The sequence below is a fragment of the Sceloporus occidentalis genome, unplaced genomic scaffold (assembly GCF_023333645.1).
Source record: "Sceloporus occidentalis isolate IW3139 unplaced genomic scaffold, rSceOcc1.0.p SCAF_39, whole genome shotgun sequence".
In the NCBI taxonomy this organism is placed as follows: domain Eukaryota; kingdom Metazoa; phylum Chordata; class Lepidosauria; order Squamata; family Phrynosomatidae; genus Sceloporus; species Sceloporus occidentalis.
Genome location: NW_028317019.1, coordinates 8,494,108 through 8,638,286, shown reverse-complemented (window position 1 = coordinate 8,638,286; position 144,179 = coordinate 8,494,108). Strand labels below are relative to the sequence as shown.

At 43.9% G+C, this 144,179-nt stretch overlaps 2 protein-coding genes across 2 annotated transcripts; one reads left to right on the top strand and one right to left on the bottom strand.

Moving 5' to 3' along the window:
• Window positions 1–284: 284 nt before the first annotated feature.
• Window positions 285–4,357, top strand: LOC149290529 (uncharacterized). Its single transcript, XM_089489381.1, has 2 exons — window positions 285–330; window positions 2,868–4,357. Exons 1-2 carry the CDS (start codon window positions 297–299, stop codon window positions 3,851–3,853), a joined length of 1,020 nt encoding a protein of 339 aa, XP_089345507.1. The 5' UTR covers window positions 285–296; the 3' UTR covers window positions 3,854–4,357.
• Window positions 4,358–36,993: 32,636 nt separating this feature from the next.
• Window positions 36,994–129,188, bottom strand: LOC149290528 (uncharacterized). Its single transcript, XM_089489372.1, has 6 exons — window positions 129,167–129,188; window positions 128,186–128,306; window positions 125,171–125,866; window positions 85,438–86,865; window positions 54,979–55,678; window positions 36,994–38,336 (listed from the first exon to the last, which is right to left on the bottom strand). Exons 2-6 carry the CDS (start codon window positions 128,232–128,234, stop codon window positions 37,490–37,492), a joined length of 3,720 nt encoding a protein of 1,239 aa, XP_089345498.1. The 5' UTR covers window positions 128,235–128,306; window positions 129,167–129,188; the 3' UTR covers window positions 36,994–37,489.
• Between the last annotated feature and the right edge of the window lie 14,991 nt (window positions 129,189–144,179).

Sequence of the window (144,179 nt, the reverse complement as noted above, 5' to 3'; positions counted from 1 at the left end):
ATTATATTGTTGATTATATTGTATATTACATTGAAAGAATTTGAGACAAACTGGGTTTCAAAGGCAGTAGCTTTTCTCTTGCTAACAGAATTTAAAGTTTATTTCCTGGACAAAATTCTGAGGTGATCAAATAATTTTTGGGATGCATCATGTGCTTCTCCCTCCCCTTTTATTAGTCATTCTCTGGATGAGGGCTATTTTTATTGCAGGTGACCTTTGCGGATGTGGCAGTATATTTCACTGAGGAGGAATGGAAATTGCTGACGAAGAAGCAGAGACTTATGTACAGTTCTGTGATGATGGAAAATTACGAGAATGTGGCCTCTGTGGGTAAGGAAGCTGAATTCATTGCCCTTACTATGAAGACTGAGGGCCCTTTCGTTCTACATTATCATGGCACTATGATTCCACTTTAGAATTATATAATTGTAGAGCTGGAATAGACCACAAGGACCATCTGGTTCAACCCCTTGCCATGCAGGAAACACATTGAAAGCATCCCCAACAGATGGCCACCCAGCCTTTGTTTAAAGGCCTATACAGACCTTCAAAGAAGGAGAACTTTAACAATTAATAATAATAACAATAATAATAATGAGATGCCACCAAGCTCTGAGGGGGTATATTCCACTGTTGAATATATCTTACTTTCAGGAGGTTCCTTCTAAAATTTAGGTAGAACCTCTTTTCCTGTGGCTTCTGACCATTGTTCTATGTCCTTTGCTCTAGAGTAGGGTTGCCATATTCTTCTTGGGCTAAACCAGGATGGGGTGGATGCCCCCCCTTCCAACCAGGCTTCTAGGGGCGGAACTTCTGGTTGCAATGACCGCTGGGGCTTGTAATCACAGTGGGTTCCTACTGGCAAAAAAAAGCCCCAGCGGCCATTGCGACCGGAGGTCCCTCCCCCGGACACCTCTCTGATTGGTTGTGAGGCTGGGAAGGGGCAGGGCATCCTGCAACTACAGGTCCCATTGGCTTTGTGGCTGGAGGTCCCGCCTCTTCACCCATCCAGAAGCCTCTCTAATTGGCTGTGAGGCCGGGAAGGGGAGGGACGTCCGGCCATGCTTCCAAGGGCCGGGAAGAAGACCAAAATGGAGGAGGTTAGTGGGCTGGAGGACAAGGGCGGCAGGCTGGAGGACAGGAGGTCAAAACCCGGGATTGTCCCGCCTAAATTCGTGACATAGCAACCCTACTCTAGAGCAGCAGAAAGCAAGCTTGCTCCATCCTCAGTAACTCTTCAAGTAGTTGAACAGGGCTCACATATCCACTCTTAACCTTCTCTTCTCCAGGCTAAACATTCCCAGCTCCCTAAGCCACTCCTCATAGGGCTTGATTGTTTCCAGATCCTTCACCATTTTCATTGCTCTCCTTTGGATACACTCCAGCTTCTCAACATCCTTTTTTGAATTATGGTGACCAGAAGAGGACACAGTGTTCCAAGTGGGGGCCTGACCAAAGCAGAATAGAGTTGCACTATTACTTCCCTTCATCTATAACATAGAATCATAGAGTTGAAAGAAATTAGCTTAGCTGAAAGGAGATATATAGTTTGGTTGGGACAAGAACAACCTCGGGATTCAGCCCAACTATACCAGGCCTGGAAGCACAGAGAACTCCAAAGGCATTTAAAATAGGATTTTATGTTTTATTTAGGTGAAAAGCAAAATACACACACACATAAGCATTCACACGCACGCACAAGAACTAGATAACAGGTGGAAGTGGTGAAGAGATGTAAGACTTTCATAATGGTAATACTTTACCAAGGTGGATCTTGATTCCAATTGCTGAGGGTTTGAAATGGGAAGAGAAGTCAGGAGCTCCTGCGACAAATGGGTTTGGCGAGTGCACTGAGGTGCTTAGCCATGTAAACAGACTGTCTGTCTGTCTGTAATTGGACTGACGTCAAAGAACAGCCAGTCAGGGCAGATACACACACACACACACACACACACACACACTGAAATTGTTGCTTGAGGGCAACAAGGTTTATATTGCTTTAGAATGTGTCCTGGGGGGAAGAATGGTCTGAAACCAAATTGAATGCAATCGGTGCTTGGTGCAAATATCTCAGACAAAAAGCATTAGCACAATGGCTCTCAGGTCCTTCTTGGCTGTGAATTCTGATCGCGTTCACAAGCCAATATACAGCACAATCTGAGGGTGATGCTCTCAGATGCAACTCAACAATAACATAGCAGAGTATGGAAGCAAATATCCAGATATAGATATTGGCAATGCACTGACCACTTTTCACACTTAAAAGTAAGTCACAAACACAGTTGATTTCATTGAAATCCTTGGAGGTTCTCTATCTTGAGTTACAAATTAATACAAATATTTGCAAGCTCTCCTCTCCAACTTCCATGAACTTCATCATCTCTTCTACACACAACTACAATCCGATCCACACCAATCCACATGTGAACTGTATACTGTATTGGCTGTGAGTCATATTTTGGTGCCAAAAAGTATGTAGTGACCTCTGCAGGTAGCTTGCATCATGCCATGTGCTCTAACTCAGCACTCTATGGCAGTCTCACAGGATATGATGCCACCTATCAATCAAAGTATTTTTGCACATGTTTCATGGAATATTGTTTCAACAGTCCTTTGACTATCTGCTTCCACTGATTTCCTCAAGGCAGTCCCCATCCAGTCTCTTCTTTGCTAGCTCCTATGAGTAAGGATACAATCACTCCATGGATTTAGGAGCATAAGCAGCAGGGTCATGCTTGGGTTACTCACAGCAACTTGATTAATTTAATTTCAATTAAGGAGGGGTTAATGAGGGCTAAATCATGGGGTAACACCCTCTTCTCTTAAGTCTGATTTTCAGTCTTAACTGTCATTGTCCTTTTTTACAGAAGAATATTTTAGTCATGAGAGAGTCCACACAGCAAAGAAGTCATATAAATGCCAGCATTGTGGAAAATGTTTTTCTTTGAAGGGACACTTAGTGACACATCAGAGAGTCCACACAGGAGAGAAGCCATACAAATGCCAGCACTGTGGGAAATGTTTTTCTTGGAGGTTAAGCCTAGTGAGACATCAGAGAATCCACACAGGAGAGAAGCCATACAAATGCCAGCATTGTGGCAAATGTTTTTCTCGGCAGTCAAGCCTAATGACACACCAGAGAATCCACACAGGAGAGAAGCCATACAAATGCCAGCATTGTGGGAACTGTTTTTCTTGGAGGTTAAGCCTAGTGACACATCAGAGAGTCCACACAGGAGAGAAGCCATACAAATGCCAGCATTGTGGGAAATGTTTTTCTTTGAAGGGACACTTAGTGAGACATCAGAGAGTCCACACAGGAGAGAAGCCATACAAATGCCAGCATTGTGGGAAATGTTTTTCTTTGAAGGGACACTTAGTGACACATCAGAGAGTCCACACAGGAGAGAAGCCATACAAATGCCAGCACTGTGGGAAATGTTTTTCTTGGAGGTTAAGCCTAGTGAGACATCAGAGAATCCACACAGGAGAGAAGCCATACAAATGCCAGCATTGTGGGAAATGTTTTTCTCAGCAGTCAAGCCTAATGACACACCAGAGAATCCACACAGGAGAGAAGCCATACAAATGCCAGCATTGTGGGAACTGTTTTTCTTGGAGGTTAAGCCTAGTGACACACCAGAGAATCCACACAGGAGAGAAGCCATACAAATGCCAGCATTGTGGGAACTGTTTTTATTTGCAGGGAGACTTAGTGAGACATCAGAGAATCCACGCAGCAGAGAAGCCATACAAATGCCAGCATTGTGGGAAATGTTTTTCTCAGAAGTCGCACCTAGTGAAACATCAAAGAGTCCACACAGGGGAGAAGCCATACAGATCTCAGGAGTAAACTAACATTATTTTTGTCAGTAAGGAATATAAAATATTTTAAGTCAGTGTTGCTAAGAAAAGCCCTTGTGATTTTGTTTGTAAGGATTGTCTGTCCAGATGTCTCTTTGTGTTTTAAAGTTGTATTTTGTTAAGTTTAAATTTTAATTGCTAAGAGTATAGATAGTTGCTTTGTGTTGTAAATTTGGCTGGGGATTATGGGTCATGGTATAGGTTAGCTAGATGGGAGGTTGGGATTTGTTGCAGCTGTCTAGAATAGTTATGGGAATGATAGCTTTTGCAATGTTTGGGATGTTGGCTGAAGAAAGTTGGAGAAAGTATTAACAGAAAGGGGTCTAGTTTCTGGGAATGGCAAAGGGGGCCTTGTTTCCTGTGGGGCAGACACTGTGGGAATTGGAGGTGGGGGCTAGGATTGGAAGAGGGTGGAGTCTTAGGTTTTGGGGTTTGAATGTATTGTTTGGTATGCAGTGGGCAGTTATGGCTTAAACAGTGAATTCCCGACTATGTGTTCTCAATAAACTTCATTGCTATTTCAACACACTGGACTCTTTGATGCACAAAATTGACCCTTTATTCTCTCCTCAGTCCTTTTTTTTTTTTTAAAGTTTATTGGTTAAAAGGCTCAAACACAAACATTTACCTTCCAATACAATTTATCACAATACATTCATACTGCTTTCTTCTTTCTTCTTTCTTCTTTCATTTTCCTTCTATCTTTCTTCCGCTTCTCACTCATCCTACATGACTTCCTACCTACCATCCTGTATCTATGTAGAATATTGACTATCCAATACAACTATTACTCTTTGTGCAATAACCTAACAAATCATAATATATAATACATATCCGATTATTATCCTGTTAGATCCTCTTGATAGAGGCCGACATTCATCTAACACCTATTCCATAAATTTACCACTGCTATTTTCCCCCATAACTCTTCAAAATATGTTATAACCCTTTTCCATTCTATTAATACACTTTCATCATAATCATTTCTAATCATCTTCGTTAAGATATCCATTGACATACCATCATATAGCCTCAGTAACCAATCTTCCCTTGTTGGAATTTGCTTTTCTTTCCATTTCTGCGCCAAACAAATTCTTGGTAGCGATATCATGTAAAATAAAACTTTCTCGTCCTCTTTCTTTATGTCTTTATTCATCAGACCCAAAAGGTAAAGATCGGGATTCAAGGTAAGATTCGTACATAAAATAGAATTAATTGTATTGTTAATCATTCTCCAAAATTCTTTTACTAATTTACAGCCCCACCAACAGTGGAAAAAAGTGCCTTTTTCTTTTTGGCATTTCCAACATAAATCTTTGTTTGTCTTATATATTTTGGCTATTTTATATGGGGAAAGATACCAAAAATAAAACATTTTATAAAAATTTTCTCTTATGTTTTGGGCAACCGTCAGTCTATTTACATCTTTCCATAACTTTTCCCATTGTGACATTTGTATGGGATGTCCCAGGCATTTGGCCCATTTAATCATTTGATCTTTGACTTCTTCGTCTTTCAATTCTATTTTTAAGAGTGCCACATAGAATTTCCTGACCAGTTTTTCGTTCTCTTTTAGTAAGATCCTAGGTATATCCGAATATTTGTCTTCTTGGTCCATTTCAAAACCATACATATTACCGTCCATTTTAAATCTCTCCACTAACTGTCTATACCTAAACCAGTTGATATCCCATCCTTCTTTATTTAGTTGTTCTCTAGATTTTAGCTTAATAACCTCCTCCTCCTTCATCCACACATCTTCATATTTAAACCATTTTGTATCCCCTCTCGTTTCTTTCCTATGGAATGCTTCTAAGGGAGAGATCCACCCACAAATCTTAGGGATGATGTATCTTTTATATTTATCCCAGACCCTGATCAGGGGCTTTCTCACGCAGTGATTTAGAAAAGATTTATTTTGTTTTGCTTTTCCATATGCCAAATACGCATGCCACCCCAAATTATTTCCTTCACTTTCTAATTCTAAGAGCTTTCTGTTTTCCAATGTTGCCCAGTCTTTTAACCACATCAGACAGCATGCCTCAAAGTACAGCTTAAGATTCGGCAAATTTAAGCCCCCTCTCTCTTTGGTATCCTGCAAACTTTTTAGTTTTATTCTCGGTCTTCTTCCTCTCCAAATAAAATTAGTTATATCTTTATTCCAGGTAGTAAATATTTTATCTGTGGTTATTATAGGAATTGTCTGGAAAAGAAATAGAATCCTTGGCAATATATTCATTTTTATTGTAGAAATCCTTCCTGTAATTGAGAGACCTAATTTGTTCCAACCTATCAGATCCTCCTTAATTTTGCTCCAAACTTTCTTATAGTTGTTTTCAAACAGATCTGTCGTCTTTTTTGTAATTTGAATACCCAAATATTTTACTTTTTTGACAATGCTAATCCCTGAGATATTATATAATAGTAGTTCTTCCTCTTTCTTCAGGTTTTTTGTCAGCCAGTTAGATTTACTTTTATTAATGTTACAGCCTGATATACTGCCAAACAGTTCTATTTCCTCCAGAATACTATTAATACTGTCCATTGGGTCATCTACAATTATTGCCACATCATCCGCAAATGCTCTTATTTTAAAGTTGGATTTTCTAATTTTGATTCCTTGAATTTTCTCATTCCTTTTTATTCTTTTAATAAATAGTTCTATAATAAGTAGAAACAAAATTGGGGACAAAGGGCATCCCTGACGTGTGCCTCTTTTTATTGAAATAAAATCTGAATTAACACCATTAATTTTGATTTGGGCTTTCTGGGAATTATAAATCTTCTCCATCCACGTTGAAAAATTTTTGCCAATATTAATTTCTTGCAACAATTTTTGCAGCATTTTCCAATTAACTGAATCAAAAGCTTTTTCGAAATCTATAAACAATAACCCTAATTTTTTTTCATTATGTATTTCGTAAAATTCTAATGTGTCCAAAATAATTCTAATATTGTCCCTTATATGTCTATTTGGCATAAAGCCTCTCTGATCTTCTCCAATTAGGTCTGGTAAACATTTTTTCAATCTTTTAGCCAAAATTGATGCAAAAATTTTATAATCATTATTTAATAATGATATCGGTCTATAGTTTACTACGTCCAAAGGGTCCCTTCCTTCTTTGTGAATAACAACTATTTCTGCTTGTTTCCAAGAGCTAGGAATATCTCCAGTTAATGCCTCATTTATTACTTGTTGGAGAGGAGATGTTAGTTCTTCCATAAATGTTTTATAGAACATTGCTGTCAGTCCGTCATTACCTGGGGCTTTGTCAGTTTTTAGTTGGGAGATAGCCTCCCATACTTCCATTTTTGTAACGGGTTGGTTCAGTTGTTGTCTCATGTCCTCCGACAGGCTGTCTAACTGCAATTCCTTAACATATTTATCCCATAGCTCCTCGTCTACTTCTTTTTCTGAATACAGTTTTTCAAAGAAAGATTGAAATTCTTTTCTGATATCTTCTTGTTTGGTAATTATTGTGTCCTTTCTTTTGATTTTGTTTATGGCTTTTTTAGCTTTATCTTTTCTTAATTTATTCGCCAGCCATTTACCAGTTTTATTCGCATGCTCAAAGTATTTTTGTTTTGCCTGTTTTAATCTTTTCTCCAATTCAGATGTTACTTCTATTTCTATCTGTTTTTGAATTAACTTTATCTCATTTTGGATAGCTTTACTTTTTGGATTATGTTTTAGTTGTTCTTCTTTATCTTTTAAGATATTGTTCAGGGTTATTCTTCCTTGCTTCTTGTTTTTTTGCCATATTATATTCTGCTGCGTGAGAAAACCTCTAATCACGGCCTTCCCTGCATCCCAAACCGTAGCTAAATTTACTTCGCCATTTTGATTTTCTTCAAAAAAAAGTCTAATCACATCCTTCCCTTTGCTAACTATCTTCTTATCTCTTAACAATTCCTCGTTCAAGTACCATCTCGATTTTTTTTCTGATTCTTTAAATGAGATTTTAATTGGGTTATGGTCAGATATAACCCTGTTTAGTGTTTCCATATCATCCACATCCCTTACCAGCGAGTTTGATACAAGACATAAATCAATTCTCGAAAGGGAATCGTGCCTGGGTGAGAAGAAAGTAAAACAGCTCTCATTGTTGTGAAGAAACCTCCATACATCTACCAGTGTTAAATTTTTTACCAAATCAAAAAATTTCTGTGGTAGTTTCCCTTGATTATTTTTTATCTTGTTGCTTGATCTCCTGTCCAATTTTGGCTCTATAACTCCATTAAAATCCCCAATCATGATGGTGTGTTCATAGTCATATTCTAAGATTTTTTCCTGCAATTTTTTATAGAAAAGACCTTTATTTTCTTGTGGACTGTAGATTCCTATTAATAAAATTTTCTTTTCTTTCCAGCATATTTCTACTCCTACATAGTAACCATCTTTATCATTAAATACCTCCTTTGAATCAATATGATTTTTAATGTACAGTACTACTCCTCTTTTGCTTTTATCTAAAGAGGATACATATTCTTTCCCCATTTTTTGGTTTTGGAGTAGTCTAGTATCTTTGGTTTTTATGTGGGTTTCCTGCAAACAAATCACATCTGTATAATTTCTTTCTAGGAACAAAAAAACTTTTTTTCTTTTCTGGGGGGAGTTCATTCCTTTGATATTCCACGATAAAATCTTCATGTTGTAATCTAGATAAAGAGGGCCTCACCAAAGACAATTTAAAAAAAAACCCAAAAAGAATATCAAAAACAAAACAGAAAAAAAAAATTACTTTATTAAAGATGGCTTTTAAATCAATTCCATTATTAGGTTATTAGGTCAATAATTGATTTGGCTTTATAAAATTTAACTTAAGTTCCGAACTAATGTACAATTGTTTCTACTTATTTATCCAGTTGTTTATTCTCCCCCTCCCTCTCCCTCTTTCTCCCTCCCATCTCTCACATCCAGTTCTTTCTTCAAGCCTTTTAAAAATAATTTTGCCTTTTCAATGGAGTTCAATCTCACTTTCTTCTGTTTCCAAGTGACCGTCAGGCCTTCAATTTCCTCCCATCTGAACAGAATGTTATGCTTTTTTAACTCCTCTGTAAGAAAGCTGTATTCTTTCCGTTTCTTCAGCACTTTTCCGGGGATATCTTTCAGAATTCCGATTTCGGTATCATCAATTATCAGTTTCGTGGTGTAACTACGATTTAAGATGATGTCCCTGGTCTGTTTCCTGACAAAATAAACCACTACGTCCCTTGGGAGGCCTTTCAATTTTGCTATTCGAGAGTTGATTCTATAAGCCCGGTCTATCTCCCATGGGAATTGTTCTTCAGGTTCGTCAATATATTTTGCCAGTATCGGACTTAAATAAACGTATAGATTTTCGTTTACATTTTCTGGAAGGCCTCTTAATTTTAGACAGTTCTCTCTTTGTTTTATCATCATTCTCAGCATTAACTCTTGTTCGTCTTCGTGTTCCCTTTCTAGTGCTTCTACTTTAGCTTCTAGTTTATCAGTTGCCAGTTCTAAATTTTTCACCCTTCCATTCATCTCATTTAAGTCTAATTCAATTTTATCCAATCTTGTTGTTATATCTATTCTTGATGCCATGATATCTTGATTTGTCTCTTTTTGAAGTTTCCGCATTTCCTCCATTAAGAGTGCATTCTGATCTATTGCTTTCGTAGACATTTCTATGGAAGGTCTTCTTACAGCACCCGTCCCCAATTGGCTGGTGTGCTTCCTCGTTAACATCTTTGGAAAAGTTGAAGAAAACACAGGAAGACAACACCAATTTATCAAGAATCTAATGATGCAAATTGGGTGTTCTAATCGTAACTCTAATCAATTGAATGCCTACACAATGATAAACCCAATTCTATGCAGCACTCTTATCCAAAATTGGATTATTTTTTGAAACTCTAAGCCACTAAGCTAAATTACCAGCTTCAGCTTTTGTTTAAGCAGATGGGCTTTAAAAAAAAAAATTGAGATCTTAAAGGGAGTTGGGGAAGTAGAGTGTCTAAACAGTCATCTTTCTTCCAATTATCCCAGAAAAAAATTAAAGCCAGAAACTTACTTAAAAGAAAAAACTTTTAAATCACAAGTTGCCACTCTCTGTTACAGTAGTATCTCTTCAACCAAGCAGTAGGCTCTAAAAAGTAAATAACAAGAAACTATATATTTTACTAATGTTACCTAATGGGTCTGATGCTTTAAAATATATATTAAGCTGTTTTACTAGTTTTCTAATGCTTCTTCCCCCCCCTCCTTTTCTTTTAGCAAGTATTCTATACTAAATGTATATAAATATATATATATAAACTTCCCTCCCCTTTCAAACTAATCACTAAATTATTGTTTTTAGCAGTTTCCAACAATAAAAAATTAATTTCTAGTCAGGTAGGTCACCATTACATATGAAAAGCAAGCCAATTAGGACAAACTAAATTTTTAGTCAATCAGAGCCCCCTGTATAAATTCACTTTCTTTCTTCCTCCCCTTCCCCACCAAATGAGGGGAAAGCCAACCTTATAAATAGTGTTTTTTACTTACAAAATGACATTACTTACACTAATCTCAACAGTTGCCCACTTGTCTCAAAGTTTCTTTCCAATCCAACAATGTAACTTTCCTCTAGCAATACTCCTAATCTCTTGCTGAACCAGCTGCGTCCAATTTAGAGTAGCAATGTTACTATTCCCTCCAAATGCACTCAGCTGTGCAAGAGTAACTGCAAATAGTTATGTTGACAACTATAGACTGTTAACCCTCAAGACACCCTCCCAGCACTTAGATCAACCTTCTCGAGTTTCCACTTGACGCTGCTTTCCCCTCTTCAGCCAAGTTTCCCTTAGCTCTTTACCAGGTTTTTTTTTTAACTCCCCTCTCCTCTTCGTTTCCCTCCTCCCTCTCTCCTCCTCCCCCCTTTCCACTTTCTCCGCGCTCTCCAAGTCCAAAGTTCCACAAGCAGAGCAAACTGAGGAGAACAATCCAAGGTCCAAATCTCCAAATTCAAACGTTCAAAGGTTGCAGTCAAATTCCAACCAAGTATCCCAGTCGCCCAAAATCAGTCTTAATATATTATTTAGCCGGCTAAAGTCACCTCCAAATAGTCCCAATGATGATAAGGACAAGCAGTCGATGTTTAGTTGTATCCGTGGGAAAGTGGAAAATGAAAGTTTTTCCCTTTTGTGTCTCCCAGTCTGGTATTGCTATGGTAATCCGGTCCTCACACAAACAAGTGAGGGGGAAAGAGGGGAAAGAGAGAAGCAAACAGAGCAAGCAAGAGGAGTCGGAGAGAGGGAGCAGAGAGAGATCAAAGGAGAAAACAAAGCAGGATCAGCAAAAGGAAACCCAAAGGGGAAAGGGGGGAGGGGGTAGAAGGGAAAACTCCCAGGAGAGAAAGGAAAAAGGTGAAAATATAAAGCTATAAAGATGTAACTCCACAAAGGAAGGTGTAGGGGAAAACTATAAAAGGTAAATAAGATACGCTGAGTTGGGGGGAAATGCTCCAGATCCAGAAAGAGCCGCTCCTCATTTAGACTTTTTGGTGATCTGGAACCGTTGCTCTCTCGCCGCCATGTCAGCCCCTTACTCCAGTTCCCGACCTGTCTCGCCTCTCTTCTGTGCTCCTTTGTATCTCTACTCCAGCCAAGGATCCATTGTGTGGAAGTTTCCTTTGGTAGGGTTTGAGAAAAATATACTGTCTTTTTCCTTCAGTTTAAAAAGTGGTGGCGTCGCGATCGCACCCAAGCCGCAGCTTGGGGCTGCGCGCTTGCGGCCGTGGTAACTCTAGGTGCCCTAGACTCCCGCTTGCCCCCGTCAATATTTGCTGTTTTTTCCTTTAGGTGCAGGAGTTAGGGCCCTTTTTTTGAGCCCCTCTGCCTCTCCCTTTGCCTGGGAGATACTTTTGAGTGAGTGGTACCTTACCCCACTCCTCCCGTCGCCGCAAATCGCGATCCCCTTCAGGAGCCCGTCCTGTAAGGATGATCAAGGCTCTGCCATACCACCGGAAGTCCCTATTCTCTCCTCAGTCCTCAGCTCCATTCCCAGCCGTAAGAACAGCAGTGGCAAACATACAGGATACACAGAGAGAGCTTTATTTCCAAAGCAGAGCCTCCCTTTCCTGCCTTTCCCTCCTGAGTCCAGCTCTGCTCCTTGAGCTCCATTGCGATCTCTTCAAAGGAAGAAAGGAGGGAAGGAAGGGAAGGCCGCTGAACCCCCAGCGCATACTTTCCTTTCCTGCAAAGGCCTTAGCGGAATAAGCAGCAGTAGCAGTACCTAGGCCCTGGCAATCCCTGCGCATGCTGAGGAGGGGCCTTGAGGGGGATGTTGCGGTCGGCCAGGACCAAAAGCCTAGGCGACTCCAGCAGCAGCTCAGAGACCAGTTGTGTCAGAAAGGCTAGGGAGTCTGTTAAGCAACGGGGACGACGGTAAACCAACAGAATCCCCAGACTTTCCCTAGTGTTTAAGCTTAGGTAAATACATTTGATGTGGTCGATCATACGGATAGGTATCCTGCTCAAGGCAAGATAGTCTTTATGGACCAAAGGCACTCCCCTTACCTGCTCACTGATGGAGAACCCGGCTGGTAAGGCCTGATCCCAGGTGGCTGAGCAATCATCACCCAGCCAGGTCTCCGTGAAACAAGCCAGGTCAGCCTCTTGGTCCAGTAGGAGATCATGATTATGTGTGTTTTATTTTTGATTGATCTGGCATTACACAAGAGCAGGGAAAGGTTCTGTGGTTGGTTTGGTATGCTCTCCAGCCCTTTTGGGATAGCAGGGGGAATGGAAGGGGAGAGAGATATCTGTCAGGGTCCTAATTGCAGCCCCTCTTGCAACACAAAAGGCAGTACTTTGATAAAGGAACAGCTTTTATTGAAGAAGAAGATACATGTAATGGAAATGACTTTTTTGTCAGGAATGAAAGAAAGTATAAACATATCCCTATTATAACCATATGAATCCACCCCACTCCATTTACCTATAAAGCTTATTAATTGGATAGCCCTTTCCCCCACAGCGCTCTCCCGCCCTTTTCTGCGCAGTGTCCTCCCATCCGGGATTCTGGCAGCTTTCCTAAAAGCAATGAAGCTCTCATGTGCCTTTTCTCAACCACTGCACCTCTGGCCTTGGACCACACAACTCAAACACACAGCAGTTTTCATTAACATGGTTTAACAATATATATAGCTATCTATAATATAAAACCCTATCAATCTCCACATAATATGATACATGGCCCAACTTTAACTCAGGCTCATGCTCCTTTCCTGAAGGATTGATACTGGCCCATTGCGACCTCAGGCTGATGCTCCTTGCCTGAAGGATTTAGACTGGCCCAATTTGAACTCAGGCTCATGCTCCTTGCCTGAAGGATTGATCCTGGCCCATTGTGACTTTAGGCTGATGTTCTTTGCCTGAAGGATTGAGACAGGAGATTTTTCACTTCAGACTGGTGCTCTATACCTGAAGGATTGAGACTGACCCATTGCAACCTCAGGATGATTCTCCTTGCCTGAAGGACTGAGACAGGACCATTGTGATCTGATACAGAGGCTCCTTTCTTGCAGGATTGAAATTGGCCCATTGTGATCTCAGCCTGAGATTCCTTGCCTGAAGAATTGAGACGGTATTATTGTGACTTCAGGGTGCTGCTCTTTACCTGAAGGATTGAGACGGGAGAATTGTCACTTCAGACTGGTGCTGTATACCTGAAAGATTGAGACTGGCCCATTGTGTGTTGAGACTGGCCCATTGTGTGTCAGAACTAGTGTATAAGAGTTCTGTCATAAAGGGTAATAATATTAGGGTTTGGTTATTAAAATATGAGTTATAGTTGTAGTTCATAGTAGGTAGTGTAGAGTGATGGGTTATAGAAAGCATGTAGTGGGAAATGTTAGAAAGACAGATAGAGTGGCTTTTAGATGAAGGAGGGTGTTTGGAGAGGGGCTGGGGTTGCAGCTGGAGATGGTTCTCAAGGAGGAGTGAAGCTGGCTTGGGAAGACCGCTCTTCAAGGTGAGGCATCTATGCAACCTCCGCTTGTGTTGCTTTAGCTGGGAATTGGGGGCTGGTTTAGGGAGGGGTTGAGTGTGTTAAGAAGGGAGCAAGTTCCTTTGGACTTCAGACTTTGCAAAAAGGTATTAATGGATGTTTCTGCCTGGATTCATCAATAAAGCTTCGTTTGTTTCAAATGAGTTTTCTTTTTTGAGCAGAGGACTGACTCCAGATCTCACAGATTGCAAAGTCTCACAGTTTTAACTCCAAGGGAGACCCAGGAACAAGAAGAGTTCATGGAGAACCCCGTGTGATAAACACAGTCTTTGACATTTCACAAGGCTCTGTGGTTTTGGGAACAAGAAACTAATTATCATAATTGTTGTTAATAATAATAATAATAATAATAATAATAATATCCCATTCTCCCTCATAATGGGACACAACTGAAATTACAAGTTTAAGAAAATAAACTCTCTTTTCCTGGAATTTGCACCCATTGCTCTGTCTCCCGGTCTCCTCCGCTGGGAGGAGGGAGAGCGTGGAATTCTGGGAAAGGCTGGCAGTTGGCTTGGAGCCTGAATAGGGTTCTAGAAGGCTGGTGGCTTTGACTGTTGGCTGCTTAGGAAGAAGATGGGCTCCTTCTGGGTTTCCTTGGCAGGGCAGGGAAGGGAAGGTGGGGGCCTCGAGATGGCGATGGGGGACCCCCAAATTTGGTTCGTCTGAGAGAAGGATGGCTGGGGGGAAGAGCCCCCAATTTGGAGCCAAGGATGGGGGTCTGGAGGTTCTTCTGTAGGGAGGCAGCTTTGGGGGCTGGAAGCAAGGAAGCCCTCCTCCTCCTCCCCTCTTCTCCGGCTGCCAGGCCTCCTCTCCTCTCTTGGGAGTCTCTGTGGGGCCATGAGATTTTGGAGAGGGATCCAAGAGAATCAAAGGGAGGCTGGGACCAAACAACCTCAGAATATGATCAAGACTGCAAGGTTCTTTCTGAGGAAGGAGAGGCAAACTAGGAGAGGCTGCAGCTGTTTGCTTTTGCCTGAGCCTCTGGGAAGGGCCCCTCTTCTCCTTTCTCCTTGGCTGTCTTCATGGAGGGCAGACTCCTTTTGCCCTTTGGACTCAGTTTGCAGCAATGGCAGTGAGCTCAAGAGAAGGGGAGAAATGGCAGCAGGAGGAGGAAACTGTGGCCTTTGAAGCACAGCTGAAAAGGTGGGAGGGCAGACGAAGAACCAGGGGAGGGTCCCTGCCAAACTGGGAGAGTTGGAGGGCATTCAGAAGGAAATGGGCCTGGAAATGGAGGAGGAGAAAGGGGCTTATAAAATGACCTCTATGGATGAGGAAGCTGGGCCAAGTCCATGACATACATTGGCCCAGTGAAACGATGTCCATGATATAGGAGCCAGTGTGGCCTTGTGGTTTAAACATAGTGAAACTAGACTCTGGAGATCAGGGTTTGAATCCCAGCTCCAACATGGAAACTCTCTGGGTGACTGAGCAAGTCACAATCTCTCAGCCTTAGGAGAAGGCAATGGGAAACATTAAATATAGACATTTAAATATTGCAATTGCTATGGTTGTTGTTATTGGGTTGTTATTATTGCTGTCTATCTATACATTATGATTTTATTTAGATTATTGGAAGAAAAAAAATCAAAAAACGCCGTGACGTCACCTGCGATGTGGTACAATGTGCAGCGTCACACCGCCATGCGGGAAGAGTCAGGGATTGCGCTGTGCAGACGCCATCTTCGCCCTCATGCCGGCTAACAATGCTGGTCTCTACGCCCCGAAAGGCCCAGTGAACTGTCTTAGACTTCCAGCATTCACAAGATTCTCTGAGGGTTTGGAGGCGAGACTAATAATAGTAATAATAATAATATAATCAATCATTTATATCCTGGTTTCAAATGGATTTATTTTTAATTTTACGGAAGGTTCAGGTTTGATTTGCCCTTAGTGCTGTTGAATTGTATTTTCAGTGGTCTGTGAAAGATTGCATAAATGTGTGCACATAAAAACACTTTGTATTTTCTGCAGGTGTGGAAAGAACCAAGATGCTTCCAAAGGAAGGGAGAGAAGAGAAACAACCCTCAATTCCTCCTTTGTGGAAGAAACTGGAGGAAAGAAGACCTCTGGACAGGTTAGTGTCCAGACCTCCTTTTTTGTGGTGGAGCCATTGGGAATTTGACTGACTAGGATGCAATGGGGCTGTTATTTACAATCCTCTGTCTTTCAGCAAAGGCTATTTTGTATTGCAGATTACCTTTTGAGATGTGGCAGTGTTCTTCTCAGAGGAGGAATGGCCACTCTTGAGTCCAAAGCAGAAATTTCTGTACAACGAGGTGATGATGGAAACCTATGAAAATGTGTCCTCTGTGGGTAAAGACCCATTGCCCTTCCTATAGAATGGGGGAAAGTGCTCTAGAAAGCTACATTTCATGCAACACTGGTTCCAGTTTCATTTTTATAGCAACAGCCTGGGAAATCATGGAAATTGTAGTTTGTATTTTCTAAAACTGCCCACATTACACCGGTTCTTAAATCCATCCACTGGCTGCCCATTAGTGTCTGGGTAAGATACAAGGTGTTGGTTGTAACCTTTAAGGCCCTACATGGCTTGGGTCCTGACTACTTGCAGGAGTGCCTTCTTCCACACAATCCTCCCTTCACTGGAAAAAGTCTCCTGAAGCCTAAGAAGACTAGATTGGCTCCAACAACCCAGAGGACCTTTTATTCTGCCTCTCCTAGGCTTTGGAATGAAGTGCTGGAAGAGATCCATCACATCACCACCTTAGAAGCCTTTTAAAAGGCTGTTAAGGCGCATCTCTTTCAGCAGGCCTTTCCAGATTAGGGCTTTTCACTGTCACTGACACAGTTATTGATACTGATACCTTGGCTACCTTTCATAGATAGAAGTTCTCCCCTCAGCCTCTCCACCCAATCTAGTCTTCACATGTGGTTTAAAGACTAAAGAAGGTAGGAAGGAGAAAGATGTAGATGGTAATAATAAAAACAAAAAAGAACAAGTGTGATGTATGTTTGAATTGTAATTTTATTGATTGTATGGTTGTTTATTATGAAAGTAAAAAGAATTTGAAGATTATTTACAGTTTGACCTCAGTATCTGCTGAGGTTTGGTTTCAGGACCCCACTTAGTAACCAAAATCCATGGATGTTCAAGTCCTATTACAAACAATGGGGTTGTAGTATGATGAGCCTTACATAAAATGGCAAAATCAAGGTTGGCTTTTTGGGGATATATTGAGATGCAGAATCTGTGGATCCTGAGAGCTGACTGTGAAATGTTAAAAAGCAGTTGAAATCATCCTATTAAGAGAAATGCAACCCATGTCATTGGACTCATGGAGAAGTGGTCAGATGGAACCAAGGAGAATGCGTTTCTTTGGTTGGTTTCCCTGGAAAGAACTGAGAATCTTGGCCAAGTTGGGAGTTGAGTCAGTTGAGGCTGAGAGAAGGAGGAGAGACCTCAGGACAAGAGCATTTCTCTGGGTTAGTTTGCCTGTTTCCTATTTTATGTTGGTGTTTTGAGTACTATCTTTCTTACAGTGGAACCTACTTCTGCTTTGTGAAGGCATCACAGGTTGGACTGGTTGATCTCACCTGAGAGCATCCTTCTTATTCATTCATTCCTATTGTACGTTCTTTGAACTGTATGGTTGTGTTATTTATTACATTTCATCCCACCTTTCTCCCATGGATGGGTCTCAAGGTGGCTTAGGATACAAAATAAAGGTTGAACAAAAGCGTTGATAAAAAAAAGAACACATGCTAGTAAAATAAGGATACTGCTATTCCTTCGGTTGGAAGTTCGTTCTCCAAGATCTGCAAGGGATAATCTACAAATGTTAACTGGGAGGGAAAGAGGACATTGGAGGACAATGGCTTGGAGTTATATCACATAGACAGTGGTGAATGGAGACTTCCATGTTAGTGGGTTGGTGAATCTGCTCTGTCTTTTAGTCTGAGCTCTCTCTGGTGCTGACTATATTTTGGAACTGGCTCCAGCCCCATGGATGAAAACATGGAGGAAATCCAATGCCCCAATAATATGGAAGACCCAGTCTGACAAAGTTTACATGAACTGTGTGAAATGTGGTATTTGTTTTGCTGTTGTCTGTCCTGAATTTTCCATCTCCACTAAATGACCCCAAGATCAAGCAAGAAGAGAGAAGGAGAAAACTGTGTCTCCTTCCACTTTCTCAACCCCATTCAGAAATGTATGGACCTCTTCCATGTCCATGCTTAGACACAGTTTTGCTCCTTAAGAAACACAAGGCTTGTAATCTTTCACAGAAGACATATTATTTGGGAGGCAGTTCAAGAAAAATCCTACCAGGAAGGTGCCCTCAATTTCTTTTCTAGGCATTTAGGCTGGTGGGCTTTTTCATCCACAGTTTTATGGTGGAGGTGGCCTATGACAAACCTCCTTTGAACACAGACCAATGAAGAACTGCCTTCAACTTGACCACTAGCGAACCTGTTAAAGGTTTACATGATGAAGAGAGTTCTGCCTGATATAGCCTATGATGCTTCTTCTGAGTTTCACTTAATTTGCTGAGGTAAAATTGTATTTATTTATTAGACTGTTATTATCTTTTTTTATAAAAATCTTCTCCAAAGGACTTGGAAAGAAGAAAAGTCCCTCCACAAAATTGTCTGGCCTTAAGATGAATGACAAAGGCATCATGCGAAATGAAGAAGAGACGGCGATTGTGAACCAGACAATTCTTTCTGACCCAGAGGAAGGGAGCCAAGTGAGTCTGGGACACTTTTATGCAATAGGTTCTTGGCCTTAGGAGACAAGCCGCAATATGGAAAAGGGGCACCAGCTCATCTTTCTACTCTTTGTTCAAATGGACAGGTTTTCTCTGACTGACGGAGTCAAAGCAGCCCATTTGGATGTTGAATGCGGATTGGAGGATGACTCACATTTGCCGCTGGGATCTTACTGGCATGGCTACAGGAACATGGATCTCATAGAATCAGATGACGACCTGGAGCTAACTGACAAGGTACAGAAGAAGCCTATGCACTTTCCACAGTGTTTTAGAGTTGGGCAGCAGGTTTGCATCTGGCTGTCTTGCAAAGAGAGTTAGTTATTCCTCCCCACTGAGAATTTATCCTTAAAGGAATGGAGGTCAGGGCAGGGGAACATCAAATCCACCCTAAACTTTTACTGAACTCTCTTCCCCCCAATAAATTCAATGCCTTGGACAGTCACAATTAAAACCAAAGTCATGTCATTAGGTATATTTTCATGTTTCAAATACCATTGAAAAAATATTTTGTAGTAGTTTTCCCTTAGGGCTTGGGAAGCTATGTATTTTATCCTCCTTTTCCAAGTTAACTCCCATTCTTCCATCTCAATATTGTGTCCTGTTTTCTTGGACATTGAACCATGTTTTCTTGAACCACTTCAGATTCCATCTCATGTTTTAACAGGATTTTATACACTCTCCCCACAAGTGAACCTTTCCAGATAGAAAGCACATTTCCTAGTATTTCTGTATGTTTTCATATCCAACAAAAATATCTCTCTTATTTGCCTGAAAATAAACCAATTGCATTGTTTACCTTCTTCTCTTATTTCTTCTAACTTTTTAATTTAATCATATTGCCTTGCTTATTTATCAAATCATTCCTGCTGCTGCTCTTTATTCCACTGTCGGCTTTTGAGGGAAGGAAAGGAGTTCGCCAGGGGTTCAGCAGCCCCCCTTCCTTCTTTCTTTCTTTCCTTCCTTCCTTCCTTCCTTCCTTCCTTCCTTATTTTGAGGAGATTTTGAAGAGGCCGCAATGGAGCCCAGGAAAGGCAGGAAAGAAAGGTTCTGCTTTGGAAATAGTCTGTAATTAAATAGTCTGGGGTCTGTAATTAAAAGGAAAAGGATTGAATCATTAATGAAAAAACAGAAAGCGGATATTTTTTTATTCAGGAAACGCACCAAGCGAAATCAGGATCGTCGGAATTGAAGATGAACTGGGTTGCCACATATGAAAAAGCAAGAGGAGTAGCAACCTTAATATCTAAGAAATGTGGGTTTGATATACTAAAATTTAAGTCAGATGAAAAAGGAAGATTTGTATTGGTGCAAGGAACGATGGGGGGAGAAAAATACTTGTTGGTAAATGTGTATGCTCCAAATGAAAATCAAATGGAATTTTATGAAAAAGTATTTAAGGAAATGGAGGATATGCAAGGAGATTACACAATTATGGCAGGAGATTTCAATATGGTCATGGATAAGGTTACAGATAAATCAGACCCAACAATAAGGGACAGACTTAATAAGATTACACCTTTGAACAAGATAATGAATAGGAAAGAATTAAAAGATGTATGGAGATTGATTAAAGGAGATGAAAAGAACTATACTTACTATTCAGCGGTTCATAAAAATTATTCTAGAATAGATTTCATTTTTGTATCCAAAAATATGATGTCAAGGGTATTAAATAGTGAAATAGAAGGAATAAAAGTTACAGATCATGGAATAGTAAACATGGATTTCATAATTAAAAAAGATTATAGAGAAGCAAAAAGATGGAGGTTAGACACTAGTATACTTAATAATAAAGAAATAGTGAATAAAATAGAGGAAGAATGGCAGGTTATATGGGATATTAATAACAAAGAGATTTCTCAAGCTTTATTATGGGATACTATGAAAGCAGTGGCAAGAGGGATTTGTATTAGGGAAACATGCAAGGTAAGGAGACAAAAGGAAGAGAGGAAAATCAAATTGGAAACGGAAATTGAAAAATTAAATAAGGATTATATAAAGAATAGAAGTAAAAATATATATATAAAACTGCAAGCGAAAAGAAAGGAATTAGAGAAGATAGAAATAGATCAGATCCAGAAAAATTTGATATATTTATGGAGGGAGTTTTTTGAATATAGTAACAAAAATTCAAAAATGTTAGCAAGATTAACACAAAAAAAGAAAGAGAAAAATCTGATAGGGGTTATAAAGGACAAAACAGGGAAAAAATGTATGCTGTTGAAAGAAAAGATAAAGATATTTGAAGAATACTACAAAGATTTATATACAGCAGGGGATAGTTCAGTTGACAAAATTGAGGAATATATAGAGAAAAATTGGAGAACAAAGATAGAAGAAGAGGATAAAGAAATAATGGAACAACCAGTTTCGAAAAAAGAAATTGAAGAAGTGATAGATAAATTAAAAGGAGGGAAATCACCAGGAATGGATGGATTAGGACCAGAATATTATAAAACTTTTAAAAAGGTTTTAATACCTAAATTAGAAGTGTTATACAATAAACTTTTAAATGGAGAAAGGATCCCACCATCATGGGATCATTCAATGATAATATTGATTCCAAAACCGGATAAAGACTTGTTAGACCCAGGGTCATATAGACCTATATCCCTTATCAATCAGGATGCTAAAATATTAACAGCCATAATGGCAAAAAGAATGAATAAGTTTATATATAAATATATTCAAAATGATCAATGTGGATTTGGGCAAGGAAGACAAATGTCAAATTTAATAGGAAGAGTACTGAATAAAATAAATACAATAGAGAAAAGAAAGCAGAAAGCAGGAATAATGGCATTAGATATTTATAAAGCTTTTGATTGTGTGGAATGGCCAGCATTAAAAATAACGTTAAAGAAATTAGGTATGGGAGAAAAGTTTAGAGGATTGATAGATCAGTTATATTTAAATAACACAGCAGTAGTAACAATAAATGATGGAATAACAGAACAAATTTCAATTTCTAGAGGAACAAGGCAAGGATGCCCTCTTTCCCCGGTTTTATTTGCAATAATTATTGAAATATTAGCAAATATTATTAGGGAGGATAAAAATCTGGAAGGAATTGGGATGAGAAAATTGAATAAGATAAGTTTATTTGCAGATGATACTCTATTAACAATTAGAGACCCCTTGGAAAAAATGAATAATGTGAAAAACCATTTAAAGGAGTTTGGACAAATGACAGGACTAAGAGTCAATTGGAATAAATCAGAGCTAATGTTGTTCAATTATCCAAAAACGGAAGAACAGGAATTTGTAAAGGATGGAAAGATAGATATAAAGGTAAAAGATACAATTAAATATCTAGGAATAAAAATTACAAAAAATCTACACAAATTAGAGGATCAGAACTATAAAAAATTAAGAATAGAAATTAAAAGGAAATTAGAAAAATATAAAAATATAAAATTATCATGGTTCGGTAGAATCGCATTAATAAAAATGAAAATTCTGCCTAAGATTAATTTCTTGTTTAGGATGTTGCCAATACAAATATCAGAGGTTGAAATTAAAAATTGGCAAGTATTAGTGAATAATTATTGTAATGGGAATAAAAAAGCAAGGATTAATAAAAGATATTGGTATAAACCCCAAAAAGAAGGAGGTTTGGGTCTCCCAAATTTAAACTTGTACTATAATGCAAACCAAAGAAGATATATTATAGATGGAATCATAGAGAAAGGGGAATTAGATTGGTTAGAGATGGAAACAACAGGAATAGAGGAAAAATTGGAAAATATATTTTTTAAAGAACTTACTATGAAAGAAATGAAGGAAATAGAAAACCCCTTTTTAAAGAATATATTAGAAATTTGGAAAAAAAAGAAAAGAAAAACTAATGCCAGTTATTTCACCTTTAACACCAGTTATAATGCTAAAAAAATTTCCAGTAAATTTAAAGGAAGAAGTAGGGAAATTAGTAAAAGGTCAAGAAATATATAGGATAAGAGAATGGATGAAGACTATGAGGGAGAAAGGGAAAATAAAGGAGAAATTGCAAGGATCAAAATTAACTTGGTATAATTGTATTCAATTGGAACAATGGATAAAGAAGTATGAGAAAAATATAGGAGAGATTAGAGAATACACAAAATTTGAACATTTGATCAGGCAAAGAGAAAGTATAGAGGCAAATGAAACTTTGAAAGGGGTCACAAGTGAAATATATAAATTATTATTAAAATATAATGAGAAAGAAGATTATTTAAAGACAACATGGGAGGATGATTTAGTACAAAAAATAAATGACCACGAATGGGGGAAAATTTGGAATCAACGCCATTTAAAATTTTATTCTATATGAATAAAAGAGAACTACTACAAAATAATTTGGAAATGGTATTTAACGCCTGTAAGGTTAAGTCATATAAATAAGAATTATTCAAGGTTATGTTGGAGAGGGAGTCAAGAGATAGGCACTTATATGCATATGTGGTGGGGTTGCAGAACCGTAAGGAAATTTTGGCAAATGGTATTTGAGGAGATAAAAGAAATAACAAAAATTGATTTAGAATTTAGTCCAAAGATAGCATTATTATCTTTATATGATAAAATTAACTGCACCCAAGTTATAAAGGATCTAATTACAAATTTATTAACAGCGGCGAGATTAATGATAGCAAAAAAGTGGAAAGACCGGGGAGATTTACAAATGCAAGATTGGTATAGAGAGATTTGGCAAATAGCAATTAATGATAAGTTAACTAGTGAAATTAAGTTTAGAAGAGGAATAATCAAGAGAAATGATTTCGAAGCAATATGGGAAACATTTGTACAAAAAGTTTTAGGAAAAGAAGGAGGTGTTTTACCACCAGAGGAAGAGTTACAATTCTGGAGATAGAGTAATAAGAAGATATTAGGCTCAGGGGATGGGGAGCACTTGGGGGAAGGGGGGAATTATGAAACATATATGATGAAAAGAAATATGAATTAAAGTTAGATAAAGTAGTAAAGAATGGAATATAAAGGGATATATTATATGTATGGGGAATATAACGTAAAAGTCTTTTTTATATATTATTGTAAGGTGAATTTAATCAATATTTTATCAATTTATTATAATAACATGTATTAATTTCATTCTACCAATAAAATAATTAATAAAAAAAAATAAAAAAAAAAAAAGATGCAGCCAGTCAGGAAGGCCATACAAGATCTGGACAACCCAGGCAAGGGGCACTTGGTGGAAGAACTGGAGAATCTTATGCTCAGCTGTCTGTTGAGATAGGCGACCACATCGGCGAGTGCTTGAAAGCTTATTCCAACAAGCAGGAAACTATACTTTGGCAAAGGTAAGCCTCAGCTACTTTCCTGCCAGGCCTTTTACCATGGAATCCAATGACCCTGACGGAAAACCCAGGACAGGGCTATAGAAAGGGAGCTTGTTTGGCTCTCAGTGGCTCCCCTTGAGGTCCAATGGACACGGCAGATTGCAGTCTGGAACATAGTTGAATGCAGGAGCAATCATGGGTCTTGGCTTCCATGTCGACCTGTTCTCAGTTTTAATACCCTCTAAGATGCTGAGTTTGAGGGATATGGTTCAGCACCGTCAATAGTTGCCTTAAAATCTGAGACTGCGCATGCGCACATACATCCAAAGGCCCCTTTTGATCATGTGCAGGGATCACCAGGGCCTTACTGCTGCTACTGTTTACTCCACTGGCAGCCTTTGAGGGAAGGGAAGGAACGCGCCGGGGGTTCAGCAGCCTCCCCTTCCTTCCTTCCTTCCTTCCTTCCTTATTCCTCCCTCCTTTCCTTCTTTTGAGGAGATTTTGAAGAGGCCACAGTGGTGCCCAGGAAAGGCAGGAAAGGAAGACTCTGCTTTGGAAATAGCTTCTCTGTGTATATTGTATGTATATAGATATAGATATATATAGATGTATGTGTGTTTGCCTCTGCTGTTCTTATGGCTGGGAATGTTGCTGAGGACTGAGGGGAGAAGAAAGGGTCAGTTTTGTGCAAATTCACAACTTCTGTGCATCAAAGAGTCCAATGTGTTGAAATAACAAAGACCTTTATTGAAAACACAGCCAGAAATTCAGTGTTTAAGCCAGAACTGCCCTCCCCAAGCCAAAGAATATACTGAAACTCCAAAACCTAAAACTCCACCTTCTTCCAAACCTAGCCCCCACCTACAATTCCCACCATCTATCCCCCACTATTAACCAGCCCCACTTTGCCATCCTTCTCACACGCACAATCTCTCCCCGCCCCAGACATTCGAAGAAGCTAGTTCTCTTTCTGTTACTACCGGTCCCCAACTTTCTTCAGCCAACATCCCACAAATTCTGAATGCTACCATTGCTATTCTAGCTAGCTGCAATAAATCCCCCATCTAACTAACCTAAACCACGGCCCATAATCCCCAGCCAAATTTATAACCCAAAGTGATTATCTATACTAGTAGCAATGAAAACCTAAACTTAACAAAATATAACATAAACAGACATATGGACATAAAAACCGTACAAATAAAATCATGAGGGCCTTTTCTTAGCACTGCTGGATTGAAAAAAGATTTTTGTATTCCTTCTTTACAAAAATAAAGTTCGTTCACTGCTTGGATTTTTGTGGCTTCTCTCCTGTATGGATTCTCTGGTGTGTCAGTAGGTGGGACTGCCAAGAAAAACAGTTGCCACAATGCTGGCATTTGTAAGGCTTCTCTCCTGAGTGGATTCTCTGGTGTGTCAGTAGGTTTGACTGCCGAGAAAAACAGTTCCCACAATGCTGGCATTTGTATGGCTTCTCTCCTGAGTGGATTCTCTGGTGTGTCAGTAGGGTTGACTGCTGAGAAAAACAGTTCCCACAATGCTGGCATTTGTATGGCTTCTCTCCTGAGTGGATTCTCTGGTGTGTCAGTAGGGTTGACTGCTGAGAAAAACAATTCCCACAATGCTGGCATTTGTATGGCTTCTCTCCTGTGTGGATTCTCTGGTGTGTCAGTAGGTGGGACTGCTGAGGAAAACAGTTCCCACAATGCTGGCATTTGTAAGGCTTCTCTCCTGTGTGGACTCTTTGATGCATGACAAGGATAGACTTGTACGTAAAATGTTTCCCACAATTCTGGCAGTTGTATGGCTTCTCTGATGTGTGGACTCTCTCATGACTGACAAGTTCTTCTGTAAAGAAGAATAATGACAGATAATACTGAAATTCAGAGTTAAGAGAGGAAAGTGTTAGCCCAACATTTAGCCCTACGTTCACGCCTCCCTATTTGAGATTAAATTAATAGAGTTGGAGTGGGTGACCTGAGCATGATTCTGGTGCAGGTGCCCCAAATCCATGAAATGATTATATCCTTACTCAGAGGAGCTGGCAAAGAGGAGATTGTGGGGAACTACCTTGAGGTAATCAGTAGAAGCAGATAGTCATACAGACTGTTGAATAAATATTCATTTAAACGTGTGTAAAAATATCTTGATTGAAAAGTGGCATCATATCCTGTGAGACGGCCAGAGAGTGCTGAGTCAGAGCACATGGCATGAAGCAAGCTAACTGCAGAGGACGCTTCATAGTGTGGCATCAGGAAATGAATCACAACCAATACAGTATACAGGTCACATGTGGATTGCTGTGGATAGGACTGAATTGTATTTGTTTATACAAGAGACAGTGAACATGATGGAAGTCAGAGAGGAGAGCTTGCAAATATTTTTTATTTTGCAACTCAAGATAAAAAACCTCCAAAGATTCAGATGAAATCAACTGTGTCTGTGACTTATTTTTAATTGTGAAAAGTGGTCAGTGCATTACCAACACCTGTATCTGGAAATTTCTTTCCATATTCTGCTATGTTATTGATGAGCTGCATCTGGGTGCATCGTGCTCACATTGTGTTGTACATTGGCTTGTGAACGGGACTGGAATTCAGAGCCAAGAAGGACCTGAGAACCGGGGTGCTAATCCCTTATGTCTTAGGTATTTGTACCAAGCACCCATTTTATTCCATTTGATTTTGGACCATATTTTCCCCAACCAGGAAACTTTCTGAAACGATTTAAACCTTATAGAAACTCAAGTTCTGCCCACTAGCAACAATTTCAGTATAAATATATCAACTGGCTGTTCTTTAGCGTCAGTCCAGTTGCAGACAGACACTCTGTTGGTTTACATTGCTAAACACCTCAGTACACTTGCCGGCTACACTTGCTATGGGAGTTACTGATTTCTCTCACCATTCTGGACTGTCAGCACTTGGAATCAAGTTCTGTCTAGGTTATGTATTATCATTAGCAAAGCCTAACATCTCCAGTCCCACCTTTGTTACCTAGTTCTTGTTTTTGTGCGTGAACACCTATATGTGTGTGCCTGAGTGTAGAGTGCACCTGCGTCATACGCGGGCATGCCTTACACGGATTTCAGCATACACTAAAAGTCACATTGGGAAAAGGGCCGGCATGCCTCATAAGGGTTAATGGCGCCTCATTCATTTAAATAGGGCTTGGGAATATACGGAATTCGTCTAATGCCGGGGGGGGGGGGGGGTCCGGAACTACTGAGGTCCCTGTTGCTCCAATCTCTCCTTTGAACTAAGTATGAAATTCCCCTAAAAGCATAGCACTTGGGGGTGTCCTCCCCAGACTCCAGCAATCAGGTAATAAAGGTCCTCTGGAATCAACCATGGAACTAAGCAAGCTCAGATTGGAAAAGAAACATTAGAGAAAAAGGGATTTTTGTGTCGCCCTTTCATCTCTTCATGGGCCAATAGTGTGATGCGGCAGCTACAAAGGCCCATGTGATTCTAGGCTGCATCAATGCAAGAATAGTTTCTAGATCAAGGGAAGTAATAGTGCCACTCTATTCTGCTTTGGTCAGGCCTCACTTGGAATAATCCTGTGTCCAGTTCTGGGCCCCATAATTCAAAAAGGATGTTGACAAATTGGAGCATGCCCAAAGAAGAACAACTAAAGTGGTGTAGAGTCTGTGAGGAACACTTTTAAGAGCTGGTTATGTTTAGCCTGGAGAAAAGAAGATAAAGAGTGGATATTATATCCAAGTTTAAATATTTGAAAGGTTGTCATGTTGCGCAAGAAGCAAGCTTGCTTTTTGTTGCTACAGAGAAAAGGCGACACCACAATAGATGCAAGACACAGGGAAAGAGGTTCCACCTAAACATTAGGAGCAACTTTGTGACAGTAAGAGCTCTTTGACAGTAGAATATACTCCTTTAGAGTCTGGTGGAGTTCTCTCATTCGGATGTCTTTAAAGAGAGGCTGGATGGCCATCTCTTGGGGGTGATTTGAATGTGTATTCCTGCATGGCAGAAGGGGGTTGAACAGGATGGCCCTTGTGGTCTATTCCAACTCTATGATTCTATTATTCTAGTGGAACCATAGAAACATAATAATATAGGATAAAAGGACCCTCAGTCTTTATAGAAAGAGCCATGGATTCAGGTTCCTTACCTACAGAAGCCACATTCTCATAATTGTCCATCATTACATAACTGTACAAATGTTTCTGTTTCTTCGTCAACAGATTCCATTCATCCTCGGAGAAATATACTGCCACATCAGCAAAGGTCACCTGAAATAGAAAATAGCCCTCATCCAGAGAGTGACTAAGCAAAAGGGGAGGAAAGCACATGGTGCATCCGAAATATTAGTATTTCATCACTTCAGAAATCAGTCCAGGAAATAAACTTTAAATTTTGGCTGGGATATTGAGGATGGATTAGGATACTCACTATCCCAGCACATATAGTACATTTAGCCACCAAAGAATTGTGGTGCATTTAGATCTTTCTTGCCAAATTTCAGAGGCAAACGTCATTTTTAATAAGGGCCACTGGGCCCACCCCCAATTTAGATCCAGAGACATTCTCTCATATCCCTCAACATTTCGCAGATTGGAAAAGCAAGACATATATGGACAAGTAATCCAGAAGGGGGTGAAGATGGCCAAAGTTGTTTATGAGGAAGATCACACAAGCTAGGAAGGGCACATCAGTTTGCTTTTGCTTCAGCCTCTTGGGAAGGGCATATCCTGCCTCCTTCTTTCCTCTCCTCTCCGCACTTTTGAGTTGATGGGCTGCAAACTGAATGGCACTCAGGAACTGAAGTGAGCTGAGAAGGGGGAAAGTGGGATGGGGTATTTTTAAAGGTCCCTGAAAAAGTGGGGTGAGAGAGGCTTAACCAGGACTGTCTCTGCTAAATTGGGAGAGTATGTTCTCCGCTTGCTTTCATGAACTGGCCCAGCAGTGACACAGATGAAACTAATAGTCAAGAACCTAGACTCACCAAAGAGTTCTTGTACCTCTGCATCCTCTTTCTCTTGGAGCCCAACTCCCTCCGCTTGGCCTCTGTGTCAGCCATCAGGTGGGCAGGGGTCCTGGTGGTCTTGCACTTGGGTCACTTCCAGAAAGAGAGGCCCAAAGCCGTGTACGAAGAGGCCGAGATGAAGTTCCTGACAAAAGGGACCAGGGTTAGGATAGGCTTGGTAAGAAACCTGGCAGTGCTCAAAGACACAGAGAACGGCATCCTGCTGATGACATACGCAGGTTATATATGCCTCCTTTGGGCCGATGCAGAGGTGGGTATCCCCTTTCTCCCTCTGCACCAAACAAAGCCCCCTGGACCTAGCATAGATTCACTGCAGTTCCCCTACACAACAGCTATTCCATGCCTTGTGAGAGTGGTGGGGAATCAGGGGATGGGGAATTGGAAAGAGCCTTGTCTATATCCCTGTAGCTAGATGTGAAATGAGTGCATCATCTCCAGAAGTACCCAGTGGTCCTCAGAGGAAGATGTCTTCATTTTGCTTCTGGCTACAGAAACACGGCTGGATGCTTCTCTAATACCTTGCACCCGACATTGTCACCAGGCATGGAATGGCCCTGTAGGATGACTTCCACAACTCTATGGTAGGACCTGGGTCAATGAATGGCCAGTTTTAGCCTCATTCCACCCAGAACAACACTGGAGCGTGGAGGGTTTTGCTGGGTCAGGCTGTGTGGCCTAGTGGCCCCTCATTCTCCCAAACCAGTTGCCCTCCATCCCCCAGAGAGGCCCCTGGTCAGGCAGGGCAGGAAAGGAGCTCTCTCTTCTCTTCTTGCTCCCCTTGCATTGTATCATGCCCTCCTCCCAGGGTTGGGGGGCACCAGAGGATTGGGCTGATGGGAAGAGAGCACCTGATTTACACATGCAGGACTAAATCCTAACCTGGAACCTATACTATGCTTTGTCCTGATCAGTGGAGAATCACTGAATCAGTTGGCATTACCTATAGTTTGACTCGCCAGTCACTTATGGATTCAGTGGGTCTAATCTCTAGGGTTAACCGACAGGATTCATGCCACCTCAGGTTTTTTAAATGAAGAAATGCTGTTTCAAAGTCACGGATGAGAATTAGACTACTCTTTCATGTAGAGGAGGAGGAGGAGGACCTGTTTTATGTCCCACGAAGAGAAGATCTAGCTCCTGGACTGGATAAGATATGCACTACTTTATGGATCTGATCCACAGCCTCCCCTCATCATGCTCCCATCCCCATTTTGACACTGGTGAAAATAATCATTTCATTATTACAAATGAGTGTGTTCATCTAAGTTTAACTGCTGTGTTTGTGTCTGTCAGTCATAGATAGGGCATGAGGTGTGCACCTCCTCTCTCTGCTTGCTGAGGCCATCCAGAAATCCTTATATGTATATTTGTGTGCAGTGTTTCTGAACAGACCCATTGTCAAAATCACATTCATTTTCACTTCTTTTAGTATATTTTTAAAAGGTATGCACACCACTTGATACAATAAAATTCTATAAATGTATAGGTTTAAGATTAAAGATTGCATCCTGGATTATGCTTATTTTTGGGAAGAGAAGACATATGTAAATTCATTTTATAAACCCAGTAAAACAAATACCTCACAAAGCTCTAGTAAACAACACATACACATATATTCCCCACACAAAGGACCATGTGTCTGGGGTCTGGAAATCTCACTTCCACCTTCTGGGAAGACAATGCTGCCAGAAACTGAATTTGGGTCTTTATGCCTGCAAAGCATAGGCTCAGTCTCTCAGCTGCAACCTTTCCACACAATCCTGGACTGAAGCATTTAAACAAAGGTCCTCTTTCAGCTCCAGGAATAAAGGCCTATCTTCAGTACAAAGACCCTGATTCCTCAGCCCCAGAAAGGCCTCTTCCGCAGTCCTTTATGGCCGGAGCTTCCCTGGGTCAGAGGCCGTCTCCTCAGCCGTAGAGAAGGGCTGCTCTGAGTGCGAAGGAGGAGGTCCACAGGGCTGAGGGAGGGAAGGCAATGGGAAAAGGTCAGTGCCAATGGCCATGGAGGGCAGAAGGTGACAATGCCTAGGAAACTCCTCTGAGTCCCAGCCATTCTAGGAATGAGTGGCAGGAGTGAGTCCAGGGGCTGAGGGGGTCTCCTTTCCCAAAGGGAGGGTCTCTTTCCCAACTCTCTCTCCCAGCCCCCAAAGCCCAGCCTCCCCACTGGCCCTGAGTCCCTGCCTCCCTTCCTCAGACACCACAGGGCCCTTCCTCTTTCCTTCCTTCCTTCCTTCTCCGCAAAATGGAGGGCCAGAGGCACAAAGGGACACACTTCCTTCCTTTTGGCCCAGGGAGCCTGGCCTCCTTCTGACTCTGGAGCCTCAGGAGAGGAAGAGATACCTCTGTTCAACTGAGGCCTCAGAGAAAGTTCTGGAACAAGCAGCACAAAATGGTTGCCAGAATACAAAATGGCCAGGGATGGAGGGAGGGACTGGGATTCCAGCCAATCAGGGTCAGGGATGGTGGGAGGGACTGAGATTCCAGCCAATCAGGGTCAGGGATGGTGGGAGGGACTGAGATTCCAGCCAATCAGGGTCAGGGATGGTGGGAGGGACTGGGATTCCAGCCAATCAGGGCCAGGGATGGTGGGAGGGACTGGGATTCCAGCCAATCAGAGCCAGGGATGATGGGAGGGAGGGGATTCCAGCCAATCAGGGCCAGGGATGGTGGGAGGGACTGAGATTCCAGCCAATCAGGGTCAGGGATGATGGGAGGGACTGAGATTCCAGCCAATCAGGGTCAGGGATGGTGGGAGGGACTGGGATTCCAGCCAATCAGGGCCAGGGATGGTGGGAGGGACTGGGATTCCAGCCAATCAGGGTCAGGGATGATGGGAGGGAGGGGATTCCAGCCAATCAGGGCCAGGGATGGTGGGAGGGACTGAGATTCCAGCCAATCAGGGTCAGGGATGATGGGAGGGACTGAGATTCCAGCCAATCAGGGCCGGGGATGATGGGAGGGAGGGGATTCCAGCCAATCAGGGCCAGGGATGGTGGGAGGGACTGAGATTCCAGCCAATCAGGGTCAGGGATGATGGGAGGGACTGAGATTCCAGCCAATCAGGGTCAGGGATGGTGGGAGGGACTGAGATTCCAGCCAATCAGGGTCAGGGATGGTGGGAGGGACTGGGATTCCAGCCAATCAGGGCCAGGGATGGTGGGAGGGACTGGGATTCCAGCCAATCAGGGCCAGGGATGATGGGAGGGAGGGGATTCCAGCCAATGGCAGCCCTCAGAGTGTCCTCAGGAGGCAATCATGTGTAAAATACACATCATAAAGCCATCATAAAGAGGGACGTAGCCAGGATTTTGGGAAGGGGGGGTCCAGACTAAGTGCCTCCATTTTGAGAGACACAGAAAGAGGGTCAGCGTTCACCTGAGGAAAGGGAAAGAGGAGGGGAGGGGGCTCCATTGCAGCCCCATTGCCAAGGGCCCTCAGGTTCATTCAGGGGAAGAAGAGCCAGGAGACCTGTCTTCTGGGGGAAGGGACATAAAGGAAGCTGGGGCTGCAGGGAAGTCTTTGAGTAAGTGGAGAAGTTTGCCCTTGGAGTGAAGGGAAGGAGGGAAAGAGAAGAGGGGGGGGGGGGGGGAAATCCCATTTCAAACCGGATTCGGGGGTGGGGGGGATACGGAGTTGAGACTGCCATGGTCGCCTTAGTCGATGATCTCCTTCTGAGCATCGACAGGGAAGTGTGGCCCTGCTGGTGCTCTTAGACCTCTCAGCAGCCTTTGATACCATTGACCATGGTATCCTGGAACGCCTGGGAGAGTTAGGTATCGGAGGCACTGTTCTACAGAGGTTCTGGTCCTACCTCTCAGGCAGATTCCAGATGGTGGCGCTGGGAGAGTTGATCTTCTAAAAGAGAGCTAAAATTTGGTGCCCCCAGGGTGCAATATTGTCTCCTATGCTGTTTAACATTTACATGAAGCCGCTGGGAGAAATCATCCAGAGACACGGGGCAGGATGTTATCAGTACGCTGATGACACCCAAATATATTTCTCTATGTCTCAAACTGATGCAGTGTCTATGGATGGCATCTCTCCTCTGAATGCCTGTCTTGGGGCGGTAATGGACTGGATGAGGGAAAACCGACTCAAGCTGAATCCAGGTAAGACGGAGGTACTTGTTATAGGAAACCCAAGCCCAGGTATGGAATTATGTCAGCCAGTTCTGGATGGGGTCACACTTCCCCTGAAAGACTCTGTCCGCAGCTTAGGGTGCTCCTTGACTCGTCGCTTCACCTGACAGCTCAGGTCAGGAGCACTTGTTATCACCTTCGGCTGATACGCCAGCTGTGCCCCTTCCTGGAGCAGGGAGGCCTTGAAACAGTTGTACATGCACTGGTCACCTCTCGATTGGACTTCTGTAATGCGCTCTACATGGGGCTACCCTTGTGCCAAGTTCAGAAACTTCAGCTTGTACAAAATAGGGCAGCCAGGTTAATTACAGGTACTCATCATACCAATCACATAACATTGATTTTGAAATCCCTTTACTAACTGCCAATTAGTTTCCGGGCAAGGTACAAGGTGTTTGTGTTTACCTTTAAATCCCTACATGGCTTGGGTCCAGAATACTTAAGGGAACGCCTTCTTCCGTATTGTCTGTCCCGCACTCTAAGGTCCTCGGGGAAGAATCTACTTCAGCCAATAAAATCTAGGCTAACTTCAGTCACCCAGAGGGCCTTTTCCATCGCAGCTCCGAAGCTACGGAATGACCTGCCGAAGGAGATCCGCGACATTTCTACTCTTACAGCCTTTAAGAAGGCTCTTAAGACGCATCTCTTCAGGCAGGCCTTCCCTGCCTAGTTCCCTACCTAGTTCCTCTCCCCATTTACTGTGACTTATGTCACTCTGTCCACCAATTCTTCTCTTATATTAATGAGAAGAATTAAATTAAAATTAATGAAATTATATTATTGCCTCAAGAAGAAGAGCCCTCCCTCCATTTCAGGTGTCATCATCAGACCTGGGAGGGAGTGAAAAAGACAGGCCCAATTTCCATCAGGCCTAACTGTGAATTACTGTAACTAACGTCGCTCTCTTTTATTTTATTGTATTGTATTTATTTTTTGTATTTTATTTTATTGTATTCTTTATATTTTTATTGTTGTAACCCACCCAGATTCCTTGTGATTGGGCGGGCTATAAATAATAATAATAATAATAATAATAATAATAATAATAATCATTATCATTATTATTATTATTATTATGTTGTTGTTGTTGTTGTTGTTGTTGTTTAGAAATGGAAGATGGGAGACCGGTCTGTAATTGTTCATGTCCTAGGGATCATAACACCATTTCTTTTAAGCAAGATGGAAGAGATGCATTTATGATACATCTCAGGTGAGTCCTAAGTGCATCTCCTCCTTGGATGACCAGACATGAAGGACACAGATCAAGAGGGCAAGTTGTCTTCTTCTCATTTCCAGGCAGCTTGACCACATCCTTAGTACTCACAGATTCAAATTGATCCAGTATGATCTCATTGACAGAGTCACTGGACACCTGACCTATGGCCTTTGCAATAATGCTGGCATCCAAGTCAGCTCTTATCATTTAAAGCAGGGGTCCTCAAGCTCCGGCCCTCCAGATTTTTTGGACTTCAGCTTCCAGAATCTCAGATCATTGGCCAAGATGTCAGGGAGGGCATTATGAGGTAGGAAGGAAATTTGTGGATGGTGATTGGCTGAGGGCCAAAGAGGAAAGGGGAGCCTTTGTGGGGCTCTGGAAGTCTATTCAGATTGGCTGTAGAGTACTGAGGTAGGAAGGGAATTTGCATGTGGATGTTGATTGGCTGAGTCTTCTGGGAGATGAAGTCCAAAACACCTGGAGGGCTGGAGTTTGAGGACCCCTGATTTAAAGCATCACAGTGAGCTGTGATAGCTCTTACAATGGGTCCTGGGAGGTGAGTACATCAGTCTGGTCCACGATACCCCCACCTCACTTCAATAGTCCCATTATGCTTTTCTTCCCTTGGCACCTTCCTTCCTTCCTTCCTTCCTTCCTTCCTTCCTTCCTTCCTTCTCTTCCTTTCACCTCCAGCCAGGCAGAGAGTTGAGCCAAGCCAGAAGCAACCCTTTCTCTCCTCCAATTCCTCCAGGGGCCAAGGAAGCCAGCAGAGGCAAGGCAGCAGTAAGAGGGGCATGGCCAGGACTGTAGATCTTCCCCGAGGCCAGAGGATGCCAGCCAGGAGACAGCCTTCTCCCTTAACATCCCTGGCTCCCAGTGGCAGGGACGCAGTGGTGAATGGTGGGACAGATGATGCCAACTGGCTGGTACCTTTTTCCTTGTGTACTTTTATTTCATATGTTCTTAGACAGACACTTGGAGGGAGATGGGCATGGGCAAGGAGAATATCATTCAGATGACAAATTGGGGGGGGGGAGATTGACTGTGGAGTGGCTATACAAGATGTGCATGGTGCGCTAACAGGGTGAAATGTCGTTACAGCGGGAGAGATTGATGTTTGATATCTATCTCCCCTTCCATTCACCCTGCTATCCCAAAAGAGATGGAGAGCATACCAAACCAGACACAGAGCCTTTCCCTGCTCTTGTGTAACGGCAGGTCAGTCAAAAATACAACGCAGATAGTCCAGAATCTCCTACTGGACAAAGAGGCTGACCTGGCTTGTTTCACGGAGACCTGGCTGGGTGATGATAGCTCAGCCACCTGAGCTCAGACTTTACCGGCTGGGTTCGCCATCAGTGAGCAGATAAGGGAACGTTGCTTTGGTCCATGAAAACAATCTTGCTTTGGCCAGGATACTTATCCATAAGATGGACCACATTGAATGTCTTTACCTCAGCTTAAGGTCTAGGGAAAGTCTGGGGATTCTGTTGGTTTAATGTCCACCCCCTTCCTTAACAGACTCCCTAGCGGAGCTGACACAACTGGTCTCAGAGCTGCTGCTGGAGTCGCCTAGGCTTTTAGTCCTGGGCGACCTCAACATCCCCCTCAAGGCCGGTTTAAGGAACGTATCTGGTGCAGCTCGGGAGTCAATGGTCAGCATGACAAACATGGGCCTTTCCCAGATAGGCTCTGAGCCCACTCACTGTGCAGGTCATACTCTCGATATGGTCTTCTGTGCGGAACAGGCACATCCATGGGCGGAGGTAGTCAATATCTCCGCATTGTCATGGACCATGGATCATTTCCTGGTCAAGGTTGGGCTGAAGGCCACTATTCCCCCCGTCGGGGTTGGAGGACCTATTAAAATGGCCCGCCCTCGAAGGTTGATGCAACCCACTAGGTTCCCAGAGGCCTTAGAGGGTTTGATGGATGGTAATGCCTGCGATTCTGTTGAAGCTCTGGTCAATACTTGGAACAATGTTCTTACCAGAGCTATAGACACTATTGCTCCCAAGCGCCCTTTTTCAACCCACTTCAAATTGCAGTTCATGGTATACTAAAGATCTCAAATTAATGAAGGGGGCTGGACAACGGCTAGAGCGCTTCTGGCAGAAATATGGACTGATACCTGATAAGGGTTTTTCTTAAATCCTATGTAGTAGCAATAGATGCAGCTAAGAAGTCCTTCTACTCTGCATGTACTGCATTTGCAAAGTCTCATCCTGCAGAGCTATTCAGGATGGTAAGGGACTTGGCTCAAATGTCCCCCACCCTCAAGTCTTTGTGAGAACCTACAAAAGTCTGCTCTGATGCTTTTAATAATAACTTCGCAGACAAAATCTCTCAGATAAGAATTAATTTGGACTCTGGCTTTACGACAGACGCGACAGGAGAGGTATCCAGACCCTCCGCTTATACAGTTCTTCTGGATGCGCCGGGGGTTCAGGAGCCTCCCCTTCTTTCCCTCATTTCTTCCTTTGAGGAGACCAAAATGGAGCCCAAGGTGCAGAGCTGGAAAGTCAGGAAAGGAAGGATCTAGTTTGGAAATATAGCTGTCCCTGTATATTTGTGTTTGTGTGTGTGTGTTTGCCTCTGCTGTTCTTATGGCTGGGAATGGAGCTGAGGACTGAGGACAAAAGAAAGGGTCAGTTTTGGGCAAATGCAGATCTTCTGTGCATCAAAGAGTCCAATTTGTTGAAATAGCAAAGAACTTTATTGAGAACACACAGAAATTCAGTGTTTAAGACAGAACTGCCCACTCCAATACAAACAATACATTAAAACACCAAAACCTAAAACATTACCCTCTTCTAAACCCCACCTCCAATTCCCACAGTCTATGCTCTGCAGGTAACAAGGACCCTTTGCCATTCCCACAAACTAACCCTTTCTGTTAATACTGGCTTCCAACCTTCTTAGGCCAAAATCCCACAAATTGCAAAAGCTATCATTCCCATAACTAATAAAGCCAGCTGTAACAAATCCCAACCCCCCATCTACTTAACCTATACCATGACCCACAATCCCCAGCCAAATATACAACCCAAAGTAATTTTCTATACTATTAGCAATGAAAACCTAATCTTAACAAAGTATAACTTTAAAACATAAACAGACATATGGACAGACAAACCTTACAAACAATATCACAAGGGCCTTTTTTGGACTGTTGGATTGAAAATGTATTTTTTGTATTCGTTATTGACAAATATAATGTTAGTTCACTACTGAGATTTTTGTGGCTTCTCTCCTGTGTGGACTCTCCGATGTGTCACTAGGTTTAACTTCACTGAAAAACATTTCCCACAATGCTGGCATTTGTATGGCTTCTCTCCTGTGTGGACTCTCTGATGTAACACTAGTTTTGATTTCAAAGAAAAACATTTGCCACAATGCCGGCATTTGTATGGCTTCTCTCCTGTGTGGACTCTCTGATGTCTCACTAGGTCTGACTTCTGAGGAAAACATTTCCCACAATGCTGGCATTTGTATGGCTTCTCTCCTGTGTGGACTCTCCGATGTTTCACTAGGTCTGACTTTGTAGAAAAACATTTCCCACAATGCTGGCATTTGTATGGCTTCTCTCCTGTGTGGACTCTCTGATGTATCACTAGGTTTGACTTCAAAGAAAAACATTTCCCACAATGTTGGCATTTGTATGGCTTCTCTCCTGTGTGGACTCTCTGATGTATCACTAGGTTTGACTTCAAAGAAAAACATTTCCCACAATGTTGGCATTTGTATGGCTTCTCTCCTGTGTGGACTCTCTGATGCATCACTAAGTGTGACATCTGGGAAAAACACTTCCCACAATGCTGGCATTTGTATGGCTTCTCTCCTGTGTGGACTCTCTGATGTTTCACTAGGTCAGACTTCGAGGAAAAACATTTCCCACAATGCTGGCATTTGTATGGCTTCTCTCTGGTGTGGACTCTCTGATGTTTCACTAGGTCAGACTTCCAGGAAAAACATTTCCCACAATGCTGGCATTTGTATGGCTTCTCTCCTGTATGGACCCTTCGATGCATGACAAGGATTGACTTGTAAGCAAAATATTTCCCACAATGCTGGCATTTATGTGACTTCTTTCCTGTGTGGACTCTCTCATGACTCAAATGTTTTTCTGTAAAGAAGGACAATGACAGATGAGACTGAAAATCAGACTTAAGGAAGAAGGGTGTTGCCACATGATTTAGCCCTCATTAACCTCTCCTTATTTGCGATTAACTTAATAAAGTTGCTGTGAGTAACTTAAGTATGGCCTGCTGCTTATGCCCCTAAACCCATTGAAAGGTTGTATCCTTACTCATAGGAGCTAGCAAAAAATGGGGCTGCCTTGAGGGAATCAGTGGAAGCAGATAGTCAAAGGACTGTTGAAAAAATATTCCATTAAGCATGTGCAAAAATACTTTGATTGACAGGTGGCATCATATCCTGTGAGACTGCCATAGAGTCCTGAGTCAGAGCCCAAGGCATGATGGAAGCTAACTGCAGAGGTCCCTTCATGCTGTTTGGCACCAGGATATGACTCACAACCAATACAATATACAGCTCACATGCGGATTGGTGTGGATTGGATTGGAGTTGTGTGTATAAGGGATGGTGAAGTTGACGGAAGTCGGAGAGGATTATTTTGTATTATTTTGCAACTCAAAATAGAGAACCTCCAAGGACCTGAATGAAATCTACTGTGTCTGTGACTTATCTTTAAGTATGGAAAGTGGTCAGTGTATTGCCAATACCTATATCTAGATATTTGCTTCCATACTCTCCTATGCTATTTTTGAGTTGCATCTGGGAGTGTCACCCTCAGATTGCAGTGTACATTGGCTTGTGAACATGGTCAAAATTCAGAGCCAACAAGGACCTTAGAGGCGGTGTGCTAATCCCTTTTGTCTGAGGTATTTGCATCAAAGACCCAATGCATTCAATTCGGTTTCACGCCATGCTTTCCCCACACATGAAATATGCTAAAGTGATATAAACCTTTCTGAACCCTCAGTTTCTGCCCCCAAGCAACAATTTCAATATAAATATCAGCCCCAACTTGCTGTTCTTTGGTGTCAGTCTAGTTACAGACAGACACTCTTTTTTTTCATGGCTAAGCATCTAAATGCACTCACCAACCCCAATTGTCAAAGGAACTACTGACCTCTTCCCAACCAAATCCTCAGCAATTTGAATAAAGGTCTGGATAGATGACGTGTCACCATTAACAAAGCCTTACATCTATTCACCACTCCCACCTTTGTTACCTAGTTCTTGCATGTGTGTGTAAACACTTATATATTTCAAATGGCTCTGAAGATCTGTTTGATTCAGGACTTGCTATAGCTGAGCTGAATCTAGAGGTCACTATTGCCCCAGTAAACCTGATTCATTCTATTGAGCTAAGTACCAAATTCCCCTAAAAGCATACAACTTGTGGGTGTCCACCCAGACTCCAGCATTTTGGGTAACAAAGGATGTCTTGATTCAACCATGGAACTAAGCAAAAGAAACATTAGAGAAAAAGGAGTTTTTGTGTCCCCTTTCCTCCCTTCATAGATGTTACACATAACTGCTAAATGGAACCCCTAAATATGTCTGAAAAGAAGGATTTGAGCTGGTTCTCACCAGTTCACTCAATCCAGTTCTTAAAATCTGTCAGTTTGGTGGCTGCCTCCCAATCCCCAAGGCCTCTCTCCTGGCCCTTCCCAGAAGTCCCTTCCTCTCCGCACAGAACTAGGCGATCCTGGCTTTGCTCCTGCCTTCCCCTCCTGGCTCCCAGAGGCCTGATCCCCTTCACTTTCTCCCTCTGCTCTCCAACCTTCCCTCTTGCCCATCTGCACTGCTTTACCATTTCACCTTCCGCATCTCTTCCCTGCCTTTATGTTTTTCACATTGCCACCATCTCTCTACCACAGACACACACCCACAGAGTGTGATGCACAAAAAGGACACTTTGAGGTCATTTCTTGGCAAGACAATTAATATACGACTAATGCATTAGGAAAGGCAGAAAAAGGGGTCCAGGACCTTGTTTCTGATATTAGTCAGGGTCAAGTGTAGCGTTGCCATAGTGCCGGACCTCGAAACCGGGGAAAATGTAGGACAAAAATTTCAAATGTAGGACACACAAAAAGTGTGTCCTACATTTGAAAATTCTGTCCTACATTTTACCGCAATCGCAACGGGGAGCGGAGGCCAAGCGGCAAGGGAAAGCCTCCACTTAAGGAGGCTTTCCCTCCCCGCCTGGGCCCCACCACGATCGGAGGCCAGGATCGGGGCCTCGCCTCGTTCCTGGGACCCTCAGGGACCAGGAAGGAGGGGAGGAGGCCGGCGGCGATCGCCCCGGCCTCGCCTCCTTCTTGGCCCCCGCAGGGACCAGGAAGGAGGGGAGGAGGCCGGCGGCGATCGCCGTAGCCTCTCCTCGTTCCTGGCCCCGGCTGGGACCAGGAAGGAGGGGAGGAGGCCGGCGGCGATCGCCCCGGCCTCGCCTCCTTCTTGGCCCCCGCAGGGACCAGGAAGGAGGGGAGGAGGCCGGCGGCGATCACCGTAGCCTCTCCTCGTTCCTGGCCCCGGCTGGGACCAGGAAGGAGGGGAGGAGGCCGGCGGCGATCGCCCCGGCCTCGCCTCCTTCTTGGCCCCGGCTGGGACCAGGAAGGAGGGGAGGAGGCCGGCGGCAATCGCCCCGGCCTCGCCTCCTTCTTGGCCCCGGCTGGGACCAGGAAGGAGGGGAGGAGGCCGGCGGCGATCGCCCCGGCCTCGCCTCCTTCTTGGCCCCGGCTGGGACCAGGAAGGAGGGGAGGAGGCCGGCGGCGATCGCCGCGGCCTCTCCTCGTTCCTGGCCCCGGCTGGGACCAGGAAGGAGGGGAGGAGGCCGGCGGCGATCGCCCCGGCCTCGCCTCCTTCTTTGCCCCCGCAGGGACCAGGAAGGAGGGGAGGAGGCCGGCGGCGATCGCCCCGGCCTCGCCCCAGGCCTCAGAAAGGCCTTGGAGCCGCCACCGCGGCGGAGGTGGCCGCAGTGGGCGGGGCCGTCCCGGTTTGGGCGCCAAACCGGACCGGGACCGGGATGGCACCGCCCAAACCAGGATTGTCCCGCCGGGGGGCGGGATATGGCAACCCTAGTCAAGTGCAAGGGAGAATCCTTAAAACAACCTTAAGACATCTCTAAGACAGTGATGGACTTCTGTAGGGAAGTGGGGTGGTCACATTGGACCCCAGCGGATCTCAGGGGCAACCCCACATTGTGTCGCCTAAAAATATGGCCTAATGTTTTGCCCCTCAATATCCCACAGCATCCCTTTGGGGAAGTGGAGGCCATTTTGCCACTGTTGGGCCCTCTCTGAGCCATTGCAGGGCCAAGGAAGGCTTTTTTCCCACAATGCCTCTCCAGAGTCTCAAAATGCTAGAAGAGGGGCTACAAAAGCCAAGAAACTTGTTCTGGGGTGGGCTGAGGACCATTTAGGGGCAAAAAGCATTAATCTCCATGGCTCCTTCCCACAAAATTCCAGAATTGGCAGTTTAGGATTGGATATTGAGAATCCTTACAAAGTGGAGAACAATAGTGCCTCACTAAAACTAGAAATTCCAAGATTCCACAGGAAGTTGTTATGACAATTAAATTACATGTGAAAGGGAACTAGGAATGGTAGTAGAGCACAAGTTGAACATGTGTCAATGGTGTGATGCATCAGCTAAAAAGGCCAATGTGATCCTAGGCTGTATCAATAGGAGTATAGTGTCAAGATCAAGGGAAGTAACAGTGCCACTCTATTCTGTTTTGGTCAGGGCTCACTTGCAATAATCCTGTGTCTAGTTCTGGGCACCACAATTCAAACAGATGTTGAGAAGCTGGAGCATGTCCAGAGGAGGGAAACCAAAATGGTCAACGGTCTGGAAACCATGCTCTCTGAGGAACGACTTAGGGAGCTGGGTATGTTTAGCTTGGAGAAGAGAAGGTTAAGACTGGATATGACATCCCTGTTCAAATATTTGAAGAGATGTCATATTCTGGATGGAGCAGGCTTGCTTTCTACTACTCCAGAGAAAAGGACATGGAACAATGGATGCAAGCCACAGGGACAAGAGGCTCCACTAAAACTTTAGGAGGAACTTCCTGACAGTAAGAGCTCTTCAACAGTGGAATATACTCCCTCAGAGTTTGGTGGAGCCTCTTTCTTTGGAGGTCTTTAAACAGAGGCTGGATAGCCATCTCTCAGGGGTGCTTTGAATGTCTATTCCTGCATGGCAGAAGATTGAACCGGATGGACCTTGTGGTCTATTTCAACTCTTTGATTCTATAATTCTAAAGTGGAATCATAGTGCTCTGACAGTAAATTATGAAAGGACCCTCAGTCTTCACAGGAAGGGCAATGGATTCAGGTTCCTTACCCACAGAGGCCACATTCTCGTAATTCTCCATCATTACAGAACTATACATAAGTTTCTGCTTTTTTGTCAACAGTTTCCATTCCTCCTCAGTGAAATATACTGCCACATCCGCAAAGGTCACCTGCAACAGAAAATAGCTCTTATCCAGAGAGTGACTAAACAAAAGGGGAGGAAAGCACATGGTGCATTGCAATTATTTTTTCAACACTTCAGAATTCAGTCCAGGAAATAAACTTTACATTCTGCAAACAAACAAAAAGCTACAGCCTTTGAGATCCAGTTTGTCTCTAATCCTTTCAATGTAATATATAATATAATAAACAATATAATTTAGGCCATTTCTGGAATATTATACATTGATTAAGATACTGACTATCCCAACATGTATATTAGATATTGTCATGCCTCCAGAGCATCTTTGATGCTCTTGAGACATATATTTAGTTAAGATTATATTAGGCTTTGTATGTATTAGTTTAGAATTTTAGTTCATTTAGTCATATCTCACCTAATTTCAGAGGCAAATTTCACTTTAAAAAAATAGTTCTGGGGAGTACTCTGGGCTTTAGGGCCACTGGGCCCACCTTCAACTTAACTCCAGAGATATTCTTCCATATCCCCCAGCATTTCACAGATTGGGAAAACAAGACTCATGTGGAAAAGCAACATCAAAATGGGGTCAAGATGGCCAAAGTTGTTAATGATAAAGATCACACAAGCGAGGAAGGGTACAGCAGTTTGCTTTTGCCTCTGACTCCTGGCAAGGGCAAGACCCTGCTCCCTTCTCTCCTCCCCTCTTTTGAATTGATGGGATGCACACTCTTTTGAACTTGAAACACATTTTGCAGCAACTGAACTGACCTGAGGCGAAGGGGGAAAGTGGAAGGAAGAGAGTGAAATAGGACATTTTCAAAGCCCCTGAAAAAATGAGGTGACAGAGGAATAACCAGGACATTCTCTGCCAAACTGGGACAGTATGTTCTCTGCTTGCTTCATGAGCCGGCCCAGACACAGATGAAAGTAATAGTCAGGATGGCAACTTACCAAAGAGTTGTTGTTCCTTGGCAGCCTCTTTCTGTTGGAGCCCAGCTCCCTCTGCTTGGCCTTTGTGTCGGCCATCAGGTGGGCGAGGGGTCTTGGTGGCCCTGCACTTTGGTCACTTCCAGCAAAGGATACTCCAAAGCCGTGTACAAGGGGTCCAAGTTGAAGTTCCTGAGAAAAGAGACCAGGATTAGGCTTGGTTTGGCTAGAAACCCTGCAGCACTCAAAGTCACTGAGATCAGCATCCTGCTGGTGACATACGCAGGTGACTAATGTCTCCTTTGGTCCAATGCAGAGGTGGGCATCCCCTTCCTCCCTCTGCACCAAACAAAGCCCCCTGGAACTAGCATAGACTCACTGCAGCTCCCCTACACAACAGTTACTCCATGCCTTGTGAGAGTGGCTGGGGATCAGGGAATAGGGAATTGGAAAAGGTCCTGACTATGTCCTAATAGCTAGATGTGAAATGAGTGCATTATCTCCTGCAGAGGTCCCCAGTGGCCCTCAGAGGAAGATTTCTTCATTTTGCTTCTGACTACAGAAACACAGCTGGATGCTTCTCTAATGCCTCACACCCAACAGTCTCACCAGGCATAGAATGGCCATGAGGGATGGCTTCCACAACTCTATGGTAGGACCTGGATCAGTGAATGGCCAGTTGTAGCCTGATTCCACCTGGAGAAACAATGGAGCATAGAGGGTTCTGCTGGGTCAGGCTGTCTGGCCTGGTGGTTCCTCATTCTCCCGATGGTCGAATCAGCAGAACTCTCTATGCTCCAGTGTTGCTCTGGGAGGAATGGGTCTACAGCTGGCCATTCACTAGGGAGCCCTCCGGTCAAGAAGGGCAGGAAAGGAGCTCTCTCTTCCCAGGTTGTTCCCCTTCCATGGGATCCAGCCTTCCTCCCAGGATCAGGGGGCACCAGAGGATTGAGCTGATGGGAAGGGAGCACCCAATTCCCATGGCAAACTTCTGCATGCAGAGAAGTCACAATTCTGAGAGTGTCTCTGCCCATGTGGAGAGTGCCCATTTTCCACACTGTTGCCTGTCCATCTTGTCTTGGGAATATCCTGTTCTAGCCACATGCAGACCTAAATCCTAGCCTGTATCCTATGCCTAGTCCTGATCAGAGTAGAATCACTGAATCAATTGGATTTATCTATATGTTGACTCACCAGTCCCTTATGGTTTCAGTGGGTCTGCTCTCTAGGGTTAACCAACAGGATTCTGGACTCCTCAGATTTTTAAATGCAGGAATGCAAATTTTTAATGCTATTTCATCATCACTGATGAGAATTTGACTTCTCTTTCACAAAGAGGAGGAGGGGGAGGACCTGCTTTATGTCCCAGGTGGAGAAGCTCTAGCTCTTGGGCTGGATGATACATGATTTACTTTACAGACCAAATCCACGCCCTCCCATCATCATGGCCCCCTCCCCATTTAGACACTGGTCAAAATAATTATTTTATTTTTGCGAATGAGACTATTTCTCTAAGCTTAACTTCTGTGTTTGTCTATGTCAGTCATAGCAGGATCAAGAAGTGTGTACTTGCTCCCTCTGCTTGCTAAAGCCACATAGAAATTGAGGCATGTACATTTGTGTGCATTGTTTCGGAATGGATCTATTGTCAAAATCACAATTTCTTCACTTTTCTTTGTATATTTTAAAAAAAGATGCACACTACTGAATGTGTTGCACTTGATATAACAAAAATCTATAAATGTATAGTTTATGAATGAACATTGCACCCTGAATTATACTCATATGTATATGTGAAGACATATGTAAATTCTTTTTATAAACAAAAGAAGTCATGCCAGACAAACCTGATCTCTTTTTTTGATAAAATTACTAGCTTGGTAGATGAAGGGAATGCTGTGGATATAGTATATCTTGATTTCAGTAAGGCCTTTGACAAAGTTCCCCATGATATTCTTGCAAACAAGCTTGTAAAATGTGGACTAGACAAGGCAACTGTCACATGGATTTGTAATTGGTTGACCGGCCGAACCGAAAGGGTGCTCAACAATGGCTCCTTTTCATCCTGGAGAGAAATGACCAGTGGGGTCCCACAGGGCTCTGTCTTGGGCCCAGTGTTATTCAACATCTTTATCAATGACCTGGATGACAGAATTGGGGGCATACTTATCAAATTTGCAGATGACACCAAATTAGGAGGAGTAGCTAATACCCCAGAGGACAGGATCAAGATTCAAAATGACCTGAACAGACTAGAAAACTGGGCCATAGTTAACAAAATGAAATTCAACACGGAGAAATGTAAGGTACTGCACTTAGGGCGGAAAAACGAAAAGCACAGATATAGGATGGAGGACACCTGGCTGAATGAAACTACATGTGAAAGGGTAGTAGACCATAAGTTGAACATGAGTCAACAGTGCAATGCGGCAGCTAACAAGGCCAATGTGATTTTAGACTGCATCAATAGAAGTATAGTGTCTAGATCAAAGGAAGTCATAGTGCCACTATATTCTGCTCTGGTCAGGCCCCACCTGTAATATTGTGTCCAGCTCTGGGCACCACAATTCAAAAAAGGACATTGAGAAACTGGAGTGTGTCCAAAGGAGGGTGACTAAAATGGTGAAAGGTCTGGAAACCTTGCCCTATGAGAAACGACTCAGGGAGCTGAGGATGTTTAGCCTGGAGAAAAGAAGGTTAAGAGGTGATATGATAGCCCTGTTCAAATATTTAAAGGGATGTCATATTGAGGAGGGAGCAAGCTTGTTTTCTGCTGCTCCAGAGACTAGGACCCGGAGCAATGGATGCAAACTGCAGGAAAAAAGATTCCACCTCAACATTAGGAGGAACTTCCTGACAGTAAGGGCTGTTCGACACTGGAACACACTTCCTCGGAGTGTAGTGGAGTCTCCTTCCTTGGAGGTCTTCAAGCAGAGGCTGGATAGCCATCTGTCGGGGATGCTTTGATTGTGATTTCCTGCATGGCAGGGGGTTGGACTGAATGGCCCTTGTGGTCTCTTCCAACTCTACGATTCTATGATTCTAATATGTCTCAAAGTTCTAGTGAACACAACATACAAACACAGTCCCCATAAAAAGGAATCACTGGCGCACTGTGTGTCTGGGTCTGGATATCTCACTTCCACCTTCTGGGAAGACAATGCTGCTAGAGACGGAATTTGGGGCTTTATGCCTGCAAAGCCTGGGCTCAGTCTCTCAGCTACAGCCCTTCCACACAATCCTGGACTGAACCATTTAAACAAAGATCCTCTTTCAGCTCCAGGAATAAAGCCCTACCTTCAGTAGAAAGACCCTGATTCCTGCAGCAACAGAAAGGCCTCTTCTGCAGTCCTTTATATCTGGAGCTTCCCTGGGTCAGAGGCCGTCTCCTCAGCCGTAGAGAAGGGTTGCTCTGAATGCGAAGGAGGAGGAGGTCCACAGGGCTGAGGGAGGGAAGGCAATGGGGAAAAGATCAGCGCCAATGGCCATGGAGGGCAAAAGGTGACAATGCCTAGGAAACTCCTCTGAGTCCCAGCCCTAGGAATGAGTGGCAGGAGTGAGTCCACGGGGCTGAGGGGGTCTCCTTTCCCAAAGGGGGAGGCAAGGACCGGTGGGATCCTCCCCAGCTTGAGCCCAAAGTGAGGGTCTCTTTCCCACCTCTCTCTCCCAGCCCCAAAAGCCCAGCCTCCCCACTGGCCCTGAGTCCCTGCCTCCCTTCCTCAGACCCCCACAGACCCCTTCCTTCCTTCCTTCCTTCGCCCCCAAAATGGAGGGCCAGAGGCACAAAGGGACACACTTCCTTCCTTTTGGCCCAAGAAGCCTGGCCTCCTTCTGACTCTGGAGCCTCAGGAGAGAAAGAGGAGCCTCGGTTCAACTGAGGCCTCAGAGAAGGTTCTGGAACATTATTCCCCACAATCACAAGCAGCACAAAATGGCTGCTGGGAAGACAAAATGGCCTCCTGAGTCTCAGTGCTTTGCAGTTGGCAGTTTGAGGCCTTCAGGGAACCCAAAATGGAGGATGAAAGGGCCTCAAAGTCGGAAGGGCCCCAAATAGGATTTCTGATCCTAAAGAAAAGATTTCCTGATGGCACCCGATGGCTGTGAGAACACAAAAAGTCCCCAAACAGGATTTCAAAACCTTCACAACATCTAAACATTTCCCTGATGCTATTGAAAGGAGGAACCTGATCCCCTCCTTAATTACAATCAATAGTGAAAGATACTAATATTGATATTAAGAGTGCCCATCGTCCACAACCCAGCTCAGGTCTTGACTGCTCAGGGAGGCCAGTCCAGCTGCAGGTGGCCCTCCGTCCGTCCGTCCGTCCGTCCTCCTTTCCTTCTGCATTCCTCCTCTTTTCCCCAGCATCAGCCCCTTTCCCAAGAAGGCTGCATCCGCACTATAGAAAGAAGGCACTTTGACACTGCTTTAACCACTCAGTGCTATGGAATCCTGGGATTTTACCTTTGGACACTTAGCCTTCTCTGCCAGAGAGCTCTCATGCCACAACAAACTACAAATCCCAGGATTCCATAGGATGGAAGCAGGAGAGTTAAAGCAGTTTCAAAGCGGATTATTTCTGTAGTGCAAATACAGCGGGAGTCGGTTGTAAAAGGATAGAAGCAGCCCATTCTTGTTTTTACTCTGCTAATAATGGTTTTCCTTTCAAAAAAGATGAGCAGTTTGCCTTTCAGTCTGATCTTTATTCTTATTCTTCTTGTTTGTTTGTATGTTTGTTTGTTTCATTCTTGGTAATGAGTTATTCTGATCTGTCTCCTTCCTTCTTGTCTGAAAATCTATTAATAAGGAAACTGGGGAGAATTTTTAAACCTCCCAAAGGAGCTAGTTTTCACATTTTTGGGGGACTAGCCTCCTCTTAGAAGCCAAAGCCCAGTGTTTGTGAAGAATAAGAATAAGGCTTATATTAAAACTATCCTCCCCATTTCTGATCCCTTTTAAAACCCATGTTCCCCAGAAGGAGCAGAGCTGTGTAATAAAAAAACCCTCTCAGAAAAGAGACACAAAGAGACACACTTCCTTCCTTTTGGACCCAGGAGCCTGGCCTCCTTCTGACTCTGGAGCCACAGGAGAGAAAGAGAAGCCTCTGTTCAACTGAGGCTCAGAGAAGGTTCCAGAACATTGTTCCCCACAATCACAAGCAGCACAAAATGGCCGCTGGAAAGACAAAATGGCTGCCAGAACACAAAATGGCCTCCTGAGTCTCAGCGCTTGGCAGTTGTCAGTTTGAGGCCTTCAGGAGAGAGAGAGAGACTGAGGGGAAGAGAGGAAGGAGGTCCTGGAGGGAGGGGGCCTTGGGAGATATAGGGCCTTCCTGAGATATTCGGGGTTTGCTTCCTAACAAAGGGGTTTCTGTCCTCATAAAGGATTTGGGGCAAACTGGATCTGAAAGGCAGTAGTAGCCTTTTCTCTTGCCAATGGGACTTAAAGTGTATTTCCTGGACTGAATCTCCCAGCATCCACATGGCCAGAAAGAGGAGGGGTCCTGCCCTGCAGTAAGGCCCCTCCAGTCCCTCTGAACTAGGACTACAACTCCCATGTCTTCTTGACCAGACACACTGGCAATAGCTCGCTTTCTTTCTCTTGTTGTGGTTGTGTGCTTTCAAGTTGTTTTGAGTTATGGAGACCCTGTGGGAAGCTCTTCTCAGGCTTTTCTTGGCAAGATTTGTCCAGAAGTGGTTTTACAAATGCCTACCTCTGAGGCTGAGAGAGTGTGACTTGCCTAAGGTCACTCAGTGGGTTTCTATAGCCAAGAGGGCATTCGAACCCTGGTCTCCAGGGTCATAGTCCAGTGCTCCAGCCACTAAACCACACTGTCTTTTTCGTGAGGCTTTGTTGTTTTTGTGGACTCCAAGTCTTTGCCGACTTCTGTGGTTCCAAGTCTTTGCCGACTTCTGGGGAGCCTCTCCTGGGGTTTTCTTGGCAAGAGTTGTTCAGAGGTGGTTTCCCATTGCCTTCCCTGAGGCTGAGAGAGTGTGACTTCTTGCCCAAGGGACTCAGCTGGTTTCATGGTGGACTGGGGCAGTGGACCGTGGCCTCCAGAGTTGTAAGCAACATTCAAACCACTGCACCACACGCCTCATATTCCCATGTACAACTTGAGAAATAAGTGCAGACTTTTTTCTGTTCTTCATCTGTGTCTTCAAGTCGTTTCCGACTTATGGCAACCCTAAGGCAAATTTATCATGGGGTTTCCTTGGCAGGTTTCTTCAGAGAGGGGTTGCCATTGCCATCCTCTGAGGTTGAGAGAGTGTGACTTGCCAAGGGTCACCGAAGTCCAAAACACACTGCAGCAATAATCCAGTCTGAGACGGATTTAACTGCCCTGACTCAGTCCTAGGGTGTTGTGGAAGATGTAGTTTTGTAAGACATTGCACCTTCTCTTTCACAGACCTATGGTGCCACAATAAACTCCATTTCCCAGGATTCCCTAGCACTGGGCCAGGGCAGTTAAAGCGCTCTTAAACTGGATTATTACTTCCGTGTGTTTTGGACCTTTCTTGGCCGCAAACTGTCCATAGCCTGCAATGCATCTCCTAATTCTGTTGGCAGTCCCTCCCTCCCAACACTTTCCCATTTCCCCCCAAAACCAGCCCAAAGCTGGCAGATGGAAAGAGGTTTTAAAGCAGCATTTAAATCCGCCATATGTGTTTTTAAAAGACTAAATGTCCCAAATGCTATTATCAGTTTTGTAGCTATTATTACAGAAAGACGTAGAGTGCAAACTCCTCAAGTACCTTTATTTTCTGGAGTGAGATGGGCTTTTCCAACTGACTCTCTGTGATGATCTCCGGTGGTCCAAGCAGCCAAACTGCGGCCCTGTAATAATAATAATAATAATAATAATAATAATAATAATAATATAGCCCTCTCTTCAGCCAAAAGGCTTTCAGAGTGGATTACAAATTGTTAAATAGACATTTAGGCATTATGGCTCTTAGCCTAGCAGACCCTTAAATTCCTTAAATCACGCTGCCATCATCCAGTGAATTATAAAAGGACTTCCCTTAACCTACACTGGGACTAGTTAAGGAACCTTATTTCTCCTTCTTTACTGATCTTCCCAAGCATCAACCGAGCCAAAAGACGTGTAAAAGGAGCGTCGAGTAGAAGATACTCCAAGGAGATATTTACTATAAATAACAAAATATAACTGAAATATAAGCCATACAAGATATTAAGAGTCTTGCATCTACAATATTTGTAAGTATATAATATTCAGTTCATACAAGCTATTAAAATAATAAATAGACCTAAGCGTCCAATTCTGAGACTAACTTCCAAGATCCACTCTTTAACTCTCTCTCTCTCGATCTCCAACCGACACAATTCCCCCAACTGTCTCTTGGTCTCTCAGGCCTTATATCTCTTTCTCACGGAAGCTTCCAGAAGAACCTTTATCTTGCTCTCTGATTGGTCAAGAGAGCCTTCCGTAGCAGTGATGTCATTCTCTGTGGGATGTGGGAGGGACTGGGATTCCAGCCAATGGCAGCCCTCAGAGTGTCCTCAGGAGGACTTCTTCTGTTCCTAAAAGAGCATTGAACGCATGCCTTTGAGACATGGCTTGATTCAGTGAGGCTCCTGGTGAAGGCAGCTGGTTTGGAGCCACCATGAAAGGAAGCCATTCCTAATGGCTGAATATGTGGTCTTCCTATTTCTATTGCCAGGGAAGGGAAGAAGGCCCCGGAGTGTTCTCTGCCTCCAAAAAGAACTTGACCTCCAGGAATACTAAAAATCAAATAAATAAATAAATAAATCTGCTGATTGGGTGATGCTGCCCTAGATTTCTGTCAGTTTAGTAAAGCAGATTGGGAAGGCCTCCAGGGAACAGCTTTCATTGCTAAACAAATACTCCCATCCCAGGAGAAATCTAGATGACCAGGAACACAGATTGCAGCCTTGTCTTTCCCCTCTCACCCCATTCTTGAAGATCCAGGGAGCTAAGGAAAAGAGAAGGGAAGATGTTCCAATATCTCCCACTCTTATGATATCCTGAAGTGATCAAATCATATTTGGGATTCACCCTGTGCTTCCCTCCTGAATCGCTCTTTGGATGAGGGCTATTTTCTATTGCAGATCACCTTTTGAGATGTCGCAGTGTTCTTCACAGAAGAGGAGGAAAGGCCATTCTTGAGTCTGAAGCAGAAATTTCTATACAGGATTTGGAAACCATGAAGCCCTATGAGGAAGGACTTAGGGAACTAGGTATGTTTAGCCTGGAGAAGAGAAGGTTAAGAGGTGGTATGACAGCCCTGTTTAAATATTAGAAGGGGTATCATATTGAGGAGGGAGCAAGCTTGTTTTCTGCTGCTCCAGAGACTAGGACCCGGAGCAATGGATGCAAGCTACAGGAAAAGAGATTCCAGGTCAACATTAGGAGGAACCTCCTGACAGTCAGGGCTGTTTAACAGTGGAACAAACTCCCTCCGAGATTTTGGTGGAGTCTCCTTCCTTGGAGGTCTTTAAGCAGAGGCTGAATGGCCATCTGTCAGGGATGCTTTGATTGGGAGTTCTTGCATGGCAGAATGGGGTTGGACTGGATGGCCCATGTGGTCTCTTCCAACTCTATGAATTGTAATTCATTTTGGTTGCATCTACACTGCAGAAATAGTCCACATTTAACTGCCATGGCTCTCAGTGATATGGAATTCTGGGATTTGTAGTTGTGTGACTGTAAGAGGCATTCCAGGGGGAAGAATCACTGTGTGCTTAATAGACTATAGCAGTGTTTCCTAAACTTGTTCCCAGGATTACAGATCCCCCGTTTACTGACCAGTAAAGTCCAAACCACTTGGAAGACCAGAGTTTGTGAAACACTGGTCATTATAGCAAAGCCTTTGACTGCATAGATCATGAAAGGCTATGGAAAACCCTTAAAGCCATGGGAGTGCCTAGACATCTGATAGTCCTGATGAGGAATCTGTACTCAGGACAAGAGGCTTCTGTCAGAACAGAACATGAAGAAACAGAATAGTTCTCAATTGGAAAAAGGCTGCATCTTATCACCCCAACTGTTCAATTTACATGCAGAAAATAAATGAAGAGCTGGTTTGAAGAGTAGGTAAGATAAAAGGAAGAACATCAGCAATCTTAAGATACATGGACGATACAATACTACTATAGGAAAACACCTTGGACTTGGGACAATTACTAAGGAAGGTCAAGGAAGAAATGGCAAAGGCGGGCTTGTTACTGAACGTAAAGAAAACAAAAATAATGACTTGGGAAGATCTACATAAATCCAACCTAAATAATGAGGAAATTAAAAGGTTTCTTGTATCTTTGAGCAAACATTGATCAGAATGGGAAACTGCAGTCAAGAAATCGAAACAAGACTATGAATGGGAAGAGTAGCCATGAAGGGACTGGACAAGGTCCTAAAGTCTAAAGATATACAACTGAGCACTAATGTCCAGTCCATTGTGTCCCCTGTTGCCATGTACGGCTGTGAGAGCTGGGCAGTAATGAAAGTGGATAAGAAGAACATAAACTCATTTGAGATGTGGTGCTGGAGAAGAGGACTGAGGATACCGCAGACAGTCAAAAAGACAAACAAATGGATCCGAGAACAGACCAAGCCTGAAATCTCCCCGGAAGCCAAAATGACTAAACTGAGTCTGTTGTATTTTGGCCACATCATGAGGAGGTATGAATAATTAAACAGGAGAGTAATGCTAGGAAAGGTAGAAGGGAGTAGAAAGAGAGGAAGGCTGCATGCCAAATGGCTAGACATAATTCGGGAGGTTACAGGGCTGAATCAAGGGAACCTGAGCAGAGCAATGGAGGATAGAGGGGTTTGGAGGTGGCTCATCCACAGCGTTGCTGTGAGTCGGGGTTGAGTCGAAAGTAGCTAATAACAACAAAGCAAGTAAAGACTTAAGGGTTTTATTTCAGCATCAGCTTCTGTGGGTTGTGATTCATTTCAGCTGCATCTGCACGGCAGAAGTCATCTCATCTGACACCACTTTAACTGCCCTGGCTCAATGCTATGGGATTCTGGGAATTATAGTTTTGTGAGTTTTGTGTTAGCTTTCTCTGTCAGAGAGCTCTGGTGCCACAACAAACTACAGTTCCCAGGATCCCATAGCATTGAGCCATGGTAGTCAAAGTGGTGCCAAACTGGATTATTTCTGCAGTGCAGATACAGCCTTTCTCAGATGCTTGGAGTATAGTATTGTAAGATCATATGCGCACACACACACACATATGCATATAGACATATACATACACATGCACACACAATTAAATGATTGTGGATTGAGATCAGAATGAAAAAAAGATGGAGGCAATAGCTATTATCATACTATTATAGGTGATATATAAGAGCTCCCTTAATTGCTCTAATCCTAAATGGGTCTTTCGAAGTCAGGTTTGCCCCCTCTCTTCCTCTTTGATGCTGTTTTTAAATTGAACATGTTGAACTTGTAAGATGCCTGAGTGACTGCAAGGAAATGAAAATGGTTGCATTGTAAGAGAAAGTTATTTTGTATGATCCAGTTAAGGATCCTACTGATTCCTTTGGGGACACATCTGTGGTCCAATCCTATGGTTTATTTTCCTTCTCCAAGATTAGTACACATAGAATTATAGGCCCCAAAGGGAAAGGCAGGAAAGGAAGGCTCGGCTTTGGAAATATAGCTCTCTCTGTGTCTCCTGTATGTTTGTGTCTGTGTGTCTGTGCTGTTCTTATGGCTGGGAATGGAGATGAGAACTGAGGAGAGAAGAAAGGGTCAGTTTTGGGCAAATTCAGAAATTCTGTGTATCAAAGTCCAGTGTGTTGAAATAGTAAAGAACTTTATTGAGAACACATAGAAATTCAGTGTTTAAGCCAGAACTGACCACTCCAATCCAAACAATACATTAAAACCCCTAAAACCTAAAACATCACCCTCTTCCAAACCTAGCCCCCACTTTCAATTCCCACAGTCTCTGCCTCACAGATAACAAGGCCCCCTTTTGCCATTCCCAGAAACTAGCCCTTTCTGTTAATACCTGCCCCCAACTTTCTTAAGCCAAAATCCCACACATTGCAAAAGCTATAATTCCCATAACTATTCTAACCAGCTGCAACAAATCCCAACCTCCCATCTACCTAACCTATACCACAACCCACAATCCCCAGCCAAATTGACAACCCAAAGCAATTATCTATACTATTGGCAATTAAAACCTAAACTTAACAAAATCCAACTTGAAAACATAGAGACATATTGACAGACAACTTTTACAAATAAGATCACAAGAGCCTTTTCTGTATTCTGTATTTTTTGTATTCGTTATTGACAAATATAATGTTAGGATTTGTATGGTTTCTCTCCTCTGTGGACTCTCTGATGTGCCGTTAGGTGTGACTTCTGAGAAAAACATTTCCCACAATGCTGGCATTTGTATGGCTTCTCTCCTGTGTGGACTCTCTGATGTTTCACTAGGTTTGACTTCCAAGAAAAACATTTCCCACAACGGTGGCATTTGTATGGCTTCTCTCCTGTGTGGACTCTGTGTTGTTTCACTAGGTTTGACTTCCAAGAAAAACATTTCCCACAACGCTGGCATTTGTATGGCTTCTCTCCTGTGTGGACTCTCTGATGTATCATTAGGATTGACGTCCGAGAAAAACATTTCCCACAACGCTGGCATTTGTATGGCTTCTCTCCTGTGTGGACTCTCTGATGTTTCACTAGGTCTGACTTCGAAGAAAAACATTTCCCACAACGCTGGCATTTGTATGGCTTCTCTCCTGTGTGGACTCTCTGATGTATCAATAGGATTGACTTCTGAGAAAAACATTTCCCACAACGCTGGCATTTGTATGGCTTCTCTCCTGTGTGGACTCTCTGATGTATCATTAGGATTGACGTCCGAGAAAAACATTTCCCACAACGCTGGCATTTGTATGGCTTCTCTCCTGTGTGGACTCTCTGATGTGTCACTAGGTTTGACTTCTGAGAAAAACATTTCACACAACGCTGGCATTTGTAAGGCTTCTGCCCGGTGTGGACTCTCTGATGTATGACAAGGACTGACTGGAAAGGAAAACATTTCCCACAATGCTGGCATTTTTGTGACCTCTTTCCTGTGTGGACTCTCTCATGACTCAAATGTTTTTCTGTAAAGAAGGACAATTACAGATGAGACTGAAAATCAGACTTAACAAAGGAGGGTGTTACCACATGATTTAGCCCTCATTAATCCCTCCTTCTTAGAGATTAAATTAATAAAGTTGCTGTGAGTAACCTAATCATGACCCTGCTGCTTATGCCTCTAAATCCATTGAATGGTTGCATTCTTACTCATAGGAGCTAGCAAAGAAGATACCGTATGGGGACTGCCTTGAGGGAATCAGTGGAAGAAGATAGTCAAAGGACTGTTGAAAAAAAATATTTAATTAAACATGTGCAAAAATACTTTGATTGACAGGTGGCATCATAGCCTGTGAGACGGCCATAGACTGCTGAGTCAGAGCACATGGCATGATGCAAGCTAACTGCATAGGATGTTTCATGCTATGTGACACCAGGAGATGACTCACAACCAATACAGTATGCAGCTCACATGAGGATTGGAATGGATTGGATCGGAGTTGTGTGTACAAGGGATGGTGAAGTTCATGGAAGTTGGAGAGGAGAGCTTGTAAATATTTGCATTATTTTGCAACTCAAGATAGAGAACCTCCAAGGATTTCAATGAAATCGACTGTGTTTGTGACTTATTTTTAAGTGTGAAAAGTGGTCAGTGCATTGCCAATGCCTATATCTGGATATTTGCTTCCGTACTCTGCTATGATATTTTTGAGCTGTATTTGGTGCATCACCCTCAGATTGTAGTGTACATTGGCTTGTGAACGCGATCAAAATTCAGAGCCAACAAGAATCTGAGAGGCGGTGAGCTAACCCCTTTTGTCTGAGGTATTTGCATCAAACACCCATTGCATTCAGTTTGTTTCACACCATTCTTCCCCCACAAAGGAAATATTCTAAAGTGATATAAACCTTTCTGAACCCACAGTTTCTGCCCCCAAGCACCAATTTCAGTATAAATATCAGCCCCGACTTGCTGTTCTTCGGTGTCAGTCCAGTTACAGATAGACACTCTGTTTGTTTTCATGGCTAAACACTTCAATGCACTCACCAACCCCAATTGTCATGGGAACTACTGACCTCTCCTTATTTCAAATCCTCAGCAATTGGAATAAAGATCTGGATAGATAACGTATCACCATTATCAAAGTCTTACATCTATTCACCACTCCACCTTTGTTACCTAGTTCTTGAGTGTGTGCATGAACACTTATATGTATGTGTATGTGTGTTTTGCTTTCCCCCTAAATAAAACATAAAAACCTATTTCAAATGCCTCTGAAGATCTGTTTGATTCAGGAACTGCTATAGATTGGCTGAGTCCAGAGGTCACTATTGCCCCAGTAAAACTATTTCACTCTATTGAGCTAAGTACCAAAATCCCCTAAAAGCATAGCTCTTGCGTCCCACAACATTCCAGAATTGGCAGTTTAGGATTGGATATTTAGAAACTTTACAAAGTGGAGAACAATAGTTCCTCACTAAAACTAGAAATTTCATGATTCCGCAGGAAGTTGTTATGTCAATTAAATTACGTGTGAAAGGGAACTAGGAATGGTAGTAGAGCACAAGGTGAACATGTGTCAAGAGTGTGATGCAGCAGCTAAAAAGGCCAATGTGATCCTAGGCTGTATCAATAGGAGTATAGTGTCAAGATCAAGGGAAGTAATAGTGCCACTCTATTCTGTTTTGGTCAGGGCTCACTTGCAATAATCCTGTGTCCAGTTCTGGGCACCACAATTCAAACAGATGTTGAGAAGCTGGAGCATGTCCAGAGGAGGGAAACCAAAATGGAGAACGGTCTGGAAACCATGCTCTCGCAGGAATGACTTAAGGAGCTGGGTATTTTTAGCTTAGAGAAGTGGAGGTTAAGAGTGGATATGACAGCCCTGTTCAAATATTTGAAGAGATGTCATATTCTGGATGGAGCAGGCTTGCTTTCTGCTACTCCAGAGAAAAGGACATGGAATAATGGATGCAAGCCACAGGGACAAGAGATTCCACTTAAACTTTAGGAGGAACTTCCTGAGAGTAAAAGCTCTTCAGCAGTGGAATATACACCCTCAGATTTTGGTGGAGTCTCTTACTTTGGAGGTTTTTAAACAGAGGCTGGATAGCCATCTCTTGGGGATGCTTTGAATGTCTGTTCCTGCATGGCAGAAGATTGAACCGGATGGTCCTTGTGGTCTATTTCAACTATTTGATTCTATAATTCTAAAGTGGAATCATAGCGCTCTGACAGTGAATTATGAAAGGGCCCTCAGTCTTCACAGGAAGGGAAATGGATTCAGGTTCCTTACCCACAGAGGCCACATTCTCATAATTCTCCATCATAACAGAACTGTACATCAGTCTCTGCTTCTTCGTCAACAGTTTCCATTCGTCCTCAGTGAAATATATTGCCACATCCGCAAAGGTCACCTGCAACAGAAAATAGCCCTCATCCAGAAAATGACTAAACAAAAGGGGAGGAAAGCACATGGTGCATTGCAAATATTATTTCAACACTGCAGAAATCACTCCAGGAAATAAACTTTAAATTCTGCAAGCAAGAAAAAGCTACAGCCTTTGAGATCCAGTTTGTCTTAAATTCTTTCAATATAATATATAATATGATAAACAATATAAATTAGGCCATTTCTGGAATATTATTGATTGATTAAGATACTGACTATGTCAACATGTATAGTACATTTAGTCACCAATGAATCATTTAGCCATATCTCACCTAATTTCAGAGGCAAATTTCCTTTTTAAAAAACAGTTCTGGGGAGTACTCTGGGCTTCAGGGCCACTGGGCCCACCCTCAATTTAAGTCCAGAGATATTCTTCCATATCCCCCAGCATTTCACAGATTGGGAAAGAAAGACTCATGTGGACAAGCAACATCAGAAGGTGGTCCAGATGGCCAAAGTTGTTAATTATAATGATCACACAAGTGAGGAAGGGTACAAAAGTTTGTTTTTGCTCCGACTCCTGGAAAGGGAAAGATCCTGCCCCCTTCCCTCCTCCCCTCTCCCCTCTTTTGAGTTGATGGGACGCACACTCTTTTGAACTTGGAACACATTTTGCAGCAGCTGAACTGACCTGAGGAGAAGGGGGAAAGTGGGAGGAGGAGAGTGAAATAGGACATTTTCAAAGCCCCCTCAAAAAATGAGGTGACAGAGGATTAACCAGGACTCTCTCTGCCAAACTGCGACAGTATGTTCTCTGCTTGCTTTCATGAGCCGGCCCAAACACAGATGAAACTAACAGTCAGGATGGCAACTTACCAAAGAGTTGTTGTACCTCTGAAGCCTCTTTCTGTTGGAGCCCAGCTCCCTCTGCTTGGCCTTTGTGTTGGCCATCATGTGGGAAGGGGGATCCTGGTGGCCCTGCACTTCGGTCACTTCCAACAAAAGACACTCCAAAGCCGTGTACAAGGTGTCCAAGACGAAGTTCCTGAGAAAAGAGACAAGGGTTAGGCTTGGTTTGGCTAGAAACCCTGCAGCACTCAAAGTCACTGTATCATCACGACTTCTCTTTCACAAAGAGGAGGAGCGGGAGGACCTGCTTTATGTCCCAGGTGGAGAAGCTGTAGCTCCTGGGCTGAATAAGAGCTACATTACCTTAGAGATCTGATCTATGGCCTCCCCTCATCATGGCCCCCTCCCCATTTAGACACTGGTCAAAATAATTATTTCATTTTTGTAGATGATACTATTTCTCTAAGCTTAACTGCTGTTTTTGTTATGTCAGTCATAGCAGGAGCATGAAGTATGCACCTCCTCCCTCTGCTTGCTAAAGCCACATAGAAATTGAGGCATGTACATTTGTGTGCATTGTTTCTGAATGGATCTATTGTCAAAATGACAATTTCTTCACTTTTCCTTGTATATTTTTTAAAAAGATGCACACTGCTGAATATGTTGCACTTATACAACAAAAATCTATAAATGTATAGGCTTATGACTGAACATTGAACCGTGGATTATGCTCATTTGGGGGAAGTGAAGATGTATGTAAACTCATTTTATAAACCAGTGAAACTAATACCTCATAAAACTCTAGCAAACACCACATACACACACAGTCCCCACACAAAGGACTCACTGGCGCACTGTGTGTCTGGGGTCTGGAAATCTCACCTCCACCTTCTGGGAAGACATTGCTGCCAGAGACTGAATTTGGGGCTTTATTCCTGCAAAGCATAGGCTCAGTCTCTCAGCTGCAACCCTTCCATACAATCCTGGATTGAAACATTTAAACAAAGTCCACTTTCAGCTCCAGGAATAAAGGCCTACCTTCAGTACAAAAACTTATTCCTGGAGCCTCAGAAAGAGCTCTTCTGCAGTCCTTTATGGCCGTAGCTTCCCTGGGTCAGAGGCCGTCTCCTCAGCCGTAGAGAAGGGTTGCTCTGAGTGCGAAGGAGGAGGAGGTCCACAGGGCTGAGGGAGGGAAGGCAATGGGGAAAGGTCAGTGCCAATGGCCATGGAGGGCAGAAAGTGACAATGCCTAGGAACCTCCTCTGAGTCCCAGCCATTCTAGGAATGAGTGTCAGGAGTGAGTCCAGGGGGCTGAGGGGGTCCCCTTTCCCAAAGGGGGAGGCAAGGACCGGTGAGACCCTCCCCAACTAGGGCCCAAAAGTCTCTTTCCCACCTCTCTCTCCCAGCCCCCAAAGCACAGCCTCCCCACTGGCCCTGAGTCCCTGCCTCCCCTTCCTCAGACCCCCACAGCCCCCTTCCTTCTTTCCTTCCTCCCCCCCAAAATGGAGAGTCAGAGGCACAAAGGGACACACTTCCTTCCTTTTGGCCCAAGGAGCCTGGCCTCCTTCTGACTCTGGAGCCTCAGGAGAGAAAGAGAAGCCTCTGTTCAACTGAGGCCTCAGAGAAGGTTCCAGAACATTATTCCCCACAGTCACAAGCAGCACAAAATGGCCACCGGAACACAAAAGCACTGCCAGAACACAAAATGGCCGCCGGAACACAAAAGCACTGCCAGAACACAAAATGGCCACCGGAACACAAAAGCACTGCCAGAACACAAAATGGCCACTGGAACACAAAAGCGCTGCCAGAACACAAAATGGCTGCCTCTGCCTCAGTGCTTGGCACTTGGCAGTTTGAGGCCTTCAGGGGAGAGAGAGAGAGGCTGAGGGAAGAGTGGAAGGAGGCCCTGGAGGGATGGGGCCTTGGGAGATATAGGGCCTTCCTGAGATATTCGATGTTCACTTCCTAACAAAGTGGTTTCTGGCCTCATGAAGGATTTGGGGCAAACTGGATCTAAAAGGCAGTAGTAGCATTTTCTCTTGCCAATGGGATTCACAGTGTATTTCCTGGACTTGGTATCCCAGCATCCACAGGGCCAGAAAGAGGAGGGGTCCTGCCCTGCAGTAAGGCCCCTCCAGTCCCTCAGAAACAAGGACTACAACTCCCACGTCTTCTTTCTTTCTTTCTTTCTTTCTTTCTTTCTTTCTTTCTCCCTAGCTGCCTTGTGTTAGTGGTGTTACTTCTCTTTTGTCATTGTGTGCTTTCAATGCTTTGTTTCTGACTTATGGCAACTATAAAGAAAGCCCTTTGCAGGCTTTTCTTGGCAAGATTTGTCCAAAAGTGGTTTTGCAAGTGCCTTCCTCTGAGGCTGAGAGAGTGTGACTTGCCTAAGGTCACTCAGTGCGTTTCCGTGGCCAAGAGGGCATTCGAACCCTGGGCTCCAGGGTCACAGTCCAATGCTCCAGCCACTGAACCACACTGTCTCTTTCTTGAGGCTTTGTCGTTTTTTGTGGAGTGGCTCCAAGTCATTGCCGACTTCTGGGGAGCCTCTCCTGGGGTTTCCTTGGCAAGAGTTGTTCAGAGGAGGTTTGCCATTGCCTTCCCTGAGGCTGAGAGAGTGTGACTTCTTCTCCAAGGGACCCAGCTGGTTTCATGGAGGATTGGGGCACTGGACCATGGCTTCCAGAGTTGTAACCCAACACTCAAACCACTGCACCACACTGCCTCCCGTTCCCATGTACAACCTGAGAAATAATTGCAGACTTTTATCTGTTCTTCATGTGTGTCTTCAATTCAATTCCAACTTATGGCAACCCTAAGGCAACCTTACCATGGGGTTTTCTTGGCAGGTTTCTTCAGAGAGGGGTTGCCATTGCCATCCTCTGAGGCTAAGAGAGTGTGACTTGCCAAGGGTCATTAAGTCCAAAACAAACTGCAGCAATAATCCAATCTGAGATTGCTTTAACTGCCCTGGCTCAGTGCTAGGGAATTCTGGGAAATGTAGTTTTGTGAGACATCGAGCCTTCTCTTTCAGAGACCTCTGGTGTCACAATAAACTCCATTTCCCAGGATTCCCTAGCACTGGGCCTGGGCAGTGAAAGCTCTCTCAAACTGGACTATTGCTGCCGTGTGTTTTGGACCTTTGTGGCCGCAAACTGTCCATAGCCTGCAATGCATTTCCTAATTCTGTTGGCAGTCCCTCCCTCCCAACACTTTCTCATTTCCCCCAAAACCAGCGCAAAGCTGGCAGATGGAAAGAGGTTTTAAAGCAGCATTTAAATCTGCAATATTTGTTTATAAAAGACTAAATGTCCCAAATGCTATTATCAGTTTTGTAGCTATTATTACAGAAAGACGCAGAGTGCAAACTCCTCAAGTACCTTTATTTTCTGGAGTGAGATGGGATTTTCCAACTGACTCACTGTGATGATCTCCGGTGGTCCAAGCAGCCAAACTGCGACCCTGTAGTAATAATAATAATGATGATAATGATAATATTTTTATATCCCTCTCTCTTCAGCCAAAAGGCTATCAGAGTGGATTACAAATTGTTAATTAGACATTTAGTCATTATGGCTCTTAGCCCAGCAGACCCTTAAATTCCTGAAATCTCGCTGCCATCATCCAGTGAATTATAGAAGGACTTCCCTTAACCTACACTGGGACCAGTTAAGGAACCTTATTTCTACTTCTTTACTGATCTTCCCAAGCATCAACTGAGCCAAACCACCTGTAAAAGGAGCGTTGAGTAGCAGATACTCCAAGGAGATATTTACTGTAAATAACAAAATATAACTGAAATATAAGTCATACAAGATATTTAGAATCTTGCAGGTACAATATTTGTAAGTATATAATATTGAATTCATAAAAGCTATTAAAATAATAAATAAACCTAAGCGTCCAATTCTGAGACTAACTTCCAAGATCCGCTCTTTAACTCTCTCTCTGGATCTCCAACCGACACAATTCCCCCAACTGTCTCTTGGTCTCTCAGGTCTTATATCTCCTTCTCACGGAAGCTTCCAGAAGAACCTTTATCTTGCTCTCTGATTGGTCAAGAGAGCCTTCCGTAGCAGTGATGTCACTCTGCATTTGCATAAACCTCCTTTTACTGCCTGAAGAAGACCTCCATTGACTGGATCCCAGTTATTACACAAACACTTCAAGGGTTTGTGCCTAACGATGACTAAACCGCTTCTAAACTGCATCCAAACCGCTCCTGGTCTTCTTGACGCTCAGAAACGCCTCGCAAATGAAGCCGGAAGCAGCGGACTGTAAGTGGAGGGACAAGATGCGTGGCTTAAGGAAAGCTAGAGCGTCCGGCAACAGCGCCGTCTCTTTGCCTGGAGCCACTGCAGTGGAATTTCCATCATTGGAGCCAAATGGGGCAGAGGAGCCTGTCCTTGAGGATTTACTCATTGCTGAGAAGAAACAACATATTGAACAGCAACCATGCCCTCCAGACTTTGTGAGCAAACCATGCTTTTCAACAGCCCATAGTGTTATCTCAGTGTATGAACTCTTAAACAAAAAACTGGTAATCAACTTAAGCATCTTAAACTCCCCTTTGATAACTTTATACCAAAAGCTACAGCTCTAAAAGAAAGCTTGGGTCAATCCAGCAGCACAGGACCCAGAAAGGAAGGAAAGCTGGGCTGCAAAGAGAACAGAATCCATGATCCTAGGAGCAGTTCAGCAGCTGTTTCAAAGGAGCTGGGAAAGGAAAACGCAAGAGGACTCTGCAAGCACACCAAGCCATGCTGCAAATGGCCTAGAATTGATCAAGCAATGGCAGATGGAGTTCCTATAGAGCTATTAGACTTTCTGTGAGCCAACGTCTACATACACACCCCTATAGCATTGATATGATTGCTGTGGAGTGGCTTCCCAGTATATCTGCACATAAGAGTATTGTGCTAACATTTGAACCATCTCCCATTCCTCTTCAGTTGGTGAAAATGAAGGGGTTTTTGACCAACTTTGAAATAATAACAAGGTGAGTTTATAGCGATAATACGACTTCCCTGACACTTCCGCTGTTCTGAGGTCAACTTCTAAGGCCCTTTTAAAACAGAGAAGACACATGCATAGAACATAATGGAGTCAATGAGCGCTAGCTGTGAAGACAAAGAAGGAGAAGTAATTTTGGGGCGATCTATTCTGCCTCCTTTGGATTCGACTATTCTTTCAGAAAGGGTTTTTCTTTTTTAATTTCCTGTCTGATTTTAACTCTTAAGGTTTCTCCTTTTTCCCTGACAGCAGTGAAGATTGGGGCTAGATATATTACCGATATTGCTGTTGATTGCTTTGAGGAAGCCCTCATTTAGATATAGTTTTGTTGTCTATATTTTAACCGAATTGAATTTTATACCTTTTACATGCAAGAGTATTATGTAATTTACTTGTGTTGTACTTTTATTATGCTGTTCCTACAGCTGTATTGTATTTTAACTTTTTGTATGCAAATGGCCTTTGTTCTAAGTATTAATAACTGATTGATTGCTAATGTTATAATTGCAGGGCTTAATGGATTTGTTGCTTCAACTGGCAAAGATTGCAGGGGAATCACTCTCTACTCTGGATCCTCCATCTGGCTAGAAACAAGGAGGCTAAATTACATCTTCTTCATCCTGTCTCTCCAAGGAAGTGGAAAAGAATATTCTTCTCAGTTCCCAATGATCTGGGAATAGCCAGTTAAAAATGTCAATCATCATTTCCACACAGGAAAATATATTGTGAATCATTGAATGACAAGCTGAAAGCAACTCTGGTTGGTACTTTATGCATTAGGCTGAATGGCGTTGCTAGAGGCCCTGCCCCAGGAGCTAGGATTCAGCTCCCAAACCTCAGGTCCTGGGAGAATTCAGGGAGAGCTTATGGGAGCCAATGGGGAACGTTGCCTTCTCCTCCTGGTTGCTTTCCTGCACTCTTTTGTCAGGCTTGAAGACAACACAAGGTCAGTTCATGTAGTAATTGTGGAGTAGGAAGAAGAAAGTTCAACTGAAAACCAACCCTAGGATGGGATGGGATGGGAAAGAAGGACTCAGGCTCTTAGACTGTTCCTGACCGCTTTTAATTTCCCAGTGAGAGTGGGTTTGTTCTTCATTGGAATCCTATTCTTGGGGGTTTACAGACAAGAGAGTCTTCTTAAAGACTAAGGGTTTTTTCCAAAATCCCTCTGCTTCTCCCTCCCAGAGAACATGGCTTCCCTTTGACATCTATCTATGATGCTGAGTAGTACTACACAAAGATTTCCCCATCTCCCTTCTTGAAATGGTTCTGGTTCTGGAGGGAGAAAACCAACCCTTCTTTCCACAAAGTGTTGGCCAGCCTTGCTCCAAGATGCCATGACAGTCCCTGGTGTAGAGAGGCCTGTGGGGAGGATGGCATGGACCCACGGAGGGTGGGTTTCCCCACTGTCTCTTGGCTAAAGAGAGCCTCCGTGTCGAGAGGCAGGCGGCCCTTTCCCTCTGAATCCCAGCTGCCCAGGAGGAGAGCAACCTCAGTAGAGGAAGGCTCTCTCTTTGGAGCAATGGAAAGGCATTTCTTGGCCTGCCTCTTCCTGGGAAAAGGAGACGGGGCTCGCTGGGCTTTTTCTGGACCCTTGGCTTATTTGGCTGTTTAGTAGGGCTAGCGCAAGGTGAGCTTATGGCAGAAGGAGGAGAACCGGCTTATGATGTTCTTCAGATGCAAAAAAGAAAGACTGGTTTGTCCTCAGAAACCCACCTTAGGATGGGAAAGGAGACAGACCAAAGAGGCCATTCTGTACTTTCCAGTCCCCAAAGGCTGGCTCTTGCATGTGGGGATGAGCTAACCACAATCCATGTGGGATTTGCAGCATACAGAGAGGCATTTAGAAATCCAAGCCAGAGAGACCTAGTGCCTCATAAACTACACATCCCACCATTTCTTAGCATGTAGGCATTAAAACTCCAAAAAGAAACAGTGCTGTGACAGTGTAGTGTGAAAGAACCCTTTGATTCCTCTTTATCTGTTTAGACTACATCTTACGGGATCCTGGGATTTGTAGTGTAGTCGGCACTAGAACTTTCTTGCAGAAAACTCCAAGTATCCCTTCCAAATGTGCAAAGCCTGAGGGATTCCCTACAGTGATGTCATATCACTTAAAGTAGAATCCTTGTAGTGTAATTCTCTGGGCATCAGCCCAAAGGAACCATTTCATAGGAGCTGTTGAAATCCACATTCCAGTTGGAGTACTCTGCAAACACAGCCAATAACTTCAAGAGGCTGAGAGGTCTGTCCCTTTCTCTTCCTGACAGACCCTGAAACCAATCCTGGCCAGTTCCATCAGGGCTAGCCTGCAAGAAGAAACTCTTCCGTCTATAACTGTCGTCTTCCGGCCTGCGAGGGAGTTGACCAGGCAGGCCGAGCTCCATCAGGGCTAGCCTGGAAGAAGAGACTCCTCCCTCCATAACTGCCATCTTCTGGCCTGCAACAAATCCCAGCCCCCCATCTGTCCAAAGGAGGGCAACTAAAATGTTGAAGGGTCTGGAAGGCTGAGAGAGTGAGGCTTGCCCAAGGCTTCAGTCCTTTTGAAAGCCTTTTTGCTTTGTCTTCTAGAAGGTGTTGCTTCTTGCACTGAAGAATGAGAGGAACCTTGTGCCAACCAAAAGGTTAACATTCTCTGGAGTTATGTCTGATAATATGTATATATAGGATTGCAATACTTGTTCATTTATTAAAAGTTGTTTAGTGCATCCCATATCATAGAATCTCATAGCTATGTCTCTTAATAGCAGTTAACCAAATTAAAGAGTATATAAAACAAAAACATGAAACAAGCTAGACAAGGAAACTGTTAAATGGATTTGTAATTGGTTGACTGGCTGAACCCAAAGGGTGCTCAACTATGGCTCCTTTTCATCCTGGAGAGAAGTGACCAGTCAGGTGTCCAGTGGGGTTCTGTCCAGGGCCCAGTGCTATTCAACATCTTTATCAATGACTTGGATGACAGAATTGGGGGCATACTTATCAAATTTGCAGATGGCACCAAAAGGGATCTTAAATTTGCCATCCTTCGTCGCATCATCCTGTCTTGAATGCTATTTAACATCTACATGAAACCGCCTGGAAAGATCATCCGGAGGTATGGGATAGGCTTTTATCAGTACGCTTATGACATCCAATATCTCTCCATGCCCCAGACTTAAGCATCAACTAAGGAAGGCATCTCCCCTCTGAATGAATGTCTTGAGGGAGTAATGGGCAAGATGAGGAAATCAGATTGAAAGTGAATCCATTGAAGACAGAAGTACTTGTTGTTGGAGCCTCTAACCCAGGTATGGAGGTTTGTCTACCGCTCCTGGATGGGGTCTCAGTTCCCCTAAAGGACTATCTTTGCAGTTTGGGGTGCTCCTGATTCCTTTGCTCCAGATGTCAGCTCAGATAGATGTGACGGCCAAGAGTGCCTGTTATCAGCTTCGGTTGATACGCCAGCTGCGCCCTTTCCTGGAACCTGAAGACCCCAAAACTATGGTTGATGCAATGGTAAGCTCACATCTTGACTTCTGCAATGCGCTCTACATAGGGCTACCCTTGCAGTAAGTCTGGAAAATTCAACTAATTCAAAATATGGCAGCTCACTGTGACAATTTATTTATTTATTTAGGTTCAGGTGAGCTTTATTTATAAATTCACATTCAGTTATACATTTGCGATGGTACTTTCCAGTTATTTATAACTTCTGCCAGCATCTCTTGAACATTTACAGATTGATCATATTTACAACTTCCAATACCTTCCAATACATGTTCTATTTATTATCTTGGCACAACCTATATATTCTGTACGGATATTTTGCCCTTTCCTGTATTTTCCCCTTACATTAGAAAAGAGGTAGAGAGCAAACTCTTCAAGTATCTTTATTTTATTTTCTGGAGTGAGATGGGCTTTCCCAACTGACTCACTTATAATTAGTATTAACTATTAATGAGTCCTTCTTTCTGGGAATGGCTCAAGCCCTTAAAGGCTCAGGCCCCTTCCTCCTCCTCCTCCGTTTTCTCCTCTGGAGGGACTGAGCATGCTCAGTGGCAGCCAGGGCAGCCATCTTCCTTCAGGGCAGAGGGGCTTCAGGGGCTGCTACTGAGCATGCCCAGATCTCTTGAGGACCATGCTCAGTACTCTCCCTCCCTCCCTTGGTGTTGCCATGGCGACAACAGACTCTGCCTGGCAACAGTGAAGGAGGCCATTGTCAGAGGCACAAAGACACTCCTCTGGGGGGATGACATCACTGGTGGGCAACCGACCAATCAGAGGGCAGCTGTTGGGGAAGAAGGTTCTAGAAGGTGGCTGCTGAGACTAGAGAGGCCTGAATGGGGTTCTAGGAGGCTGTGGCTTTGACCATTGGCTGCTTAGGAAGAAGAAGGGCTCCTGCTGGGTCTCCTTGGCAGGGAAGGGAAGGTGGGGCCTCCATGGGGCACTCCCCAGTTTGGTTCCTCTGTGAGAATGAGGACTGGAGGGGAAGAGCCCCATTTTGGAGCCAGTGATGGGGGGATGGAGGGCCTTCTGTAGGGAGGCAGCTTTGGGGCTGGAAGCAAGGAAGGCCCCTTCTCCTCCTCCTCCTCCTCCAAAGGCTCCTCTGGCTGCCAGGCCTCCTCTTCCTTCTTGGGGGTCTCTGTGGGTCTATGAGATTTCAGAGGGGAATCAAAGGGTGTCTCTGTGTGAATATATGCATCTGCTTCTGTTCAGGCAAAAGAGGACCATCTCTGGTGTTGAAGCTCTTTCCAGACTCCTCTCCAAAGGCTGGATCCTGGAGGGAAGGGGATCTGGCTCTGTTTCCTTCATTGCAAACAGTTGCTCTTCTTTCAACTGGGATAGACATCCTATCGCCCACCAGATGTTGACAGACTACAGCTCCCATCATCCCCTTGGACAGCATAACAAATAAAAGAAGGATGCTGGGAGTTGTAGTGCACTGACACCTGGAGGCCAAAAGAACCCCCATCCCTAGTTTAGGACTAAGCCTTGTGCGTAATCCCAGCTAGAGGGGTTTGGGGTTGGTTTTCTTAATGAAGAAAGAAGGAACCCAAGACAAGAGCCTTTTCCTGTTCCTTCATCTGTTCAGTTGGCTTCACTCTGGAGCAACCCTAAGAAGGAGGGACCTCCAAAGACCTTGTTATTAACTGACTGAACAAGGTCTTGGAAGCTGAAAGTCTTCCTTTCCTTGACTCAGTCCACCTCCAGCCACTCTTTCTCTTTCCTGATGCCTTCCACTTTACTGACCATCCTCCTTTTTTCCAGGGAGTCATGTCATCTAACTATCTGCCCAAAGTACAATAGCTTCATTGATTTCTTTGATCTTCTAGGAAAGGTTGAGGCTTGCTTTGCTCTGAGAGCCATTGAATTCTATCTTTGGTGGTCCATGGAAGACTGCATAAGTGTTGCACATGTAACACACCTCCATTTGTACTTTCTGCAGGTGTGCAAAGAACCAAGATGGCCTCCAAAGGAAGGAAGAGAGGAGAAACTACCCTCAGTTCCTCCTTCGAGGAAGAAATTGGAGGAAAGAAGACCTTGGGACAGTTAATGGTCAGCCCTCCTTTTTTGAAGTGGAGCCATTGGGAATTTGAGAGACTGGGATGCAATGGGGGTCGGTTATGTACAATCCTCTGTCTTTCAGTGATTAGTTGATCCGTGGTTCCTGCCATCTTGCCCTTGCTTCCCCTCCCAGCTAATCAGGGCTAGGGATGGTGGGAGGGACTGGGATTCCAGCCAATGATGGCCCCTCAGAGTGTCCTCAGGAGGACTTCTTCTGTTCATGCCTTTGTCCTTCTGTGGAAAATTGATTAAGGGAGAAAAAGATGACAAATGCAATTTAACTATAAGGGAAGGTTATTGTTGGGGTATCTTTCCCCTTTTTGTTGATTTGTTTTTAGTGGTTTTAATTCTGTGGAGAGTTTGTTTAATTGGGTTTTAGGAATAACCTTTTGAGGTCTTTACTTATGTTTTTGCATATTCTTTGGTCAGCCTTGGTTTTAATTCTTGTTAGCCACTCCTGCAGTCCCAGGGCTGGGGAAAAGACGGAAGGTGGGTGGGTGGAAGTGTGGTGGAAATATTCCTTGTTGAAATAAAAAACTATAGAAAGATGGAGTCACCTTTGTCAGCCAGAGAGATGGTTTTTGAAATAAAGGCTTGGAGTTTAGAAAAACTAGAGCAAAGGAATAAGGAGTGCATCTTGACCTGGATGGAAGCTGGCACCAGTAAAAAGACATAACATAATGTACTGAGATAAGGACATTCAGAAGCAAGGTTAGGAGGAAAGCCACTGAATTCCTACAGGAGGGGGTAAGGAGTGATGCTGCAGTTTTAATGTATGCATGTATTTCTGTTCTGATTGTAAGAATTCTGTATGTTTAAATTGTAATTAGCCAATCAGGTGTATGGAAGAAGCTTCTTTGTCTTGAATAATATAAAAAGAGCCATTTTGTCTTGTTCGGGGCCTCAGCTTTTGGAATTTGAATTCCACTGAGTTCATTGTTTTCCTTTGTCGACAATTGGAAATAAACTTATGGATTTTCAATTACTAGGTCCTCTTGCCAATCCTATTGCTCTGCAAATCCTAGAAATTTAAGTTTCCTGACATTTCTGTTACATATTTGGCGAGCCAGCCAGGAGCCAAGGCAAGCAGGAATTGGCAAAGAGTGGGAGAAATTAACTCTTTCCTGGCTGCACATGTTTCTACTATGAGTAGATTCTTATCAAGGCCCTGCGCGCACTTCAATACCTTTAATTGAAGAGGGATAAGATAAAGATTGGCTCAAGTGGTGGAGTCAGAGTCTAGCCAAGGAGACCACTTAGTAATTTGAAAATTCACTGGGGGGAAAAGGAAAGGGGAAAAAATAGAAAAAGAACAAATCATCTCTTCAGGAACAGGTAAAGTATAAAATATAGGGGAAAGTGCACTAAAAAGGGAGCCTCGTTGACCGGTCCAAATCTTTGGATGCGAGTGGGAGAAAGGACCCCCTCTCCCTGTGTTAGCTGAGCCAGTAGCAAAGGTTCTGCCCAGAGAAGCCTTCTTGCCAAAACTCAGGAACCGGGCCCCTAGGGAACATAAGCAAGGAACTGGGAACTGAAAAGAGGTAGATTGTGGTGTAAGTATTGATTGCCAAAGTGTGGGATCAGTGTGGAAGTATAAGGCACTTGCTCAGTTGTGCTGGGGGTAGTTAATCTACTGATCTCCAAGTGCCAATAAATTGTTTTACCTTTTGTGTGGTGGCAAACCTTTCCCTTCTGTGGTATTTTGTTTTAAATAGCTAGAAGTTAGGTGCTGGTGGAGAGTTGGAGGAGAGCATTGGTCTATTGTGAGTATAAATTATGGTTGTGATATTTTGTTTCATTCTGTCTGGTTGTGGTGGAGGCTCCAGTAAAGACTGTTGAGCTCCAGTAAAGAGTAAAACGTGGGTATATAACGTGTGGAATTTGTCTGTATGTAGAGTCTGAGATTTGTGGGTTTTGCAATCTGTCCAGTGTGTACTTTTAAATCCTAATCCTATAGTGTTTGCGCCTGTTGAAATTGTGCTTGTGGTCTTTTGTTGTTTTGTGTCTAAGGATGGCTGAGGGAGGTAAAACTCCTTTGGATTACATGGTTGGTCATTTTGATGAATGTTTTAGGAAAGGCATGGGGAAACATTTGAAAAAGGAGCGATTAATCTTTTTGTGTAAAGATGTTTGGAGTCAGATTTTGCCAAATTGGCCGAGAGAGGGTAGTATAGATATTGACATTGTCTTGCAGTTGTATTCTAAAACATTGGAGCCAGAAAGAGGGTTACTCAATGATTATTTGTATATTTTCTATTGGTATAAGACTGTTTTAAAAAGCCCACCTGGGTTGAATAATTGCAGAGAATTGGTGTTTAAAAAGGATGAGAGATTAACTAGTATTAAAGAAGCTGTGTTCAAGATTCAGATTGATTTGGCCCAAATTGTGGAAGAGATAGAAAAGATAGAGATAGACTCTGTAGAGAGAGGTGCAAATCAGGGAAGAAGGCCCCCACATGACAAGAAAAGAGGGTTTTGAATTAGCTTTGTGTGTTAGACAGTGGCCAGGAGCAACCCAAGGTAGAAACTTGTTGTTTGGGGAAATTGAAATTGTTTAAATTATAAAAATTGGAAATTGCCTTTGTGTATATTGTAGATAAATTTTGGAAAATTGGTGTTTTAACTTGAGGTTTTCATGATTTTAAATGATCAGTGCCTTTGGGAAAGTTCTGCCCTAGATTTGAATGCATATCTAAATTGAATATTAAGCCTGTGCCTTCCCAGAGACATTGCAAATTCTTTTGTCAGTGAAAGTTTTAAGAAGATGGGCAGAAAGAAGTGCTTTATAGTGGTGTTGTTGTTATGGCATAGTAATAATAAAATAGTGAGTTTTAAGCTTAGCCAGTAAGCTTCAGCTGTGGCCTGATTTTGTGAACTGGACTGTGGTTGGAAGTGATCTAAGAGTGGAGAAAATTGTGAGAAAGATAAAAGAAAGTGTTTGAAGGTATGAGGATGTGAAAATGTTTATGGTGTGTGAAAGGAGAAAGCTTATGGAGCGAGTTGATAATGGTTTGGAAAATGGTTGGAAAATGTTTACAGAGGAAAGTATAAACAAGGTTTGTGTTGTGAAATTGAAGGCTCAAGAATGTTGCAGAAGGTTTGAGTATGTTTAAGTGGCTGAGAAAGATTTAGAAATGGGTTTGGTGCAGATGGACAAGCGGTTTGAGTTCTGGCTGGAGTTAGAGAGAGAAAGGGGGGTTAGGGAAAGCCCACGGTTTGCATTTTAAAACTTTTCCTTTGGCTAAAGCTAGAATAGTAGAAGCTATGTTGGAAAGAAAACCTGGAATGGAGTTTCGTGTTGCCAATCTGGTGACTTTCACACCAACATGGGTACTTTTCAGAGCTTTTGGTGTGATTTTGGTGATTGGTTTTAATAGTAATTTTGAAAGTTAAGCATTTGGTGAGTTTTGGCCAAACGTTTGGGGAATTATCTTCGAGGCTTGTTTGTGAGAGTTTTTTTCCTGGCTGTGGCTAAAGGAGATGCAGCAGCACAGCGTTGTAAGTGTGTAGTTCAAAGCTTGTTTTTTTAAAAAAATTTTATCTTCCCCTCTGGCTGAGATTTTTGTAGACTATTTTTAAAGGCAAAGGATTTTTTTTTTCTTAAGTTCATAGAAGAGATGTTGTGCTTTAGACTTAGATGAACAAATAGTAAATGTCTTGTTAAGGGTGATCTATGAAGATGCTTGTTAAAAGAGATTGCATTAAGATGGTTTGTTTTTCTTCGAGTGGGAAGTGTGTGTGTTTGTAGAGAGAGTTCATATTACATGAATAGCAGCCAGACTGGATTCTATCTGACCAGAGAATGCAAGCTTGTTTTTGATATTTTTAAATTTACAGGCAAGCAGCTTTTTGCTCAATATTTTGTTTTTATTTTCTGGCCTCAAGATGCTCTCATGGGTTTTTAAAATGAAGTTTAAGTTGTGCCTTTGGGAATTTATATATGTTTTTTAAATGCAATTGTTTTTCATTGTGCTTTTTTGGATTTTAAATTATAAACCTGCAATCTTCTGATTGGCAATCCAGCTAAATTATTTTTCCAATTAAAGTTGATAAGATTAGTGTGTTAGGCCTGAATTCTTTTGAAGCCTGGGAAAAGTTAGGATGTTTTGGTTTTGTAAGGCTACAGCTGTGCTAGGCTGAAACAGCTGTTGCAATCATGAGCATTCGCCTGAGGTCATGCAAAGTTTTGGTTAGAATTGGCTTTTTTTATTTTTTGAGTTTTAAGTTGTGATCCATGAGTTTCCTGGCCTATTCCCTGGCCTATTGAATTTTCGCTTTTTCTGAATATTGTGTGCTTGTTTTGTACTTATTTCAACTGCTAATTTTTGAGGCCATAGCTTTTGTATTTTTGAGCTCAAAGATGCCTGCAAAGTCTTTCTAATGTCATGTTAAATTGGCTTGTTTTAAATCATTTTTTTGTTCCTGGTTTTAATTTTTAATTTTGCTCTTGAATATTTTGATTTGTTTTGATTCTTGCTTATTGACTGCAATAATTGTTTTTTTTTGGTTTAAATTTCTGGCCTAAAGTTTTTGAAATGATTTCTTGTTATAACAGATGCTGAGAACTATTTTTATATTTTTAAGTTTTGAGAATGGCCCATCCAAGAGGTTTTTGTATATTGTTTTAGCTTGAATTTTTATTTTTATTTTTTATAATATCTAAATGTATTTTTGAAAGCACCCGAAGTTTCTTTTTGTGATTTTGGAACCCAGAGATCCAGAATATAATTGTTATATTCTGGTTAATTAGTGATTGTCAATTTGATTCACACTCATTGAAATTTATAATTTTTGTTATTTTGAAAAAATAACATGGCGAGCCAGTTGATCCTATGTTGAATTATTATGTGGTTCTGGAATGGAATAAGGAACGATATGAGAGTATTAAAGAGATTGGTATTCTACTATATTGTAGCAAGAGAAAATTTGGAAACACTTTACAAATTCAAATTCTGGTTTCCACTGCCAGACGTAATCAAAATTAATCAAGTTAAACTCAAGCCAGCATGTGTGAAATTGTATCCTAATTCCAAGCTAGAATATATCATTTTGGCCTGAGAGGAGTGACTAAAAAAAGAGCATGAACTGATTTTTTTAGTCCTGAGTAAAAAGCAAAGAAGTCACTCTATCATAGTTTTGTTTTTCCTGTTCCCTGTTCTGTTTTCAAACTGTTGTGGATTCAAATGAGATAAAGCTGTGAGTACATTGGGTCAGAGTTAAAGTTTCATATTCAGTATGTACATGTAAATGCAGTCTGTAAAATTAAGGTTACATATGTTTGTTTGTTTTAAAAAAAGCATTCAAAAGGTCCAAAGATGCAGGCATAGATAAAAACCTAAAGCATAAAGAGCTCAGAATGACCCAAGAATGATCCAGGGATCTGTTGTTAGTTAGAGTTAGCAGTGAGACATAAATTCTAGAAGAGAAATATCTTAGCAAAGCCTATAAGAGGGGAGTTAATGAAATGTGGCTAAAGTATACCTTTAATGTATTCATAACATTCTAATAACTTGTCAATTAGTATTTTTCAGTGTTTTTGCTTTTCCTTTGCCTGGGAAAAGGGGGGGCACAGACAAGAGGAACGAAGTTTAAGCCCCACTTAAGCTGAGTGGGCTCTACTTCGCCATCAATCAAGAAAAGCTAGGCTGCACCTTTCCAGGGCTTCAGGTGCTCTACGCCAGCTCCTCTGAAAGAAAGATTTCAAATGCTCTCTATCACCCCTTTTCTCTTTTATGATTTCCTATATGTTTGTTATAAGTGATGCACAAAAATAATAAAAAGAATACACATGCAGGTGCATGTCCCATTTTCACACCCCGGAAGCTGAAATGGGCACCACCTTGGACTTCAATCAAGTTTGAGCTGAAGCTCCATCAAAATATTATTTTTTTCAGAGACATTGCCTCTTTTTCTTGTCTATATTCCTTGTTTGTGTTCTCTATTCATGTTTCTGTTTGTTGTCTGAGGTTTTTATAAGTGATTAATGCTAAAAGTGATAAAGTTCAATCATACATATTCTCAAATCAAATCACATCCCAAAACGTAAGCCTACATATACATGCACATATGTTCCTGACATAAGCAATAACATATGATTTTCACAATAAAGTTAATAAAGCAACCCTATTGAAAAGAAGAAATAAGCTCATCAAGCTCCATGATCAAAGACATCATTGTGTTTGTCGTCAGGATTCCTATTGTTAATTGTGGAATTGGCATGAAATTCAAGACAAGCATGGTAAGTTTTTTTCTCAGGACGCTCTTTGAAAGGAGGGAGACCTTTATACATCTGGAGATAGTCTTAAAGTGTAAAGGCCAGATCTATTCTGATTAAATGGCATTACACAACAAGAGCTATTCCATAGTGATCTCCCTGAGGAAACGTGAGATGGAGTGGAGGAACCTCCCTGGAGTGGAGGAACATCTGAAACATGGTGGCACCCTGGGCATTCCTATTCTGTTATGAGAGTAGTCCAGAGAAGCATAGTAACAGTTGCTTGGCAAGAGTCTGTAACATCAGGCTAAAAATTATAGTTTCTCAATGAGATGTGATTCTGACAGCAGATACAATATTCTTTATAGTGGAGTTTTCCTATTGAATCATGAAACAAATACACAATACATCACTATTAGAAGATTAGCTTGGTGGCAAGAGTAAACTCCAGAGAATCAGATCCAACAAAAGTGTCAAAGGGTTAAAATCAATGAGAATATGTGTGTTTAACTAATGCTATACACTGTCTTTCTGAAATTGCACCGACTGGAAGATGTTATTGCCTGGTGATGGTAAGAATATTAATATTTTGGTAACTGCTAGACAGGTTTGTTTTGTTCTGAGTTTAGAGTGTCATATAAACATAGTTAATAGTTGATAGTATCATGCAATATGAATATTGATGAAACATCAAAAGGGGGGAATGTGGTGGAAATTCCTTGTTGAAATAAAAAAGCTATAGAAAGACGGAGTCACCTTTGTCAGCCAGAGAGATGGCTTTTGAAATAAAGGCTTGGAGTTTAGAAAAACTAGAGCAAAGGAATAAGGAGTGCATCTTGACCTGGATGGAAGCTGGCACCAGTAAAAAGACATAACATAAACTACTGAGATAAGGACATTCAGAAGCAAGGTTAGGAGGAAAGCCACTGAATTCCTACAGGAGGGGGTAAGGAGTGATGATGCAGTTTTAATGTATGCATGTATTTCTGTTCTGATTGTAAGAATTCTGTATGTTTAAATTGTAATTAGCCTATCAGGTGTATTGAAGAAGCTTCTTTGTCTTGAATAATATAAAAAGAGCCATTTTGTCTTGTTCGGGGTCTCAGCTTTTGGAACTTGAATTCCACTGAGTTCATTGTTTTCCTTTGTCGACAATTGGAAATAAACTTATGGATTTTCAATTACTAGGTCCTCTTGCCAATCCTATTGCTCTGTCAGGCCTAGATTTTTAAGTTTCCTGAAATTTCTGTTACAGTTCCACCATATTTAACAAAAATAGTTTGGGAGCTTTATTTAGATTTATTTGCAAAATCTATATTATCATAAGATAAATGTCTGTCCATAATTTCTTCGCTTTTTTACATTTCCACCAACAGTGGTAATATGTCCTGACTTCTTCCTCACATTTCCAACATTGGTTTTTAGGTTTTGGGGTTTTAATGTATTGTTTGGATTGGAGTGTGCAGTTCTGGCTTAAACACTGAATTTCTATGTGTTCTCAATAAAGTTCTTTGCTATTTCAACACAATGGACTCTTTGATGCACAAAAGATCTGATTTGCCCAAAAGTGACCCTTTCTTCTCTCCTCAGTCCTCAGTTCCATTCCCAACCATAAGAACAGCAGAGGCAAACAAACACAAACACACACACACAGCATACACAGGGACAGCTATATTTCCAAAGCAGAGCCTCCTTTTCCTGCCTTTCCCCCCTGAGTCCAGCTCTGCACCTTGGACTACATTTTGGTCTCCTCAAAGGAAGGAAGGGGAGGCCACTGAGCCCCCAGCACATACTTTCCTTTCCCACAAAGGCCGCCAGCAGAATAAGCAGCAGCATCTAGGCCCTGGCAACCCCTGCGCATGCTGAGGAGGGGCCTGTGCATCTAGGCATGCACAGTCTCAGCCCCTGAAGCCATTGCTGCCCTCACAGTCTGTTCTGAGAAGGGAGGGATGTGAGGAGAGCCCTCGTTCATTCAGATGAATGTCTGGAGGGTCTTCTGGAGGGCCCTTGGGGGGCTATAAGAAGGAATGAAGCCCCTCTTCTCCCCCCAAAGGAAAGCAGAGGTACTGCCAGGCCTCATCTCGCTCTTTCCTTCCCTGCCCCCTCCTTAGGGGATTTCTTAGGCCCCATGTACTTGGGGGGTTATTATGAGAAAAGGGAGCAGGAGGGACCCTTGGAGAGAGGCCTGGCCAAGGAGGGGAGGGGGAGCCAAAGGGAAAAAGGGCTTTGAGGAGCCCCCTCCCTCCTGGAAAGTGGAGCAAAAGAGAGAGCCTCCCTTCTGATGCCTCATTTGGGGAAGAGTTTTGTGCCTTATAGAAAGTATCGCTCAGGATATGGTTCAATAGCATTGAAAACAACATTTTTTGGGGAGTGGGGAGAAGTTTTCTCTGCAGTCCTGGGGGGAGGGGGCTCTGGGGGGGGGGTAAAAGAGCCAAATCTAGGCCAAAGCCAAGAGGAGGGAGACGGAGGGACCTCAAAGCTCTGGCAATCTCCCTGGCAAACTGGGAACTCGGCTTAGAGGCCCACAGGATCCGGATTGGGCACCCCCCTCAAATACTTACCTTTTCCTTCACAACAACCCTGCAGAGGAGGACCAAGAGAGAGACCCACAGCCCCAGAAATATCTCCCCCCCCCCCCCGGGTCTGGGAGCATTGATGCAGAGCAGAAGGACTTCTTAGCTGCATCTATTGCCACTCTATAGGATTTTAAAATAAACCCTTATCAGATATGTGACTATATTTCTGCCATCGGCACTCTAGCTATTGTCCAGCTCACTTCATTATTTTGAGATCTTTAGTGTAGCACGAATTGAGATTTGAAGCGGGTTGGAAAGGGGGCTTGGGAGCGTTAGTGTCTATAGCTCTGGTAGGACCGTTGTTCCAAGTATTGACCAGAGCTTCAACAGAATCGCAGGCATTACCAGCCATCAAACCCTCTAAGGCCTCTGGGAACCTAGTGGGTTCCATCAACCTTCAAGGGTGGACCATTTTAATAGGTCCTCCACCTACGATGGGGGGAATAGTGGCCTTCAGCCTGACCTTGACCAGGAAATGATCCATGGTCCATGACAATGCGGAGATATTGACTACCTCTCCCCATGGATGTATCTGTTCCGTACAGAAGAGCACATCGAGAGCATGACCTGCACAGTGCGTGGGCTCAGAGACATGGGAAAGGCCCATGTTTGTCATGCTGACCATGGACTCCCGAGCTGTACCAGATACGTTCATTAAACCGGCCTCGAGGGGGATGTTGCGGTCACCCAGGACTAAAAGCCTAGGTGAATCCAGCAGCAGCTCAAAGACCAGTTGTGTCAGTTCCGCTAGAGAGTCTGTTAAGCAACGGAGTGGACATTAAACCAACAGAATCCCCAGACTTTCCCTAGTCTTTAAGCTGAGGCAAATACACTCGATGTGGTCCATCGTACGGATACGTATCTTGGCCAAAGCAAGATTGTCTTGATGGACCAAAGCGACGTCCCCTTACCTGCTCACTGACAGAGAACCCGGCTGGGCAGGCCCGAGCCCAGGTGGCTGAGCAATCATCACCCAGCCAGGTCTCTGTGAAACAAGCCATGTCAGCCTCTTGGTCCAGTAGGAGATCATAGACTATGTGCGTTTTATTTTTGACTGACCTGGCATTACACAAGAGCAGGGGAAGGTTCTGTGGCTGGTTTGGTATGCTCTCCAGCCCTTTTGGGATAGCAGGGTGAATGGAAGGGGAGAGAGATATTTGTCAGGCTCCTAATTGCAGCCCCTCTTGCAACACAAAAGGCAGTACTTTGAAAAAGGAACAGCTTTTATTGAAGAAGATACATGCAATAGACATGACTTTTTTGTCAGGAAAGAAAGAAAGTATAAACATATCACTTTTATAACCATATCAATGAACCCCACCCCATTAACCCATAAAGCTAATTAATTGGATAGCCCTTTCCTGCACAGTATCCTCCCATCTGGGATCCTGGCAGCATTTCTAAAAACAATTAAGCTCTCAGGTGCCTTTTCTCAACCACTGCACCTATAGCCTTGGACCACTGAACTCAGCCACACAACAGTTTTAATTAACATTATGGCTTAACAATGTGTGTGTGTGTGTGTGTGTGTGTATAATAGGAAACCCCATCAATCCCAATCTAATATGATACCATATGAAAATATCATAAGCATAAACCCATAACCACATAATACAATATAAAAATACCAATAACTCTCTATGTTCCCCCTCCTTTTACAGAGACCAGTCTTTTAAACCCAAGCCTCTGTTAGAAGTACGGTCCTGCCCCAAATCATTGACTCCAAAATGGGAGCTGTTCCCCCTTCAGTCATCATTCTCACATAGGAACCAAATTTGGGGGTCCTCACCTTCCCTTTCCTGCCAAGAAAATCCAGAAGGAGCCCTTTTCCCAAACCAGCCAACAGTCAAACCCACCAGCCTTCTAGAACCCTATTCAGGCTCCAAGCCAACTGCCAGCCTCTCCCAGAATTCCACACTCTCCCTTCCTCCCAGTGGATGAGACCGGGAGACGGAGAAATGGGTGCAAACTCCAGGAAAAGAGATCCCCCTCAGCATTTTCCCCTTTTCCCTTCTTCCCTTTTCGTGTCACTTTCAGGTCCCTTTGCTTCCACTTCCAGAGGGAGAGCTAAATTGGTTTAATTCTTTTAAATTCTATTTTAATGACTATTTTCAAATGTTTTAATTATATTTTTTAAAAAATTTGTAATTTAAGTTGTGTATCTTTATGGGGGGGTTAATGGGATAATAATAATAATAATAATAATAATAATAATAATAATAAATCTCTTGTCAACAAAACCACAGATCCTTCTGAAAACAATGACTAACAGAGATCCAAAACACACTGAATAAATACTCCAGTTTGGGACTGCTTTCACTGCCCTGGCTCAATGCTAGGGAATTCTGGGAACTGTAGTTTTGTGAGACATTTAGCTTTCTTTGTCACAGAGCTCTGGTGCCACAGTAAACTACAATCCCCAGGACTGTCTATTGCTGAACAAAGGCAGTTAAAGCGAACTCTAAATGGATTATTTCTGCCATGTGATTTGGACCTCTATTAGTCTTTCAACTTCCACAAGGCTTTTGGTTTTGAAGGGAAGAGTCTTATTATCATCATCATGACCATGATGATCATCTTCATCCTCATTTCAGCACTGCGTTTTGCACCAGACTTCACTGGGATTCAACTTCAAGAAAATGGGGCCAGGTTTGCAGTCCTAGGGTTGGTCCCAGCCTTCATCATTCCCAAAGAAGTCAATGGGAGGAGGGCTGGGTGGGACTCATGTCTCTCAATGATTTCAATGGGTCTACTTCTTTTCTTTTTTATTCTAATACTCTACCTAAAATCATATTGTACACACCATCGCAGAGGAATAAGTATAACAATAAATCAATAATGATAGTAAATGCAACACTGAAGTGCCTATAGATCTATATTCCTGCATTTCCTCGTGGTTTGTTGTTAACTTTCTGAAAGCTTAATAAATTGTTATTATTACATTTTTGAGACTCCATTATAAACATTTTTTTCTGATTTGACTTCTATCCAGTCAGTTCCACCTGTAATGATTGAATCACATTTCATCTAGAAATAGTATAATATGTAATATCTTCCCTATGCAAAAGTTGAGAGGTTCAAGTATCAAAGAGAGGCTCTTCAATGGGTCTATTTTAAGTTTGGCTAAAAAAAAATCAAACCAAGAGTAGTTTTTTGTGGTTTTTTTGGGCTTTGTCCATGTTCTAGAAGAGTTTATTCTTGACGTTTCGCTGGCATCTATGGCTGCCATCTTCAGAGAATGCTGACCTAGAAGAGAGTGGGTATATATATATATACTGTGTGATCCTGGGTAAGGAGAAGTGATTCCCATGTTAATCTGTGTATTGTTCTGTTGTTGATGGCCTGGCCTCAGGGTTGGGGGATATTACCATCATAGTTTTCAGCTCTTCAGGTTCCAGGAAGGGGTGCAGTTAGCGTATCAACTGAAGCTAATAACAGACATTCCTGGCCATCGTATCTCTCTGAGCCAATGTCTGGAGCGACGGATCCAGGAGCACTCCCAAACTGCAAACACAGTCCTTTAGGGGAAGTGTGACCCCGTCCACAGATGGATCACAGGTGACAAACCTCCATATCTGGATTAGGATCTCCAACAACGAGCAGCTCCATCTCATCTGGATTCAGCTTCACTCTGTTTTTCCTCATATAGACCATTGCTTTCTCAAGACATTCACTCAGAGGGGAGATGCCTTCTTTAGTTGACACTGAGGTCTGGGGCATGAAGAGGTATAGTTGGGTGTCATCAGCGTACTCCATGCCTCCAGATGATCTCTTCCAGCAGTTTCATGTTTATGTTAAACAGCATTTGGGACAGGATGGCACCCTGGAGAACACCAGATTTAATCTCCCTCTTAGAGGACCAACTGTCCCCAAGCATCACCATCTGGAATCTACTCAAGAGATAGCACCAGAACCACTGCAATGCAGTGCCCCTGATCCCCAATTCCCTCAGGTGTTTCAGAAGGATACCATGATTGATGGTACTGAAAGCCACTGAGAGGTCCAAAAACACCAGCAGTCACACTTCCTCGTCAGTACTCAAGCGGAGATCATCTACTAAGGTGACCATAGCAGTCTCGACTCCGTATCCGGTCCTGAAGCCAGTTTGAAATGGGTCTAGACAATTTGTTTCATCCAAGACTGCTTGGAGTTGAAGAGCTCAATCACCTTGTTTAGAAATGAAAGATGGGAGACCGGTCTGTAATTGTTCATGTCCAAGGGATCTAGGGAGGGCTTTTTCAGAAGTGGCTGTGCCTCCGCTTCATTTGAGCAAGATGAAAAATAGCCCTCCCTAAGGGCCTGAACAGACAGGCCAAAATAAAGCTGCTTCGGAACACTTTGGAGGTATGCTGTTTAAATGCTGCATGCGTCCTAAGATACCAGAAGCCACACCAAAGTCATGCTCCAGTCCTAAGGACTGGGGGGTAGCTTTGGTGCAGCTTCTGGCCTCTTAAGATACATGTGTCATTTAAACAGCATATTCAGTGAGTCACTGGACACCTCATCTATAGCCTCTCCAATAACGCCGGCGTCCAATTCAGCTCTTATCTGAGAGATGTTATCTGTGAAATGGTCATTTAAAGCATCACAGTGAGGGGTGGAAGGCTCTAATATTGAGTTCCGGAGGGAAGATGCCTGAGTCATGTCCCAGATCCCCCCCCCCCCTTTAACCGTCCCTCTATGCTTCTCTTCCCTTGGCACTTTCACTCCTTCACTCCTTCACTCTCTTCCCTTAACCTACATCCCTTTGGGGGGGGAGGTCCAAGGCCCCCCAGGGGGGACATTCTTTCTCGGGCTGAGGATCTCTCTACTGGTCCTTCTCAGCAAGGTTGTTGTGAAGGGAAAGGTATGTATGTGTGGGGGTGCCTAATCCTGTGGGTCTTCAAGCCAAGTTCCTAGGTTGCCAGGGGAGGGTCAGTTGTTTCCCCCCATCTCCCTCCTCTTGGATTTGGCCTCTACGTCTCTTCTCCCCCCAGACATAGCCCCCACCCCCAGAGATACCCCCCCCCCATGTTGTTTCTAATGCTATTGAAGCCTATGCTGTGTGATGCTCTGTATTTGGCACAAAAACCTCGCCCAAAAGAGGCATCAGAAGGGAGGGTCTCTCCTCTGCCCCACTGCAGGAGGAAGGGGGCTCCTCAAAGCCCTTTTTACCTTTGGATCACCCTCCCCTCCATGGCCATACCTCTCTCCAAGGGTCCCCCTGCACCCTTTCCTGGAAGTAAAGGACCTAGAAACTGTTGTACATTCACTGGTAACTTCACAACTTGATTTCTGTAATGCGCTCTACATGGGGCTACCCTTGTGCCTAGTCCGGAAACTTCAACTAGTGCAAAATATGGCAGCCAGGCTGGTCGCCGGAAAAACTAGGAGTGACCAAATAACACCCATCCTAAAATCTCTACACTGGGTGCCTATTCATTTCCAGGCACAGTACAAGGTGTTGGTTATAACCTTTAAAGCCCTGCATGGCTTGGGTCCAACCTATTTGAGGGATCGCCTGCTCCCACATAATCCGCCCCGCACCCTCAGGTCCTCTGGGAGAAATCTATTGCAGCCTTTAAAAACCAGGGCCTTCTCTGCAATTGCTTCCAAACTATGGAACGGCCTGCCAGACGAGATCCGTCAAATTGCCAGCTTAGACAACTTTAAAGAAGCTGTCAAGACGGATCTCTTCCGGCAGGCCTCTCCTGAATAAAAGTGCCGGCCACAGAATGACTTCCCCCCGCATCATGTATCAGCCCACCGCTCTGTCCTCGTATTTTTATTGTGTTTTTAATAGATATTTTAATTGTAACATGTTTAATCCTGTTTTAATGGGGGGAATTTGGGACATAATTTTGTAAATGTGGATTTTAATGTGTTGTGAGCCGCTTTGATTGTCTCGTCACAGAAAAGCGGGATACAAATAAAAGTTTTATTTATTTATTTATTATTTATACACCCCCCCCCCCCAGTACCTGGGCCCCAAGGAATCCCCCAAGGAGGGGCTGGGAAGGAAAGAAGAACAGGAGGCCTGGCAGACCCCTTGCTTTTCTTTGGGGGAAGAAGAGGGGCTTCCTTCCTTCTTCCAACACCCCAACTCTCCCCAGAAGACCCTCCAGCCATTCCTCTGTATGGACGAGAGCTATCCCCACTTCCCTCCCTCCCTCTGAACAGACTGTGAGGGCAGTAATGGCTTCAGGGGCTCAGACTGTGCATGCATAGATGCCCCAAAGGCCCCTCCCCAGCATGCACAGGGATCGAAAGGCCCTTGCTGCTGCTGCTGCTTTTTCCACTGTCGGCCTTTGGAAGAAGGGAAGGAGTACGCCCTTCCTTCCTTCCTTCCTTCCTTCCAGAATGGAGCCCATGCTGCAGAGCTGGACTAAGGAGGGAAAGGCTGGGAAGGCTCTGCTTTGTACATATAGCTCTCTCTCTCTCTCTCTCTGTGTATAAATGTGTGTGTGTTTGCCTCTGTTTTTGTGGCTAGAAAAGGATCTAAGGCCTGAGGAAAGAAGAAAGTGTCAAATTTGTGCAAATGCAGAACTTCTGTGCATCAGTGAGTACAGTGTGTTGAAACAACAAAGAACTTTATTAAGAACACATAGTCAGAAATTCAGTATTTAAGTCAGAACTGCCCACCCCAAGCCAAAGAATACATTTAAACCCCAAAACCTAAAACTCCACTCTCTTCCAAACCTAGCCCCCACCTCCAATACGCACAGTCTATGCCCCACAGGTAACAAGGCCCCTTTTGCCATTCCCAGAGACTAGCCCTTTCTGTTAATATTGGCCTCTAACTTTCATCAACCAACATCCCACAAATTCCAAGAGCTATCATTGCCATAACTATACTAGCCAGCTGCAACAAATCCGATTCCACTATTCAGCTAACCTATACCACGATCAAAAATCCCCAGTCAATTTTATAAACTAAAGCAATGATATATACTAATAGCAATTAAAACCTAAACCTAACAAAATACAACTTTAAAGTATAAACAGACATACAGACAGACACACCTAACAAAAAACATCACAATTCTTGACAAAAATAATGTTAGTTCACTTCTGGGATTTGTGTGGCTTCTCTCCTGTGTTGCCTCTCCGATGCATCACTAGGACTGACTTCCGAGAAAAACATTTCCCACAATGCTGGCATTTGTATGGCTTCTCTCCTGTGTGGCCTCTCCGATGCATCACTAGGACTGACTTCTGAGTGAAACATTTCCCACAATGCTGGCATTTGTATGGCTTCTCTCCTGAGTGGACTCTCTGATGTGTCACTAGGTCTGACTTCTGAGAGAAACATTTCCCACAATGCTGGCATTTGTATGGCTTCTCTCCTGAGTGGACTCTCTGATGTGTCACTAGGACTGACTTCCGAGAAAAACATTTCCTACAATGCTGGCATTTGTATGGCTTCTCTCCTGTGTGGACTCTCTGATGTGTCACTAGGTGTGACTTCTGAGAGAAACATTTCCCACAATGCTGGCATTTGTATGGCTTCTCTCCTGTGTGGCCTCTCCGATGCATCACTAGGACTGACTTCTGAGAGAAACATTTCCCACAATGCTGGCATTTGTATGGCTTCTCTCCTGAGTGGACTCTCTGATGTGTCACTAGGTTTGACTTCTGAAAGAAACATTTCCCACAATGCTGGCATTTGTATGGCTTCTCTCCTGTGTGGACTCTCTGATGTGTCACTAGGTGTGACTTCTGAGAGAAACATTTCCCACAATGCTGGCATTTGTATGGCTTCTCTCCTGTGTGGCCTCTCCGATGCATCACTAGGACTGACTTCTGAGAGAAACATTTCCCACAATGCTGGCATTTGTATGGCTTCTCTCCTGAGTGGACTCTCTGATGTGTCACTAGGTCTGACTTCTGAGAGAAACATTTCCCACAATGCTGGCATTTGTATGGCTTCTCTCCTGTGTGGACTCTCTGATGTTTCACTAGGTCTGACTTCGAAGAAAAACATTTCTCACAATGCTGGCATTTGTATGGCTTCTCTCCTGTGTGGCCTCTCCGATGCATCACTAGGACTGACTTCTGAGTGAAACATTTCCCACAATGCTGGCATTTGTATGGCTTCTCTCCTGAGTGGACTCTCTGATGTGTCACTAGGTCTGACTTCTGAGAGAAACATTTCCCACAATGCTGGCATTTGTATGGCTTCTCTCCTGTGTGGACTCTCTGATGTTTCACTAGGTCTGACTTCGAAGAAAAACATTTCTCACAACGCTGGCATTTGTATGGCTTCTCTCCTGTGTGGACTCTCTGATGTGTCACTAGGGGTGACTTCGAAGAAAAACTTTTCTCACAACGCTTGCATTTGTATGGCTTCTCTCCTGTGTGGACTCTCTGATGTCTCACTAGGTTTGACTTGCAAGAAAACCATTTCCCACAATGCTGGCATTTGTATGGCTTCTCTCCTGTGTGGACTCTCTGATGTTTCACTAGGTCTGACTTCTGAGAGAAACATTTCCCACAATGCCAGCATTTGTATGGCTTCTCTCCTGTGTGGACTCTCCGATGCATGACTAGGACTGACTTGTAAGCAAATTTTTTCCCACAGTGATGGCATTTATATGACTTCTTTGTTGTGTGGATTCGCTCACGACTGACAAGTTCTTCTGTAAAGGAGAACAATGACAGAGAAGACTGAATCTCAGCATTAAGAGAGGAAGGTGTTACCCCAAGATTTAGCCCTACGTTCACCCCTCCCTATTTCAGGTTAAATTAATAAAGTTGGTGTGAGTGACCCGACATGACCCTGTTCTGGATGCCCCCAAATCCATATAACGATTGTATCCTAACTTATAGGAGCTTGCAAAGAAGAGATTGTAGGGAAACTGCCATAAGGAAATCAGTCGAAGCAGAAAATCAGGCAGTTAAAAAATTCTATTAAACATATGTTAAAACATTTTGATTGAAAAGTGGCATCGTATCTTGTGAGACGGCCATAGAGTCCTGATCCAGAGCCCAAGGCATGATGCAAGTTAACTGCAGAGGATGCTTCATGCTGTGTGACACCAGGAGATGACTCACAACCAATACAGTATACAGCTCACATGCGGATTGATGTGGGTTGGAGTTGGGTGTAGAAGAGATTATGAAGTTGATGGAAGTCGGTGAGGAGAGCTGGTACATATTTGTTTTCTATTCCAACTCAAGATAAAGAACCTCCAAGGACTTGGAGGAAATCAACTGTGTCTATGAGTTCTTTTTAAGTGTGGCAAATAGTCAGTGCATTGCCAATACCTATATCTGGAGATTTTCTTCTGTTCTCTGCTATGTTATTGTTGATCTCTGGGAGTGTCGCCTTCAGATTGTGCTATACATTGGCTTGTGAATGGGACCCAAATTCAGAGCCAAGAAGGACCTGAGAACCAGTGTGATGATCCTTTTTGGCTGAAGAATTTCCACCAAGGACCCACTGCATTTAATTCAGTTTCAGACAATTCTTTCCCCACCCAGGAAACATTCTAAAGCAATTTAAACCAGCATCAGCATCAGTCCAGTTGCAGAGAGACACTCCATTGGTTTACATTGCTAAACACCTCACTACACTCGCCAGCCTCACTTGTCATGGGAGTTACTGACTTCTCTCCCCATTCTGGACCCTCAGCAATTGCAATCAAGTTCCATCTAGGTAATGTATTACCATTAGCAAAGCCTTGCACTATTCACCACGACCACCTTTGTTACCTAGTTCTTGTGTATGTTCATGAACACTTAGATGTATGTGTGTGTGTGTGTTTTGCTTTCCCCTTAAATAAAACACAGAAACCTATTTGAAATGCCTTTGGAATTCTGTGTGCTTTGGGGCCTGATATAGTTGGGATGAATCCCGAGATCACTGTTGCCCCAATCTCTCCTTTGAGCTAAGCATGAAATTTCCCTAAAAGCATAGCACTTGGGAGTATCCTCCCCAGACTCCAGCATTTCAGGTAACAAAGCACTTCTGGAATCAACCATGGAGCCAAGCAAGCTCAGGTTGGAAAAGAAACATCAGAGAAAAAGGAAATTTTTTCTGTCCCTCTTCATAGACATTGCTCATAATTGCTAAATATGTTAGAAAACAAGGGCCTGAACCAGTTCTCACCAGTTCAGGTCTTAAAATCTATCGAGTTGGTGGCTGCCTCCCAATCCCCAAGGCCCCTCTCCTGGCCCTTCCTAGAGATCCCTTCCTGTCTGCACAGAGCTAGGCAATCCTGGCTTTGCTCCTGCCTTCCCCTCCTGGCTCCCAGAGGCCTGATCCCCTTCACTTACTCCCTCTGCTCTCCAACCTTCACTCTTGCCCATCTGCACTGCTTCAGCATTTCACCTTCACCATCTCTTTCCTGCTTTTCTGTTTTTCACATTCCCTCCATCTCTCTATCACAGACACACACCCACAGAGTGTGATGCACAAAAGGGACACTTTGAGACTCATTTCTTGAGAAAGGCAGGACAATCAATTTACAAATAATGCATTAGGAAAAGCAGAATAAAGGGGCTGGGACCTGGATTCCAATTTTGGTGAGGTTCAAGGAGAGCCTTAAAACAGCTTTAAGACAACTCCAAGACAGGGATGGACTACTGTTGGGGATTGGGGAGAGTCACATTGGCTGCCACAGGATCTTGAGGCAACCCCACATTGTGTCGCCTAAAAATATGGTATAATATTTTGCCCCTCAATATCCCACAGCATCCCTTTGGGGAAGAGGAGGCCATTTGGCACTGCTGGGCCCTCTCTGGGCCATTGCAGGGCCAAGGGAGGCCTTTTTCCCACAAAGCCTCTCCAGAGCCTGGAAAAGTGGAAACAAAAGCCAGGAAACTTGTTCAGGAATGGGCTGAGGACCATTTAGGGGCAAAAAGCTTTAATATCCATGGCTCCTTCCCACAAAATTCCAGAATTAGCAGTTTAGGGTTGGATAGCCTTACAAAGTGGAGAACACTAGTGCCTCACTAAAACTAAAAATTCCAAGATTCCACAGGAATATGTTTTGACAATTAAATAATGTGTGAAAGGGAACTAGGAATGGTAGTAGAGCACAAGTTGGGCATGTGTCAACAGTGTGATGCAGCAGCTGAAAAGGCCAATGTGATCCTAGGCTGTATCAATAGGAGTACAGTGTCAAGATCAAGGAAAATAATAATGCCACTCTATTCTGTTTTGGTAGGGCTCACTTGCAATAATCCTGTGTCCAGTTCTGGGCACCACAAGTCAAACAAATGCTGAGAAGCTGGAGCATGTCCAGAGAAGGAAAACCAAAATGTTGAATGGTCTGAAAACCATGCTCTCTGAGGAACGACTTAGGGAGCTGGGTATGTTTAGCTTAGAGAAGAGAAGGTTAAGAGGGGACATGACAGCCCTATTGAAATGTTTGTAGAGATGTCATATTCAAGATGGAGCAGGCTTGCTTTCTGCTACTCCAGAAAAAGAACATGGAACAATGGATGCAAGCCACAGGGACAAGAGATTCCACTTAAACTTCAGGAGGATCTTCCTGACAGTAAGAGCTCTTCAGCAGTGGAATATAGGCCCAGTACTGACCATGGGAAAGGGGTGGTCTGCATCTGCCCCTTTCCATGGAGGATTTGAGCCAGGGCAGCGATACTGGCAGCCAAGAGGCCCCAATCCACCACAATTCCAGGCCATGGAGAAGCGGCAAAATGCTGCTTCCCTGTGGCCTGGAAATGGATGTCCTTGGGGTTTCATGCCCCTGGACACCATGGGAGCCAGAGCTATGGCAGAAAGGGGCCTCTCTCCCTGCCATCATTCTCGCAGCCGTTTGGTGGCTGTGAGAACGAGGTGCGTGCCCAGAAGGAGCTCTTTCAGGTTTAGATATGGTGCGTGCGTGACATCATAATAGCAGTGCCCATGTACACAGGGCGCTGGCATTATGGCGCTGCTGGTATGTATTAAGGTTAGGGAGCATGTACATGATGCGCTCTTCCCAACCCTAATACCGGTGCTGGTACGCCGCTTGTTGACGGTCTGTACTGCGCCATATTCCCTCAGAGTTTGGTGCTCTTTCTTTGCAGGTTTTTAGACAGAGACGGGATGGCCATCTCTCGGAGATGCTTTGAATGCCTATTCCTGCATGGCAGAGGATTGACCCGGAGGGTCCTTGCAGTCTGTTTCAACTCTTTGATTCAATAATTCTAAAGTGGAATTATAGCGTTCTGACATTGAATTATGAAAGGGCCCTCAGTCTCCACAGGAAGGGCAATGGATTCAGCTTCCTTACCCACAGAGGCCACATTTTCATAATTCTCCATCATCACAGAACTGTACATAAGTTTCTGCTTCTTTGTCAACAGTTTCCATTCCTCCTCGGTGAAATATATCGCCACATCCGCAAAGGTCACCTGCAATAGAAAATAGCCCTCATCCAGAGAATGACCAATAAAAGGGGGGGGGGGCACATGGTGCATTGCAAATATTATTTCAACACTTCAGAATTCAGTCCAGCAAATAAACTTTAAAGTCTGCAAGCAAGCAAAAAGCTAAAGCCTCTGAGATCCAGATTGTCTTGAACCCTTTCAATATAATATACAATATAATAAAGAATATAATTTAGGCCATTTCTGGGATATTATTGATTGATTAAGATACTGACTATCCAGACATGTATAGTACATTTAGTCACCAATGAATTATAGTGCATTTAGCCATATCTCACCTAATTTCAGAGGCAAATTTCATTTTTAAAAAACTGTTCTGGGGAGTACTCTGGCCTTGAGGGCCACTGGGTCTACCCTCAGTTTAGCTCCAGATATATTCTTCCATATCCCTCAGCATTTCAGAGATGGGGAAAGAAAGACACATCTGGATAAGCAACACCAAAAGGGGGTCAAGATGGCCAAAGTTGTTAATGATGAAGATCACAAAAGTGAGGAAGGGTACAGCAGTTTGATTTGGCCCCCAACTCCTGGCAAGGGCAAGACCCTGCCCCTTCTCTCCTCCCTTCTCCTCTTTTGAGTTGTTGAGCTGCACACATCTTTTGAACTTGGAACACATTTTGCAGCAACTGAACTGAAGGGACAAAGTGAGAGGAGGAGAGAGAACTAGGACATTTTCAAAGCCCCTGAAAAAATGAGGTGACAGAGGATTAACCAGGACTCTCTCTGCCACACTGGGACAGTATGTTCTCCGCTTGCTTTCATGAGGTGGCCCAGCAGGGACACAAATGAAACTAATAGTCAGAAAATTCTTCTCTATGATATAATAGCAGCAAGGTCAGTGTTTGCAAAACAATGGAAAAAAGAAGAATGTCCTACAATTGAAGAATGGGGATTGAAAATGTTAAGATTTTTTCGAAATGAATAAATGGACTTACTTTGTAAATAATAAATCATTAGATAGTTTCTATAAAGAGTGGAATGTTTGGAAGGAATATATTAAGTAATGGAATGTTTAGGATGAGTACTGTAGAATATGCCAAAAGAGTTGAAATGATATTGGAAAATATGAAATATAGAACATATGAAGGTAAATATATGAAGAAAAATAAATAAACAACACAGTGGTGATATTGATAACATAGTATATGGTATAAGGTGGAATGAAAAAAGTATAGAAAAGTAACGTGATAACGGGTATACAAGCCTTTATTCAGAAGTATTAAGAAGCCATTGGTAAATAGTTGGTAAAGAGATAAGAGTTCAGTTAAAATAAAATGGTTTTTATTTTTTGAGAGATCTGGAGAACCAGGAAGTTTATTTAAAGAAATCTACATAAGTCTAATAGATAAAAGGGTTTGCTTGATAATGTAATTGGATTGTCATATGTCTTTTTGTCATTTGTAATTTTTAATATTTTCAATAAAAACTTTAAAAAAAGAAATTAATAGTCAGGGTGGCAACTTACAAAAGAGTTGTTGTACCTCGGCAACCTCTTTCTCTTGGAGCCCAACTCCCTCCGCTTGGCCCCTGTGTCGGCCATTAGGTAGAGAGGTCTTGGTGGCCTTGCACTTGGATCACGTCCAGCAAAAGATACCCCAAAGCAGTGTACAAGGGGGCCAAGATGAAGTTCCTGAGAAAAGAGACCAGGGTTAGGCTTGGTTTGGCAAGAAACCCTGCAGCACTCAAAGTCACAAAGATTGTCATCCTGCTGGTGACATATGCAGGTCACATATGCTTTCCTTCTGGCTACCAAAACACAGCTGGATCCTTCTCTAATACCTCACACTCAACTCTCCCACCATGGTGGACCCTCATTCTCCCAGTGGCCAAACCAGTTGCACTCCATTGACCAGTGAAGCCGCTGGCCAGGCAGGGCAGGAAAGGAGCTCTCTCTTCTCAAGTTTCTTCCCTTCCATGGTAACCAGCCCTCCTCCCAGGATCAGGGGGCATCAGAGGATTGAGCTGATGGGAAGGAAGCACCCAATTCCCATGGCAGCCTTCTGCATGCAAAAAAGTCACAATTCGGAGAGTGTCTCTTCCCATGTGGAGAGTGCCCACTTTCCAAACTGTTGCCTGGCCATCTTGGCTTGGGAATATCCTGTTCCAGGCACATGCTGGCCTAAATCCTAGTCTGTATCCTATGCTTAATCCTGATCAGAGTAGAATCACTGAATTGGTTGGATTTATCTATATGTGGACATCAGCAGTCACTTATGGGTTGAGTGAGTCTACACTCAAGGGTTAACCAACAGGATTCAGGACTCCTCAGATTTTTAAATGCAGGAATGCAAATTTTTCAGGCTGTGTCATCATCACTGATGAGAATTTGACTTCTCATTCACACAGAGGAAGAGGAGGAGGACCTGCTTTATGTCCCAGGTGGAGAAGCTCTAGCTCCTGGGCTGGATAAGACCTGCATTACCTTAAGGATCTGATCCATGGCCTCCCCTCATCATGGCCCCTCCTAATTTACACACTGGTGAAAATAATTATTTTATTTTTGCAAATGAGACCATTTATCTGAGCTTAACTGCTGTGTTTATATTTCGGTCAGAGATGGAGCATGAGGTGTGCATCACCTCTCTTTGTTTCCTGAAGGCACGCAGAAATTGATGCATGTACATTTGTGTGCACTGTTTCTGAATGAACCTATTGTCAAAATCACATTCACTTCACTTTACCTTGCATGTTTTTAAAAAGTCTGCACAATGCTGAATGTGGTGCATTTGAAAAAACAAAAGTCTATAAATGTATAGGTCTTTGATGGAACATTGCACCCTGGACTGTGGTCATTTTTAAGAAGTGAAATCATATGTAAATTCCATGAAACAAATATCTCACAAAGCTCGAGTAAACAACACGTACACACAGTCCCCACACAAAGGACTTACTGTGTGTCTGGGTCTGGAAATCTCACTTCCACCTTCTGGGAAGACAATGCTGCCAGAGACTGAATTTGGGGCTTTATGCCTGCAAAGCATGGGCTCATTCTCTCAGCTGCAGCCCTTCCACACAATCCTGGACTGAAACATCTAAACAAAGGTCCTCTTCCAGCTCCAGGAATAAAGGCCTACCTTCAGTACAAAGACCCTGATTCTTGCAGCCCCAGAAAGGCCTCTTCTGCAGTCCTTTATGGCCGGAGCTTGCCTGGGTCAGAGGCCGTCTCCTCAGCCGTGGAGAAGGGTTGCTCTGAGTGCGAAGGAGGAGGAGGTCCAAGGGCTGAGGGAGGGAAGGCAATGGGAAAAGGTCAGTGCCAATGGCCATGGAGGGCAGAAGGTGACAATACCTAGGAAACTCCTCTGAGTCCCAGCCATTCTAGGAATGAGTGGCAGGAGTGAGTCCAGGGGGCTGAGGGGTCTCCTTTCCCCAAGGAGGAGGCAAGGACCGGTGAGACCCTCCCCAGCTAGGGCCCAAAGGGGGGGGGTCTCTTTCTCTATCTCTCTCTCCCAGCCCCCAAAGCCCAGCCTCCCCACTGGCCCTGGGTCCCCTGCCTCCCTTCCTCAGACCCCCACAGGCCCCTTCCTTCCTTCCTTCCTTCCTTCCTTCCTTCCTTCCTTCCTTCTCCCCAAAATGGAAGGCCAGAGGCACAAAGGGACACACTTCTTTCCTTTTGGCCCAAGGAGCCTGGCCTCCTTCTCTCTTTGGAGCCTCAGGAGAGAAAGAGAGGCCTCTGTTCAACTGAGACTCAGAGAAGGTTCTGGAACATTATTCCCCACAATCACAAGCAGCACAAAATGGCCTCCTGAATCTCAGCGCTTGACAGTTAGCAGTTTGAGGCCTTCAGGGAACCCAAAATGGAGGATGAAAGTCGGAAGGGACCCCAAACAGGATTTCTGATCCTAAAGAAAGGTTTTCCTGATGGCACCCGATGGCTGTGAGAATAGAAAAAGTCCCCAAACAGGACTTCCAAACCTTAACAACACCAAAACATTTTCCGGAAGCTATTGAAAGGAGGAACCTGATTCCCTCAATTACAATCAATAGTGAAAGATATTGATATTAATATTAAGAGTGCCCATTGTCCACAACCCAGGTCAGGTCTTGACTGCTCAGGGAGGCCAGTCCAGCTGCAGGTGGCCCTCCGTCTATCCATCCGTCCGTCCTCCTTTCCTTCTGCATTCCTCCTCTTTTCCCCATCATCAGCCCCTTTCCCAAGAAGGCTGCATCCGCACTATAGAAATAAGGCATTTTGATACCGCTTTAACCAGTCAGTGCTATGGAATCCTGGGATTTTACCTTTGGGACACTTAGCCTTCTCTGCCAGAGAGTTCTCATTCCACAACAAACTACAAATCCCAGGATTCTATAGGATGGAGCCAGGAGAGTTAAACCGGTTTTGAACTGGATTATTTCTGTAGTGCAGATACAGCCTGAGTCGGTTGTAAAAGGATAGAAGCACCCAAATTGAATTTTTATCCTATTAAAAATGGTTTTGATTTTTAAAAATATAAGCAGTTTGTTTTTCTGACTAATCCTTATTCTTATTTTTGTTGTTTGTTTGTATGTTTGTCTTGGTCATATGAGTTATTCTGATCTGCCTCGTTCCTTCTCCCCTGAAAATTTCTCAATAAGGAAACTGGGGAGGCTTTTAAAACCTCCCAAAGGAGCCACTTTTGGCCTTTTTTGGGGAACAAGCCTTCTCTTAGAAGCCAAAGACCGATGTTTGTGAAGAAGAAGAATAAGGCTTGTATTAAAACTCTCCTACCTATTTCTGGTCCCTTTTAAAACCCATGTTCCCCAGAAGGAGCAGAGCTGTGTAATAAGAAAACCCTCTCAGAAAAGAGACACAAAAGACACACAAAGGGACACACTTCCTTCCTTTTGGCCCAAGGAGCCTGGCCTCCTTCTGACTCTGGAGCCTCAGGAGAGAAAGAGAAGCCCTCTGTTCAACTGAGGCCTCAGAGAAGGTTCCGGAATATTATTCCCCACAGTCACAAGCAGCAGAAAATGGCCGCCAGAACACAAGGAGGCTGGGACTGAGACTCCAGCCAATCAGGGCCAGGGATGGAGGGAGGGACTGGGATTCCAGCCAATCAGGGCCAGGGATGGTGGGAGGGACTGGGATTTCAGCCAATCAGGGCCAGGAATGGTTGGAGGGACTGGGATTCTAGCCAATGAGGGCCAGGGATTACTCATAAAGGTATAAGTCTGAGTGCACTTAAATAGAGATGCCTACACATACATATACATATATATACACAGATGTACAGATGTATATACACAAACACACATGCACACATCCATCTGTTGTTGTCCATTGTTCTAGACCGTTGTTCCAGGTGATGCTGGAGAAGAGGCCCTGCCTCCAGCGGAACCAGAGGCTGCAGGCGATGAGGAGAGGGACTCCTTGCCCAATGCATCGGTCACCTGGAGGGCCAGCACCAGGAAGGTCACAAAGGCCCCATTCCCACTCCCTCATTTGCCCTGGATAGAACTGGGCAGATCCGGCTGCCCCATAACGAATCTCCCCAGAAACAAGTTCCTACTACCCTTTACCTCAATCAGGGTAATCTACCCCCTGAACTTGACCCAATCATGACCGGGGCTGAGTTCATATTTGTCGGCAACAGGGAAGAGCCGGTTGTTTTCAAAAGGAAAGGGTCCATAGTCCGCTTTCAGAAAAAATGCACTAAGGGGGATTCGTCCTGGATCTCTTGTGCAAGCCCCTGATCGAGTTGTGTTAAAATTGGTGTGAGTGTGAACTTCCAACTTTTAAACCGGTTTGGGAACCAGGGTAAAATGTAGTCTGAATGGCCCCTACATTTAAGGGTGAAGGGAGCAAGAAACAACAAGCAAAGTCTAAACACTTCCTTTGACCATTGCAGCGTTGGAGCGTGTCGCCACCCTTGAACTGTCAATCACTCAACTGCAGCAAGGCCAGGAGCAGCAAAGAATGTGGCTATACAACTCAGTGTGTGGCGTTTCCAACAACAATGATGTGGGCCTTCCTTTTCTTATTTTCAAATTTCTTATTACACTGAGATATTACCATGATAGTATTTAAATTACCAAATATCGACCAAATATTAACTATTAATTTAACAGGATTTTATTACCCTTTTCTTCAAATGTTTTAAGACAACTCCATTCCATTTCTAAATATCCTTTTGATTTCCCTCTTCGTAAGGCAGAAACTATATCCATATTTCTAGCTTCATATTTCTTAATCAACCAATCTTCGATAGAAGGATTAATTGTAGATTCCCAAACTTGAGCAAATAAGATCCTTGCACATGAGACCATATATAAAACAATTCTATTGTATTTTACTGACTTTATGTTGTGTGTCATGTTTAGTAAAAATAAATTTGGTTCAAAGGGAATATTTATATCCAGAACGTTTTGGATGCTTCCATGAATCCTTTGCCAGAATCCTTTAGCTTTAATGCATGTCCACTTCATATGAAAGAAGCTTCCTTCGGGTTCCCCACATTTCCAGCACTTAGTATTGCCAGTTTTGTATATCTGGTGGGTTTTTGGGGGGTTAGATACCACTTGAATAACATTTTGATGTAATTTTCTTTATAGTTTTGGCACAGAGTGAATTCATTTGTTCCTTTCCATGATTTTCCCCATTTCTCTACAGTTATAGTTTTATTTATATCACATGCCCATCTTACCATGCTGTGTTTAATAATTTCATCTTCTAGATCTCTTTCTTTGAATAGTTTATAATATTTGGATATGTGTTTACCTTTTTTGTCCATCATAATTTTATCTATTTCATTGTTATCCATCGTTAACTAAAGAGCTTTATTATCTGCCTTAAAACGATTGTTTAATTTGTTGTATAAAAACCAATCCTTCATGTTTCCTCTTTCATTAACTTCTTCCATAGATTTCGTATTGTATTTTCCTTCTGGTGTTTTATTTATTAAATCTCCGTATCTTAGCCATGGAGTATCTTTGTTCTATTGAAATAGGCTTCTTGCAATGACACCCAAAATTGATGTCTCATTTTATACCATACTTTAAGCAATGATCTTCTTATAACATAATGGTTAAAAGTATTATTATCTTTTGGTTTTCTATACCACATATATGCATGGATACCAAGATTCAGGTTAGCTTTTTCTATATTCAGTAAAGTCTTGTTTTCTAATTTGAATCATTCTTCTAACCATTTGAGACAAGCTGCATAATAATAATACAGCTTAAAGTTTGGTAAGTTACATCCCACCTTGAAGCAAAGATCATTTACTAAGGCAACCATAACAGTTTCGACTCCGTATCCCATCCTGAAGGCAGTTTGAAATGGGTCCAGATAATCTGTCTCATCCAAGACCGCTTGGAGATGAAGAGCAACTATCCTCAAAATTATGTTGGTTAGAAATAGAAGACAGGAGACCGGTCTGTAATTGTTCATGTCCAAGGGATCTAGGGAGGGCTTTTCCATAAACGGCCGTAACACTGCTTCTTTTAAACATGATGGAAAATAGCCCTAAGTAAGAGATGTATCTATGATATATTTCAGGTGATATAAAAAGGGCAAGGGTTGGGAGGGCAAGTTCTCCTCTTCACACTTAAAAGGAGCTTGTCCACTTCCTCAGTACTTAGATTCAAACTGATACAGTATGATCTTACTCATGGACACCTCACTTATAGCCTCCGCAATAATGCTGATGTCCAAGTTGGCTCTTATCTGAGAGATATTATCTGTGAAATAGTCATTTAAAGTATCATAGTGAGCTGTGGAAGGCTCTAAGAATGGGTTCCGGGGGGAAGGTGCCTGAAACAGGTCCCAAATCCCCCCCCCCCCCCCGCTCCGACTTCAGCAGTCCCTTTATGCTTCTCTTCCCTTGGCACTTTCATTCCTTTCAGATGCCCCAAAGACCCCTTCTCAGCATGCGCAGGGATTGTAAGGCCTTTGCTGCTGCTGCTGCTGTTTATTCCATTGTCGGCCTTTGGAAGAAGGGAAGGACTACAGCCTTTTTTCCTTCCTTCCGAAATGGAGCCCAAGCTGCAGAGCTGGACTCAGGAGGGAAAGGCTGGGAAGGCTCTGCTTTGTACATATAGCTCTGTCTCTATGACTATATATGTGTGTTTGCCTCTGTTTTTATGTCTGGGAATGGAGCTGAGGGCTGAGGAGAGAAGAAAGGGTACATTTTGTGCAAATGCAGAATTTCTGTACACCAATGAGGCCAGTGTGTTGAAACAACAAAAACTTTATTTCAAACACATAATCAGAAATTCAGTGTTTAAGTCAGAGCTGCCTTCCCCAAACCAAACATTAAAACCACAAAACCTAAAACATCACACTTGTCCACACCTGCCCCCTCCCTCCAATTCCCACAGTCTATGTCCCACAGATAACAAGGCCCCCTTTGCTATTCCCACAAACTAGCCCTTTCTGTTAACACCTGCCCCCAACTTTCTTCAGCCAACATCGAACAAATTCCAAATGCTATCATTCCCATAACTATTCTAACCAGCTGCAGCCAATCCCACCCCTCTGTTTAACTAACCTATTCCACCACCATGATCCCCACTCAAATTTATAAACGAAAGCAATAATCTATAATAAAGGCAATTAAAACCTCAAAATAACAAAATATAATTGAAAAACATAAACAGGCATATGGACACACAAACCTAACACACGAAATCACAAGGGCTTTTTCTTATCACCACAAGATTTAAAATGTATTCTTTGTTTTGCTTCTTGATAAATATAATGTTAGTTCATTTCTGGAATTTGTGTGGCTTCTCTCCTGTGTGGACTCTCTGATGAGCCAATAGGTATGGCTTTGAAGAAAAACATTTCCCACAACACTGGCATTTGTAAGGCTTCTCTCCTGTGTGGACTGTCTGATGTGACAATAGGTGTGACTTGGAAGAAAAACATTTCCCACAACGCTGGCATTTGTATGGCTTCTCTCCTGTGTGGATTCTCTGATGTGCCAATAGGTTTGACTTTGAAGAAAAACATTTCCCACAACGCTGGCATTTGTATGGCTTCTCTCCTGTGTGGATTCTCTGATGTGCCAATAGGTTTGACTTTGAAGAAAAACATTTCCCACAATGCTGGCATTTGTTTGGGTTTTCTCCTGTGTGGACTCTCTGATGTGCCAATAGGTATGACTTGGAAGAAAAACATTTCCCACAATCCTGGCATTTGTATGGCTTCTCTCCTGTGTGGACTCTCTGATGTGCCAATAGGTTTGACTTTGAAGAAGAACATTTCCCACAATGCTGGCATTTGTATGGCTTCTCTCCTGTGTGGACTCTCTGATGTGCCAATAGGTATGACTTTGAAGAAAAACATTTCCCACAATGCTGGCATTTGTATGGCTTCTCTCCTGTGTGGACTCTCTGATGTTTCACTAGGTTTGACTTTAAAGAAATACATTTCCCACAATGCTGGCATTTGTATGGCTTCTCTCCTGTGTGTACTCTTCGATGCATGACAAGGACTGACATGTAGGCAAAACATTTCCCACAATGCTGGCATTTGTATGGCTTCTCTCCTGTGTGGACTCTCTGATGTCTCACTAGGTCTGACTTTGAAGAAAAACATTTCCCACAATGCTGGCATTTATGTGGCTTCTCTCCTGTGTGGACTCTCTCGTGAGTGACAAATTCTTCTGTAAAGGAGGACAATGACAGACAAGACTGAATCTCAGTGTTAAGAGAGGAAAGGGTTACCCCAAGATTTAGCCCCACGTTCATCCCTCCCTATTTGAGATTAAATTAATAATGTTGGTGTGAGTGAACTGAGCATGACCCTGTTCTGGATGCCCCAAATCCATATAATGACTGTATCCTTACTCAGAGCTACCAAAGAAGAAATTGAAGGGGAACTGTCATGAGGAAATCAGTAGAAGCAGATAGTCAGGCATTTGAAAAATATTCCAATATATATATGTAAAAATACTTTGATTGAAAAGTGGCATCATTTCCTGTGAGATTGCCATAGAGTCTTGAGTCAGAGCACATGGCATGATCCAAGCTAACTGCAGAGGATGCTTCATGCTGTGTGGCACCAGGAGATGACTCACAAACAATATAGTATACAGCTCACATGTGGATTGATGTGGGTCGGAGTTGTGTGTACAAGAGATTGTGAAGTTGATGGAAGTCAGAGAGGAGAGCTGGTACATATTTGTTTTCTATTGCAACTCAAGCTAAAGAACCTCCAAGGACATGGAGGAAATCATCTGTGTCTGTGAGTTATTTTTAAGTGTGGAAAGTGCTTAATGCATTGCCAATGCCTATATCTGGAGATTTGCTACTGTACTCTGCTATGTTATTATTGAACTCTGTGTGGGCAGGAAGGAAAGCCAGAATCAATTGGACAATATTAACGGACAGCAAAGAAAGAGGAGGATTAGGGATGCCAAATTTGAAATTTTATTTTTATGCATGTTGCTTGGAATGGATAACAAAATGGGTGGAATTAAAGGATGAGCAATTATTAGATTTAGAGGGATTTAATCTAAGATACGGGTGGCACGCCTACATGTGGTGGAATAAAGTTGAATTAAACAAGGAATTCAAAGAGCATATTGTAAGGAAAGCACTATATAAAGTATGGATAAAATATAAGGAAAAATATTATACAAAGTTACCAGAGTGGGCTTCTCCTCATGAAGCAATATTAAAGAAGGGCAGGATTGAGGGAAGAGATTGGCTAAAATATAAAGATTATGTAAAGATAATAGAGGGGAAAATTACAATGAAATCTAGGGAAGAAATGCTAAAAGAGGGAATTAAAATAGATTGGTATTTATATTACCAATTAACGAAAAAATATAAAGCAGACAGAAAAAATGTTGGTATAACGTTAAAGAAACAGAATTAGATGTAATATGGATGGATAAAGATAAGAAAAAAATAACAAATTTCTATAATCTAATTTTGAGGCTTGAATTGGAACAAGAACAAATTAAGCATTGTATGATTGTATGGGCACAGAACATAGGGAAGAACATACAGTACGAGGCGTGGAAAAGAGCTTGGGGAAAAGGATTTAAAATTTACATTGTGTATGGATCTAAAAGAAAATTTCTACAAAATGATGCACAGATGGTATATGACACCGAATAGATTAGCGAAAATATATAAAAAAGATAGAGGAAAATGTTGGAAATGTGAACGAATTACGGGAAGTTTTTTCCACATGTGGTGGAGTTGTCCTCTGATTAAAAAATTCTGGAGAGAAGTACACAAGAAAATTGAAACAATTATACAATTGGAATTCCCTCTGGTCCTGGAGCTCTGTCTTTTAAACATAGTAGAAAATAAGGATTTAAGACCAAAATTGAAACCATTATTATATTTAATCACCTCTGCCAGAATAACAATTGCCAAAGTCTGGAGAAATAAGGAAGTACCTAAAGTGGAGCATTGGTTAGGAAAGTGTCTAGAAATCATAGAAATGGATACCATAACTTTGAAATTAAAAGATGAAACACGAGAAGAAGATAATTTAATTTGGCTGAGAATAAGAGAATTGTTTCAAAAGGGAAAGGTTAAATAAGGTAATGAGTGAAGGGAAATCATGTTAGATAGGTGATACCATTGCTGTGTAGAATTATTGATATAGAGTCAATTATTGTATAAACTTAGGATTTAAGCAAAATAGAATGAAAGACGATGAGATAAGGAAGTAAGGATGATAGATCTTTGAGAAATAGAGAGTTTATAGCTAATAAATAAGCAGTAAGTGAAATAGAAAGTGAGGGGGTGGGTGGGGGAGGGGAGGGTTAAGAAATATTGGAATAAGAATTTGGAAATGTTTTGGTACTGCCCTTTTTATGTTGTAAATAATTTCAATAAAGATTAAAAAAAAATATTGAACTCTGAGAGTGTCGCCTTCAGACTGTGCTTTACATTGGCTTTGAATGGGACCAGAATTCAGAGCCAAGTAGGACCTAAGAGCCGGTGTGACAATCCTGTTTGGCTGAAGTATTTCCACCAAGCACCCATTTCATTTAATTCAGTTTCAGACAATTCTTTCCCCACCCAGGAAACATCCTAAAGCAATTTACACCTTTTTGAATGCTCGGTTTCTGCCCCCAAGCAACAATTTCAGTATAAATACCATCCCCAACTGGCTGTTCTTCAGCATCAGTCCATTTGCAGACTTACACTCCGTTGGTTTACATTGCTAAACACCTCAGTACACTCACCAGCCTCATTTGCTATAGCAGTTACTGACTTCTCTCCCCATTCTGGACCCTCAGCAATTGGAATCAAGATCCATCTAGGTAACGTATTACCATTAGCAAAGCCTTACAGAATTACCACTCCCACCTTTGTTACCTAGTTCTTGCATGTGGTGCGTGAACACTTATATGAGTGTGTGTGTGCGTGTGTGCATGTATTTTGCTTTTCCCCTAAATAAAACACAAAAACCTATCTGAAATGCCTCTGGAGTTGTGTGTGCTTCTGGGCCTGGTATAGTTGGGATGAATCCCGAGGTCACTGTTGCCTCAATCTCTCCTTTGAGCTAAGTATGAAATTCCCCTAAAAGCATAGCACTTGTGGGTGTCCTCCCCAGACTCCAGCATTTCGAGTGACAAAGACCTCTGGAATCAACCACGGAGCTAAGAAAGCTCAGGTTGGAAAAGAGACATTAGAGAAAAAGGAATTTTTGTGTTGCCCTTTCCTCTCTTCTTAGACATTGCTCATAATTGCTAAATGGAACCCTTAATATGTATGAAACCAAGGGCCTGATTTCAAGTTCATTTCTTAAGTTCACTGCTCTACATGGGGCTACCTTTGTACCAAGTTCGGAAGCTTTAGTTAGTTGAAAACGCGGCAGCCAGATTGGTCACCAGAACATCTAGGTCAGACCATATAACACCAGTATCCCTACATTGGCTGCCAATTAGCTTCCGGGCGCAATACCAAGCATTGCTTATTACCTTTAAAGCCCTACATGGCTTGGGCCTGAGCTACTTGAGGGAACGCCTCTCCCTACACCATCCGCTCCACACTCTCAGAACATCTGGGAAGAATCTATTAGATTACCCAAAGGTCAGGCTAAGAACAACTTCTCACAGAGCATACACAGCCATGGCCCCCAAGTTATGGAACAACTTGCCGGAGGAGATCCGTCTTAACACCACCTTGGATGCTTTCAAGAAAGGACTTAAGACGGATCCCTTCCGGCAGACTTACCCAACTGACCTCTTGTAAAGAACTTAAGGAAAAATTCCACTTCTGATCACAACTGTGCATTTTAAATGATGTTTTTATTTGTCCCAAATTCAGTTTTAACCGTTTTGTTGTTTTACTGTGTGTCAATTAGATGCTATTGTTGTTTTGTGGCTATTTTATGAACAGACCTTACTGTCAGGAAGTTCCTTCTAATGTTGAAGTGGAATCTCTTTTACTGCAGTTTGCATCCATTGTTCTGTGTTCTAGTCTCTGGAGCAGCAGAAAACAAGCTTGACATTCCTTCAAATATTTAAACAGGGCTAACCTTCTCTTCTCCAGTCTAAACATCCCTAGTTACCTAAGTCGTTCCTCATAGTTTCAAATCCTGCACCATTTTAGTCGCCCTCCTTTGGACATGCTCCAGTTTCTCCACATCCTTTTTGAATTGTGGTGCCCAGAACTGGACACAATATTCCAGGTGGGGCCTGACCAAAGCAGAATACCATGGCACTATTACTTCCCTTGATCCTGACACTATACTTGCAACCTAAAATTGCATTGGCCTTGTTAGCTGCCACATCACACTGTTGACGCATGTTCAACTTGTGGTTTACTTGGACTCCTAGATCCCTTTCACACGTAGTTTCATTCAGCCAGGTGTCCCCCATCTTACATCTGTGCATTTCATCCCCCTCTTAAGCCTGATCCCCTTCCCTTTTTCCTTCCGCTCTCCAACCTTTCCTCTTGCCCATCTGCACTGCTTCAGTATTTCACCTTCACCATCTCTTTCCTGCCTTTCTGTTTTTCACATTCGCTCCTTCTCTCTATCACAGACACACACCCATTTATGTGATGCATAAAAGGGACACTTTGAGGCTCATTTGTTGAGAAAGGCAGGATAATCCATATGCAAATTACTCATTGGGAAAGGCAAAGCAAGGGGGCTGGGACCTGGACTTGTTTTGGTGAGGATCAAGCACCAGGGAGCAGTATTAAGACATCTCTAAGACAGGGATGGGCTACTGTTGGGGATTGGGGGCGTCACATTGGCCCCCAGGGGATCTCAGGGGCAACTGCACATTGTATTGCCTGAAAATAGGAATAAAGTTTTGTGCCTCAGTATCCCATTGCATCCCTTTGGGGAAGTGAAGCAGAATCTCAAAAGGCTGGAAGAGGGCCAAAAAAGGAAACATACTCAGAGATGTGCTACCATTTCAATGAGAAATGCATTACTGGTAATCTCCATGCTGTCTTCCTACAAAATCCTAGCATTGGTGAGATATCTGGGGGCAGAACTTAGTTTCAGAATTAAAAAGTCCTTTCCTTCCACCAAAACGTTTATTGAGAAACTCAGGCAGAAGGGTCCATTAATACATCTAAGCTGTCCCTGAAGAGTCTAAACCTTTTCCCTCCGTCATTAACTACCTTCACACTCCTTCCTTTTCCTCCCCTTCAGCCCCTAACCAGCCCGGCTGCCAAGGTACCTATGGCCTTCTTCTTCTACCGTTCACAGGCGCCTCTCCCCCCGGGGGCATGTCTGCCACCCAGAGTTCACAGACCAGGCAGTTAATAGCCTCCACAACTGCTTCCCTTCCCCAAAGCCATTCTAGGCCCCAATATCCTTACCAACTACTTAAAACTACTAGCATTTAAACTACTAACAATCCCCCCTAAACCCCAATACCATTCTGGATGAACCACAGAACCTGCTTCTGACAATTGGCAGTTTATAATACAGTATTTGGAATCCTTATAAAGTGGAGAGCAATAGTGCCTCACTAAACTACAAATTCAAATATTCTACAGGATGTTGCTATCACAATTAAACTACGCTTCAAAGGGATCTAGGACTCCTAGTAGACCACTAGTTGAACTTGGACCAACAGTGTGATGCGGCAGCTAAAAAGGCCAATGTGATTCTAGGCTGCATCAATACAAGGATAGTTTCTAGATCAAGGGAAGTAATAGTGCTGCTCTATTCTGCTTTGGTCAGGCCTTACTTGGAATAATCCTGTGTCCAGTTCTGGCCTCCGAAATTCAAAAAGGATGTTGACAGGTTGGAACATGCCCAGAGGAGGGCAACTAAAATGGTGAAGGATCTGGAAACCATCAAGCCCTATGAGGAGCGGCTTAGAGAGCTGTGTATGTTTACCCTGGAGAAAAGAAAATTAACAGCGGATATGATATCCATGTTTAAATATTGGAAAGGGTCGTATTGAGGATGGAGCAAGCTTGCTTTTTGCTGCTACAGAGAAAAAGAGACACCACAATGGATGCAAACGACAGAGAAAGAGGTTCCACCTGACCATTAGGAGGAACTTTGGGACAGTAAGAGCTCTTCGACAGTGGAATATACTCCCTTAGAGTTTGGTGGAGTTCTCTTCTTTGGAGGTCTTTAAACAGAGGCTGGATGGTGCTTGGAATGTGTATTTCTGCATGGCAGAAGAGGGTTGAACCTGATGGCCCTTGTGGTCTATTCCAACTCTATGATTCTATAATGCTATTGGATTCCGGTTCCTTACCCACAGAAGCCACGTTCTCATAATTCTCCATCATTATATGATTGTACATCAGTCTCTGCTTCTTCGTTAACAGTTTCCATTCGTCCTCGGTGAAATATACTGCCACATCCGCAAAGGTCACCTGCAACAGAAAATAGCCCTCATCCAGAGAGTGACTAAGCAAAAGGGGAGGAAAGCACATGATGCATCCAAATATTATTTGATCACTTTAGAATTCAGTCCAGGAAATAAACTTTAAATGCTGTCAGCAAGAAAAAAGCTACTGCCTTTGAGATCCAGTTTGTCTTGAATCTTTTCAATATAACCAACAATATAATTTAGGCCATGGCTGGGATATTGATGATGGATTAGGATACTGACTATCCCAACACATACAGTATATTTAGCCACCAAAGATTTATGGTGCATTTAGACATTTCTTGCCACATTTTGGAGGCAAATGTCATTTTTATAAAGCAGTTCTGGGGAGCCCCTGGGCTTAAGGGTCACTGGGCCCACCCCATATTTAGATCCAGAGACATTCTCCCATAGCCCCCAACATTTCATTGATGGGAAAAACAAGACACATGTGGACAAGCAACCCAGAAGGTAGTGAAGATGGCCAAAGTTGTTTATGAGGAAGATCACACAAGCTAGGAAAGACACAGCAGTTTGCTTTTGCTTCAGCCTCCTGGGAAGGGCCATATCCAGTTTCCTTCTTTCCTCTCCTCTCCCCACTTTTGAGCTGATAGGCTGCAAACTCAATTGCACTCAGGAACTAATGTGAGCTGAGAAAGGGGAAAGTGGGAGGAGGATAGACCAACTGGGACATTTTTAAAAGCCCCTGAATAAGTGGGGTGACAGAGGGTTAACCAGGACTGGTTAACTTGGACAGTATATTATTTGCTTCCTTTCATAAATTGACCCAGAAGTGACACAGATGAAGCTAATAGGATAGTGACTCACCAAAGAGCTGTTGTACCTCGGCTTCCTATTTCTGTTGGAGCCCAACTCCCTCCGCTTGGCCTCTGTGTTGGCCATCAGGTGGACAGGGGGTCCTGGTGAACCTGCACTTGGTCACTTCCAGCAAGAGAGGCCCAAAGCCGTGTCCAAGGGGGCCGAGATGAAGTTCCTGAGAAAAGGGACCAGGGTTAGGATTGGCTCGGTAAGAAACCCTGCATCACTCAAAGACACAGAGAACAGCATCCTGCTGGTGACAAACGCAGGTGACATATGCCTCCTTTGGGCCGATGCACAGGTGGGCATCCCCTTCCTCCCTTTGCACCAAACAAAGCCCCCTGGACCTAGCATAGATTCACTGCAGCTCCCCTACACAACAGATACTCCATGCCTTCTTAGAGTGGTGGGGGATTAGGGGATGGGGAATTGGAGAGGGCCCTGGTTATGTCCCTGTAGCTGGATGTGAAATGAGGGCATCACAAATAAATAAATCATCTGCTGAAACCTCCAGTGCTTTTCCCCAGCATCAGCCCTTTTCCCAAGAAGGCTGCATCCGCACTATAGAAATAAGGCACTTTGACACTGGTTTAACCACTCAGTGCTATGGAATCCTGGGATTTTACATTCTCTGCCAGAGAGCTCTAGTGTCACAACAAAGTACAAATCCCAGGATTCCACAAAATGGAGCCAGGAGAGTTAAAGCGGTTTCAAACTGGATTATTTCTTCAGTGCAGATACAGCCTGAGTCGGTTGTAAAAGGGTAGAAGTGCCCAAGTCTTGCTTCATTCTTGGTAATATGAGTTATTCTGGTCTGTCTCCTTCCTTCTTGCCTGAAAATCTATTAATAAGGAAACTGGGGAGACTTTTAAAACCTCCCAAATGAGCTAATTTTGGCCTTTTTGGGGGACTAGCCTCCTCTTAGAAGCCAAAGCCCAATGTTTGGGAGGAATAATAATAAGGCTTGTATTAAAACTATCATCCCCATTTCTGATCCCTTTTGAAACCCATGTTCCCCAGAAGGAGCAGAGCTGTGTAAGAAAACCCTCTAAGAAAAGAGACACAAATGGCACACAAAGGGACACACTTCCTTCCTTTTGGCCCAAGGAGCCTGGCTTCCTTCTGACTCTGGAGCCTCAGGAGAGAAAGAGAAGCCTCTGTTCAACTGAGGCCTCAGAGAAGGTTCTGGAACATTATTCCCCGCAGTCACAAGCAAAACAAAATGGCCACCAGAACACAAAATGGCTGCTGGAACACAAAATGGCCACCTCCACCTCAGCGCTTGGCAGTTGGAGGCCTCAGCACAGCAGTGAAGCCTACCACTTCCAGGCCTTGTCCCTCTGCTCCCTCTCTTTTCCTCTCCCTTCCTTTCCTCCTTCCTCCTTCTCTCTCTTTGTCCCCCCCACACAGAGCTAAATAGAGAGGCAGAAGCTCCTCCCCTTCTTCATTCTGGCCAATGGGGTCAGAGGAGCTGGAAGGCCCCACCCCGTGCCCCACCCTCACAGGCTCCTCCTGCAGTTAATATGGAACAAGGCAGGAGAGACTGAGGGACCCTGGAGCCCCAGCCACACGGACACTGGCCAAAGGCACACATTCCCAAAGCCTAAGACCCATGAAATGGCAGCCCTATGCAGGGCAGGACCCTCCTCTCTCTGGCCCTGTGGATGATGGGAGATACAGTCCAGGAATACACTGCAAATCCCATTGGCAAGAGAAAAGGGGTCCCACAGGGATCTGCCCTGGGCCCAGTGCTATTCAACATCTTTATCAATGACTTGGATGACAGAAATGGGGGCATATCAAATTTGCAGATGACACCAAATTAAGAGAAGTAGCTAATACCCCAGAGGACAGGATCAAAATTCAAAATGGCCTTAATAGATCAGAAAGCTGGGCCAAAGGTAACAAAATGAAATTCAACACGGAGAAATGTAAGGTACTGCACTTAGGGTGGAAAAATGAAATGCACAGATACAGGATGGGGGACACCTGGATGGATGAAACTATGTATGAAAAGGATCTAGGAGTCCAAGTAGACCACAAGTTGAAAATGAGTCAACAGTGTGATGAGGCAGCTAACAAGGCCAATGTGATTTTAGGCTGCATCAATAGAATATAGTGTCTAGATCAAGGGAAGTAATAGTGCCACTCTATTCTGCTTTGGTCAGGCCCTAATTGGAATATTGTGTCCAGTTCTGGGCACCACAGTTCAAAAAGTATGTTGAGAAACTGGAGCGTGTCCAAAGGAGCGCAACTAAAACGGTGAAGGGTCCGGAAACCATGTCCTATGAGGAAGGACTTAGGGAGCTGGGGATGTTTAACCTGGAGAAGAGAAGGTTAAGAGGTGATATGATAGCCCTGTTTAAATATTTATTTATTTATTTAAGGTATTTATACCCCGCCCTTCAGCCCTAATGGCTCTCAGAGTGGCTTACAATTATTATTTTTAATTAGACGGTTCCCTGCCCTCAGGCTTACAATCTGAAATGATGCGACACAAAAGGAGAAGGGAATGGTGGTGGGGAAGGGGATGAGGTCCAGTGGTTCTTCTCTCCCTCTGCAGCCTGGATCAAGGCAGATGGACTGCTGGGAGGGCTATCTTTCTTCAGGCTAACCCTGATAGAGCTGGGCCTGCCTGTTCACTGCCTCTCAGCTGTGTATAATATTCTCCAGTTCTTCCACCAAGCGCCCCGTGCCTGGGTTGTCCAGATCTTGTATGGCCTTCCTGACTGGCCGCATCTTCTCTTCGCACTGAAGAGGGGAACAAACAGAGAGGAGCCATGTGAAAGTGAAGGGTGGGAGGGAAGGTGGGAGGAATTGTTTAAACTTGCCTATTGCTCTGGACAGCTAAGGAAAGTGGAAAATCAGCTCATCTAAAATGTGATGCTGAAGAAGAGTTCAATGGATACTCTTTTCTGCATGCTTTCAACATGTTAGGAGTGGCAGAAAACATACAATGTCAAATGTTTCTTGGTCCAGTTGCTCTTCCTCCTCTTCTTCCTCCTGTTCCGCGATAGCTATGGGCTCGCTCCCAGTTGCAACGTAGACAGGGCCCTTTGGTGGGTTCCTTATATCTCCAACTTTGGCCTCACTGTCTTTGGCCTGTGAAAGAAGAAAATTGGGCAGATTAGTCCTAAAGTAAAATTAAGGATGTGACAAAGGAGATTATCGCACTGCGTTCTGAGACCGTTCCTATCATCACGTGATGAGAACGTTCCTGGAACAGATATTACTGCATTAGTAAACTAGAACGTGATCAAAACGTGATCAGAACTGCATTTTACCGCACAGCGATTCCTGAAACCGTTCCGAGAACATATTCCACCAAGGCCGCCTCCGTCTCCTGATTGGCTGAAAGAATGACAGGCAGGGAGGCATTGAAGCAGGCAGGCGAGCGACTGCAGTGAGGGAAGGGGTGTGTGTGAGAGAGAGAGGGGGGAAAGGAGGAGGGAGGGAAGGGAGGGAAGAAGGAGGGATCGGGAGGAAGGCAGGGAGAAAGAGAAATGAGGAGAGATGAGCCTTGCAAGTTACATCCCAAACCTCCTTTGCAAGGCTGGGAAGAAGGAGGAGCTCCATGCAGGTCTCTTCAAGCCGAAGAAAAGCAAGTTGCCAGGGAGGGGACTGGGCCAAGGGCAGAGCCCCGGCAGCCATAGCAGCTCTTTAAACCGGTTAGAAAAGAAGAGTCCTCTGCTGTCATCCCAATTCCCCATTTTGGCTGCTTGTCAGCCTTTTGCCTCCTGTGTGTGTGCGCATGTAATGTGTGCCTTCATAGAATCATAGAATCATAGAGTTGGAAGAGACCACAAGGGCCATCCAGTCCAACCCCATTCTGCCATGCAGGAACTCTCAATCAAAGCATCCCCAACAGATGGCCATCCAGCCTCTGCTTAAAGACCTCCAAGGAAGGAGACTCCACTACACTCTGAGGAAAGAGTGTGTTCCACTGTCGACAGCCCTTACTCTCAGGAAGTTCCTCCTAATATTGAAGTGGGATCTCTTTTCCTGGAGCTTGCATCCATTGCTCCGGGTCCTAGTCTCTGGAGCAGCAGAAAACAAGCTTGCTCCCTCATCAATGTGACATCCCTTCAAATATTTAAACAGGGCTATCATATCACCTCTTAATCTTCTCTTCTCCAGGCTAAACATCCCCAGCTCCCTAAGTCGTTCCTTGTAGGGCATGGTTTCCAGACCTTTCACCATTTTAGTCGCCCTCCTTTGGACACGCTCCTTTTTGAATTGTGGTGCCCAGAACTGGACACAATATTCCAGGTGGGGCCTGTGAGCTTCCCTCCCCGCTTTAATTCTTGTCTGGCTCTTTGCTATGGAATTCTGGGAGTTGTTTGCTTGCTTTTGTGTGTTGCTCCAAACAGAGGAGCTTTTGTGGGTTCCTTCCTGGAGGGAAGGAGGAGAAGGTCCTGGGCATCCGTGCCATCCTTGCCTCCTGCAGGCTGCCAGCACAGGAGCCCCACTGGACATGACACTAGAGGCCCCCGCAGAAGCAGCCAGACCCTCTCCCTCTTGCTCTCTGCTCTGCCCCCCCTGTTTCCCTCTCTCTTTCTCTCTCTTTCCCTTCTTTCCTCTTCTCTCACTTGTCCCAACTTTCCTCCCTTCCCTCCCTCCTTCTTTCCCCCCTCACACACACACCCCTTCCCTCACTGCAGTCGCTCGCCTGCCTGCCTCCCTCCCTGCCTGTCATTCTTTCAGCCAATCAGGAGACGGAGGAATGAGAGAACGGATTTGAGAACACATAAGAATATCGCACACACTTCTGTTGGAACGTTCTCATCCCGTTTCAGCTCTCTGGGAACACATTCATATCTGTACCCTCCTGGAACACATTTGGAACACATTTAAGCGTTCTGAGAACCCGATTGGAACACATACGTGCGGTATACTCAAATGCGTTCCGTTCTCATCACGTGATGAGAACGGTCTCAGAACGCAGTGCGATAATCTCCAAAATCAGGGATCTGGCCATTGAAAGAAAGGAGGGGAAGAAGGTGTGACATTGCCTTGTTGTGGTGCTGCTGTTGGTGGTGCTGGCATGTCTCCGGGTCATTTTTGACTAATGGAGGCCTAAAGGCAGACCTGTCTTAGGTTCTTCTGGGCAAATTTATTTAGAGGGGGTTTGCCATTGCAATCTTATGAGGCCGACAGTGTTTGACCTGCCTAAGGTCACCCAGTGGGTTTTTTTATGTTTGATCAGGGAATTGAACCCTGATTGCTAGGGTCCTAATTTAATATTTAAACAGGCATGCTATACTTGCTATACCTTCTCTGTCTTGTCCTTGGTTTTTCCCCTCTTCTTCTCATCCTTCTTTTCTGGACTGATTGCAAGAATTTCTTTATCTTCTTTGTGCTCTTTCTTCTGCTCTGTTTTTTCAAGGCTCCTATCCTGTCCATCCTTCTAGGATGGAAGAAAGGATGGAGTAAAGGAGACAAAGGGACTTTTTGGGAGACCTAGTTTAAAACTAAAATAGCCACATCATGCTGGCTCTACCTTCTTTTCCCCCCTCTTTTGTTTCTTTCTTCTCCTTCTCATCCTCCTTTTCTGTATCTTCCTTGTTCTCCTTCTTCTCCCCCATTTTTTCAAGGCTCTTATCCTGTCCCTGCTTCTAGAAAAAAGGAAGAAAGGATGGAGGAAAGGCGACCAAGGGAATCCTTTTTATACCTTCTTTCTGCTAAAAGATACAAATGAATATTTTTTTCAATCCCAAAACAAGCAATGAAGTAGCAAGAACAATGCCCCTTGTGAAAGAGCTGGCTGGCACATGGAGGAGACACTCCATTTAGCTGGCTGAAATGTACCTGCTCAGAAGTCAGCCTGCCTCTCTCGCTTTTCTCAGTATGAGGTTGCATCCTGGAATCCAACATATCATCCACGGGATGTTCTTCCAGTTACTAAACTGGTACAGGAGAGACATTGATGATGGGATCTATGGGGTTTGCTTTACCTTATCCTTTCCTTCTTCCGACGGGTTGTCCGAGTGCTGAAGAGAGACTTTAATCCCACCCTCATCCTTGCCTTTGATGGATTTGTTTTCCTTTTTACACAGGGCTTCTGCTTTTAGGAGCCCTGGTGACACAGCGGATAAATGCCTGTACTGCAGCCACTCACTCAAAATCATAAGGTTGCGAGTTCAAGACCAGCGAAAGGGCTCAAGCTCGACTCCAGCTTGCATCCTTCCGAGGAAGTTGCTAAAATGACTTCCCAAATTGTTGGGGGCAATTAGCTTACAGTTGTAAATCACTTAGACACTGTTAGTTCAGTATGAAGCGGTATATAAATGAAGCTGTTTGTTTGTTTTTCACCTTGATCAGAGGAGGGAAAGGATCCCTACTTAAGAAGGAAAATAGTAGCAGCTGGAAGCATCTCATTTATATGAGCACTGGATCCCATCCCTGTCAAACCTCTCTTGGGCTTCAAGAGGTTTCATTAACTGCTTCCTGCAAGTTTGCAAAACTACATCTGCTACGATTTGAACTAGGCACTTAGTTATTTAAAGACCTAAATGGCTTGGAACCCCAGTACTTGAAGGAGTGCTTCCTATGGACCCATCTGCCTAAGAAATAAAGTCTTTTGGAGAGGACCTCCTCCATGTTCCTCCAGTGGGCTCTGTTTATGGTGGGAGGATGTGAGAGAGGGCCTTTTCTACTAGGGCGCCTTCAGGGGTCCAATTGGCACCAACACTGATTTCATTGAATGCCAAATAAAACTTGGCTTTTTGCTTCCCGGTGCCTTTGGATTTAATCCATATTTGTGCATGTGTTTGGTTTCAAATTGTTTTCAAAGGCTGTCAGCTCTTCTATTTTAATTTGCCATATTTTTAGAATATAGGTTTACCCGACTTAAATCACTCTTCTTTAAATTTGCAAAGAGATCTTGTGGCACCTGTGAGCTTTTCTCTTTCAAGCGCTTGTTTTCCTGCTTCTTTTTCTTGACCAAATTCAGTAGTAGTCACGCTGGGTTTGGAGATGCTCCTCCTGTGGCGTTTTGTCTCTCTCAACTTCCAGGATCTTTGGATGGGAAAATACACAAAAAGAAAAGAATATCCCACATGTTTTTTAAAAGTCCCCTACCAGAGCAAGGCAAGCAAGGGTTGGAAGGCGTGATTTTGAACGTGATGTGAACATTGTTTTCTGCGAGCAGCTTGTAGGTGACACATCTGATTCACATGGTCATTATGGTATTAATGGTTGTTCCATTGTAATAGGAACTCCACAACGCATGATCTGTGATTGCACAGTTTTTCTCCCTGTCATTCTGTATTAATAACAATGAGAAGTAACAGTTACGTAAAGGTAATGATACAACAAACAAAAAAAATGAGTTTGTATAACTATCTCCAAATCAACTAAAACAGCAAATCCCAGCAAGACAAATCATTTCGGCTTGTGTACCTTTCTACAAATAGATGCAGGAAGTTTAACAGGAAATGTGTCTAGTTTTGTTTACATATGCAATGCAGATGTCCCAAATCTCCAACAAAAATGTTGTATAATCAAATATTCCCTTGTATCTGTAGCCTAAATCTGTGTTTATCATGGCAAGGAATTCACTTTATATACTTTTTCCCATTAGAAAGGGGGTATGTAAATAAACTTGACTTGCCTCGTAAAATTCATCGAACGGCTCTCACTAGAGACAAAGGTCTGCATCCCACTGTGTCTAACCCCCTTAGTCGTTTCCATCTTAGTGGGACAGTGAATCCATGTTGGTTTTAATCTTGATTGTCCAAGGCATTGAATTTATTGGGGGGAAGAGAGTTCAGTAAAAAGTCTGAGGCAGATTTAATGCTCCCCTGCTCTGACCTCCATTACTTTAAGGATAAATTCTCAGTGGGAAGGAATAATTAACTCTCTTTCCAAGACAGCCAGATGTGAACACGCTGCCCAACTCTAAAACACCATGGAAAGTGCATGAGGCTTCTTCTGTACCTTGTCAGTTAGTTCCAGGTCGTCCTCTGATTCTATGAGATCCATGTTCCTGTAGCCATGCCAGTAAGATCCCAGCTGCAAATGTGAGTCATCCTCCAATCCGCATTCAACATCCAAATGGGCTGCTTTGACTCTGTAGGTCAGAGAAAACCTGTCCATTTGAGCAAAGAGTAGAAAGATGGGTGGTGCCCCTTTTCCATATTGCGGCTTTTCTCCTAAGGCCAAGAACCTATTGCATAGAAGTGTCCCAGACTCACATGGATCCCTTCCTCTGGGTCAGAAAATTTCTGCTTTGGACTCTGGGTCACGATCGCTGTCTCTTCTTCATTTAACATTATGCCTTTCTCATTCATGTTAAGGCCAGACAATTTTGTGGAGAGACCTTTCTTCTTTCCAAGACCATTGTCTGGAGAAGATTTTTGTTTTAAGTATAAGAACAGTCTAACAAATAAATACAATTTTACCTCAGCAAATTAAGTGAAACTAAGGAGAAGCATCATAGGATCTATCAGGAAGAACTCTCTTCATCATGTAAACTTTTAGCAGGATCGCTAGTGGTCAAGTTGAAGGCAGTTCTTCATTTGTCTGTGTTCAAAGGAGGTTTGTCATAGGCCACCTCCACCGTTTAACTGTGGATGAAAAAGCCCACCAGCCTATATGCCTAGAAAAGAAATTTGGGGCACCTTCCTGGAAGGATTTTTCTTGAACTGCCTCCCAAATAATATGTCTTCTGTGAAAGATTACAAGCCTTGTGTTTTCTAAGGAGCAAAGCTGTGTCTAAGCATTGCCATGGAAGAGGTCCATACATTTCTAAATGGGGTTGAGAAAGTGGAAGGAGACACAGTTTTCTCCTTCTCTCTTCTTGCTTGATCTTGGGGTCATTTAGTGGAGATGGAAAATTCAGGACAGACAACAGCAAAACAAAAACCACATTTCACACATTTCATGTAAACTTTGACAGACTGTGACTTCCATATTATTGGGGCATTGAATTTCCTCCAGGTTTTCATCCATGGGGCTGGAGCCCATTTCCAAAATAGAGTCAGCACCAGAGAGAGCTCAGACTAAAAGACAGAGCAGATTCACCAACCCACTAACATGGAAGTCTCCATTCACTACTGTCTATGTGATATGACTCTAAGCCATTGTCCTCCAATGTCCTCTTTCCCTCCCAGTTAACATTTGAAGATTATCCCTTGCAGATCTTGGAGAACGAACTTCCAACCGAAGGAATAGCAGTATCCTTATTTTACTAGCATCTGTTCTTTTTTAAGAAATGCTTTTGTTCATTCTTTATTTTGTATCCTAAGCCACCTTGAGACCCATCCATGGGAGAAAGGTGGGATGAAATGTAATAAATAACACAACCATACAGTTCAAAGAACGTACAATAGGAATGAATGAATAAGGAGGATGCTTTCAGGTGAGATCAACCAGTCCAACTTGTGATGCCTTCACAAAGCAGGAGTAGGTTCCACTGTAAGAAAGACAGTATTCAAAACACTAACATAAAATAGGAAACAGGCAAACTAACCCAGAGAAATGCTCTTCTCCTGAGGTCTCTCCTCCTTCTCTCAGCCTCAACTGACTCAACTCCCACCTTGGCCAAGATTCTCAGTTCTTTCCAGGGAAACCAACCAAAGAAACACATTCTCCTTGGTTCCATCTGACCACTTCTCCATGAGTCCAATGACATGGGTTACATTTCTCTTAATGGGATGATTTCAACTGCTTTTTAACATTTCACAGTTAGCTTTCAGTATCCACAGATTCTGCATCTCAATATATCCCCAAAAAGCCAACCTTGATTTTGCCATTTTATGTAAGGTGCATCATACTACAACCCCATTGTTTGTAATAGGACTTGAACATCCACGGATTTTGGTTACTAAGTGGGGTCCTGAAACCAAACCTCAGCAGATACTGAGGTCAAACTGTAAATAATGTTCAAATTCTTTTTACTTTCAGAATAAACAACCATACAATCAATAAAATTACAATTCAAACAAACATCACACTTTTTCTTATTTTTGTTCTTATTATTACCATCTACATCTTTCTCCTTCCTACCTCCTTTGTTCTTTAAAGACATGTGAAGACTAGATTGGGTGGAGAGGCTGAGGGGAGAACTTCTATCTATGCAGGGCAGCCGGGGTAGCGGTATCAATAACAGTGTCGGTGACAGTGTTCTAGAAAGACCTGCCGAAAGAGATCCATCTTAACAGCCTTTTTAAAGGCTTCTAAAGTGGTGATGTGATGGATCTCTTCTGGCAGGTCATTCCAAAGCCTAGGAATGGCAGAAGAAAAGGTCCTCTCTGTTGTTGAAGCCAATCTAGTCTTCTTAGGCTTTAGGAGACTTTTTCCAGTGAAGGGAGGATTGTGTGGAAGAAGGCACTCCTGCAAGTAGTCTGGACCCAAGCCATGTAGGGCTTTAAAGGTTACAACCAACACCTTGTATCTTGCCCAGACACTAATGGGCAGCCAATGGAGGGATTTAAGAACCGGTGTAAAGTGGGCAGTTCTAGAAACTAGAAACTACAAATTCCATGATTTCACAGGATGTTGCTATAAAAATTAAACTGGAACCAGTGTCCCACGCAATGTAGCTTTCTAGAGCACTTGCCCCCATTCTATAGGAAGGGCAATGGGTCCTTACCCACAGAGGACACATTTTCATAGGTTTCCATCATCACCTCTTTGTACAGAAATTTCTGCTTTGGACTCAAGAGTGGCCATTCCTCCTCTGAGAAGAACACTGCCACATCTCAAAAGGTAATCTGCAATACAAAATAGCCTTTGCTGAAAGACAGAGGATTGTAAATAACACCCCCATTGCATCCTAGTCAGTCAAATTCCCAATGGCTCCACCACGAAAAAGGAGGTCTGGACACTAACCTGTCCGGAGGTGTTCTTTCCTCCAATTTCTTCAACAAAGGAGGAATTGAGGGTTGTTTCTCTTCTCTCCCTTCCTCTGGAAGCCATCTTGGTTCTTTCCACACCTGCAGAAAATACAAAGTGTTTTTATGTGCACACATTTATGCAATCTTTCACGGACCACTGAAAATACAATTCAACAGCGCTAAGAGCAATTCAAACCTGAACCTTCCCTAAAATTCAAAATAAATCCATTGGAAAGCAGGATATTAACTAGTGATGATATTATTATTATTACTATTATCAGTCTCACCTCCAAACCCTCAGAGAGAGAATCTTGTGAATGCTGGAAGACTAAGACAGTTCACTGGGCCTTTGAGGGCATAGAGACCAGCATCCTTAGCCGGCATGAGGGCAAAGATGGCGTCTGCAGAGTGCACTCCCTGACTCTTCTCCTATGCCAGTGTGACGCTGCACACCGCACTACATCACAGGCGACGTAGTGCTAGTCCTCTGGCACTACATCCAGATGACGCAGTGCCAAAGTAGTGCAGAAAAGCCACAATGTTGGTGGATATGGCACTTTTTCCCTGGCGCAGAAAGGAGCTCCTTTTTGCACTATGGAAAGGCCACATCAGGGCCACAGCGTAGCCTTATTATAGTGCAAAAAGGAGCTGCAACAAGCAGTGTGTTTGCCATGGCCATGATCTGGTGCTAAAAGGGGCGGCCTGTACATCCCCTTAATTTCCAGAAAATGGGTCTAGGATTGGAGTCCTAGGGCTGGCCCCAGCCTTCATCACTCCAAACATGTCAAGAGGAGGAGGGCTGGGTAGGACTCATGTGTCTGATTGATTTTAATGGTTCTATTTTTTTTCTTCCAATAATCTACATAAAAATCATAATGTATAGATAGACAGCAATAACAACAACCCAGTAACAACAACCATAGCAATTGCAATACTTAAATGTTGCTATTAAATATTTCCCATTGCCTTCCCTTAAGGCTGAGAGAGTGTGACTTCTCCAGTCACCCAGTGAGTTTCTATGTTGGAGCTGGGATTCAAACCCTGATCTCCAGAGTTGTAGTTCCACTATGCTCAAACCACAAGGCCACACTGACTCCTATATCATGGACATCGTTTCACTGGTCCATTGTATGTCATGGACGTGCCCCAACGTAGTCATCCATGAGAGCCTGAGATCACCATGGAATAGTCTCAATGCTTCAGGTGAGGAGCATCAGACTGAAGTCACAATGGGACAGTCTCAATGCTTCAGGCAAGGAGCATCAGATGCCCTCGGTTCGCCTCTGACATCTTCCTCCTCTCCACCTTTAACCTGGGCACCATCCACTTCATAAGGTCTTTTAATTCCTTGATGTCTTCCTCCATTCGATAAACGTCTACCTGGGGTTCTTCTTTGCTGGGGCGGCTATCAAGCGACTCCCCCACTGCCAGGTCCCAGGCTGTCACTCTGCCTCCCGACGGCCTTCCTTTCCCCAGTCTGGGGCCGGAAACCCAAATCCTCCAGTGGTGGCCTGGATGGTGTGAGCTTCAGGAGGTTTCCCAGTCTTGGGCTTGGCTCCTAGTTCCTCTGAAGAAGGCACCTGCTCCTCCACCACCGGGATCTCCAGAACCACTCTTCTTGTTCCTGGGTCTCCACTGGAGGTAAATCTGTGAGACTTTGCAAACTGTGAAATCTGGAGTCAGTCCTGTGCTCAAAAAATAAAACTCATTTGAAACAAAAGAAGCTTTATTGATGAATCCAGGCAGAAACATCCATTAACACCTTTCTGCAAAGTCAGAAGTCCAAAGGAACTTGCTCCCTTCTTAACTCACTCAACCCAGCCCCCAGTTCCCAAGCTAAAACAACACAAGCAGAGGTTGCATAGATACCAAGGTTGTCTATACTTCCCTTCCCTTCTCCCAGACAGCCTCACCTTGAAGAGCGGTGTTCAATAGCCAGCTTCACTCCTCCTTGAAAACCCGTCTACAGCTGCAACCCCAGCCCCTCTCCAAACGCCCTCCTTCATCTAAAAGCCACTCCATCTGTCCTTCTATCACTTTCCATTATGTGCTTTCTATAACCCATCACTCTACACTGCCTACTAAGAACTACAACTATAACTCCTACTTTAATAACCAACCCCTAATATTTTTACCCTTTATGACAGAACTCTTATACACAAGTTCTGACCTTTCTCAATCCTTCAGGGACACACCACCAGTTTGAAGTGACAATTCTCCCATCTCAATTGTTCAGGCAAGGAGCATCAGCCTGAGGTTGCAATGGGCCAGTTTAAATCTTTCAGGTAAAGAGCACTACCCTGAAGTCACAATAGTAATGTCTCAATTCTTCAGACAAGGAAACTCAGGCTGAGATCACAATGGGCCAGTTTCAATCCTTCAGGCAAGGAGCATCAGCCTCAGGTTGCAATGGTCACGTCTCAAACCTTCAGGTAAGCAGCATTAGCCTAAATTCAAAATGGTCCCATCTCATTGTTGCAGGCAAGGAGCATCAGCCTGAAGTCACAATATGTCATGAATCCTTTTATTCATGCATTTATTCATTTAGGGATTCATGCCATAAAGGTTATAGGTTTTAGTGTAGATTAGACTTAAGATAGATGGGATTTATGGTGGGTTAAAATAATATGTTTTAATATCTGCTTTAATAGAAGATACTAGAAAGAGGTAGAGAGATCATGGCTAAAGAATGTGCTTCTTTGCTAGGATTGGAATGTGTGGGCATCACCCTTCTAACAGAGACTTGAGTTTAAAAGACTGGTCTCTGTAAAAGGAGGGGGAACCTAGAGAGTTATTGGTATTTTTTATATTGCATTATGTTGCTATGGGTTTGTGCTTGTTATATTTTCATATGGTACCATATTATGTGGAGATTGATGGGGTTTTGTATTATAGATAGCTATATATATTGTTAAGCCATAATGTTAATGAAAACTGTTGTGTGGCTGAGTTCTGTGGTCCAAGGCCACAGGTGCAGTGGTTGAGAAAAGGCACATGAGAGCGTAATTGGTTTTAGGAAAGCTGCCAGAATCCCGGATGGGAGGACACTGCGCAGAAAAGGGCGGGAGAACGCTGTGCGGGAAAGGGCTATCCAATTAATTTGGTTTACTGGTAAATGGAGTGGGGTGGATTCATATGGTTATAAACTGGATATCTTTATACTTTCTTTCATTTGTGACAAAAAAAGTTACTTCCATTACTTCTTCTTCAATACAAGCTCTTCCTTTTGCAAAGTACTGCCTTTTGTGTTGCAAGAGGGGCTGCGATTAGGACCCTGACAGATATCTCTCTCCCCTTCCATTCACCCTGCTTTCCCAAAAGGGCTGGAGAGCATACGAAACCAACCACAGAACCTTTCCCTGCTCTTGTGTAATGCCAGGTCAGTCAAAAATAAAACGCACATAGTCCATGATCTCCTACTGGACCAAGAGGCTGACCTGGCTTGTTTCATGGAGACCTGGCTGGTGATGATAGCTCAGCCAGCTGGGATCAGGCCTTACCAGCTGGGTTCTCCATCAATGAGAAGGTAAGGGGAATGCCTTTGGTCCATGAAGACAATCTTGCCTTGAGCAGGATACCTATCCGTATGATCGACCACATCGAATGTATTTACCTCAGCTTAAAGACTAGAGAAAGTCTTGGGAATCTGTTGGTTTACCATCCTCCCTGTTCCGTAACAGACTCCTTAGCCAAGCTGACACAACTGGTCTCAGAGCTGCTGCTGGAGTCGCCTAGGCTTTTGGTCCTGGGCGACCGCAACATCCCCATCAAGGCCCCTCCTCAGCATGCGCAGGGATTGCCAGGGCCTAGCTGCTGCTGCTGCTTATTCCGCTGGCATCCTTTGTGGGAAAGGAAAGGGATTCAGCGGCCTCCCCTTCCTTCCCTCTTTTCTTCCTTTGAGAAGACTGCAATGGAGCCCAAGGTGCAGAGCTGGACTCAGGAGGGAAAGGCAGGAAAGGGAGGCTCTGTTTTGGAAATAAAGCTCTCTCTGTGTATCCTGTATGTTTGCCTCTGCTGTTCTTACGGATGGGAATGGAGCTGAGGAGAGAATAAAGGGTCAGTTTTGTGCATCAAAGAGTCCAGTGTGTTGAAAAAGTAAAGAACTTTATTGAGAACACATAGTCAGAAATTCAGTCTTTAAGCCAGAACTGCCCACTCCAAGTCAAACAATACATTCAAACCCCAAAACTTAAAACTCCACCCTCTTCCAATCCTAGCCCCCACCTCCAATTCCCACAGTCTATGCCCCACAGTAAACAAGCCCCTCTTTGCCATCCCCAGAAACTTTCTGTTAATACAAGCCTCCAACTTTCTTCAGCCAACATCCCAAACATTGCAAAAGCTATTATTGCCATAACTATTCTAGACAGCTGCAACAAATCCCAGCCCCCCATCTAGCTAACCTAGCTAACCTATACCATGACCCATAATCCCCAGCCATGACCCATAATCCCCAGCCAAATTTATAACCCAAACCAACTATCTATATTATTAGCAATTAAAATCTAAACTTAATAAAATACAACTTTAAAACCCAAAGAGACATATGGACAGACAAGCCTTACAAACAAAATCACAAGGGCTTTTCTTAGTAACACTGAGGAGATTATCGCACTGCGTTCTGAGAACGTTCCTATCATCACGTGATGAGAACATTCCTGGAACAGATATTACTGCATTAGTAAACTAGAACGTGATCAGAACGTGATCAGAACTGCATTTTACCGCACAGCGAAACCGTTCTCAGAACGGTTTGCTGTATTACGTTTTGTGGGCTGTGTTCTGATGACGTCGCCACTCAGAGGTTGGACGGCTCGGGAGAGGCGCTGCTCCCAGGAAAGAGGAAAAAGGGAGGCTTGGCTTAATGAAATCCCTCACCTCCCTTCCCCATAGGAATCAATCCAAAAACGGAGGTTAAAAAAGAGCAGAGAGCCCTTATGGGTCTTCATCTGAGGAGGCAGAGGTTGCTTGGCTATGGGGATGTCCTGCCATCTCTCCCTCTCCCCTCTTTCCCCATAGAAATCAATCCAAAAACGGAGCTTAAAGAGCAGTGAGCCCTATGGGTCTTCATCTGGGGAGGCAGAGCTTGCTTGGCTATGGGGATGTCCTGCCATCTCTCCCTCTCCCCTCTTTCCCCATAGAAATCAATCCAAAAACGGAGCTTAAAGAGCAGTGAGCCCTATGGGTCTTCATCTGGGGAGGCAGAGCTTGCTTGGCTATGGGGATGTCCTGCCATCTCTCCCTCTCCCCTCTTTCCCCATAGAAATCAATCCAAAAACGGAGCTTAAAGAGCAGTGAGCCCTATGGGTCTTCATCTGGGGAGGCAGAGCTTGCTTGGCTATGGGGATGTCCTGCCATCTCTCCCTCTCCCCTCTTTCCCCATAGAAATCAATCCAAAAACGGAGCTTAAAGAGCAGAGAGCCCTATGGGTCTTCATCTGAGGAGGCAGAGCTTGCTTGGCTATGGGGATGTCCTGCCATCTCTCCCTCTCCCCTCTTTCCCCATAGAAATCAATCCAAAAACGGAGCTTAAAGAGCAGTGAGCCCTATGGGTCTTCATCTGGGGAGGCAGAGCTTGCTTGGCTATGGGGATGTCCTGCCATCTCTCCCTCTCCCCTCTTTCCCTATAGAAATCAATCCAAAAACGGAGTTTAAAATCTCTCCCAGATGCAGACCCAAAGGGCTTGCCTCTGCTCCTTTTAAACTCAGTTTTTGGATTGATTTCTATGGGGAAGGGAGGTGGGGGATTTCAGTAAGCCTAGGGACTCTGGCTGGGAGAGTGCTTCTCAGCCTCACTGAGAAGTCTTCCCTCCGAAGATTCTCTTGGGAGGAAAGGAAGGCAAGCATCCCCCCCTCCCATCTTGTCTTCCCTCCGAAGGGAGTCCGAGGATTCTCTTGGGAGGGAAGGAAGGCAAGCCCCTATAAAACGCTGGGGCTTCATATGCTGGCATATGTTTGAAGAAAATAGGATAAAACTTATGTAACTTGATGGGCCAAGGGCAGAGTCCCCTCCTTGGCAGCCTGGGCTTTAAGGGAGCTCCACGGAGGTCCCTTCAAGCGGAGGGAAAGGGAGGGGACTGGACCAAGGGGAGAGCCCCTGCAGCCATTGCAGCTCTTTAAACCGGTTAGAAAAGAAGAGTCCTCTGCTGTCATCCCATTTCCTCCTGTGTGTGTGCATGTAATGTGTGCCTTCAGGTTGTGAGCTTCCCTCCCCGCTTTAACTCTTGTCTGGCTCTTTGCTATGGAATTCTGGGAGTTGTTTGCTTGCTTTTGTGTGGTGCTCCAAACAGAGGAGCTTTTGTGGGTTCCCTCCTGGAGGGAAGGAGGAGAAGGTCCTGGGCATCCCTGCCTCCTACATTGTGACAGCACAGGAGCCCCACTGGACATGACACTAGAGGCCCCCGCAGAAGCAGCCAGACCCTCTCCCTCTTGCTCTCAGCTCTGGCCCCCCTGTTTCCCTCTCTCTTTCTCTCTCTTTCCCTTCTTTCCTCTTCTCTCACTTGTCCCAACTTTCCTCCCTTCCCTCCCTCCTTCTTTCCCCCCCTCACACACACACACCTTCCCTCACTGCAGTCGCTCGCCTGCCTGCCTCCCTCCCTGCCTGTCATTCTTTCAGCCAATCAGGAGACGGAGGAATGAGAGAACGGATTTGAGAACAGATAAGAATATCGCACACACCTCTGTTGGAACGTTCTCATCCCGTTTCAGCTCTCTGGGAACACATTCATATCTGTACCCTCCTGGAACACATTTGGAACACATTTAAGCGTTCTGAGAACCCGATTGGAACACATACGTGCGGTATACTCAAATGCGTTCCGTTCTCATCACGGGATGAGAACGTTCTCAGAACCCAGTGCGATAATCTCCTGAATTAAAGTATTTTATATTCCTTATTGACAAAAATAAGGTTAGTTTACTCCTGAGATTTGTATGGCTTCTCCCCTGTGTGGACTCTCTGATGTCTTACTAGGTGCGACTTCTGAGAAAAACATTTCTCACAATGCTGGCATTTGTATGGCTTCTCTCCTGTGTGACTTTTCTGATGTGTCATTAAGTGTCCCTTCAAAGAAAAACATTTCCCACAATGCTGGCATTTATATGGCTTCTCTCCTGTGTGGACTCTCTGATGTATCAGGAGGCTTGACTTCCGGGAAAAACATTTCCCACAATGCTGGCATTTGTATGGCTTCTCTCCTGTGTGGACTCTCTGATGTGTCACTAGGTGTGACTTCGAGGAAAAACATTTCCCACAATGCTGGCATTTATATGGCTTCTCTCCTGTGTGGACTCTCTGATGTATCAGGAGGCTTGACTTCCGGGAAAAACATTTCCCACAATGCTGGCATTTGTATGGCTTCTCTCCTGTGTGGACTCTCTGATGTCTCACTAGGTGTGCCTTTGAAGAAAAACATTTCCCACAATGCTGGCATTTGTGTGGCTTCTCTCCTGTGTGGACTCTCTGATGTCTCACTAGGTGTGACCTCCGAGGAAAACATTTCCCACAATGCTGGCATTTGTATGGCTTCTCTCCTGTGTGGACTCTCTGATGTCTCACTAGGTCTGACTTCAAAGAAAAACATTTCCCACAATGCTGGCATTTGTATGGCTTCTCTCCTGTGTGGACTCTCTGATGTGTCACTAGGTGTGACTTCGAGGAAAAACATTTTCCACAATGCTGGCATTTATGTGACTTCTTTGCTGTGTGGACTCTCTCATGACTAAGATATTCTTCTGTAAAAAAGGACAATGACAGTTAAGACTGAAAATCAGACTTAATAGAGGAGGGAGTTACCCCATGATTTAGCCCACATTAACCCCTCCTTATTTGAAATTTAATTAATGAAGTTGCTGTGTGGAACCCAAGCATGGCCCTGTTGCTTATGCCTCTAAATCCATGGAATGATTGTATCCTTACTCATAAGAGTTAGCAAAGAAGTGGCTGGTTGGGGACTGCCTTGAGGGAATCAGTGGAAGCAGATAGTCAAAGGACTGTTGAAACAATATTCCAGGAAACATGTGCAAAAATACTTTGATTGATAGGTGGCATCATATCCTGTGAGACTGCCATAGAGTGCTGAGTCAGAGCACATGGCATGATGCAAGCTAACTGCAGAAGTCACTTCATGCTGTTTGGCACCAGGATATGAGTCACAACTAATACATTATATAGCTCACATGCGGATTGGTGTGGATTGGATTGGAGTTGTGTGTTCAAGAGATGGTGAAGTTCATGGAAGTCGGAGAGGAGAGCTTGCAAATATTTGTATTAATTTGTAACTCAAGATAGAGAACTTCCAAAGATTTCAGTGAAATCAACTGTGTTTGTGACTTACTTTTAAGTTTGAAAAGTGGTCAGTGCATTGCCAATATCTATATCTGGATATTTGCTTCCGTACTCTGCTATGTTATTGTTGAGCTGCATCTGGGAGCGTTACCCTCAGATTGTGCTGTATATTGGCTCATGAACGCGATCAGAATTCACAGCCAAGAAGGACTGAGAGCCAGTGTGCTAATCCTTTTTGTCTGAGATATTTGCACCAAGCTCCCATTGCATTCAATTTGGTTTCAGACCATTGTTCCCCCCAGGAAACATTCTAAAGCAATTTAAACCTTGTTGCCCTCAAGCAACAATTCCAGTGTGTGTGTGTGTGTGTGTGTGTTCTTTGACGTCAGTCCAATTACAGACAGTCGGTTTACATGGCTAAGCACCTCAATGCACTCGCCAAACCCATTTGTCGCAGGAGCTCCTGACTTCTCTTCCCATTTCACACACTCAGCAATTGGAATCAAGATCCACCTAGGTAAAGTATTACCATTATGAAAGTCTTACATCTCTTCACCACTTCCTCCTGTTATCTAGTTCTTGTGCGTGTGTGTGAATGCTTATGTGTGTGTGTGTATTTTGCTTTTCACCTAAATAAAACATAAAAACCTATTTCAAATGCCTTTGGAGTTCTGTGGGCTTCCAGGCCTGGTGTAGTTGGGCTCAATCCCGAGGTCACTCTTGCCCCAACCAAACTATATATCTCCTTTCAGCTAAGCTAATTTCTTTCAACTCTATGATTCTATGTTAGAGATTCAGGGGAGTAATAGTGCAACTCTATTCTGCTTTGGTCAGGCCCCTACTTGGAACACTGTGTCCACTTCTGGTCACCATAATTCAAAAAAGGATGTTGAGAAGCTGGAGTGTATCCAAAGGAGAGCAATGAAAATGGTGAAGGGTCTAGAAACCATCAAGCCCCTATGAGGAGTGGTTTAGGGAGCTGGGAATGTTTAGCCTGGAGAAGAGAAGGTTAAGAGTGGATATGTTAGACCTGTTCAACTATTTGAAGAGATACTGAGGATGGAGCAAGCTTGCTTTCTGCTGCTCTAGAGTAGGGTTGCTATGTCACGGATTTAGGTGGGACAATCCCATGTTTTGGCCTCCTGTCCTCCAGCCTGCTACCCTTGTCCTCCAGCCCACTAACCTCCTCCATTTTGGCCTTCTTCCTGGCCCTTGAAGCTTGTAGTTTCCAATAGGAACCCACTGTGATTACAAGCCCCAGCGGTCATTGCGACCTGAAGTTCCGCCCCCAGAAGCTTCTCTGATTGGTTGCGAGGCTGGGAAGGGGGAGCGTCCACCCCATCCTGGTTTAGCCCAAGAAGAATATGGCAACCCTACTCTATAGCAAAGGACATAGAACAATGGTCAGAAGCCACAGGAAAAGAGGTTCTACCTAAACTTTAGAAGGAACTTCCTGAAAGTAAGAGCTATGCCATAGTGGAATATACCCCTCAGAGCATGGTGGCATCTCGTTGTTGTTATTATTATTATTATTATTATTAATTGTTAAAGTTCTCCTTCTTTGAAGGTCTGTAAATGCCTTTAAACAAAGGCTGGGTGGCCATCTGTCAGGGATGCTTTCAATGTGTTTCCTGCATGGCAAGGGGTTGAACCAGATGGTCCTTGTGGTCTATTCCAGATCTAAAGTGGAATCATAGTGCCATGATAATGTAGAATGAAAGGGCCCTCAGTCTTCATAGTAAGGGCAATGAATTCAGCTTCCTTACCCACAGAGGCCACATTATCGTAATTCTCCATCATCACATCATTGTACATAAGTCTTTGCTTCTTTGTCAACAGTTTCCATTCCTCCTCAGTGAAATATACCACCACATCCGCAAAGGTCACCTACAATAAAAAATAGCCCTCATCCAGAGAACGACTAATAAAAGGGGAGGGAGGAGCAAATCCCAAAAATTATTTGATCACCTCAGAATTTTGTCCAGGAAATAAACTTTTAATTCTGTTAGTAAGAGAAAAGCTACTGCCTTTTAGACCCAGTTTGTCTCAAATTCTTTCAATGTAATATACAATATAATCAACAATATAATTTTGACCATGGCTGGGATATTGATGATGGATTAGGATACTGTCTATTCCAACACATATAGTACATTTAGCCTCCAAACATTATAGTGCATTTAGCCATTTGTTGCCAAATTTCAGAGGCAAATGTCATTTCTAAAAAGCAGTTTTGGGGAGCACTGTGGGCTTGAGGGCCATGGGGCCACCCCCAATTTAGATCCAGAGACATTTCCCCATATCCCCCAACATTTCACAGATGGAAAGAACAAGACACATGTGGACAAGCAACGCCAGAAAGTGGTGAAGATGGTCAAAGTTGTTTATGAGGAAGATCACACAAGCGGGGAAGGGCACAGCACTTTGCTTTTGCCTCAGACTTCTAGCAAGGACATGTCCCTGCCCCCTTCTTTCTTCTCCTCTCCCCACTTTTGAGTTGATGGGGTGCAAACTCCTTGGCATTCATTATGCGGAAATAGGAGTCAGCTGAAGAAGGGGGAAAGTGGGAGGAGGAGAGAGAAACCAGGACATTTTAAAAGCCTCCCAAATAATGGGGTGACAGAGGATTAACCAGGACTGTGTCTGCCAAACTCGGATAGTATTGTATTTCATTCCTTTCATAAATTGGCCCATCAGTGATCCAGACGAAGCTAATAGGATAGTGACTCACCAAAGAGCTGTTGTACCTTGGCAGCCTCTTCCTCTTGGAGCCCAACTCCCTCTGGTTGGCCTCTGTGTCGGCCATGAAGTCTGCGGGGGGGGGGGGGGGGGATGCTGGTCGTCCTGCACTTGGGTCACGTCCAGAAAGAGAGGGCCCAAAGCCGTGTACAAGGAGGCCGAGATGAAGGTCCTGAGAAAAGGGACCAAGGTTAGGCTTGGTTTGGCAAGAAACCCTACAGCGCTCAGACACAGAGAACAGCATCCTGCTGGTGACATACGCAGGTCACATATATCTCCTTTGAGCCGATGCAGAGGTGGGTATCATGCCAGACAAATCTAATCTCCATAGATGATCCTGGTAGATGAAGGGAATGCTGTGGATATAGTATATCTTGATTTCAGTAACGCCTTTGACAAGTATCCCCTTGTCATTCTTGCAAACAAGCGATTTTGGGCTGCAACAATGGAAGTATAGTGTCTAAATCTGTCATCCGCCAGCCTGAGAGGGAGTTCACCAGGCAGGTCCAGCTCCATCAGGGCTAGCCTGAACGAAGGAGACTCCGCCCTCTATAACTGCCATCCGCAGGCCTGAGAGGGAGTTCACCAGGCAGGTCCAGCTCCATCAGGGCTAGCCTGAAGGAAGGAGACTCCACCCTCCATAACTGCCATCCGCCGGCCTGAGAGGGAGTTCACCAGGCAGGTCCGTCTCCATCAGGGCTAGCCTGAAGGAAGGAGACTCCGCCCTCCATAACTGCCATCCTTCTGCCTGAGAGGGAGTTCACCAGGCAGGTCCAGCTCCATCTGGGCTAGCCTGAAGGAAGGAGACTCCACCCTCCATAACTGCCATCTGCCGGCCTGAGAGGGTGTTCACCAAGCAGGTCCAGCTCCATCTGGGCTAGCCTGAAGGAAGGAGACTCTGCCCTCCATAACTGCCATCTGCCAGCCTGAGAGGGAGTTCGCTAGGCAGGTCCAGCTCCATCAGGGCTAGCTTGGAAGAAGGAAGAGCCCCCCCTCCAATCCATCTGCCTTGGTCCAGGCCTCAGAGGGAGCGAAGAACCACTGGACCTCATCCCCTTTCCCTCCACCATTCCCTTCTCCTTTTGTTTCGTGTCTTTTAGATTGTAAGCCTGAGGGCAGGGAACAGTCTGATTAACAATAATAATCGTAAGCCGCTCTGAGAGCTATTAGGGCTGAAGGGCAGGGCATAAATACCTAAATAAATATTAAATCAAGGGAAGTAGTAGTGCCACTCTATTCTGCTCTCTCAGGCCCCACCTGGAATATTTTGTCCAGTTCTGGGCACAGTTCAAAACAGACATTGAGAAACTGGAGCTTGTCCAAAGGAGGGCAACTAAAGTGGTGAAGAATTTGGAAACCATGCCTTATGAGGAATGACTTAGGAAGCTAGGGATGTTTAGCCTGGAGAAGAGAAGGTTAAGAGGTGATATGATAGCTCTGTTTAAATTTTTGAAGGGATGTCATATTGAGGAGGGAGCAAGCTTGTTTTCTGTTGCTCCAGAGACTAGGACCCAGAACAATGGATGGAAACTACAGGAAAAGAGATTCCACCTTAACATTTGGAGGAACGTCCTGACAGTAAGGTCTGTTCAACAGTGGAACAAACTCCCTCCTTGGAGTGCAGTCGAGTCTCCTTCCTTTGAGGTCTTTAATCAGAGGCTGGATGGCCATTTGTCAGGGATGCTTTGATTGAGAGTTCCTGCATGGCAGAATGCGGTTGGACTGGATGGCCCTTGGGGTCTCTTCCGACTCTATGAATCTATGATTCTATGATTTATATCCCAGATGGAGAAACTCCGGTCCCTGGGCTGGATAAGACCTGTATTTCTTCAATGATCTGATCAATGGCCTTCCCTCATCATACCCCCTTCCCCATTTAGACACTGGTGAAAATAATCATTTCATTTTTACAAATGAGACAAATCTCTGAGCTTAACTGCTGTGTTTATAATATAATAATATAATAATAATAATACATTTATTTATATGCCACTTTTCCAAAAAGATCAAAGCAGTTTACAAATGGACAATTACAAGATTTGTGTGTTTGTGTGTGTCAGTCATAGCAGGAGCATGAAGTATGCACCTTCTTCCTCTGCTTGCTAAAGGCACATAGAAATTGAGGCATGTACATTTGTGTGCATTGTTTCTGAATGGATCTATTGTCAAAATCACAATTTCTTCACTTTTCCTTGTATATTTTTTTAAAAGATGCACAATGCTGAATATGTTGCACTTATACAACAAAAATCTATAAATGTATAGGTTTATGAATGAAGATTGCATCCTTGATTATACTCATTTTTGGGAAGTGAAGACCTATGTAAATTCATTTTGTAAACCCAGTGAAACAAATATCTCACAAAGCTCTAGTAAACAACATGGACACACACAGTCCCCACACAAAGGACTCACTGGCGCACTGTGTGTCTGGGGTCTGGAAATCTCACTTCCACCTTCTGGGAAGACAATGCTGCCAGAGACTGAACTGGGGACTTTATTCCTGCAAAGCATGGGCTCAGTCTCTCAGCTGCAGCCCTTCCACACAATCCTGGACTGAAACATTTAAAGAAAGGTCCTCTTTCAGCTCCAGGAATAAAGGCCTACCTTCAGTACAAGGACACTGACTTCTGCAGCTTCAGAAAGGGCTCTTCTGTAATCCTTTATGGCTGGAGCTTCCCTGGGTCAGAGGCCGTCTCCTCAGCCATAGAGAAGGGTTGCTCTGAGTGCGAAGGAGGAGGAGGTCCACAGGGCTGAGGGAGGGAAGGCAATGGGGAAAGGTCAGTGCCAATGGCCATGGAGGGCAGAAGGTGACAATGCCTAGGAAACTCCTCTGAGGCCCAGCCATAGTAACTCCTGGTAGTAAATAGTCCTGGGGGCTGAGGGGGGGCGGTTGTCTCCTTTCCCAAAGTGGGTTGAAAGGACCAGTTCCCATGGGGCCCCATGACCTCTGAGCAAAACTATGGGAGATGCTGCCTCCAAGAGCATTGGAGGAGTCTCTGTCTGGATGGCCATCACTTCGGAGGACTTGGAGGACAGAATGGGACTGACTGTTTGGCCCTTGGGGCTCCCTTCCAGCCCTAGGAGCCTATGAAGCCTACCTTACAAGGCTGTTGTGGGAGTTAATCACAAGACAATTACTACACAAGAATGGCCACCTTTTAGCAGCTTACAATAAGAAATATTCATACATTACAATAAAAACATGTTTCATGATATTCCAAACCCTAAGACTCCCATCCAAAATAAAATACCATTAAATTATTGGACAGTTATTGAAACAGTTATTAAAACAGGGATAGTAGCAAAAGCCCAATGTTAGTGAAGAAGAATAAGGCTTGTATTAAACCTATCCTCCTCATTTCTGATCCCTTTTAAAGCCCATGTTCTGCGGAAGGAGCAGAGCTGTGTAATAAGAAAACTCTCTCAGAAAAGAGACACAAATGTCACACAAAGGGACACACTTCCTTCCTTTTGGCCCAAGGAGCCTGGCCTCCTTCTGACTCTGGAGCCTCAGGAGAGAGAGAGAAGCCTCTGTTCAACTGAGGCTCAGAGAAGGTTCCGGAACATTATTCCCCACAGTCACAAGCAGCACAAAATGGCCGCCAGAACACAAAATGGCCACTGGAACACAAAATGGCCACTGGAACACAAAATGGAATTCTGGGAAATGTAGTTTTGTGAGACATTGCGCCTACTCTGTCAGAGAGGTCTGGTGCCACAATAAACTCCATTTCCCAGGATTCCCTAGCACTGGGCCGGGGCAGTTAATGTGCTCTCAGACTGGACTATTGCCGCCATGTCTATTGGACCTTTTTTGGCCGCAAACTGTCCATAGCCTGCAATGCATCTCCGAATTCTGTTGGCAGTCCCTCCCTCCCAACACTTTCTCATTTCCCCCCAAAACCAGAGGAAAGCTGGCAGATGGAAAGAGGTTTTAAAGCAGCATTTAAATCCGCCATATGTGTTTTTAAAAGACTAAATGTCCCAAATGCTATTATCAGTTTTATAGCTATTATTACAGAAAGACGTAGAGTGCAAACTCCTCAAGTACCTTTATTTTCTGGAGTGAGATGGGCTTTTCCAACTGACTCTCTGTGATGATCTCCGGTGGTCCAAGCAGCCAAACCGCGGCCCTGTAATAATAATAATAATAATAATAATAATAATAATAATAATAATAATGTTTTTATATCCCTCTCTTCAGCTAAAAGGCTATCAGAGTGGATTACAAATTGTTAATTAGACATTTAGACATTATGGCTCTTAGCCCAGGAGACCCTTAACTTCCTTAAATCTCGCTGCCATCATCCAGTGAATTATAAAAGGGTTTCCCTTAACCTACACTGGGACCAGTTAAGGAACCTTATTTCTCCTTCTTTACTGATCTTCCCAAGCATCAACCGAGCCAAAACACGTGTAAAACGAGCATCGAGTAGTAGATACTCCAAGGAGGTATTCATTATAGATAACGAAATATAAGTAAAATATAAGTCATACAAAATATTAAGAGTCTTGCAGGTACAATATTTGTAAGTATATAATGTTCAATTCATACAAGCTATTAAATAAAATAAATAAACCCAAGTGTCCAATTCTGAGACTGACTTCCAAGATCCGCTCTTTAACTCTCTCTCTCTCGATCTCCAACCGACACAATTCCCCCAACTGTCTCTTGGTCTCTCAGGCCTTATATCTCCTTCTCACGGAAGCTTCCAGAAGAACCTTCATCTTGCTCTCTGATTGGTCAAGAGAGCCTTCCATAGCAGTGATGTCACTCTGCATTTGCATAAACCTCCCTTTCCTGCCTGAAGATCTCCATTGACTGGAGCCCTGTTATGACAACAACAACAACAACCCCTCTTTTCATTGGAAGAGATTCACAACTATATCTTGTTTCCTGATTGGGAAGAATAGGAGGATTCCAAAGGTTTCAATTTCCACTAAGATTAGGAGCTCCCAAATTCCCATGGAAGAGGTTTCCTAAGGCATGTGCCAGGACAGAGCAGGGAACAGGCTCCTCATGGGCGAATGGCTGTTTGTCAGCTGAACTTGGGGCTCATGGTCCCTAAGAAGAGGAGGTGACCAGCCCCCCCAGAATCCCCTCTGAGCCTCAAGGAGAGCAAGACTCAGGGAAGGGACAGTCTGCGAGGGGCTCAGAGTCTGTCGGGGCAAACTTTGAGGGCCCTTTCCCAAAAGCTGGCCAGGATTGGTTTCAGGGGCTGGCATTTTCCTCTTAGAGGACCATCAGGATCTCAAAGACCACTCCCCATTTTGGATTTTGTTTTTTGACTGTGCTGCCCTCAGTGGAGACTTGCTTGCTCCTAAGGTGCCATGGAGGTGAGCATGGAACGTACAGGGAAGATGGCTTTTGCAATCTTTTCCACCATTGAGCTTACCTTGTGTTGTCTTCAAGCCTGTCAAAAGAGAGCAGGAAAGTAGTTGGGGGGAGAAAGCAAAGTCCCACATTTGCTCCCATAAGCTCCCACTGAAGCTTTTCCCAGCATGCCCTAGTTCTTAGTCTCCCTCCCAGGCTCCTCCGTTTCCTAGAGAGATGGAAACCTTCAAGGGAGAGTCTTTGGGAGTCAAGGCAAGCTCTCCTCTGCTTCCCCAAGGCCTCCTTCTCCATCCACTGCTGGCCTTTGGAATGGAGACATAGACTGCTCTTGGGAAAGTTACTTTTGGAGGAACAGGGACTCCCAAAACCTCCCAGTCTGACTCTAACATCAAGTATGTCAGATATCTGCAATGAACTGGGCCAGGTCTTACGCCAGGAGTGGGGATCCTGGGGCTCTCGCTCTGTATCCCATTAAGAAAAAGAATGAATCTCCATGACTGGTGCTATGTTTCATACTCTTGGGATGGGCAGCCAGGAAAACAGAATGCTTGAAAGAATTCAAAGGTTTATTGGATGGAGATAGAAGTGCAAGATGCCTTAAAATCATATGTTCTGAATCAAAGACAGCATCAAAGGGGCTCTAATAGTTTTACAGGACAGAATCTGGATAGACACTTCCTCCAAACGAAAAGTATTTCGCACTTCCACTTTCTCTCCTTTCTGGAAATGCTGATGCCTCAAGGGCTGGATCCTAAGTAAAATAAGAGATAAGGTTTGAACTGCTATGCAGTTCAGAGATCAAGGTTTGTATACGTTTTTGATACAATTTACTAATTTCAAGTTGCAACTGTATAAAAGGTTTATTTTTTTTCAAAAATATAACGTTAATCCCTTTGCATTGTTTTGAATTTGTACTGTATTAAATTTGCTGTTAGGCACCCTGAGACCCTATATTGGGAGAAAGGATGGATGTATATAAATAAAATACATAAACTGGAGATCCCTTGAAGATCCATGGGTTTCTTGGTGTAAATAGCCCTCCACCAACAGAGACAGAGACTGAAGAAGTCTGTCCAGAATTGCTATGGGTCATTTTTGGCACCTGGGTTGTGTCTCCATTGCCGAAACCTAGCACTTTGACGCCATGAAGATTCCAGGACTCTGTCCAATAGAATCCTGGGATTTCTTATTTCATGAAGTACTTAGAATTATATAGCAACTTTCATGAAGGACTGCATGGGGCTCTCTACCAGGCATCCAGTTCTAAGCACCCCATTCCCAGGTTTCTCTAGGGTGGATCTATAGCCGTTAACATGGCACCAAACTGGTACAATTGGATAATATGTATAGGACTTTGGTTGCCTACTTTGTGGTGTCCCTCCATCTCTCTTATAGGGTTGTGAATTCAGGTCCTGAGGTTTGTGAGCTAAAACCTAGGACCTGGGGCAGGGCCTCTAGCGATCTCATTCAGCCTAATGCATAAGTTACAAACCACAGTCGCTCACAGTTTGTCATTCAAATCTACTCAATATACTTTTCTGTGTAGAAATGAAGTGAGACATTTTTAAAGGTCTGTTCCCAGATCAAGGGGAAATGAAGGAGTTATTCTTTCTCTCTCACTTCAGGAGACATGATAAAGCACATTCAATTTAGCCTCTTTGTTTCTAGCCAGATGGTGGTTGCAGAGTAGAGAGGTGAGCCCTTGTACCACCACAACTAGGAGAAAGCAGGAAACTGAGCAAATCCATAGACCCTACAATCTTTGTGAGTTGAAGTAACCAATGAATCAAGCCTTGCAAATTAGAATCATAGAATCATAGAGTTGGAAGAGACCACAAGGGCCATCCAGTCCAACCCCTTTCTACCATTCAGGAAATCCAAATCAAAGCATCCCCAACAGATGGCCATCTAGCCTCTGCTTAAAGACCTCCAAGGAAGGAGACTCCACTACACTCTGGGGGAGTTTGTTCCACTGTCGAACAGCCCTTACTGTCAGGAAGTTCTTCCTAATGTTGAGGTGGAATCTCTTTTCCTGTAGCTTGCATCCATTGTTCCGGGTCCTGTTCTCTGGAGCAAGCTTATAATAAGCTACTGCTCTAGCAGCTGAATGGATATTTGCACAGGACCGTTTCCTTTTGTCTGGAGTTGGGCTACCCCCAAAATGGAGAAGAGGCACCCTCATGTTCTTCCTGAAGATGATCCCTGAAAACTGGAAGCTCAATGCCAGGCCCTGGTATATGCATCCCTGCTGTCCCATGGAAAAAGAGCAAGAAAACACACACGTTACAGGAGAAAAGAAATAATCAATCAATAATTTTATTACAATCAAATCAAAACTGAAATAACACATATAACAAAACTACTCAGTTTTAAAAACAACAATAGGGAGTTAAGAGGTCCTGGGGAAAAGGAGGGAAATCAGGATTTGACTTGAGAGTTAGCGAATGTTTTGTGTTTCAATGAAGGGCTAGAAAGGAGACAGAAATGCATCTTCAGCATCCCCTTTTATGGTTGCAAACAGTTGAATTCTGGCAGCACTTCATTAACACTAATGCTGATGCTTCCGTAATTAATGCTATCCTTCACAGATTCTCGATATGCAATGAAGAATGAGAACGCTCCAAATAATGCAAATGTTTATTGAATGTTCCTGTAAAGGCAAGGTGCTTTCAAACCAAAAACCTTGAAGCAGAAGTAGCATAAATAAAGATCATAATAGAACTTTACAAAATACAACAAAATGTATGAAGGTTTGTTTTCCAAAAATGTATTTTGAACCATTAACATTTCTACACTTTCTCTCTAATGTTGATTTTGAGGCCTCTAAAAGTGTGAATTCTGAGAAAATTGTTTAACACAGTCTTACATTTCTATGGCTTCTTTCCTATATGAATGCTTTGGTGATGTGTAAGGTTGGTACCTGAATTAAAACACTTGCCACACTCCTGGCATTTGTATGTTTTCTCTCTTGTGTGGACTCTGTGATGAACCATAAAGTTTAATTTGTCTATAAGGTATTTTCCACTCTGCTGGCATATCTATGGCTTCTCTCCTTATGTGGACTCTCTTATGCACCACAAGGTGCATCTTCTGAGCAAAGTTTTTCCACACTGCTGACATTTCTATGGTTCCTTCCCAGTCTCCATTCTTTCATGATTCTCAAATTCTTCTAGAAAGAAGACCAAAGACAGACAAGGCTTAGCTCAGCATTAAGAGAAGAGAGACCTAACAATCTACAATGGAGCTAAGGAAGCTCACTAGGAAAACAAATAAGAGATAAGGGAGTTTTGGTGTCCCTTCATAGATATCAGTCATAATGGCTGCAATGGAACCCCTTAAAATGTCTGAAAACAACAACTTGACCTGGGTCACACAAGTTTAGATGTAGCGGTTGTTAACATTTTTTAGGTTCGCAGCTGCCTCACAATACTTGAGGCGTCTCTATTATGCACTTTCCCAGAGTCCCAAACTGAGTTCTGTCCAAACAGAGCCAGACATCTTTGCTCTGCTCCTTCCCTGGCTTCCAGATCCCCAATCCCCTTCCATTTCTCCCTCCTCTCTCCAACTTCGCCACCTGCTCTCTTCGCCATCTGCACTGATAAAGCATTTCACCTTCAGCATCTCTTCTCTGCCATTCTCTCTCTTAGACACACTGAGAAAGTATAGGGCAGACCTAGAGACACTTTCAGTCCCATTTCATGAGAAAGGTAGGATAATACAAAGATAAATAAATCCATAGGAAAGGCTGGAGAAGGGGGCTTGGAATTAGACCCCAATTTTGGTGAGGCTAGGGCTCAAGGGAGGAGCCTTGAAACAGCCTGAAGGCATCTTCAAAACAAGGTTGGGGAGAAACATTGGACCCAGAGGGATCTCAGAGGTACCTCCCGTTGAAATAACTCAATACCCCCCCCCCCCACTTTCCTTAGGGGAAGTAGAGGCAGTTTTGTCACTGTTGGGACCACTCTGAGCGCTTGTAGTAGGGCCAAGGGAGGCCTTTTCCCCAAGAGGACATTGGAAGCTTGTCCAGAGCATAGAAAAACAGGGACCAAAAATCCCTGTAAACTTGCTGAAGGATATACAGAGGAGCATTTGGGGCCAAAAACATTAACTGACATGGTTCCTTCCTAGGAAATCCTTGGATTGGCAGTCAAGGAAGGAGTATTTACAACCCTGAAGTAGAGAGCTACAGTAGCTCAATGGGCTGCAAATCCCAAGATTTCAGACAATGTTGCTATGATAATTAAAGTGGAATCATAGTGCCATGCTATCTAGCATACAAGAACACACCCCTATTCTGTAGGAAGGGCAATGGGTCCAAGTTCCTTACCCAAAGAGGACACACTTTCATAGGTTCCCATCATCACCTCATTCTACAAAAATTACAGACCCAAGAGTGGCTCTTCCTCCTCAGAGAAGAAGACTTCCACGTCTGGAAAGAGACTGACTGAGCAAAAGGGGAGGAAGAACACGGAGCATCCAAATACGATTGGATCCCTTCAGAATATCAACAGAGTGGGATACTTTGGGATATCCTCCCTTCCCTTTTCCTTGGCTCCCTGGATCTCCAAGAATGGGGAGAGAGGGAAAGACAAGGCTGCCATCTTGGTCCCTGATCCTCTAGATTTCTCCTTAATGGAGACTGTGTTTAGCAATGGAGGCTCTTCCCTGGAGCTCTTCCCAATCTGCTTCAATGAACTGACAGAAGTCTAGGGCAGCCTTTATTGTTCATTGATTTATGTCTGTGTTTGATTTCTATTCTGTCTGGAGGCCAAGTTCTCTTTGGATCCAAGGCAGAGAACACTCCAGGGCCCTCTTCCTTCCCTGGGAATAGAAATAGGAAGACCACTATTCAGTCATTAGGAATGGCTTCCTTCCATCATGGCTCCAAAATAACTGCCTTCATCAGGAGCCTCACTGCATCAAGCCCTGTCTCAAAGCCATGGGTTCAATGCTCTTCTAGGAACAGAAGAAGTCTCCTGAGGACACTCTGAGGGCTGCCATTGGCTGGAATTTCAGTCCCTCCCACCATCCCTGGCCCTGATTGGCTGGAATCCCAGTCCCTCCCTCCATCCCTTGCCCTGATTGGCTGGAATCCCAGTCCCTCCCACCATCCCTGGCCCTGATTGGCTGGAATCCCAGTCCCTCCCACCATCCCTGGCCCTGATTGGCTGGAATCCCAGTCCCTCCCTCCATCCCTTGCCCTGATTGGCTGGAATCCCAGTCCCTCCCACCATCCCTGGCCCTGATTGGCTGGAATCCCAGTCCCTCCACTATCCCTGGCCCTGATTGGCTGGAATCCATGTCCCTGCCATCATCCCTGGCCCTGATTGGCTGGAATCCCAGTCCCTGCCACCATCCCTGGCCCTGATTGGCTGGAATCCCAGTCCCTCCCACCATCCCTGGCCCTGATTGGCTGGAATCCCAGTCCCTCCCACCATCCCTGGCCCTGATTGGCTGGAATCCCAGTCCCTCCCACCATCCCTGGCCCTGATTGGCTGGAATCCCAGTCCCTCCCACCATCCCTTGCCCTGATTGGCTGGAATCCCAGTCCCTCCCACCATCCCTGGCCCTGATTGGCTGGAATCCCAGTCCCTCCACTATCCCTGGCCCTGATTGGCTGGAATCCATGTCCCTGCCATCATCCCTGGCCCTGATTGGCTGGAATCCCAGTCCCTGCCACCATCCCTGGCCCTGATTGGCTGGAATCCCAGTCCCTCCCACCATCCCTGGCCCTGATTGGCTGGAATCCCAGTCCCTCCCTCCATCCCTGGCCCTGATTGGCTGGAATCCCAGTCCCTCCACTATCCCTGGCCCTGATTGGCTGGAATCCCAGTCCCTCCCTCCATCCCTGGCCCTGATTGGCTGGAATCCCAGTCCCTCCCACCATCCCTGGCCCTGATTGGCTGGAATCCCAGTCCCTCCACTATCCCTGGCCCTGATTGGCTGGAATCCCAGTCCCTCCCACCATCCCTGGCCCTGATTGGCTGGAATCCCAGTCCCTCCCACCATCCCTGGCCCTGATTGGCTGGAATACCAGTCCCTGCCTCCTTGTGTTCTGGGGGACTTTAGTGTTCCAGGAGCCATTTTGTGTTTAGGCAGCCATTTTGTGTTCTGGTGGCCATTTTGTGCTGCTTGTGACTGTAGGGAATAATGTTCCGGAACCTTCTCTGAGGTTAATACAAGCCTTATTCTTATTCTTCTTCACAAACATTGGGCTTTGGCTTCTAAGAGGAGGTTTGTCCCCCAAAAAGGCCAAAAGTGGCTCCTTTGGGAGGTTTTAAAAGTCTCCCCAGTTTCCTTATTAATAGGTTTTCAGGGAAGAAGGAAGGAGACAGACCAGAATAACTCTTATTACCAAGAATGAAACAAATAAACATATAAACAAACAAGAACAACAAGAATAAGGATTAGACAGAAAAACAAACTGCTTATATTTTAAAAAAGCAAAACCTTTTTTAACAGGATAAAAATCAACTTTGGTGCTTCTATCCTTTTACAATCGACTCAAGCTGTATCTGCACTGCAGAAATCATCCAGTTCTAAAGTGTGTTAACTCTCCTGTTTCCATCCTGTGGAATCCTGGGATTTGTAGTTTGTTGTGGCATGAGAGCTCTCTGGCAGAGAAGGCTAAGTGTCCAAAGGTAAAATCCCAGGATTCCATAGCACTGATTGGTTAAAGCGGTGTCAAAGTGCCTTATTTCTATAGTGCGGATGTTGCCTTCTTGGGAAAGGGGCTGATGCTGGGGAAAAGAGGAGGAATGCAGAAGGAAGGGAGGACAGTTGGACGGACAGACCTGAGCTGGGTTGTGGACGATGGGCCCTCTTAATATCAATATTAATATCTTTCACTATTGATTGTAATTGAGGAGGGGATCAGGTTCCTCCTTTCAATCGCATCAGGGAAATGTTTGGATGTTGTTAAGGTTTGGAAGTCCTGTTTGGGAACTTTCTGTGTTCTCACAGCCATCGGATGCCATCAGGAAAACTTTTCTTTAGGATCAGAAATCCTGTTTGGGGTCCCTTCCAACTTTGGGGACCTTTCATCCCCCATTTTGGGTTTTCTCAAGGTCTCAAACTGCCAAGCGCTGAGGCAGAGGCGGCCATTTTGTGTTCCAGCGGCCATTTTGTGCTGCTTGTGACTGTTGGGAATAATGTTCCGGAACCTTTTCTGAGTTGAACCAAGAGGCTCTTCTTTCTCTCCCTGAGGCTCCAGAGAGAGAAGGAGGCCAGGCTCCTTGGGCCAAAAGGAAGGAAGTGTGTCCCTTTGTACCTCTGGCCCTCCATTTTGGGGCGAAGGAAGGAAGGGAGGGAGGGAGGGAGGGAGGGAGGGAGGGAGGGAGGGAGGGCCGGTGGGGGTCTGAGGAAGGGGAGGCAGGGACTCAGGGCCAGTGGGGAGGCTGGGCTTTGGGGGCTGGGAGAGGGAGGTGGGGAAAGAGACCCTCCCTTTGGGCCCTAGCTGGGGAGGGTCCACCGGTCCTTGCCTCCCCCTTTGGGAAAGGAGACGCCCTCAGCCCCCTGGACTCACTCCTGCCACTCATTCCTAGAATGGCTGGGACTCAGAGGAGTTTCCTAGGCATTGTCACCTTCTGCCCTCCATGGCCATTGGCACTGACCTTTTCCCATTGCCTTCCCTCCCTCAGCCCTGTGGACCTCCTCCTCCTTCGCATTCAGAGCAACCCTTCTCTACGGCTGAGGAGACGGCCTCTGACCCAGGGAAGCTCCGGCCATAAAGGACTGCAGAAGAGGCCTTTCTGGGGCTCCAGGAATCAGGGTCTTTGTACTGAAGGTAGGCCTTTATTCCTGGAGCTGAAAGAGGACCTTTGTTTAAATGCTTCAGTCCAGGATTGTATGGAAGGGCTGCAGCTGAGAGACTGAGCCCATGCTTTGCTGCATAAAGTCTCCAAATCAGTCTCTGGCAGCATTGTCTTCCCAGAAAGTGGAAGTGAGATTTCCAGACTCCAGACACATGGCCCTTTGTGTGGGGAATATGTGTGTATGTGTTGTTTACTAGAGCTTTGTGAGGTATTTGTTTTACTGAGTTTATAAAATGAATTTACATATGTCCTCTCTTCCCAAAAATAAGCATAATCCAGGATGCAATCTTTAATCTTAAACCTATACATTTATAGAATTTTATTGTATCAAGTGGTGTGCATACCTTTTAAAAATATACAAAAAGAAGTGAAAATGAATGTGATTTTGACAATGGGTCTGTCCAGAAACACTGCACACAAATATACATGTAAGGATTTCTGGATGGCCTCAGCAAGCAGAGAGAGGAGGTGCACACCTCATGCTCTAGCTATGACTGACAGACAGAAACACAGCAGTTAAACTTAGATGAACACTCTCATTTGTAATAATGAAATGATTATTTTCACCAGTGTCAAAATGGGGATGGGGGCATGATGAGGGGAGGCTGTGGATCAGATCCGTAAAGTAGTGCATATCTTATCCAGTCCAGGAGCTAGATCTTCTCTTCGTGGGACATAAAACAGGTCCTCCTCCTCCTCCTCTACATGAAAGAGTAGTCTAATTCTCATCCGTGACTTTGAAACAGCATTTCTTCATTTAAAAAAACTGAGGTGGCATGTATCCTGTTGGTTAACCCTAGAGATTAGACCCACTGAATCCATAAGTGACTGGCGAGTCAAACTATAGGTAATGCCAACTGATTCAGTGATTCTCCTCTGATCAGGACAAAGCATAGTATAGGTTCCAGGTTAGGATTTAGTCCTGCATGTGTAAATCAGGTGCTCCCTTCCCATCAGCTCAATCCTCTGATGCCCCCCAACCTTGGGAGGAGGGCATGATACAATGCAAGGGAGCAAGAAGAGAAGAGAGAGCTCCTTTCCTGCCCTACCTGACCAGGGGCCTCCCTGGGGGATGGAGGGCAACTCGTTTGGGAGAATGAGGGGCCCACTAGACCACACAGCCTGACTCAGCAAAACCCTCCATGCTCCAGTGTTGTTCTGGGTGGAATGAGGCTAAAACTGGCCATTCACTGACCCAGGTCCTACCATAGAGTTGTGGATGCCATCCCGCATGGCCATCCCATGCCTGCTGAGAGTGTCGGGTGCGAGGTATTCGAGAAGCATACAGCCGTGTTTCTGTAGCCAGAAGCAAAATGAAGACATCTTCCTCTGAGGACCACTGGGTACTTGTGGAGATGGTGCACTCATTTCACATCTAGCAACAGGGATATAGACAAGGCTCTTTCCAATTCCCCATCCCCTAATCCCCCACCACTCTCACAAGGCATGGAATAGCTGTTGTGTAGGGGAACTGCAGTGAATCTATGCTAGGTCCAGGGGGCTTTGTTTGGTGCAGAGGGAGGAAGGGGATACCCACCTCTGCATCGGCGTAAAGGAGGCATATATAACCTGCGCATGCCATCAGTAGGATGCCATTCTCTGTGTCTTTGAGCGCTGCCGGGTTTCTTACCAAGCCTACCCTAACCCTGGTCCCTTTTGTCAGGAACTTCATCTCGGCCTCTTCGTACACGGCTTTGGGCCTCTCTTTCTGGAAGTGACCCAAGACCACCAGGACCCCTGCCCACCTGATGGCTGACACAGAGGCCAAGCGGAGGGAGTTGGGCTCCAAGAGAAAGAGGATGCAGAGGTACAAGAACTCTTTGGTGAGTCTAGGTTCTTGACTATTAGTTTCATCTGTGTCAGTGCTGG

Excerpts from the sequence above, each read along its gene's own strand:
- LOC149290528 (XM_089489372.1), bottom strand. The coding sequence starts at position 128,234 with ATGTACAATGATGTGATGATGGAGAATTACGATAATGTGGCCTCTGTG. Across the intron at positions 86,866-125,170 it reads CTTAATGACACATCAGAAAA|TCCACACAGGAGAGAAGCCA; the intron begins GTCACACAGGAG and ends TGCATCGGAGAG. Across the intron at positions 38,337-54,978 it reads GGAGAGAAACCATACAAATC|CCAGCATTGTGGGAAATATT; the intron begins CTAACATTATAT and ends GTCACATAAATG.
- LOC149290529 (XM_089489381.1), top strand. The coding sequence starts at position 297 with ATGATGGAAAATTACGAGAATGTGGCCTCTGTGG. Across the intron at positions 331-2,867 it reads CGAGAATGTGGCCTCTGTGG|AAGAATATTTTAGTCATGAG; the intron begins GTAAGGAAGCTG and ends CCTTTTTTACAG.